This window comes from Magnolia sinica, chromosome 14, assembly GCF_029962835.1.
Source record: "Magnolia sinica isolate HGM2019 chromosome 14, MsV1, whole genome shotgun sequence".
Lineage (NCBI taxonomy): Eukaryota > Viridiplantae > Streptophyta > Magnoliopsida > Magnoliales > Magnoliaceae > Magnolia > Magnolia sinica.
This window is the reverse complement of record NC_080586.1, coordinates 12,043,829-12,188,007: the sequence shown is the minus strand read 5'-3', so window position 1 is coordinate 12,188,007 and position 144,179 is coordinate 12,043,829. Positions and strand designations below refer to the sequence as shown.

Below are 144,179 nucleotides of genomic sequence, written 5' to 3'. Positions count from 1 at the left end.
CAAGCATGGCTGGATGGTGGAGGGCCCACATGATGTTAGGTTTCATCCGTAATATCCATCCGTCCGTCCGGATCTTGGACGCGGGACCCCACCTTGGTGTATTTGATCTCCCTCCTCGCCGTCCATCTGGTTTAGGTCCCACGCAGTAGGCAGCTGCTACTACCTTGACACCAGTGAGTTCCGTGGACTTCACTCACTGCATGTGTGCAGTATCCAAGCCGTCTACTTGTTTGGACGGCAGCAAGGTCCGATCAGGTGGGACCCCGCCTTGGTGTATGTATTGTATACCCACTCCGTCCACCTGTCGACCCCACTGTGATGTTTATACACACTGTCCGTCTAACGGGTCCACCTTAATTCATGTGTTTTAGCCACGCCTTGAGTCTGTTAGACTTGTGGCCCCCTTGATAGATGTGTTGTACATCCATGTTATTCATCTAGTGGACCCATTTGGAAGGTGCAAGCCCACCTGCTGGTTGCGTAGGGCCCACCTACTACGAGACCCTTGCACGAGGACCAATGCGATATACTATGAGGCTTACCTTTGATATGTTCATGGCTCATCCATGAGACCCACCTTTGATGTGTTTGAGGCCCATCCGTCAGGCCCACTTTGATATACTTGTGGCCCATTGATGCGGCCCACTTGTTGTATTTGAGGCCCATGGGCAAGGCTTGACGTAATGTATTTATGGCCCATATGATGAGGCCCATCGAGATGTATTTTCAGCCCATTCGACTTAGCCCATTTGTATCGGCCCATTTGACTTAGCCCATTTAATTCGACCCGTTGATACGGCCCGATGTTATATACATTGGCCCATGAGTGAGGCCCAATGTGAGGTGTATACGCCCCATAAGCAAGGCCTATGATGATGTATATTAGGCCCTTGGGAGGCCATGGACCCATTATATGTTGGCCCTATGAGGACCGCTCCTTGAGAGTAATGATGGTTAAATGTCCACGTTGTTGGGCAATGATGGTTTAATGTCCACGTTGCGACTTTCCCTTAGGCCTTGTCCGATCCGATTGTCGTGATCGATTTGCCGATTCTGATTATCGATTGATTTCGATTGTCGTGACCGATTTGCCGATTCTGATTATCGATCGATCTGATTGTCGTGACTGATTTGCCGACTCTGATTATCAATCGATCCCGATTGTCGTGATCGATTTATCGATTTTGATTATCGATTGATTCCTATTGACGTGACCGATTTGCCGATTCTGATTATCGATCGATCCGATTGTCGTGAGCAATTTGCCGACTCTGGTTATTGATCAATCCCAATTGTCATGACCGATTTACCAATTCTGATTATCGACCGATCCGATTATCGTGATCGATTTGCCGATTCTGATTATCAATTGATCCGATTGTCATGACCGATTTACCGATTCTGATTATCCATCGATCCGATTGTCGTGACTGATTTGCCGACTTTGATTATCGATCAATCCCGATTGTCGTGACCGATTTAACGATTCTGATTATCGATCGATCCGATTGTCGTGACCGATTTGCCGATTCTGATTATCGATCGATCCGATTGTCGTGACCGATTTTTCAACTCTGATTATCGTTCGATCCGATTGTCGTGACTGATTTTCCGACTCTGATTATCGATCGATCTCGATTGTCGTGATCGATTTACCGATTTTGATTATCGACCGATCCGATTGTCGTGACCGATTTGTCGATTCTGATTATCGATTGATTCCTATTGACGTGACCGATTTGCCTATTCTGATTATCAATTGATTCCTATTGTCGTGACTGATTTGCCGATTCTGATTATCGACAGATTCCAATTTGTCGAGGCTGAGTATCGAGGCCGATTTTGATTAGTCGAGGCCGATTGTATATGCCGATTTCGATTGTCGAGATCGAGTGTCGAGGCCGATTTCGAGTGTCGATTTCGATTGTCGAGACCGATTTCGTTTGTCGAGGCCGATTTTGATTGTCGAGGCCGATCGTTAAGGCCTATGTGATGAGGCCCATTGTGATGCATTTGAGGGTCAGGCGATGGAGCCCATTGTGATGTATATTAAGCCCATGTGAAAGGCCAATTGTGATGTGTATTAAGCTCTTGAGCGAGGCCCATGGCGTTGTATATCAGGCCTTTTATGAGGCATGGGTCCACTATATGTGAGGCTCTATGTGGGCCATTCCTTGGGGGTAATGTTGGTTAAATGTCCACATTGTCGATGTCGATCGTCGGTGCATGTTATTGATACCGATTATGAGTGTGTGACAGCATAGCATCACGATACATGCCCATACGCATCATCTGCATGTTTATTATGAGATGTGGTTGACCATTGCATATGACATTGGGCATGTTGTTATGAAACTCTCAGATGGGCGGAGATTGTCTCACATGAGTACACGGTATGCGCAGGATTGATGCATGACTGGATTGTATGACTCATGCATCTTGCATTGTGTGTTGTGATTATTGTACGCCCTAGTGACATCAAGGTCGTAGCCTCCACAGGTATTTCATGGATGGCTAGATGGGATACCGAAAATCTGTTCTACATGGGGTGCTATAGGTATCCCTGGGTGAAAGTTCCTAAACCCTCTTGGTTCCAGAGGTTGCTCCAACGTCTAGACCGAGTGGATGCATGAGCGCATGAGGGCCGTATACCGTTAGGCCGTGTCTCCCACTGTGTCGTGGTCGGTTGGAATGGGGTACGGCCTTACCTGCCCGAGAGGAGGGGGCAATGCTAGGCTGAGTCTGACCAGCTCGAGGAATGGGTCCGCTATCGATGAGCCGGGCCCGATATTAGCAGGCGGATAGTGAGGTCTCTTCCACTCACCTTATTGCGCGCGATGAGGCGGCAATCGGCTTTGGAGTGTAATAGACCCCGGTGATTTCCCAGAGAGGAACCGTACTGATATGTGGACTTATTGAGTAAGCGTTACGTGCTCATTCATTCATTCATTCACTATCCACTCGGGTTGGTGGTGCGCAACTATTTGTTACGTGTACATTTGCATGACTAAGATTTCGGTTGGGCGCGCGACTAACCTGAGATCAGGGATTTACCACATTGAGTCTGACTATCCAAATTTAGGTATGGGACTGGTTTGGATAGAAGTCCCTTGTGATGGACCCCGTGACCTGCGATACTACGTACTATCATCCCGACTTCACACTCCATCATGGTCATTCTATTCGCACCACATATCGCATTACATCCGCCGCATATGGCATTTCAGGTCACTATGTTTATGCATTTATATGACCTAGATACAACTGACGGTATTCGTGGACTCATCAGGATTTGTATATTGCATTGCATCAGCGACATCTAATATTTGGCTTGTTGTCTCCGCATTGCATAGTTGATCTATATTGCTTCATCAGTATATAATATTATTTTTATTATATTTCTACATCGCATAGCCTGGATAAGACTGATGGTATTTATAGGCCTATCAGTATGTTTTCGTATTTCTCTGATTTCGTATGATTTATGATCTTGCTAGTGTTTCTGATATTGTATGATTATGAGTTTATCAGTATTTTCGCTTACTCTGATTACTCTGATATTGTTTACCTGACACTTACCTTATGCACACACTTACACCACCCTCTAAGCTTTCTATAAGCTTATGCACGATAGATGCGTGCAGGTGATGTTAGGTTGCAGCAGTGTTGAGCTTGGAGCGTGCAACGACCTTCTGGAGCTTGATTTTCGATTATGTATTTCCTTTTAGCATTGTACTCAAATGATTATATTAGTGGATATGTGATGATAATGTTATCTTTGTGAATTGGGTAATCTTATGGTTATGCTTATTATGAGTTAAATGTACGTTGGAGAAAATCCTCCTTGTAGGATCCCAAGATCGAAAATCTAGCGTTGGACACTAGGAGCCGAGAATGAGGTACTACGGAGGCTGTCGGCACCGGATTTGGCGATCGAGATTCCTGTGAATCCGATTTCCGAGTTTGGGGCGTGACAGATGTGAAACACTTGTTGTGTATGAGGCCCATTGGTGCGGCCCATTGATGCAGCCCACCTGTTGTGTATGTGGCCCATTAGCGCGGCCCATATCATACGACCCACTGTGATGTGTTCGTGATCTTTGGTGAGGCCCATGATGATGTATATTAGGCCCTTGTGCGAGGCCATGGGCCCATTATGTGTTTGGTTCTATGTAGACCACTTCTTGGGAGCAATGTTGGTTAAATGTCCACATTAATGGGCGATGATGGTTAAATGTCCATATTGTGACCTTCCCTTAGGCCCTTTGTTAAAGCAATTATCGATCGATCCGATTGTCTTGACCGATTTGCCGATTCTGATTATCGATCGATCTGATTATCGTGACCGATTTACCGATTCTGATTATCGATCGATCTGATTGTCGTGACCAATTTACCGATTCTGATTATCGATCGATCCGATTGTCGTGACCGATTTATCGATTCTAATTATCGATCGACCACGATTGTCGTGACCGATTTGCCGATTCTGATTATCGATCGATTTGATTGTCGTGACCGATTTACCGATTCTGATTATCGATCAACCCCGATTGTCGTGACCGATTTGCCGATTCTGATTATCGATCGAACCGATTGTCTTGACCGATTTGCCGATTCTGATTATCGATCGATCTGATTGTCGTGACCGATTTGCCGATTCTGATTATCGATCGATCTGATTGTCGTGACCGATTTGCCGATTCTGATTATCGATCGATCCGATTGTCGTGACCGATTTACAGATTCTGATTATCGATCGACCATGATTGTCATGACCGATTTGCCGATTCTGATTATCTATCGATCCGATTGTCGTGATCGATTTACCGATTCTGATTATTGATCGAGCCCGATTGTCGTGACCGATTTGCCGATTCTGATTATCGATCGATCCGATTGTCGTGACCGATTTACCGATTCTGATTATCGATCGACCCCGATTGTCGTGACCGATTTGCCAATTCTGATTATCGATTGATCCGATTGTCATGACAGATTTACCGATTCTGATTATCGATCGACCCCGATTGTCGTAACCGATTTGTCGATTCTGATTATCGATCGATCCGATTGTCGTGACCGATTTACCAATTCTGATTATCGATCGATCCGATTGTCGTGACCAACTTGTCAATTCTGATTATCGATCGATCCGATTGTTGTGACCGATTTGTCGACTATGATTATTGATCGATTTCGATTGTCGTGACCGATTTGCCAATTCTGACTATCGATCAATTCCGATTGACGTGGCCAATTTGCTGATTCCGATTACCAAGGCCGATTATCGACCGATTATGATTTGTCGTGGCCGATTATCGATCGAGGTCGATTATCGATTCTGAGTTGTCGTGGCTGATTGCCGATTATCGACCGATTCCGATTATCATGGTTGATTACCGATTATCGATCGAGGCCGATTACCGATTATGATGTGTCGTGACCGATTGCCGACTCCGATTGTCGAGGCCCGGTGTGATGTATATGCGACCCAACGTGATGTGTATTCAGCCCATGTCTAGGGCCCAATGTGATGTATATGAGGTCTATATGATGAGCCCATTGTGATGCATTTGTGGGTCAGGCGATGGAGCCCATTATGATGTATGTTAGGCCCATGAGAAAGGCTCATTACGATGTATGTTAGGCCCATGAGTAGGGCCCGCCTGTTGTGTATATGTGGCCCTTGAGTAAGGCCCACTGTGTTGTATATCAGGCCTTTGTGTGAGGGCCCATTATATGTTTGGATCTATGTGGGTCATTCCTTAGGAGCAATGTTGATTAAATGTCCACATTATCGAGCTCGATTGTCAATGCCGGTTGTTGATACCGATTATGAGTATGTGACAATTTAGCATCATGATACATGCCCATACGCATCATCTGCATGTTTGTTATGAGATGTGGTTGATCATTGCATATGTCATTGAGCATGTTGTTATGAGACTCCCTGATAGGCGGAGGTTATCTCACATAAGCATGCGGTATGCGCAGGATTGATGCATAACTGGATTGTATGACTCATGCATCTCGCATTATGATTACTGTACCCCCTAGCAACATCAGGACCGTAGCCTCCACAGGCGTATCGTGGATGGCCAAATGGGACACCGAAAATGTTTGGTTCTAGCATACGGGCGCCATAGATGTCCCTGGGTGAAAATCCCTAAACCTCCGTAGCCAGGAGATGCCCCAACGTCGAGACCGAGTGGATACATGAGTGCCCGAGTGCCGAATACGAGGAAGTCGCATCTCCCACTGTGTCGTGGTCGGTTGGGAGGGGGTGTGGCCTTACCCGCCGGAGGGTAGGGGGCATTACTAGGCTGAGTTTGACCAGCTCGTGAATAGGTCCGCTATCGACATGCCGGATAGGTATTGGCAGACTATTGGTCAGACGGATAGTGAGGTTTCTTACGCTCACTTGGACTGTGCGGCTGGGAGAGCAGCAATGCCATTTGGAGTGTACTAAACCCCGGTGATGATCCCAGAGATAAACTATACTGATATGTGAATTTAGTGAGAAGGATTTGCATACTCATTCATGCATTCATTCATTCACTATCCACTCGGGTTGGTGGTGCGCAACTAGTTGTTACGTGTGCCTTCGCAATGGCCAGGATTTCGGTTAGAGCGCGCGACTAACTTGAGATCAGGAGTTTACCACATTGAGTCTGACTATCCAAATTTAGGTATGGGACTGGTTTGGATAGAAGTCCCCTGTGATGAACCCCATAGCCTGCGATACTACGTACTACCATCCCAACTTCACACTCTAGCATGGTCACTCCATTCGCACCGCATATTGTATTACATCCGTGGCATATGTCATTTTGGATTACCGTGTTTCTGCATTTATGTGGTCTTGGTACGGCTGACGCTATTCGTGAACTCATCAGGAATTACATATTGCATCGCATCCTCGACATCTGATATTTAGTTCTTTATGACTCCTTATTTGCATAGCTGTCTGATATTGCGTATTCTGATATTAATTGACTCATGGACTTGTCTGTATTTTCGCTTACTCTGTTATCATATAATTTATAATCTTGTCAGTATTTCTGCTTACTCTGATAATTCATGATCTTTCCGTATATCTGTTTATTCCGATATTATACGATTTATGGATTACAAGTATTTCCGGTACCGTATGATGATGGCATTGTATTGAATACTTGACACTTATCTTGTGCACACACTTACACCACCCTCTAAGCTTTCTATAAGCTTATGCACGATAGTTGCGTACAGGAGATGTTAGGATGCAGCATTGTTGAGCTTGGAGCGTGCAGCGGTCTTCTGGAGCTTGATTTTTGATATATGTATTTCCCTTTCAGCATTGTATTCAAATGATTATATTAGTGGATATGTGATGATGATGTTGCCTTTATGATTTGGGTATACTTGTGGTTATACTTATTACGCAATAAATCTACAAAAAAAAAAATCCTCCTTGTAGGATCCCAGGATCGGAATCTAGCGTATGGACGCTAGGAGCCGAGAATGGGGTACTACGGAGGCTGTCGGCACTAGATCGGTGAGCGGGATTCCAGTGAATTCGATCTCCGGGTTTGGGGTGTGACAACAAATCGCTCATATCATGTTAAAATTAGTAACTTTTCACTGAAATGATAAACCTCGTAGAGAAAAAACAAATTGAATCTACCTTTAAGTGGGCTCAATCATCTTGTGATTGCCATGTCATACATTAGGATTGGGGATACGACTTTTCCGACAAGGCGCAGCTCATTAAGGCAAGAACAATTTAATTATGTAAAAACTAAAAAGTTGTTTGGATAAAAAAGAAAACAAGAAAAGAAAGAAAATGAGGTTATTCTCTTATAACGACCATACTTTTTATGAATTGGTATCATGTGATGGTTTGTAAATTATGACATGTAAACTAGTGATATATGAGTCGTGCCCTTGGATGGGATCTGAGTTAGGAGTGTCAATTGGCCCGGCTCGAACTTGAAACAGTTCAAGAACTGGGCCAAGACCTAACCCCAGGCCTGGCCCATTGACAACCCTAATCTAAGTCGAGAGAATTCATGTACCGAATTTCAAGGCATGACAGTATACCTCACAACTCACATTCTATTCTTGTCAAGTACATGCTCTACGGCCCCTATTATATCCATTACATAAGGTGGGGCAGTTTTTATATCCATTCCTAGTATTGATCAGTTGCAAGTGAAGCCGAAAGATCTACAACCGCGTTGGCCTCATGGTAATGCTGAGCTGACCCGCTCTTCATTTGCTGAAGGATGAGGTGGCAACACTGGATCAAGAGCTACCTATGTTTGACGAGGACAGTTGTAGGGTGAGAGCGAGATATAAAAGGAAAGGTAAGAAAGGGAAGCTTGGTGCCATTGTGCTCGAATGCAATAAGAGAGGGGGTGAGAAAAAATCACATCCATCAGATGATCCAACTGGTTGTAGGGATTCTCTCGTAGAAGCGATACTTTGGAATGGTAAGGCGATCCATGTAGAAACCGGATCATTTCTAATGACCCAAACTATTCATGCGATGGGCTGGACCAATCCAAGCTGAGGCCCATCTTATAATGTAGAGCAAGTTGCAGATAATTTCATGGCCAAGATGGATCAGAAAAGGCCCAATCAGAGATAGAGGTGATCCGGACCATTAAAACTTAAAATGGACGTATCTTGCAAACTGGAATGAGTTATGTAACGTCCCGAAAATCTGCACCCGAGTACAAAGACTTAGATCCCAAGTTTCCCAGGTGTTAACTTAATGAGAATGCACATGTGTCCTCATCCAGATTCAAATTCATTTCACACACAGATAATCAGAGTAGCGCAAGTCGAATTAGTGGATTCAAAGCAAGGTAGAGATACAATAGATTTAGAAATATAGGGCTAAGAGTTAAAAATACAGTTCCAATTGTGATGGTCGCCCAAAATGGGATTATACAAATCACAATAATTATAATAGGAATAAAAGAATAACTACCAAGCGGGAAAAAGCTAGAGATATACTGGGCACCCCGAGCTCACCACTGAATAGTCCTATTGTTGAGTTATCTGCATATATCAAATAGAATGAGTCAAACGCCAATATAGTGAAGAAATATCCCCAAGATTGTTACTTGGGACATTTTAGAGATTAATAGGTTCACAACAAATACATATTCATACATGTAATATACATAAGCATGTTATAGTTAACGCATAGATACTAGGCAGTTACACATGTTATCAACTCAGTCAATGCAGGTAATGATAAAATAAGGAATCAAACATTTCCTAAATACTTTTGTTAAATGTGCATATGAAGATATGACATGATGCATGCTCTTTCCAAACAACACTCCCTCACACGCGACAATCACGCCTGTTCGCCACATTCTAAGCTAATGCAATGCGGTGAATGATCATGTTAGTTGAGTAATTATTAAGTTCAATTCATCCAGCATATTGGCGAAGCTAGGATACCGACGTTATATCACGAGTCCTTATCTGGATCACGTAGCTCTTTACCAGACGTAGCGACTCCTTACCAGTGTCCCTTGATCCAAATTTAGGTGTCACCCATTTATCTCACAAATCAACAATTTCAAATGTACAGTATGATACCTAAATGTATAAGGATCAACCTGGTACGGGTCGTCACCCACACCGAATATGATTACTTAGTTCCAAGGTTGTAACAGCACACATTGCGCTGCCCCGACCGACTAGAGCACTATTTTCGAAGGGGGTTCGAATCAGACGGCTCACCCCAACCCAAGTTCGGACCACAGCCTGGATGAACAGTGGCTGGGGTGTCATCCAGATCCCTATGTGGATCGGTCAGGCTTCAAAAATAGCGCTTCAGCTGGTCGGGGGTAGCGCGCTCATCCCACATCTAAAAGGAAATGCCTGTCGATCTGGGCTATAAGTGGGGCTTTAGCCTTCAATGGTAAGATGTGTTTTGGCTCGCCCCGAGAACAAATCCGTGCTCCCTCGGGCAAAGTGGAGAATATCTTACTGTTAGGGTCAGGCTGTTACAGATGGTATCAGAGTCGAGGGCGGCTCTGCCCTGAGGGTGGGGGATTTTAACACCCCGGTACGGCCTGGCTGTGGTCCGAGCGTGAGTTGTCATCCGGGTTCCGTTGGGATCGGTCGGGCTTCGAAAATAATGCTCTAATTAGTAGGGCGCTGGGTAAGGTTAGTCCCACATGGGATGGATGGGCACCCTGACCCAAGGCTATATGTCAAGCTCCCACCTTCCCTGTATGAGGCCTTTTGGGGGCTAACCCTGAGAACAAAACCGTAGGCCTTCAGGCAAAGCGGACAATTTCTTATTGTTGGGGCCGGGCTGTTACAAGTTATCAGATGTAAAATATATGATTTTGGGGTAAGACAAGATACTTTAGCCACCTAACCCTGCTATGCCGAATTGCGTAAGCCAGATTTGCGAAATACCATCAGATCAAAGTTCGTTTCCCTATTTTAATTCCGTTTTTAATATAAATAGTAAGTTTTAGTTTGATTATAACTCTTCATCCATTGACATTAGGAGTATGAAAAGTGTGAAAAGTGCTTAGAATAATTAGGAGAACATCGTGGTGAAGCCAAATAGTACTAAGTTGCGAATTCTAAGAGTTTTATTTCTACTTTGATTCTGAAATTTCTTTCATTGCTTAGTATCCCTATTTAAAGGCTTGTGAACTCATTATTTCATCAATCAATCAATTTCAAATTTTATAGAATTTATTTTCTGTTTTCTTGTTCTTTTACCAGTGGATTTTAAAAGTCTCCGTGAAGGGTCCAGAGAAATTCTATGAATTCGGAACAGTTACACTCTGGAGGAAGATGGTGCTCAACCTCACGTCCTTCCTTGCGTATCTTATAAATGGTTTGGATCATTGAAAGAAAACCCAAGATCTAAAGATAAAGTGTTGTATTTTGTTTCAAAATATATTAAAATTTTGGTTTTCAAATTTTCAGTTTCCCTCTACATTTAGAATTTTTGGTGTTTTTAAGTTGTGGGTTTTATCCCACATCGGATTTGACAAAGAAATATATCTTGTATATAAGATAGACTTTTTGCCTTGGGCTTGAGCCCTATTCAGGGGGCATGTGAATTTAGTCCTGAGGGGGGGGGCGAGGGTATGTCAATAGCTCTAATCTATGTCATTGACCACACACGCGCATGCCAAGTCATGCCGTGTCATGCCGAGCCGAGTCCGAGTCCAATTCCGTGTCCGTGTACGCGTGCGCGTGCACGACGGGACACGACCGGGCGGGCTAGGTTGGGGGTGGGCGCAGGTGCGGGTGCGGGTGCAATGCGAGTGTCCTTGTGTGGGTGTGTGTGTATGAGTACTCGTGAGACTTTAGTTGCGAGATTGTACTCACACTTACGCCTTTTCGTTTTAAACCAGAGAGATGTGTTCGTCCCGGTTGGTCACATCTGTTGGGTTTAAACCCAATGGACCTAACCCTTAATGCACCACTTCAGAGTCTATATAAGGACTTTCGTTTCAGTTTCAAATATATGAAAAATTATCTCTCTGATAAAACTCTCTCTGAGACTGTTTTACACATTTTAATTGCTGAGTTCATCGCTGAGTCAACTCCACACTTTCGGGTTAAACTGCAAGTGGTTCGAGCCCGCGTATAGTGAGTGCACCATTGGGACCGGGTAATAGTCATTGTATCCTAGAAGTCGCTTTGAAAACCTGTTGCACTTGGGACGCTGTCCAAGGGGAGCAAATTCGATTTCTAGCCAAGTGACTCACGTCACGCCTCAACTCAATTCAATAAGTCCTCTTTCTCAAATTTATTTTTTTTGTTCTCAATTTTCAATAGTCTATTTAATTTAACTAAATATTTCAACAATCTTGAAATCGAATTTATTGAATTAGATAGACTATGGCTACCGTAATGGTAAATGCTTCTACTGAGTTAGCCAAAATCGAACGGTTCGCTAAACAATGCTTTAAACGGTGGAAACAGAAACTAATGTTCGCACTAACCACCCTTAAAGTTTCATACATACTATCTGAATCATTTACTATAGATCCAGCTAATCAAACTGAAGTAGCAGATGAAAATAATTGTAAAAACTATATTCTAAACTCTTTGTCTAACGAACTATATGATGTGTATGCTTCTTATGAATCTGCTAAAGACATATGGACGGCTTTAGAAAAGAAGTACATATTGGAAGATACAGGTGCTAAGAAACATACAATTGCTAATTTCCTTCATTATGAAATAACAGACGATAAACCTGTCATTAATCAGATTCATGATTTTCAAAATATAGTTCACGAACTATCGACGGAAGGAATTAAGTTGGATGAAGTGTTTCTGTCGGGAGCACTAATAGAAAAGCTACCACCCTCTTGGAAAGAATATAAGAATAGAATGAAACATAAAAAGAACGGTATTTCTTTATAAACTATTATTGTGCATATACGAATAGAGGAGGCCAATAGAATCAGAGACCAAAAAGAAAATGAAAATGAGATAGATTCAAAGGTGAATCTTATGGAATCAAGTCTAGAAAATAATAAGAAAAATGACAAATATCATAACTGTGGCAAACCTGGACATTACGCAAATGAATGCAGACTCAAAAAGAATAATGCAAATAATTAATTCAAGAAAAAATAAAATACTACAACTATGGAAAGCCTGGGCATCACATTAAAACATGTAGGCTTAAGAAAAAAAAAGATAAGTCGCAGGCTAATCTTACAGAAACAGGCAATGAATCTGACATAGTAATAATTGTGGTGTCAAAAGTCTTCCTTATAAACAACTTGGGTGGGTACTAAACACTGGTGCAACTAGGAACGTGTGCAAGGATCGTAGCATGTTTACCTCCTACCAAGTATTAAGAGATGATGAACAGGTGTTCATGGGTAATGCTAAAACATCTTCAGTTGTAGGAAAAGGGAAAGTACTTTTGAAACTCACTTCTGGAAAGACTCTGATGTTGAATGATGTCTTACATGTGCCTGACATTAAAAGAAACTTGGTCTTTGGTTCGCTCTTCAATAAGGTTGATGTCAAGTTAGTATTTAATTCAGATAAGCTTGTAATAACTAAGAATAGAATTTTTGTTGGTAAGGGATACTGTAGTGATGATTTATTTTTTGTAAATGTATCTAATAATAATAATAATAAGACATCTAATTCTGTTTATATCGTTGAACCTTTTTATCTATGGCATAGCAGATTAAGTCATGTGAATGCAGTATCTTTGAAAGAATGAAAAGATTAGGTTTATTACCCAACATATCTAATGAAGAATTCAAAAATTTTGAAATATGTGTAGAATCAAAATTCATTAGAAAATCCTTTAAACGAATAGAAAGATCATCTATTCTATTAGAGTTGATACACAGTGACTTAGGTGATTTTAGAAATCACATGTCTAGAGTTGGAAAAAGATATTACATAACTTTTGTAGATGACTACTCTAGGTTCACTAGAGTCCATCTGTTAAGAAACAAAGATGAAGCTTTAAATCTTTTTTAAGTATAAAACTGAAGTTGAAAATCAGTTAAATATAAAAATTAAAAGACTTAGAACAGATAGAGGAGGTTAATATGAATCTTTTCAATTTAGATAATTATGTGAAAAGAGTGGAATAGTTACGAAACTACAGCTCCTTATACACCAAAACAAAATGGAATAGGAGAACGTAAGAATAGAACTCTAAAGGAGATGATAAATGCTATGTTAAATAGTTCAAGCTTACCCTCAAATATGTGGGGAGAAGTAATTTTGTCCGCTTGTTATATCCTAAATAGAATTCCTTCTAAATCTTCTGAACAAACACCTTATGAATTTTGAAAGATTTATGTTCCTAGTTATGAATATATTAAAGTATGAGGGTGTCTTGCTAAAGTAGGATTACCTGAAACTAAGAAATGAAAGTTAGGCCTTAAAACAACCAACTGTGTATTTATAAGGTACGCATAAAATAGTACAGCCTACAAATTTCTAGCTTTAAAAACTAGGAATAATATTATAAATCTTAATACAATTATAGAAATTAGGGATGCAGAATTCTTTGAAAATGTATTCCCTATGAAATCTAAATCTATAAGAATAGAGGAAGTTAATGAATCAGATATCACGTCTACTAGTAAAAGTACTTGCGAACAAGTAGTAGAAGAGATACAACCAAAAAAGAGTACTAGAGTTAGAAGAGAAACTAACCTAAGAGATGGTTTTTTCACCTTCTTTGTAGAAGACGATCGTACAACTTATACAAAAGCGATTAACTCTCCAGATGCAACCTTTTGGAAGGAAGTAATAAATGATGAGTTGGAATTTATTATATCTAATAACACTTGGGAACTTGTATACCTACTACCTAGAAATAAACCAATAGGCTGTAAATGGGTGTTTAGAAAGAAACTAAAACTAGATGGGACTATTGATAAGTTTAAGGCTAGGTTGGTAACGAAAGGCTTTAAATAAAAGGAAGGAATAGATGTGGGCCTGTCGTTACAACTATTAGGGTCTTAATAGTGATAGCCTCCATATATAAATTGGTGGTACACCAGATGGACGTTAAGACGGCTTTTCTAAATGGAGACTTAAAAAAAGAAATATATATGGAGCAATCTTAGGGTTATAAGATATCAGGTAAAGAAAATAAAGTATGTATACTAATTAAATCACTATATGGTTTAAAACAGGCTCCTAAACAATGACATGAAAAATTTGATGGTGTTTTAAAATCAAATGGTTATCATATAAATGATGCAGATTGATGGAAGGCCCATATCTTAGACTGTACCATTCCGTAAGCTCCCGTGGTCCTCCCGGTCGAATTCTGGCAACCCTCGACCTATATCCAACGTTTGCGCACGATCCTAAGCCGAGTCCTGCAAACCGGAGTCGGCTCGACCCGAAACTTGTACCTTAGCGACCGCGTCATCGTTGTGGTTCCAACACTGCATCTTGCATGCTGATGCGATACCCAGGCCAGGAGATGTGGGCCTGTGTTCATTCTTAAGAAACGCCACGCGTTGTAAATTTTGAGGGAATCTATATGATCCGTCACATCAATCAAGTCAAGTACATCATCCATACCCCATGCCACCTCACCCTATCACAAGTACAAGCACCCATTCCCTCTTTTCCTCCAAGTCAACTCTCTCTCTCTCCCCACACATTCCTCCTTTACTCAAATTTCAACCAAACCCATACATTCCCATCCCGATTCCTTATAACACCCATTCCATCCATCTCTTTTCATCCATCACTCCTCTCTCTCTCATTCTCAAAACAACAACTCTCCAAACTCCCAAGAGAAGCACCCAATGTCTGATCTCTCCAAGCTCTCCCAAAGCCAAGTGTGGCCCACTTTCCCACTCTCTCATCTCCCATCTCAACCTTCCAATCACCATCAACCTCCATCAAAATTGAAGGCAATGAGCATAGGAGTCCAAGGAGCTAAAGAAGGAGGCCCAATGTGGGTGATCCACCGTTTATTTCAATTTTTTTAGGGCCCACTTGTTGTAGGACCCACTTGATGTATGCATTGTAGAAGAGAGGGGCCCATAGTGGCGAGGTCCCTCTCTCTCTCTCTCTCTCTCTCTCTCTCTCTTGTATGGATGATGTGTGTGTGTGTGGCCCACCATGAAGTAAGTATTTCATCCATGTTGTCCGCCGAGTGGGCCCACTTGGTAGTCCATTTGGATGGGTTTAATTGAAGGAAAAACTCATATATCAGCTTGATAAGTAGAGTGGCCCTCTGCTGTGGACCCCACCATATATATGTGTGTTGCTTAGGCAAAACAGAAACGTCACTGATCAAGATCCCTGGTGGGCCACACCACGTGTACCCGCCCTAGTGCATGTGAGAACTCTAAACCGTCCATCCAGTGTCCAGACTCTCTAGACGCTGGACCGATCCTGGTTGTATATTAATATATATATATATATATATATATATATATATATATATATATTATAACATATATCTGGGTGGGCCACTCCCATGTGGGACCCACCTTTATCATGTATATCAGTATTCATCTGGACGGTGGATTAGGGCAACAACCCCTTTATATATATATATATATATGTGGGCCCCACGTGGGACCCACCTGATGGCAGTTAGGATGGACGGTGTACATACACCAGCTATATATCATATAGTTAGTGCATTGATGTCACCAGTTCTGTGGACCCTCGCCGTAGATGGGTTTCATCCCACCGTCAATCTGGACGTAAGAACCCACCAGCTATGCAGTGACGTCACCAGTCCTGTGGACCCCACCGTATATGGGTTGTATCCTCACCGTCCACTCAGACGATGGGTCCCAGCCATTGGATACTGGGTTAGCATCAGCAAGTGTTGTGTGGAGCCCACCTACAATGTACATGTTTCATCCTGGACATCCATCTGGATGGACCCACTAGATGATATATGCGTTATATCCAAACCGTCCATTCATATGGCGAGCTCATCTTAGGGGTTGAGACTAAAAATAAGACAGATCCAGTTATCAGGTGGACCACATTACATAAAACAGTGGATTTAAATGTCCACCATTAAAACCATTGGGTTACAGAGTTTAGACCAATATGATATTTGTTTTTCCTCTAAATCCAGGTACTTGTGACCTTATCAACAGACTGGATAAAAAATAAACCCTATGGTGGGCCCATTGAGGTTTTAACAGTGAAAAAATCATTATCTCCATCGTTATTTGTGGTATGGTCCATATGATCTTTTGATATGATTCATTTTTTTTTATAATACTCTAAAAATGATTTCTAAAAAAATAGATGAATGGTGTGGATGGTGCGGCCCAAGTAGTGCGGCCCACTTGTTGTATTTGAGAGGCCCAATATGATGTATCCGAGACCCACGGGTTGAGGCCCATTGAGAGATATTTGGGGCCCATGGGTTAAGGCCCATTGAGAGGTATTTGGGGCCCATGGGTTGAGGCCCATTGTAATATATTTGAGGCTCATGTGATGTGGCCCCTTCGTGATGTATATTAGGCCTGTGTCAGAGGCCCATTGTGATGTATATTAGGCCCATGTCAGAGGCCCATTGTGATGTATATTAGGCCCGTGTCAGAGGCCCATTGTGATGTATGTTAGGCCCGTGTCAAAGGCCCATTGTGATGTATATGAGGCCCATGTGAGTGGCCCATTGTGATGTATATGTGGCTCATATGATGCGGCCCACCTGCATGTATATGAGGCCCATTGGTGAGACCCACTCATTGTATATAAGGACCATTGGTGCGGCCATTGATGCTACCTACTTAATGTATATTGAGGCCCATGGGTCGTAGCCCATTATGATGTATTTGAGGGCCATGGGTCGTGGCCCATGGTGATGTATATTAGGCCCGTATATTCAGTCTGTCGTGATGTGTATTAAGCCCTTGAGTGAGGCCCATCGTGATGTACATTAGGCTATTGTGTGAGGCCATGGGCCCACTATACATTTGGCTCTATGTAGGCAACTCCTTGGGAGCAATGTTGGTTAAATGGCCACATCGATGGGCAATGATGGTTTAATGTCCATAATGTGACCTTCTCTTAGGCCTTGTTCGGCCAATTGTCGAGGCCGATTGTCGAGACCGATTCCGATTATCGAGGCCGATTCCGATTGTCGAGGCCGATTGTTTATCAAGGCTGATTCCAATTGCTGAGGCCAATCATCGAGGCCAATTCCGATTATTAAGGCCGATTCTGATTGTTGAGGCCGATCATCGAGGCCGATTCTGATTATTGAGGCCGATTCTGATTATCGAATTCGATTTTAGTTATTGAGGCTGATTTCAATTATTGAGGCTGATTTCGATTGTCGAGGCCGATCATTGAGGCCGATTCTGATTATTGAGGCCGATTCTGATTATCAAGGCCGATTCTGGTTATCGAGGCTGATTCCAATTGTTGAGGTTGATTCCGATTGTCGAGTTCGATTCCGATTGTTGAGGCCGATCACGAGGCCGATTCCGATTATTGAGGCCGGTTCCGATTGTTGAGGCCGATCGTCGAGGCTCAATGTGATGTATATGAGGCCTATGTGATGAGGCCCATTGTGGTGCATTTGAGGGTCAGGTGATGGAGCCCATTGTTATGTATATTAGGCCCATGTGAGAGGCCCATCGTGATGTGTATTAAGCTCTTGAGTGAGGCCCATGGTGTTGTATATTAGGCCCTTGTGTGAGGTCATGGGTCCACTATATGTTAGGCTCTATCTGGGCCATTACTTGGGGGCAATATTGGTTAAATGTCCACATTGTCGAGGCCGATTGTTGATGGCAGTTATTGATACCGATTATGAGTATGTGACAGCATAGCATCATGATACATGCCAATACGCATCATCTACATGTTTATTATGAGATGTGATTGACCATTGCATATGACATAGTACAGATGGTTTATGGGACTCCCTGATAGGCGGAGTTATCCCACATGAGCGCACGGTATACACAGGATTGATGCATGATTGGACTGCGTGACTCATGCATCTCGCATTGTGTGATGGTCATTACTGTACGCTCTAGCAACATCAGGGTCGTAACCTCCATAGTCATGTCGTGGATGGCCAGATGGGACACCAAAAATCTGTTACTAGCATCGGGCCGCCATAGATGGCCCTGGGTGAAAATCTCTAAACCCTCTTAGTACCAGAGGACACCCCAACGTCGAGACCGAGAGGATATATATGAGTGAATGAGGGTCGTATACCAGTAGGCCGCGTCTCCCACTGTGTCGTGGTCGGTTGGAAGGGGGTGTGGCCTTACCTGCCTGAGGGAGTATGCATAACTAGACTGAGTCTGACCAGCTCCTAAATAGGTCCGTTATCGACGAGTCTGGTCGATATTAGTAGGTGGGTAATGAGGTCTCTTCCACTTACCCAGTTGTATTGTGCGTTTGATGGGGTGGCAAGCTAGCGTAGAGTGTACTAGACCTCGGTGATGATCCCAGAGATGTACAGTACTGATACGTAGACTAATTGAGTAGGAGTTACATACTCATTCATTTATCCATTCACTATCCACTCGGGCTGGTGGTGCACAACTATTTGTTATGTGTACCTTCGCAATGGTCAGGATTTCGATTGGGGCGCGCGACTAACCTGAGATCAGGAGTTTACCACATTGAGTCTGACTATCCAAATTTAGGTATGGGACTGGTTTGGATAGAAGTCCCTTGTGGTAGATCCTGTAGCCTGCGATACTACGTATTATCATCCCGACTTCACACTCTAGCATGGTCATTCCATCGCACTGCATATTGCATTATATCCATGGCATATGGCATTTTAGGTTACTATGTTTCTGCATGGCCTAGACACGGCTGATGATATTCATGAACTCATCAAGAATTGCATATTGCATTGAATCCTTGATATCTGATATATGGCTCTTTATGACTCCTCATTTGTATAGATGATCTACATTGCTTCCTCAGTATATGATATTGCCTTATTATATTTTTGCATCGCATATCCTTGATATAGCTGATAGCATTCATTGACTTACCAGTATGTTTTCACATTACTCTGTTATTGTACGATTCACGGATTGTCAGTATTTCCACTTACCCTGATATCATATAATTTATGAGATTGTATTGCATACTTGGCACTTATCTTGCGCATAAACTTTCACCACCCTCTAAGTTTTCTATAAGCTTATGCACGACAGATGCGTGCAGGTGGCGTTAGGTTGCAGCAGCATTGAGTTTGGAGCGTACAACGGTTTTCTAAAGCTTTGATTTTCGACATATGTATTTTCCTTCAGCATTGTATTTAAATGTTTATATTAGTGGATATGTGATGATGATGTTGTCTTTGTGATTTGGGTAAACTTGTGGTTATGCTTGTTATGAAACAAATGTACGTTAAAAATCCTCCTTGTAGGATCCCAGGATTTGAATCTGGCGTATGAACGTTGGAAGCCAAGAATGGGGTACTACGGAGGCTATCGGCACCAGATTTGGCGATCGAAAATTTTATGAGCCCGGTTTCTGAGTTTGAGGTGTGACAATAAATGTGTATATAGTAAAATTTTTAGAAATGATATTATTATATACCTTTATGTTGATGACATGCTTATTTTTGGAACTAATATTAAATTAGTTATTGCGACTAAGAAATTCTTGTCATCTAAATTTGACATGAAAGACTTAGGAGAGGCTAGTATAATCTTGGGTATTGAAGTAACCAGAAAAGATGATATTATTATATTATCACAATCTCATTACGTTGAGAAGTTATTGAGAAAGTTTAACCATTTTGACTGTTTACCTGTCAGTACTGATTATGATTACAATGTGACTCTCATGAAAAATACAGGAAATAGTATGTCTCAATTAGAGTATTCCAGAATAATTGGCAATCTCATGTATCTAACAAACTGCACTAGACCAGATATAACCTTTGTAATAGGAAGGTTAAGTAGATATATACATAACCCTAGAAAAGAGCATTAGAATGCTTTGTCTAGGATTTTGAGATACTTAAAAGACAGTATAGCTTATGATTTACATTATAATAGTTTTCATATTGTATTAGAAGGATACAGTGATGCTAACTGAATTAGTGATTCAGATTAAACAAAATCCACTAGTGGATATGTCTTCACTTTGAGTGGATGAGCAGTCTCTTGGAAGTCTACTAAGCAGACATGTGTCGCTTGGTCGACTATGGAATCCGAGTTTATTGCCTTGAAAAATGCTGTATCAGAAGCCGAATGGCTTAGAAATCTCTTGGCTGATATACCATTGTGGCCAGAGCCTATATCGGCCATGTCTATTCATTGTGACTGTCAAGCAGCTATAATAAAAGCAAAGAGTAAAATATATAATGGAAGGAGCAGGCATATTAGACTCAAACACAACATAGTGAAACACATGTTGCATGATGGAGTCATATCTATTGACTTTGTGAAGTCAGAAAAGAATCTGGCAGATCCTCTAAGCAAAGGACTATCTAAAAGGTTAGTCAATGATACATCAAAGGAAATGGGGCTGAGCCTAATATATGAGATGTCAGTGTCGGCAACCTAACCTATACAAGTAGAGATCCCATGAGATAGGTTCAATGGTTAAACAACAAGACAAGAGGTAGACGATTGCACTGAGTTATATTAGCATCTTCTATGGTGTACAATGCGAGCAGTAATGCAGAAGGATGAGTTTTTAGAACTCTTAATGAATCCATAGCCATATATTTGGTGGTGTATACAGTTGCTGCATACACTTGATGGAATTCACCTATATGGGCGTAGAGGTGGAGACTACTTCTTATGAGAATCTAGGTGAATTCTCTAGAACACTTATGAAATACAGGTAATGGTGTATGGCCGAAACGCACCAAACCGCAGAATCACTTGTAGAGAAAAAGTTGTGTGAGTGGCATATATTTGTTATTTACATTAAAAGAATTCAGGTTTAAGACTATGGTGTCACCTGATTCCTGCAGGCCTATCTTGCTTACTCTAATGTCGGTTCAAGTTTATGGTGACACCGGCACCATTGTACAACTATTACGTTTTAACCCGAAAGAGTTTTATTTTGAAACATGTGGAGGATTGTTATATTTTGTTTCAAAATATATTAAAATTTTGGTTTTCAAATTTTCGGTTTCCCTCTACATTTAAAATTTTTGGTGTTTTTGAGTTGTAGGTTTTGACCCACATCAAATTTGACAAAGAAATATATCTTGTATATAAGATAGACTTTTTGCCTTGGGCTTAAGCCCCATTCAAGGGGCATGTGAATTTGGTCCTATAGAGGGGCTATGCCAATAGCTCTAATCTATGTCGTTGACCACACGTGCGCACGCTGAGCCAAGCCGTGCCATGCTGAGCCGAGCCAAGTCCAAGTCCGTATATGCATGCGCGTGCGCGACACGACGGGACGGGCTGGGTTGGGTGTGGGCACGAGTGCAAGTGCGGGTGCTGTGCAAGTGTACTCGTGTGGGTGTGTGTGTCAACTCAGCACTTTCGGGTTAAACTGCAAGTGCTTCGAGCCCGCATACAGTGAGTGCACCGCTGGAACCGAGTCATAGACGCTGTATCCTGGAGGTCGATTGCTCTGGAAACCTATTACACTTAGGACGCTGTCCAATGGGAGAAAATTCGATTTCAAGCTGAGTGACTCACGTCACGCTTCAATTCAATTCAATAAGTCATCTTTCTCAAATCTTTTTTTTTTTTGGTTCTCGATTTTCAACGGTCTATTTAATTAAACCAAATATTCCAACATAAAGTCCCTATATACCGTATAGCATACCCAGAATGTATTACAGCAATTATGTATACCCGCTTGAGGGAGATTTACGTAGAGATGAAAGAATCGGATTATTGAAACATTCTTTGTACACATGGCATGATCACGTACCTATCGTATCCATCTGTGATGGGCCCTAGTATGGATGGCGTATGCATCCAAAGTTACCCGTACTAGACATTCCTACTCATCTGAATGGTGGCCATCCAAGCAACGGCAGAATTTTTTAAAAAAAAATCTTCAAAAGAAAAGTGATTGATAGATTGTTTGCTAGGTCTGATTTTATTTATTTTTATTTTTTTTTAACATAAGACCTCCTTATAGGAAACGGATTGGCTACTCCCCAGCCACCAGCCAATGGTTGGTGGTCGGTGCTTTGTGGGCCGCATCATGATTCATCCATGCCGTCCATCTGTTTTTCCAGATCATTTTATGGTATGAGACCAAAAATGAGGTATATTCCAATCTCAAGTGAACCACATTACAGGAAACAGTGTTGAATGAGCGTCCACCATTAAAAACTTTTTAGGGGCCATAAAAGTTTTGGATCAAGCTGATCTTTGTTTTTTCCTTTCATCTGGGCCTGTATGACCTAATCAACAGATTGGATGTCAAATAAACAGTACAGTGTGCGTTAGGAGGATTTTAATGGTAGATATTCATCACTATTGTTTTCCTGTTGTGTGGTCCACCTGAGACTTATATCCCTCTCATTTTTGGGATCAAGCCCTAAAATGATCTGTAGAAATGGATGACCAGTCCGGATGAAATACACACATCATGGTGGGGCCCACAGAGCACCGACCACCAGCCACGGGGCTGGTGGCAGGGGGAGTAGCCAATCCGTTTCCCTCCTTATATGGTCCTGACAGATGGATGTACCAGATTGATAATTTGACCTGCCATATGCCGTGCATATCCCACTGCTCTGTTTTTTATTTTTCTGGAAATGAGCTGTACACGATCAAAAAGACTAGCATGAAAAATATCATCAGCTGAAACGAAGGAAGAGATAGGGAGGCCACATACGAGAGTAGGATCTTGATGCACCCCATCGGATGAATGGGCCAAGATCTCACACACGTGGCGCACTTTCGGAAGACCCTGCAAGTAGCCGTTGCACATGGCCTACAAATTCCAAGAATTTTCTCGTTATCATTTCAATTTGTCGCCTCCAAAATGGAGAGCTGAAAAGTGACATACAACTAGGGTCCACATTCACCTGAAAAAAAAAAGGCCCAAATTTCGTAACTAAGGATCTTCCAGTGTTCTTGACCATGACTGGCTCAATCGGCCTAAAATATACTGGATCACTGAACCATGGACCCACTACTACCAAATGAACAACCCAGGTCACTGCCAATGAGGATATTAGGAGGCAGGGGCAGTACAGTCATACCCTACGCATTGGCATATGGCTTATATTTCACTTGAAACATGAAAGAAACCTCTTGTTATGAATATGGGCCCATCACCACTGCTTATTAGTTAGTGCCCAGTAAAGAATTAAGGTGGACCCAAAAACACCAAAAGGTTTGATTTTATTCCCATTTTTAAGATTATAGCAAAAGCTCATCAGTAAAGAGGTTTAACTACAGCATTTGGGTTTTCACACATCACCATCATTATCATGGCTTCTCACTGCTGCGAGAAATGCTTCCCAATTTCACCAACAATAAATATTTCCTCTAATTATAAAATATAAGACATTCAAATGACACGTTTTGAATAACCATACATTCAAATGATGCCTTGCTTCTGATTCACCATTCTTTGGAAAGTCAAAGCCCCTTCTTACAAGAACATAAATCCTCATCTAGTTCCAGTTGGCAAGTTGATCTGATCCTTCGCATTGGAAGTGTGGACCAAGCAATTTTGCAGCCTGTTTTAGCCTTGAACCATATCAAAACTGGTTCGAGATTGTGAAATCATCTTGGGTATGAGATTCCAAAATGCTAGAACATTCTGTGGCCATCTAAAGACTTCGCTGATATCGAGGTTGAGTAGAAATTACCCCAATGTCTTCTCTAAAACGAGCATTTGGTCCTGAAAGATCTGTGATGTAATTTGGTCGGGCCCTTGGCACCTGTTCATTTGAATTGTTTTTTATCCCAAGCTTCACAACAAATGCCGCAGTGCATCCCTTGCCCAAGCCCTCGCTTTCAAGCCAAATATGACCTTCCATAAGACTTACGAACCTGATTGCATCATTTTTCAAAGGTGAGATGATGTTAATAACAGAACTCTGCAAGCAAGGCTCTCCCTGGGGGATTATCCAGGTTGCTCGACCCTTCTGCCCCACCATGATGTGATAATTCAGACTGCTCATCTAGAAGATCCCACCACATATGGCTTACATGGAAAAATCTCACTGAACCTCAACATCAATATGAAGATGAGTTGGAACCTTTTTTTTTTTCTGGGTTGTTGCTTCTAACTCATTTTCAATGGAAGGCGTGATTACCTGATAAGTAGGACTTTTGACATACAGTGCATCTATGTAGGGACCCTTCTAGATGAACAGTCTTGGTGATCATGTGGTTGAGGTGGAAAGGCAAGTAACTTGCGGTGAGCCTTAGCATTCTTATAAACTTTAGTGCAACACATTCTAAAAGGACAAATCAATGTCAATAATGAAGATTTTGATAAGAGTTTTGCCAATCTGCAGAATAATCTTGGCACGTTCTACAGAGCTAAACAATACTGATGGTTGACACTAGTGAAATTCGCAGCAAAGTGAGTAGGGAGACAACTCGGGGTTAGATCCACATATCTGAGCTAGTTGTCGACCACTCTTATCTCAGTAGACATGGTACACATGCAAAACATCCAAACCATTTATCTGATGGGCCCTACTATGGTGGTCCATACATCATGTCACATGGTCAGATGATCCTAGCCACCAAATGGAGGACTTCTGACTGTTTGGCATTTTTTTTCCCTGTCCAGAAGTACTAGCTGAAAGTCCTTCAACAGAGTGGCCTGAATAGTCCAACCAATGTGATTCCTGAATGCAGCCCTTCCTAGGTAGGGCCCTATAAATGAATGGTCCAGATCTCATAATGCATACCAAATATGTACACAGTTGAATTGCTTGATGACTAAACTGGATACGGGGGGTCTAACATCGGAATCTCTACAAAAACAATTTCCATGTGTTCAAAGGTGAGAAGGCATTTGTAAACATGCATAAGAAAATACAAAAAAAGAATAGTGACAATAATTAAATGGTAATACACTTCTATACAAGGATGGAAAGAATAATTTTCACATGTTTATATCTGGAAAAAGCATAAAATAAGGAGTAATATGGTGGGTAATGAGGGGGAAAAGGGTCCTGGGAAGATATGTCAATAAGGTATCCAAAAGAGTGTTCATGAGAGATGATTTCCCATTAGCAGCAGGTGTTCATTAGGACTTGGCATCAATCTCTTAATTTTTGGACTTCTTGTTGATGAATTAAACACTATTGTCCATAATGAGGACCCTCGGTTTACGTTGTTTGCAGATGGGTGTGGGTCAACAAGACTAGAGAGGACCAGGGCTATTAACGGGTATCCAGGCTGGTGGGTACCCGGCAGGCCTGACCCATGTTAAAACGGTTCTGGGACCATTTTTTAGACCCATTTCAGAAATCGGATCAGGACAGTCTACAATAACAGACCTGTTTTAAAATCGGGTCGGGTCATGTCTCAGGTACCTGGGTAACCGCATTGCATGCCACGTGCGCTGGATGAGTTGCTACACCTTACTAAGGTGCAGCTTGCCAGATGGCATCAGCCGGGTACATGTTGCATGCAGTGAGGATGGATTCGAAGGGTTGAATCCACTACAAATTACAGACCCGTTTTACAAAGCACGTAAAAGCCCCAAGCTGTGTCCCATCATTTGTATATGTGAAATCCACTCCATCCATCAGCTGAGATCCTCAATGCCAGACGCTGGGGCCAAAATTCAGCCAGATCCACAACTCCGGTGGGCCACACAATAGGGAACAATTAGGATGGGATGCCAACCATAGGTATTCTTGTGGGGCCACCATGGCATCTGTCTACCATCAAAGCCCATTTATCAGGTGTGAATCAACAAGATGAAGGGAATATGCAGAAATAAGCCTGATCCAAAACAGGTGTCCCACAACACGGGGACTTAAGAGGTGTTTCAGAACAATCATACATTATTCCCATTTATGTGGCCCATCTAAGTTTTCCATTGGGCTGATGTTTTGTATGTGCAATGAATGAATGCAAGGGTTAACACCTGATGGCCTGAATAGATTTCATCTATACAACATGGTGGTACCCAAAGAGGCTGGGTGTTTTACTTGTTGTGTAAAAGACACATATAGACCCTAACAGGTGATTTGCACTCCCATTGGTGGGCTTTCTTGCAGGCTCAGCTTTCCAAAGGAAATGCAACTAGTTGATCCAAGTTTCACGTACACTCTTCAAAGACCGTTTTGCCTTTGCCGCTATTCACAATCTAGCATGTGTCGCAAGCCACTGAGCCCATATGCATATTATTCCAATGATCTGAACCATTCACGTTGTGCCTCTATGATGTATGGCCCACCATGGGGAACTTACACTAAATAGATGCTATGACCTCTCTGTCATGAAGTTAGATTTTTTATGGCTCATATTCTCCAAATCAAAGGTTAGGATCATCACCAAAGCATCATTTTGGGATAATGGCTTATTTATTTTAGTAAAGAGAATATGAATGGTTCAAATCAGGGGATAATCTCAGCATGTGGGCCCTAATGGATGGCGATAGGACTCGTAACCGACTGCCAATAACCCAATGGGTACCCGAAACCCAGTAGGTAGCAGCTCCAGGATCTCATACATAATAATTGAACCAGTGAGACCTGATCTGGCAGGGCCCAGTGCCTGAACTGTGCTGGCATGGGTACCTGAAACCCAGTAGGTAGCAGCTCCAGGATCTCATACATGATACCCGAACCAGTGAGACCCGATCTGGCAGGGCCCAGTGCCTGAACTGTCCTGGCATGGGTACACCTTGACCCAATCTGTTGACAGTCCTGGAGAGGGCACAGAGGGCACAAATGCTAAATTGGAGGGTTGGAGGAAAGCTCTAGAATCTAGAAGCTTAAACATTAGCAAACCAAGATGATGTATTTGGAATGCACCTTTAGTAGCAATAGGTATAGAGGGGATGCTTTAGTAAAAACCAAAGATCATGAGAATCCTCAAAGCAGTTTGTTTCATTACCTTGCTCTGCTAAAAAAGGATGGAGAGATTGATGAGGATGTTTCCAATATGTGGAAAAAACAGAAATGTGCCTCCACATTATTGTGTGATAGCTGCATATGGAACTTATGAAAAATCCTATAAGACAACTTTTGACTGGTTATGTCAAATGGCACAATCTTGAGCAATTAGGAAGCAACATGGGCAAAGAATAAGCTTTGAAAACATCGTGTGTTGAGATGGATAGAATGAAGAATGAGGTCATCCAAAGTAGGCTAGTCGTCCCAGTAAGAGAAAATGATGGAAAGCCGATTGAGATAGTTTGGCCAGTACTGAGGGGAACCTTGGTTTAGGTTGAGGGACTAACCTAAGGACTTGGATCGAGGTAGGGATAAGGGATATGAAATCTTGTTTACTTGGCAGTGATAGGGTCTTGGGTATCATTGGGCAAACAAGATACATAAAACTGAACCCAAATAAATAGGTTAACGTGCAGCAGCAGCAAGGATGATAAAGGCGAAGACATTGATGATAGCGATGTAGTTTGGGTGGTGTTTACCATGGTATTCCTGCCTTTCAACACCATCTAATCAGCCTACATATTAAAATCATCATATTCAGCAGAAAATGCTGTCAAATACCGCATAAATGCATGCATAGGGTTTGGTCTCCTTTTAAATATCGACAGGAGAAAAGCTCGGTAAATACTGTGTTATTCCGATGGCTAAACGCAGCTTGCAATACAACAGAAGGAAAGAGTCCAAGAAGAAAGAGTTTCTAGCCGACGAATATACCTTTTACAAATTGCGAGACCAAGCCCTGTTCCACCTTGATTTCTATTTGTTCCACTTCGTGACTGTGCAAATTTGGTAAAAAGATGAGGAATATCTTGAGGACTAACTCCGCAACCAGAATCCTTAACCTGTAGCAACAGAAGTGTTAGCATCACAGTCAAATATGCGCATAAAGAAAATTAGAACAATCATTTATAAAAGAGAAAAATAGCCTAACGCTGTATAAGCTTTTGTTATCTTCCATGTAAAGATATGCTAAGATGCAGATACAAATGCAGCCAAATGGGCATGTACTCCTATCATCATCATCATCTAAGCCTTATCCCAACTAATTGGGGTTGGCTACATGAATCCTTTTCCACATTTCCTGGCAATAAAGTTTCCTTTGCTTTTTAGGTATGCATGCAGATGGGATATCACCAATGGCTATAGCTGGCTACTCTTTGTTTTTGGCATGCTTTCGTCAAATTTCCTATCCGATACAGAAATTTGAAGAAAGCATTCCAAAACCAAAGAACATCTAGCTAAAGCCATTGGTGAAGTCCCATCTGCATGCATACCTAAAAAGCTAAGGAGATTTGTATGAAGGCAGACTGAAGATGGGATTTGTGGTATATGTGCCAACATGGCAAGTGTGAGCAAGATCTGGGCCATCATAAGGTGGGACCCACATTCAACACACGCTGACCCAAAAATAGGCCAATCCATTCATCAAGTCAGCTGCACGTGTACTGGATATAGGCTCTTGGTCCTTCTCTAATTGTTGATTTCTTACATGCATGTGATGTGAGACTCACCTGATGAGTGGACCAGACTGATTTTTGGGCCAGGGCCTGTTCATGGCAGCCTCACCTGATGAACGGAATCTTGACCATGCATGCCCCTTTTATTTTGCCCTCGTGTCAATTTTCATAGCATTCCTCACATGGATTTTTTTTTTTTTTGAGAGGTTAATTATAATAACAATGAGCAGCTGCATTCTCCACATAGATATATTGGGAAATAGAAGCATCTGGGTATCATAGCCATAAAGATACAACTATAATGAATAACATCTATTTCAAAATTGGAAAGGCCAATCAAAAGTATCTAATGTAAATATTTACTATCCATCAACCTGCACTCGTAGGTAAAATCGACCATCACTTGACACTGGATAGAATTCAGGAGCTCGTGGGTCTCTCAACATCTCTGGCTTTGCAACACAAGCCGTAAGTGAAACATATCCCTCCTTTGTGAACTTCACAGCATTACCAGCAACATTTAGAATAATCTGCATGAGTCGTTTTTCATCACCAATGGCATGCACTGGTACATCTGGTGCCAACATCAGTGACACTGACAGCTTCTTCACAGCTGCAATGGGCTTTATCAAATTAATGACCTGCAATGTAAAACAGAAAACCAAGAACACATTATTTGAATACTCTTACTGTAGACATCACCAACAAGAAGTAATAATTGATGATAGTCAAAGATTTACCTCTCTGAAAACTGCATGAACGTTGAATGTTCCGATATCTAGCTCCAGGCTACCATCTTCAAGCTTTGAAAGATCTAAAACATCATTAATTAGTGTCGCGAGAAGGTTGCTACTCTTTAAAACTGTCTCTACCATGACACGTTGTTCGGGTGTTAGCTCAGTTTCTAGAAGTAGGGAGGACAAAGCAATAATTGCATGCATTGGAGTCCGCATTTCATGGTTCATAACAGCAAGAAAATCGTTACGGGCACAGATGGCCATTTCAGCATCTCGTCGAGCTAAATCTAGGGCAACGTTCTGTTCCATCAGCAGATCACGTGCCCGCATGGACTCTTCTAAAATAGAAGCATGAGAAAGAGCAACAGCTACCTGGACAAAAATAATAATAATAACAATAAAAATGAGTATGAGAATAAAGAATGTAATGGTACCATATTTTTTATGATTTAAATAAAAATAAAAATAAAAATAAAAAAAATAAAAACACTATGGATGATCCTTATGGTTGATGTAGGTTTAGAAGTACATAATGTGGTTTAGCAAAGAGTGTACAACACCAATTGACAGTTTGAGTTTATCATTAGCGCAACTGGGTGGAGTAACATGAACTGAATGGACATTTCTACCTTTCCTTTTTTTTTTCTTTCTTGTGTGTGCATGTGCGTGGGTATACAAGGAGCTGACAGCTCATAACCCCTCCAGATAAAATATTGGCCACAGCCCTTGGTCCACATGGAAAAATTGGATTCACTGGGCCCAATTTTCTTGCTGAAATCGAACAATACCACAATGAACCAAACCCCAAGAATTGGATTCACTGGAAACTAGGATCAAGCATCAACTTATGAAGCAGCATAGCAGAAATAGTAGCTGACATTTTGCAGAAAAACAAAAATCCTTTAAAACTCCCACTCATATGCAGAAGAATAGACGTAGATGCAAGTGCCATATTTATTGAAAGAGGAGAAAACACTAACGAATGGGGACAAATTCCCTATACAAGGAGCTGATAGCTCATAACCCCTCCAGCTAAAATATTGGCTACAGCCCCTCGGTCGAAATGCAAAAATTGGATTTCACTGGCCTAATATTTGCTGAAATTGAACAATCTAACAATGAACTGAACCCCAAGAATTGGATTCACTAGAAACTGGGGATCAATTATCAACATAAAGCATCTCAAAATGTATAAATGTATAAATGGGTAGGAAGTAGGAGCGGAGCCAAAGTCTAAACCGCAATTCGGAGCGGGAGGGGGAGTGTTGAGTGTGAAATATTGCATATTTCCCCCTATTTATACCTTAGCTTTATAAACATGATAATGCTTAATCGATTTAATTATGCATATTTTCATGTGCGGAGTGATTTCGAGAGCTTAAGGTGAAATTGATGCCAAAAGGAAGATTTATGCTCAAAAGATTACTAAATGAAGATTTGGAGACTGGAAAGTCATTAATGAAGAATACACATGCCAAAAATCCAAGAAAACCAAGTGAGAAATGAAGAGAATCAAAGATTTGAAGTGAAGAAAAGAAATCCTGAAATTGTCCTGAAAACAAACATATTTCTGAAATTGTCCTGAAAAAGCATATTCTGAAAATCCTAATATATTTTAAAACACTGCGCAGAGTGCGTAAATTTGATGCGGTTTCTAGATTTTTGCAACTAGGTGCGAAAGTTGGAATTCCACAACCATAAATAGGACTCCCTAGGATGCTCCAAAGCATCTTCTAGGGTTTAGAAAGGTCTCAAGAAACATACACAAGAGTGGAGCAGCCGCCAAAGAGTTTTTCTTCTTCCCTAGTTCATTTTTCATGCTTTGTTTAAGATATTTGGTTTCAATCATGTTTATGATTGGCTAAACCTCTTAGCTAGGGCTAAGAGGTGAAGCTTGTAACGTGTTTGGATGTTTATTTTGCTTTGATTCTTGTTCTTATTGAACTTCATTGATTTCTAGTTTAAATTTAAGAAATATTTTCAATTTTCTATGGTTTGTTGTGACTCAAATTACAATAGATGTTGAAATAGCTTTGAGTATCTTCATTTCCATTATGAGATTGTGAGATTGGTAAATCTTGTTGTTCACCATCGTCTCCTAGGCATGGAAGGGTGATGGAATCCATACCACTCATCACAATTCTCTTCCAATGAGAATTAGGTCAATGAAAGTTCAGATTTGATTTAAATTGTTTTATCTTCCAATTGGATAGGATAGGACTCCAATTCCAATTGCATTCCTTGAATCAAGTAAGGTAGCATTTTAATAACTACAAATAGATCAATGGCACCCTAATTCCCACCTTTAAATTCATAAGTTTTAATTAACATTATTCACCATTACTCTCAATTATTCAGGTTTCAGTTTAGATCTTTTTCTAGTTCTAGTTTTAGTTATTTTCAGAATACATACAAGTTTAGGCCATGTGGATTCGACCTCGATCTTACCGAGTTATTACTACATCGCGACCCTACACTTGGGGTTGTGAACACGGAGCAAGTTATAAGGATCCTGCAACTAAGAGGCTGTGAGACACGTATCCCGAAAGATTGTCTGTACACCTAGCATCCGGTATCAGCACACTCTGGATAGACTGGATCCATGAGATCCATCTGACACTCTGTTTTAGTACCTTAATGACCTGAGACCTATACCCAAACGACCACGCGGATGCTGTGATTCCAACGCCGCACAGCACGCCCCATCAAAATCAACACATGACACACATCGTTCATTTACTCATATTTAACGTAGGGCTTACTTAGTATAAAATATCTGGAATAGTAAAACATCGCTTTCAAACCTAAAAATCAAACGTATTTATCAAAGCTACTGAGTCATTCCTCTCCCAAGTTTTCTCGCCCTTCTTTTCAACAACAGCCATACCGTCCTCACCCATTCAACTCGCTCACATCCACCTCACCAACTCTATTGCACTCCTGCATGAAAGAAATCAACATGGGAAGAAAATAAAGAATACAAAGAAAGAAAAGATAGATTAAGGGAGTTGGATGAGAGTTAGGAGAGATTAGGGAGGAGGAGAGGCGATCTCAATCGTTCATGTGTGCACCTCGTCTCCAAATCAACCATTGAGGTGAGTGCACGAGTTGTTTATCCATTGTCTTGATGTCGGGCCCATTAAATGGACTCCATCTTGATGTATATATTGATATCCATGTCTTCTTTCCATTTTGCTAGAAGATGGGACCCACCTGTCCATGCTACCCGGTGTGGCCAATGTGTGGTCCACCTTAATGTGCGTCTAGTTCATGTATATGGGCCCCATAGTGGCGGAAGGACATTCGATGGTCAGAATTACCTATTTTCTTTCCCTTTCCATTTCTCTCTTTTCTTTGGTTTTTGATGGATATGTGAAGTTCATTAGGCCCACCATGAGCTGGCCAACCTCATGGATAGAGTCGATCACCCATGTGGGACCTCACCAATGCATTTAAAAACAAAAACAAAATAGGTAGTCAATATCAAAGACACTGCATGCAAAGACATTGTCTACCAGTGAGTGAGGTTTTTCACTCACGAGCCCACTTTGAAGCATTTGATTAATCCATGCCATCCATCCTCTTAGTCGGATCAATTTATGGACAGGGGCCCGAATAGGAGGTAGATTCCAACCTCACGTGGGCCACATCGTAGGAAACAATGGTGACAATGACAACCATCGTTGGAACTTCTCTTCAGTTTAATTTCCAATTTTCCATCTAGCCAATTTTTCGACCCACCTTGATAGATGCATCTCATCTAAGCCATTCATTCGATTTGCCAAATCATTTTAGGCCTTGAGCCCAAAAAATAAGACCTATCTAAATCTCAGGTGGTCCATACAATAGAAAACAGTGAGGTGGAGCGTCCACCATTGGTACCATTTAAAGGCCCAACACAATGTTCATAGGCTACCAAAACCTATCCAAGATTGGTCTTCTTGGGCCCGCCACGTGTTGGCCGACCTAATGAATGGACTAGATCATTCGTATGTGGGCCCCATTTCAAAGAAAAGGAAAGGAAAAAAAAAAAGTGAAAGTCGTTGGAACAAGAACATCCAGAGGACGTTGCGGTCCAACAACGTGAGCGTGAGAGCCCCTTTGGGAGTTAGAAAGGGGTTCCACGAGTGGAACCCACCTTGATGCATATGGTGTATCCACATCGTCCATCTACTTTGCCAGATTATTTTAGGCCGAGGGCCTGAAAATGAAGCATACCCAAATCTTAGATGACCACACCACATGAAACAGTGGGTTAAACATCCATTGTTGAAACTTTTTGGGTATGGGGCTGAGATCCCACTCGTAGGACCCGCTTTGATGTATGTGCTTAATCCACACTGCCCACCTATTTTGCGAGATCAATTTAGGTCGTGAGTCCAAAGATGAAGCAGATCCAGATATCAAGTGGACAGCACCACGGTAAACCATAACGCTGAACATCCACCCATGAAACTCTTTTTCCGCACGTGATCTTTATATAATATAATATAATATAATATGTATTATATAATATCATATCATATGTATTATATAATATAATATAATATTTTATATAAAGGGAAGAGAGGAAGTCCTCTATGGTTGTCAGCTTCCAGAGAGGGACATCCAGTCCCTCATTTGCGCAAATGGACTGTGGGACCCGGTGTGGGCCCCACCGTGATATGTGTACTATCCATACCAACAGTCCATTTTGTGTGGTCATCTTAGACCTTGGCCAGAAAAAAAAAAAAAAAAATCAGCAAGATTCAAACCTCAGGTGGGCCATACTATAGGAAACAATGGAGACAGGACATTCACCATTGAAAACGGCCTAGGCCACCATGCTGTTTGTTTACCATCCAACCTGTGGCACATGACCACACAGGCCTGAATGAAGTGGAAATACAAATATCAGCTTTGATTAAAACAGTGGGGACAGGAACGTCCACAGTTGAGACCTCCCTAGGCGTGTGGTGATGTGTCAATTTTATATACATGCTTTCCACCATTTTTCTAGCCCGTTTTGTGAGTTGGCCAACCATGCATTGGGGCCCACATGTTGTTGTGAGAAATTCACATTGCCCATCTTTTAGTCCAACCCATTTCAACGGGCAAATCCTGATCTCAGATGGACCACACTCTAGGAAGCAGTTGGGGACAGGGACGTCCACCATTGAAACCTTCCTACGGCCCACCTTGATGTATAATTTGCCATCCAACCTGTGGCACTAGACCACGTGGACTTGGGTAAGGTAAAACACCAATATCAACGGCATTCAGAAGCTTAAGTGGGCCCAACCACAAAACATTTTGGTTATTGAATATTAGCCAATGAAACAGTCCAAGGGCCCATTGTAACGTTTGTCAGATATCTAACTATTCTACAGGTCACACAGAGCTGTATGCAGGGTAAAAACAATTGTTAACATGGTCCAAAATGCCATGGACCCCACCTTGATATACTTGTTGTATTCAGGCCATCTATCTGTTTTGACGGATCATTTTAGACCGTGAAACCACCTTGATGTATATGATTTATCTGTACCGTACGTTAATTTCACCATTACATTTTGTGCATAGGACCAAGTTCGAGGCCGATGCAAGTCTTAAGTGGGCCATGCCACATGGACATTTAAATTTCTAATAGTGACCATCGTTCGGCTCCCACTCTCTTTATATTGAGCCATTTAAGGCCGATTACCACGTGTTGCGTATATGCATTGTATATATATGAATGAGAATATGTAAGTGTGTGCCATGATTGGCAACATGCTAGTATACCTGGCCTGAAAATGGTCGACACTGATAATATACTTCATGTAATGCATACCATGTTCATTCATATGTTAATACGCATCATATGTATGCCTGATTATAGATGTGAATGTATCATAGCATACACCCGACCACGGGTCATGCTCAATACTCATATCATGAATTAGATTGCCTGACAGAAATACAAACCTGCAGTACGAGACAAGGTCGCCCGCATGATCATCACATGAACTTGAATAGTGTGACTCATGGATGACGCATTATATATGACACGTTGCATCTACTCCCTAGTGTTGGGGAACCGCAGAAGCACACAGAGACGAATCAAGCAAGGTACATGCAATCGCACAACCAAGTCCAAACAAGAACAATCCAAATTTTACGTGGAAAAACCCTTGTGAGAAAAAACCACGGCACAAAGCGACGAGTAATGCACTATGAAAGCAGAATTTACAAGAGATAGAGTCTTACCGATTCGAACAAGCCTTGAATCTACTTCATGAGCCCTAGTTATGCCCTTGAACCCTTAGGAACAATTTAGAAAGCCCTAATACATAACACTCCCTGCCAAATCCCGATTACACCCGACATATAAACTATCACAACCGAAATAGGAAACAAATCCTGCAGTTATGCAATTCTGCGCACGCGCTCGATGAGACCTTTGATGGCATTGACAACCCATCGAACACCTTCAATGACATTGAGTAGCAACACCAAAACGTTCTAGCATCCAACATGGATTTTTCGGATTTTTCTGATGGGATCGAACACCTATCGATGGCATCAACAGACCCTGTTATTGACAGATTTAAGACATCAACAACACCTAGTGACACCGGGGATGTGGTCCCACAGCCGGAATGCGGCTGACATATATGAGTATGGACACTAGAAATTATTGAGGTTACAGGGCGTCATAGGTATCCCTGGGTGAAAGTCCATAAACCTTGTCGTACCAGTAGAATGCCCTAATGTCTAAACTGAGTGAATTCATGAGCACAAGATGGTTGGATACTAGTACGCCGCGTCTCCCACTGTGTCGGGGTCGACTGGAAGGGGGTTGAACCTTACCTGCCCAGGTGAAGAGGACTATACACTAGATTGAGTCTGACCAGCTCATGAAATGGGTTCGCTATCCACAAGCCGAGTGGGTTTTTGTATACCACTGACGAAGCAGATAGTGAGGTCTCTTGCACTCACTTGGTCTTGGAAAGCCCTAAGGGCCTATTTGATTTTTAAGTGCGGGTGTAAATACCCTAGAAATGGATAATTATTACCATTTCACCTGTTTGAATATTCATGGGAATTTCTATCTTGGAACCGGTTCAAAAGTAGTTTAAATTTTTGGACCCCACCTTGATGTATATGACATATCTGTTCCGTCCATCTATTTTACCACAACATTTTGAGACATGAGATAAAAAATGAGGTAGATCCAACACTCAACTGGCCCATACCAAAAGAAATAGTGGCCCCAAGAAGTTTTTAACGGTAAGTATGTGATTCACACTTTTGTGGCATGGTCCACTTGAGCTTTGGATATACCTCATTTTTTGGCTTATATCATAAATTCATTTCAAATAATAGATGAATGGTGTGGATATATGATATGCATCATAGTGGGACCCACAAATATTTTACATAATTCTCCGTTTTTACACCAAAAAAGTAGCCGTCAAATCAAATATGGGGAAGAGTGCGGCAATTACAGAGAGAAATAATCATTACCATTTACGGGGGCATTTCCCAGGGTATTGGAAAATCAAACACGCCCGAAATCGCATGTAAATGCAATGGGAAATAGTAATTATTACTGCTTCACCTATTTGAAAATGCACTTGCATTTTGTCTTGAAAACCAAGTCAAAAAGACTGGTTTAAATTTTTGGGCCCCACCATGATATATATATATATATATATATATATATAGATAGATATGAGCCGTCTATCAGTTTTAGCGTAACATTTTAAGGCATGAGCCAAAAAATGAGCCTGATCCAACACTCAGGTGGCCCACACTAATGGAAACAGTGGCACCAATACGTTTTTAACGGTAGACGTTCGATTCCCTAAATCTTGTGGTGTGGCCCACTTGAGCTTTGTATCAGCCTCATTTTTTTGGTCAAGCCCTACATTCAGCTAGCATAACAAATGGACGGTGTGGATAAGACACAGACATCACGGTAGGCCCCACATATATTTCAGAGTCTCCACGGGTTTAGAGCTCAAAAAAGTAAGTCTCAAATCAAGCATTGATAACAACGAAGTGAAATAATTATTACTCACTTGTTGTGTATTTACCAAATCTTTAGAAAATCAAACACGCCCTAAAGAACCCTTTAGGCAACTCATTCACCAAAATTGAAAAGGAGGCAGATTGAATGCAAGATCGAATCCACCCTCTCCGCTTAGCACCGCAGCCCAACTTGTTAAGCATGTAATCTAAGTACTCCCAATCTACATGATCGTAGGCCTTCTCGATGTCTAATTTACGGACTACGCCACTCTTCCTTTTGCGGAATCTGGAATCGCTACACTCGTCAGCAATGAGAGCGGTATTCAAAATCTGGCAGCCCAACACAAGGGCCCCCTAGTTTTCCGAGATCACTTTAGAGATGAGGTCCCTAAATCTATTGGCAAGGATCTTGGCCAGTATCTTATAGGGACCCCCAATAAGGCTAATAGGTCTGAAATCTTTCAAGTGCTCAAGCCCTTTCACCTTAAGAACTATAAACGAAGCCCCCATTTCTACCGAGAGCCGAACACGCTCTAAAAACTCCACCACAAAGTCCATAATATCCCTCCCCACTACATGCCAGAATTTCTGAAAGAACGCCATAGGAAAACCGTCTGGACCCAAGGCCATGTCCCCACACATAGATCCAAGGACTGATTTAACAGCTTCTTCAGGCACCGGTCTTTATAAAAAAAGACGCATCAATATCAGACAACCGACGAAATTGCAGATTTTCGAATCTCGGCTTGCCCCAATTGCCACCTGAAAGAAGATAGCTATAGAACGAAACAACAGCATCACAAATATGATCCTTACTTGTGAGAGTTTCATCATCTACTTGCAGATTGTAGATTCTATTGAGCCGGGCTCTAACGCTGGCGAAATTGTGGAAGAAGTGAGTGATCTTGGCCCCTTAAGCCAAATTGCACGAGATCTTTGCCGCCATCTAATCTCTTCTTCCCTAGCCTTGGCCGCATATCTATTAGAAAGATTTGCCCTCTTCAATTAATCTGCCTCAAAAAGATCCAAGACCTCCTCTGCAAAATCTAACTCATTAATCTCTTCGGCCAGCTTATCAAAAGATTCTTCTCTCTTACCGAGAACCTCTTTCTTCCTCATTTTCAACCTTTCTTTCAACAATTTAAGTTTTCTAGCTAATTTGAATCTTGTGAAGCCTTCCACCAAGAAAGAGGCCCACCATTCTGAAACTAACTGGTCGAAGCCTTCAATGGCCCCCAACCAAGCAAGTTCGAACCTGACAGGTTTTGGGCCCCAATCTTCCTCGTCTATCTGAAGAACAATAGGTCTATGATCTAAGATGCCTCGCTGATAGACCAAAGGAAATTTCTCAATCCAATCAACTGATACAAGAAACATGTCCAATCTCGATAAAGGAGTCTCTTGGCCATTGAACCACATAAATCTAGCACCCGCCGTCGGAAGATACACTAGCTCATGGCGACCAACCGAATAAAAAAATTTCTCCATACTTTTAGAAATCTTGCCCCCTCCTGATTTCTCATGGGACAAACGCACCACATTGAAGTCACCCCCTAGACACCAGGGAGCCCCCACCTAAGCCTGATTGTGTCCAACTCCTCCCAGAATTGCTCTCAAACCTTATAATCGCACTGCCCAAACACAACCGTAAACATCAAAAGGAAACCCAAGGAGACTTCAAATATCAAGACCGAAACAGAAAAATTACCCACAAAAGAATCGACTTTATTCCATCTACTAGAATTCCATGCTACAAAGATGCCCCCAGCTGACCCACTAGCATTAAAGCACAGCCCAATCCTTAGATTTCACCCCCCAAATGGATAGATTATTAGATTGAGACTGTCGCTAAGTACTTTGCAAACTACTAGTATGTTTAACAAAATATTCCAGTTGATAAATGAATGATCCCTTTATTTATAGAAAGAAGAAGAACAAAAATGTGAACAACTACTTGCATTTGATTATAGTTCATTCATTTTCATAAGGTGATGCGAGTAGGGGAAAAAAAAAGTATGACCTTTTTGGTTGGGTAAGATCAGGCATGATTCTCTTGCAGACAAAATTGTAATACTAGAGATTGCACATCTATAAAATATAAAAAAAGATGAGAGAGAAAAAAAGAAGAAGAAGAAGAAGAAGAGAGAGTGGAGATCACGCTAGTCAAACCAAGAAGGAGAAAAGACAATACCAAACATTCATGGTGGAAAGGCTAAGTTCAAAAAAAAAACAAAAATGTTGTCAATTTTATGATATGACCTACATCTGAAGGTTACGATATTAGGGCTTTAACGAATGCTCTTTAGATTGTGATTGTAAAAGCTACATAACGATAGGAAGGCTCAGGGATTCACCCAAAGAGTGGCGGATTCCCTAGTGTTCCAACTTCCATACCTAATAAATTATTAGAGATCTCTTTCCCTGTAATCCTAATCTACTCCATTTCTCACCACTTTCAAGCTAGTTACATTTTGAAACTGAAAATCAGCAAATGCTCCAGTGTTTACCATCGTTTCAACTGAGGATCAACAGTTCTTATGGCTGGCTTTATTTGTGATGGATATGCCCAAAGCCTCTGGACCTATTATTGAAATATTCTTGTTACCTTTTCTGATAAACACTCTACAGTCTAAGGATACCAAAAATCTTTAAAAAGACTTCTGGTAAAATGACTCATCTCCTGTAACAACACCAAAACCATGCTCCTTCCACTAACCCAGGCAGTTTATTAGTTCACGGTTCTCATAGACAGCATTCCTCCAATTCCTACCATCCATCCACTCATATATCAAAGTTGATACTGGCCTAATCAGATGCCAACAGGTATGCAAGAAAGAAATAATATATGAATAAAAGCATATGCACAGTGTGCATAAGATATGCAAATACATATGCATGTGTGTCAGTGCATAACACCAGCAGCAAATATTTTTACAATTAAACATGCTTGCAACAAAGAAGGACATGTAAAAGAAGTTACACTTTCCATATGCAGCTAAAACAATGAGAGCTCAGGAAAATATTATGCATGATTTGCAAGTAACTTAGGCCTGACAATAGACCGGGTCTGGGCAAGGAAAAATCAATATTTTGAAAAGGCCCAGCCCGTAAACCCATTCCAACCAGTTCAAAATCCAAGCGCAATGCCCACCCATTGTGAGGCCTAATGTAAAATTGAAGAAGAGACTGCAACATGTCCTAGATAAATGTTGCCCCCAACAACATTAAAAAATATTGCCATAGGAGGTCATATAACACGTGATGGTTTGCATGAAGAAGTGTAAACTAAATCAAATCTGAGGGGGGAACAAATGCATACTTGCATGATTATGCAAAAGGCAAACGCATACAGAAGCATTTCAGGCATCTTTTCTGTACAAATACCACAAGATACATGCAAAGGCAGCCAGTGAAGAAAAGTAGAGAGCTCATAACAACCTGGTCTGCAACCACTTCAACGAGTTCCAGTTCATGAACATGCCATTTTCTTGCACTGTCTGAGGGAAGCATCAAAACCATCACCGCATAACCTTTTGTAGAGAGCTCAGGCCAATCATTAGTTTGGAAATTTGAAAGATGCAGGAGTGGTACTCGCACAGCAACAACCTCCGGTGGCACATATCTTCCTGTAATATGTCGAATCCTTGCCAATGGACATGTGTGCGGAATTCTTATTGCACGGTTGCTACTGAAGACTTGGTTGACAACAGGAAGTTGAATAGACACGGTGGATCCAAGAGGTACTTGATGACGCAGGGTGTGAGAGAGCTGGAGATTCAAACCAGTACGCGATGGCATCCATAGAGCACACTCTTCCAAACCCAAAGTCCTGCCCAGCTCGACAAGAGTAGTCTTCAATATGGTATGCCTGTCAAGCGTGCTTCGGATCTCATGTGTCAGCATCCTAACATGTCTGCCTGTTTCTTCTTGTGTACGTATAAGACCCATCTCCCTATCTAGTTCTTCGGCCTTATTCTTCAAAAACAGCTCCCTTGTTTTCACGCTTAACAAATCCGGAATGATGTGAACAAGCATGAGAGCCGTCGCACATGATACAACAGCCGTAGATACTTTTGCAACAGTCATTACCAGTGCAACAGTCTTTGAATGCATGGTGAAAGTCCACAAGTTTATTAGGTGAGTAGCCCCGCATAGAACAATAAATGCCCCAAACTGCATTAGCACCCATCGATATGGGAAGAAGGCAGATTTCTTTACAAAGTAAACAAGCTCAAGAGGAATGGAGAAATAAGCAAGGGCAATGAAGAAGTCCGACAAATACTGATATTTCACCAAAAGCTCATCAGGAGACCATAGTGGCTCAATGCAGTCACAAGCCTCCATCTTCAAACAATCACATCAACAGGTACCTTGATCCTAAATTCCTGAAAATATTAGAAAACAACAGCAATCAGATTGAAATAGGGACCACACCGATGAAATTGAATGATTGAATGATAAACCTTGTAGCAAATAATGAGCTACAGAACTCTCCGGTTCTAAAGGAAAGGAAATTCAACTTTACAAGCAGGGTCAATTGGGAAGTGGATACAACTGCCATTAATCTCGGTTGGGTAGACCTGAAATAACAAGGGGAAGGAATGCTCTCACTGCAAATCATGAAAGGAGTCATCTCTATCCATACCAGAAACAACTAGAATTGACACACTCGTGATTTGGTAAGAAAAGTGCCTTCTTGTTTTGAAGTCCAAAAACAAAAAAAACTGCCACCCTAAAACTGCCCTGGTCCGAATTTGAATAAAAATAACACACCCAGAAGTGGACTTGGTTGGATGCCAACCATGCCCCTAACCGACAATTTAATATATGGACAAAATCAATTAATACTGCCTACACAAAAGTACATGACTTGGCAAATGCCTATCCCTGCAAAACAATAAATAAATACACACCCTATAAGGTAGCTGGACAAGAAAAATTAAGTGCCTCTCCAGGAAGAACAAAACAACCAATGAGTTGCATGTAATACCAAATATTGATATTATGTACATCGATTTGTTCTGTGGACAGAACTGATTACACTAGCCAATTATCTAAACAACTACAGGGTATGATTCAGCCGCTAATGACAAACCTGATCAGTGGAAGAATTGACTCAAACACCACACTAGTGGAAAAGTCAATTGTACACTTGTACCTCTTCTTGGCAAAAGAAAGTTCCTCTGTTTGCAGATTCTGGGTTTTACAATTGCTGTTTTCCTACGTTGTATGTTTTTCCCAATGATCAGAGGGTTTCTCCTTCATGGCAGCGAGCCTCATTTACATCCCATCGATGAAACTAGGGTGGCCCTTCCACCCACATTCTCATGAGCGTCCAAACACGCTCACACTGCAATTCATTTCTGTTGACTTTTGTGGCAAAAGGCCTTTAGTTGGTTATCTACTGGGAATCAGATCTTTCCCTTGATGAGCAGGAGAAGAAGAAATGTATCCAACTCCAAGGAGTGATTTCAGGCACTAAAGAATCAAATTGCAATAACTAGTCTAATAAGGAGGAAATGATCAAACTTAAAGTCACTTTCCTCAGAATTGATACAGAGCGACCAGACCCCAAATCGCAACATGTTTCTTTAAAGTTGGAGTTTCATGGAAGAAAACGGCAATCCGAAGGATGCTTCGACATCATGAGAACTAGGAAACATCGTCTATTTTTCTCCCATTTCCTCTTGATAAAACTGAATTTTGCAATTCTAACTCACTTGTGCATCCAAACATAGTCAACACGTATATGGAAGTTATTGAGAAAGACTCGACCGCTAGAGTAAATCTTACTGACGTCCATAGATTACGGAGAAAGAGGTCAAAGAAAGAGAAAAAGACAATTACACAGCTGAACTAAAGAAGCCGATCAGTTTGCTAATTCTGCAACACGGCTTATACCAAAAATCCCCAAAATGCCCTTCCTACTAGAGAATTGATATACTGAGGACTAGAAATTTTCTCCACTGAATCCGCATCAGAAATAAATAGCTCTGAAACCTTAAAATCTAATTCACAGAAAATTTCAGATACAATAAAACAATAATAATAATAATAATAATAACAACAACAACAAGAGAAAACCCTTATCCTTTGTAAACAAAACAAAGAAGAAAGCATCTGCAGAGAAATCTTGTAGGAATTAAAAGACGAAATGCGAAAAAAGGAGATCGAGGAAACAATGACATGGAGAAATTATTTTGTGGAAACGAGATCTCTCCCATGTAAGGAGAAGATGAGAGCTTTCGCACATCAGAAGAGAGATAGAGAGAGAGAGAGAGAGAGAGAGAGAGAGAGAGAGAGAGAGTACCCGAGCATGGAAGAAGATGACGAGGAATTTCAGGGCACGATCGAGAATGGTGGATGTATCTGTACATGGGCGTGAAGATGAAGGCGAAGCTGCTGTTGGTGCTTCACCTACTTCACGCAGCCCAAGACTCAAAAAGTCTCTCACCTGCTGAAAAAGGCAAAACACTAGTAAATATCCCCGCACTCTCTCCTTCACGGACAAGAAAGCGAGATATGCTCGAAGCCTATGAAAAAGGAAAATGGGTTTGCGTACCTTGCGTGGGTTCGTACTGGGGTAGCTTTCTCTAACACGGAGAAAACATCTCAACATGCATGAAATCCACTCCGTCCATCAGTTGCATCACTCCTTTTTAGCCTTGACGCCAAAAATTAAAATGGTTCAAAACTCAGATGGGCCACCCCATAAAAATATACCTAAAACTTCTAAATCACTTGCGGTGGCCGACCTGAGTCTTTGAATTCTTTAATTATTTTTTAATTATTTCATCCTGATGATACACATCAGATGAATGGATTGGATAGGAATATAAACACTAAAGTGGGCCCTGTATAAATTAGTAGTGGGCGTCCCATCCCAACTATTTTTTGAGTGTGTCCTACTGAGTTCTGATGGTTATGATTTTTGGATTTCAAGGTGAAAATGAGGTACTGTAACCGATGGACGGGGTGGATCTCATAAAAGTTTCATCTACATTGGCTCTCACTGCGCGAAGTACCCAGCTCGATGCACCCAGCGCGACGTGAGCTAGCTGGGCTGAACAAAAAAGAAAAAAGGGGTCGCAATCCACCTTTTTTAGGAAGAGCGTGCAACTCTCGATCTCTATGGCTCAGATGTGATGTGCGTACGAAATCCACACCTTCCATCAGTTTCGTCCCCTCGTGATAGTATCAATACCAAACTTCGGTTCAATACAGCATTCAGGTTGCCTACACACGGAAACAGCGGGGACGGCCCAAACTTCAGTTCAAACCTTTCTGGGGCTACCGTATTGTTTAGATGCCATCCAACCCGTTAATCAGGTGGCAGCCACCAGAATCAAAGTAAATTACAAAATTCAATCTAAGAAAAAAATCCGTGGGCCACACTGTGTGAATTTGGAGGAATTGGAGTTGATTTTGCATTGTTCCCTTGTTAGGACAACGTTAGTTTTGGATGGAGCTTGCTTTCGTCATTGACCGTGAAAATGAGCTGCTTCAACTGATGGACGGGCTGGATTTTCAGCAAACATAGGGTGGGCGCCACACAGCTCGAGTGTTGCTTGTCTGCTACGACCAGTTTTGCAGACCTGTCCTAAAAATGGGACGATGTACGAGAGAACCGGCGTACGGTGTCTCCTTCTGGCTAAAGTACACTTGGCAGGGTCAAGGATCAATCTGGATCGTTCATCTTAGTGAGACCTACTGTGGGTGGAAATTTGTTTAATATATACACAGTTTTTATGATCCTATGCATCTGAAAATGTGCCCTTCCAAGTGACGGTAGTGATGAAAACCAGTTGATCCTTAACATTAACTGACCGGAATTGAAGAAATTGATGGCTATCATCGCACGTAAGTACAATTTTCGATCACATAGACCATCCATAACAAGTTCCACAGGTTGGACGGTGCAGATTGATACATAATGATGGCTCGCTATCCTACTCCAATTCTTCTGGTTCACCAACGTGCCCTCCATGTTGAGTTGGCCTCTAGCCCATTGTGCGATTAACCAGTGCCGTACGCAGGGTTGGTATTAGATAGAATTTGGTGGGGTGAAATTGCATTTTGCCACGTGCATATTCTATCGTACATTTTGAGGGGTTACACGTGGGCTCACAGTAATACATGTTTCTTATCCATGTTGTCCATTCACACGTCTTTTACACGTAACATTTTAGTCATGTATGCTTGTCTATTGAAATTCTCTCCATGTGACTTAACTTTAATCTAAAAGTACTTATTTATAATATATTTGGAAGAGTTTGAATCTTATTATTAAATTAACTTTAATATTTTTAATTAGTGAACTTAAGTAACTTTTGATACAATGATTGTAATAAGCCCACTGAAATATATACTTTGCCAAGAAATGATGAAATTCCAAGTCTTAAATGAGCCACAAGTACAAGATCACGTGCAAGTGATTAACCAATAATTTTTAATCACTTTTCTACGTGGACAATGTTTGGACAGTGCCGATCATCATGTTAAAGTAATTATAGTGATGCAATTAATAATTTAATTATTTTAGAATATTATTAGTAAGCCATATGTCCAATAAATTAATGGACCAATGTTACATATGTTACTTGTGCATCTATGAGAATGATTTTATGTATACTCTAAGGTCTCACTTTGGATTTGAAACCCTCCATTTACTTTACAGTGCCAACCAACACGGGGATTTCAAATCCTCCAAATCTACCATGCTAGACAACCAACTTGGGGGATTTCAAATCCTCCAAATCTACCATGCTAGACAACCTTATATTGACAAGCATACAATCATTGTACAATAATAATATTAATCGAATCTAATACAATTCCATGCCAATTAATCTAATGACCAAACACACCTTTAGTTGACCCTTCGCTACACTCACGGTTATACAGTTGGTGAATCCTGAATGAGGGGCCATCCTGTCAATGGTCACGTTAAGAAAATGTTAGATGCTGGTTTCCAACAAGAAATTGAAAGGTGAAATAACGTGACTGGAACGATCCGCCTTCAAAAGGGAAAGCCTATTGCTTTACCGGCCAGGCTTTTCGAAAGCTGTAATTTTTATGATGTGATTGACAAAAGATCCATCATGCGGATGATCTGGATTCGCTATCCATGACAACAATAATTGCAAGGAATCAAGACTACCTCATTGCACAACGGATGGCTATTAAGTGCCGCAAAAGGTCCAAGTGCACGTGTGAGCTTTAACAATGTAAGCGTGTGCGAAGTGTATACAAAGTCAATAAAAACGGGATAGCAGTGATTGTTTTGCTGGAGACCTTTCGGCTGTCGTTGAAATATATTTTGGAGTTTTCAATGGACTCTGCTTCTTGGGAGCGGATTGCTTGTGATCTGTGCCCAGGGCTGCGTAGGGACCACATAATCCGTGACATATCGACTCTGTCCATCTGTTTCACACATTAGTTTCCCCACGAACGAAACGGTGGTAACAGAAATGTCCACCGATTGAAACCTTTCTAGAGCTGACTATGATATTTATATGCCATCCAAACCGTTCACATGGTTATTACAACTTAAATAATTTGTAGGAACAAATATCATCCTGATGCAAAACTACTGTCACCTCAGGCGTTCAATCCTTACTGTTTGATTTGGTATGGCTTACATGAGTTTTGGATATGCCTGATTTTTAGATTTCTATCCTATTACGGTCTTTAAAACAGATGGACGGACTGGATTTGTCACAATATCTATGTGGGACCCACACAGGCACAAGTGTGTGTGTGTATGTGTGTGCGCGTGCGCGCCCGGGGCACATGCATTAATCCGCTCTCCTACTTCGTAGCTATAGAAAAAAATCCTACCTCAAGCATATTTTGCTCTCTTGATGAGATAGCTGCCATTGTTATTTAACTATTTCTTAAAATGCATCTTGACCTTTGGTTAGTCACATTTCAAATGTGAAATGATGGACTAATCTTAAAAAGGATGGCTACATAAAATAAAGCCAAATCAAGAATAGTTGAACCATTGGATCGGTGTAATTTTTTTTTATGGTAGCCCATGAGATGTGGTATAAACTTAGTAGACGGTTCAGATTGATAGATAAGACTTTCGAAGTTAACCAATGCAGCTAAGAGTTCTAAGAAGCATTTCTCATGAAATATAAAAGGTAGTCATATAGTTCTCAAGTGGCCCATGACACTTAGACATAAGCATCGCTAAGAGTACTAAGAAGCATTTCTCATGAAATATAAAAGGTAGTCATATAGTTCTCAAGTGGCCCATGACACTTAGACATAAGCATCCAAAATCTATACACGTGGAATACATTAACTCACAATGAGCTAAGCTGTGGACCTAGTGGTTGATAGCCACTGTCCGCATATCAAATTATATTGGTTGGATGATCCTAACATAGGCATTTGTTTGTTGAATTAGGACCATTGGATATTTTCATTTTTAACCGTTCAATAAGTTTTCATCTATACAATAGGTGTAATTTTTGGCTCATTATACATTTAAATTGGGAAATATTATTTAAATAGCTTAATTTGAATTAATTGTATGTTAAGTAAACTATTGTCACCTCAGGCGTTCAATCCTTACTATTTGATATGGTATGGCTTACAAGAGTTTTGGATATGCCTGATTTTTGGATTTCTATCCTATTACAGTCTTTAAAAACAGATGGACGGACTGGATTTGTCACGGTATCTATGTGGGACCCACACAAACCCGGCACTGGTGTGTGTGTATGTATATGTTTGCCCGGGACACATGCATTAATCCGTTCTCCTACTTCGTAGCTATAGAAAAAATTGCTACCTTATGCATATTTTGCTCTCTTGATGAGATAGCTGCCATTATTAACTATTTGGTGCAACGCATCTTGACTTTTGGTTAGTCGCATTTCAAATGTGAAATGATGGACTAATCTTAAAAAGGGTGGCTACATAAAATAAAGCCAAATCAAGAATAGTTGAACCATTGAATCGGTGTAATTTTTTTATGATAGCCCATGAGATGTGGTATGAACTTAGAAGACGGTTCAGATTGATAGATAAGACTTTCGAAGCTAACGAATGCAACTAAGAGTACTATGAAACATTTCTCATGAAATATAAAAGGTAGTCGTATAGTTCTCAAGTGGCCCATGACAGACATAAGCATCCAAAATCTATACACGTGGAATGCATTAACTCACAATGAGCTAAGCTGTAGACCTAGTGGTTGATAGCTACTGTCCGCATATCAAATTATATTGGTTGGATGATCCTAACATGGGCATTTGTTTGTTGAATTAGGACCATTGGATGTTTTCATTTTTAACCGTTTAATAAGTTTTCTTCTATTTTCATTTTTAACCGTTCAATAAGTTTTCATCTATCCAATAGGTGTAATTTTTGGCTCATGATACATTTAAATTGGGAAATATTATTTAAATAGTTTAATTTGAATTAATTGTATGCAGTATGGGATGTTCCAACTAATTTTTAATTGACCATTTATCATCTATCATACCTAACCATGGTTAGACTGTGTGCGGCATATCATATCATTATTGACCCGTGATAGCATGTATATATTTAGAATTACCATTGATGAGATGTGGCTAGCATTCATTTTTTGAAGGACTGATCCACATCTCGTATGGCTTAGATCAATGTTTAGGCATACACGATAAGAATGATGCATATTGAGATGTATGTATATATAGGATGTATCTTTGCCTCAAATTTATAAAATGATCGAGATGAGATCTCATAGAGATCGACACCATTAGCTTTGTACTTGGTGAAATCATATAAGTGTTGGGGATTTGAGCTGCGGAATCACACAAATCTAGATCTAGGATAGCAATCCAATGACACTAAGTAAACACAAGAGAACACACAAATTGAACGTGAAAAATTCTTGCGGGAAAAAACTACGGCACAGAGTGACAAAAATACAATATGAAAAGAAATTACAAAGAGAGAACACTTACTCGATTCGAACAATCTCGAATCTCACCATTGCTATACCCTTTAGAAACCCTAAAACCTTTTTTGGAACTCTTAGAACCCCTTTAGAAAGTCATAGAATATTTTAGAATATTCCTACGGACCCCTATTTATAGTTTAGACAACTCCACTTACGCACCGACCTTGGAAAAGTCCGGAAACCGCCTCAAATTTCACAGTCCATGCGTGGGCTGCGTAACCCTCGACTAGTCGAGTCAAGGCTTCAACTAGTCGAAGGACCCATTCGACCGGTCGAGCCTGACTCTCAATTGGTCGAGCTCCAAATACAGTACTTGTTGGACTTTGAGTTGAGAGGGCCTCGACCGGTCGAGTGGACCCTCGACTGGTCAAACCAGTCCCTCGACCGGTCAAGCAGCGCGATTATATACAAGTTAAAGACATCCATTTGACAATAATAAGTCCATGTATAGCAATGAGGATGGATCATTGGTAGATCAATTGAATCCCCAATGATGATTGCATAGCGATGAATGCTTGATCATTTATGATGTGTAAATTGAGCCTCTAATAATAATTGCCACAAGTGACAGATAAATGTTAGTCCAATTGTTGTGCGCATCCCATAGGTAACTCATGTTTTTTTATTACTCTATGCTATTTTGGTGTGCATTATCAAAGCCATGCACACAAATTGAGTTTGGTTAGGAGCATGCTGGAGAAGCGGTTAAATCAAGATCAAGTCACGAAGATAGATTACAGATTACAGCAAGATTGTAGATAATCATCTAGTGGTGATGTACATGAGACTTATCTAAGGTATTGGATTGAGTGAACAATCATATTTTATTGTATACTATTTTTCAAACAATATTTATATTTTATATTAATATTTTCGATAGGTTGTAATTAATCAAGTTTGCAATGATAAAATTCATTTGATCTCAAAAGTAGATATGTATGCATCACGATCAAAACATTGAGATTTGTGCGTGTGTACATATGGAATTAGACATGACTGATAGTGTGATCAAATTAATAATTTATGATAAGCAGTTGGAGATTGGGGTGAATCATTTTTAATCTACTTATGGATTTGGTGTGATATCATTCCGTGGGAAAGACTGTAATATAAAGATCTCATATTGAATCCACTTGCTTGGAGGTTCTATTAATAGGAAGAATGTGATAGTTTTGGAGATTTCATTACCACTATAACTTGAGAGATATTGGAGTTGATATTTAAATGATATTTCTCTAACATGAAGATCTATACTATATGGGCATGACTTTGGTTTAAAACATTTTTCTCTCTTCTCCACTCTATTTTCAAAGAAATCTCTTCCCTTATAAAAAACTTTGGTCCACTAAATCTTGAGATTCCATAGTGTACAACGTTTTCCTTTGTAGTTCCGAATCTACATTTCTAGTAGGCATTCTTTTATGTCTGTGCATGTTTCCTCACAAAAAAAGAAGGTGATCATGATTACACATTCAAAATTTAAAATTTACATAATTTTCGACATTCAAAATTTTCACTTTAAACTAGAGTATTGTAAGCCTTCCCATGCTTATATTTATAGTTGTATTTGGACTCATCATCCAAATCACCGTGTAAACTGTCCATTAAGTGTGGAATACTCTTCATAGGCTACCTTAATAATATGATACTAATAAGATGATCTAAACCATCTAGTTTGTGGTATGAAAAATGGATGGACAATATATAAATGTTAAGTCTAACAACAAATGTCAAAACCCTAAACCCTAAAGCATCTGATTACTACGATTTTTTTCACAAAAGCAAGCAGATTAGACCTAATGACCCTCTAAATACGTGATATGAATGCCAATTATTCCAAAACAAACTATGTGCATAAAAAGCTTTTCATACACTTAGCCCACTAGATCACTTTTTCGTTCTTGTAAGTAATTCATTTTGTTGATTATAGAACAATTTAGATCTTGAATAGCACATGAACTTTATTTTTGGCAAGAAAAAAAGACTTGTTACTCATCAAGGCTAAAAGCCCATAAATATAAAGAACAGAGAAGCTAATAACCTCAATGCAATAAAAGAAAAAGACAAAATAAAAAATAAAAAAAAATATCACACTCTAAGCTAGAGAGAGCACATACCCTAAGGAAAAGCCCACAGCCCATGCCAAAGAAAAAAGAAGACAGTACCAACACACCAGGCTAAGGAGAGAACCTACATAAAGGATAATGAATCAACTAATAAAACAAATTTAGCCAAAACTGCGCGTGCGTTTAACTGTGGGGCCAACTTGTGATGTCTACATATAATCCAAAACGTACATATGATGCATGCCCCATGTTCACATGTTCACTTTGCATCTTAAGAATCATATTGATCCAATATTCAGGTGCTAACAACTTACAATCATACCTAAAATCTACATATTCAATTGGTTTAGCTCACCAGAGTTTGTTGGAAATTTGGTTGTATCCCTTCACCCTTGTGGTTGGAATATGATGAATGGTTTGGATGGTGTATAAAATACATTGTGGATGCATGTGTCATCTATTGTTTCCTTTGTGTAGCCCATTGAAGTTATAGATCAAGTTGGATTTTCAAATCTATGCCTAAAATGGTTGGGAGAACTAGATGCATATTTTAGATTCCATATGCACATCTTGGTGGCCCACACAGCTTGAAGATTGGTAACTCCATGGAGTTCAAATCCATGTGAACGAAATCTGAGGTGAAGAAAGATGCATGTACAAGAGAATTGCTAATTCAAAGGTGGACTTGGGTTGCTAATATCACATGCAACCAATCATGCCAACATAGAAGACATGTATGAGATTCAAGCCTTCCATAAAATTAGAAACAATGCTTATCTATTATTTCTAGAAAATCATTTCTATGTGATCATCAAGTGGGTTGCAATACACAACATAAACTAACTCAATTGGCCAAAATTTCACAATTCAATAAAGGTTTCGTGGGCGAATATATATTTACTCTTTTAATATATATTCCTTCATGGGTCAACCCATGGTGAGAGTTTAAAATATTTTTTCTAGCCATCCACTTGTTTTGTAGTTGTGGCCCACATCAGGCTTGGAATGGATTGGTTTTTTCCATGGAAGCTCTAAATATTTTAATTAGATAGTATCTAATGTTACAGTCAAACCTTGTACTTGTTTTTCATATTGATACTTATACCTGCATTTATTTGTTTTTTTATCCCACTAGCTCAATAGAACAAATGTTTGTTTTATGGGCACTCGTAGTTTCACATTTAAAAAGCATTTGACTAAAATAGCCATACTAAAAGGATTTTTATTTTTATTTATATAAAGTTATATAAAAGGATTTTTATTTTTATTTATAAAAAGTTAGAGAATGACTAAAAGATATACTATGCTTATTATAGAATCAGTCCAATAAAATAGCCATACTAAAAGAGGCATTGTAAAGGCTTTCCCTTTACAAATGCTAACAAATCAAAAGTAATGGTGTCCACACATATCGAAGTTATCTAATGGTGGACAACTGAAAGCCAAGAGGTTTTAAAAACTCATTTTTGCAAATGAGCAATGTATATGATTATGTAGTATGTGGGACTAGAGCTGGGCATCGAGTCTAGTCCACCTAAATTAAAGCTCACCTAACTTAATCCGGTTTTGAAATAGACCTAACCCGAACTCGACCTGACTCAGTACCGAGTCTAGCATGCCTGACTCGATCTGAGTCTGAGTTTGGCCTATCCGGACCGAGTTTGACTTGGTCATAGGTACCGAGTCAGGTCGGGTGCAACGGGTAACCACAAGCTGAAATCACAACCCGAAACCTAGATGCACTTGCCCACACACACACACACACACACACACACGTACAAGTCGGGTTTTGGATTGAGTCAAGTCGGTACCTAGTTGGATTTCGGGTCAAGTCAAGTTACTGGGTGATCTGAATTCGACTTGATTTGAGTTTGGATTGGAAAAAGTCTACTTGGTATGGATCAACTCACCCACTTGGCTCGGATTGAGTCGAGTTTGAACAGGTGGATGAGTTGAGTCTGCAGAATCAAGTTGTCCTGTGCCCAGCTCTATGCAGGACACCCAAATAAGATTTTTGATAGTAGGTATGCAGATGGCCTGACCTGCATTTGGTCAAGGTTAGCCTGAGCTGGACTCGGAAGAAAACATTTTGTCATGAGCCCAACGTGATTAAAAGATTGTCTAGCCCGGCCTACAAGTGGCTTCTAAAATTACTTTAGTTGCATGTACATGTAAATGTGCCACCAGTGCAGGTTATGTATGGTTCTTACTATAATGGTATGGACACATAACTAGACCCTAGCCAGTCATTTAATAATTGGGTTAAGCTTTTAGACCCACCTCAACCTAATGGGTTTAAGACTTTTGAGTTTGATCCTCACTTATAATGAGCCAGGCCCAAGGATTGGACAACCGAGCCCTACTCAATATCATCTTTAGGGCCTATTTGGGATCGTGGATTTGGAACCCCTTGGATTTGAAACCCTGTGGCTTTGGAATCCTCTCATTGTGTTTGACACCCAGAATTTAGAATCCCCTCTAATCCAAAAGTAGCTATGCATAATATATTTACAGGGGTTTCAATTTAATTACTAAATCAACTTTAATATCTCTAATTAGTGTATGTATATAATGTTTGACACAACAGTTGTAACAAGCCCATTGAAATATATAATTTGCCTGAAAAATGATGAAATTCCAAGTCTCGGATGAACCACAAGCACGAGATCACATCTGAATGACTAACCAACGATTTTTGACTATTGATTTACATGGATAATGTTTGGACGGTGCAGATCATTATATTAAATTAATTATAGTGATGCAATTGATAATTTAATTATTTTGGGATATCATTAGTGGGCCATGTGCCCAATAGTTTAATAGTATAGTGAAGCACATGTTACACATACAACTCTTGAAAGGATTTTACATGTAATCCAAGCTTTCACTATGGATTTCAAACCCCCTCTTTGAGAGGGATTTGAAGCCCCCAATTACTTTATGGTGTCAAATATATAAGGAGATTTGAAATCCCGTCAAATCCCCTCAAACCCCTCCAAATCCATAGTGCCAACTGCCAACCGACCCCTTACTTTTATTAAGTGAAACAGCAGTGGTGACTGGCGTGTAAATAAAAATAGGAACCGTCACCCTCTAAGGACCAATCAGGTTTAGTGGTGGGAATGAGCTGAGAGGCTCATCCTAACCCTATAGGGCCAGGGTTTTAGGCCGCTATATTTGCCCAAGCTTAAAATCTTGGCCCAGTGTTCAAGCATGGCTGGGGCCAGCCAGTGATGAATGGTCGACCTATCCAATCCCCAATCGAACCACCTTTATAAAAAATTAATTGAGAGTTCGAAGATATTTTGAGCTGTTCTGTTTATTATATATGCGTAGTTTAAAGACACTGCTTGATCCTGAATCATGTTTCATACAAATGGTTTATAGGATGGCACTTGTTGTAGATGGATGGTACCCTTAAAATAAAATAAAATAAAAGAAGAAGAAAATTTTAAACCCTTGAAGGGTGAGACTGTGGGTTTAAGCAATTGGTTAGGGACCCAACTGCTGAGCTTGCTTATTGGTCGCATCAGTCTATCTTCAACTAAGTCCAGGGTTGTCTGGCTTTGATTCTTAGGCCCTCTTTGTTTTGGCCTAATGTAAAGGTCCAACAATGTTGGAAAAATGTGTTGGATATACCGAAAAATAAAAATAAAAAAAGGTTGCGAGGAAGCGACTACTCTGCCGATGCGCGCGAAGTGCGAAGTACGCCAATTATTGCCAGTACAACCACACTGCCCACACCCATGTCCGAACGCATTCTAGTGGCAACCTAATCGTCTCAATCTCCAAAACTCTAAGTATACCATTCACACTTCTACATATAAACTATAATTCTTTTCCTTTCATTTTTAATGTGGGATAAAAGCAGACACTACACTTTTTCATTTGAAATTTTCAAAAAATGTTTTGGCGACAAAACGAAAATCCCAAAATTTTCAAATTCGATTTTTCAAAAAACCACAAATTTCAACAAGAAAAGTCACCTAGCCCAAGTTGAATGAAACCCAGCCCAACCATTGCCACCCACAACATCAGCGGCACCGTCTGATTGGGCCAATCAACTGTTTCTATAACACACAAAAAGTCCACTGATGCAACACCCAACTTCATTTTTTTAATGAAATTGTTGCTCTTTCAGTTGGGAAGGAATTTGTTGAAACACTGTTTTTATTTTATTTTATTTTATTTTTTTCCCCGCTGTTAATGAATATATCGCCATACACGGTCTGCGTATTAAACACCCTGAGGTGTATAAGTAAATCCAAAATCACATCCTAACCAGGCAAGAGGTGTATGAGTAATATCCAAAATCACATCCTAACCGTGCAAAAGGAGAACTTATACTTAATAACGTGGACAGTAGTCACCGTGATTGCAAACTGGACTGTGTGTTTTGTAGTCTATTGATCAGATGGTTGGAAATCTAATCGGCATAAATTTTAAAAGTGGCTTATTTATGATAAGTCCACCATTTGATAGCAGAAATTTTTCTTAAAAAAGACACAAGCAGGGAAGGGAAGAAAGTTTACATTTCTATATTCACCACGGCAGAACAATTAATATCATTCACGGGGATGGACCAGGGCTCGGATCCCTAAAGTTGGCTTGCAGGTGGGCCCGGCTAGAAATCTTAGCCCGTTGTCCTGGAGGCCTATGATAAATGGTCAAGACCAATAATCAAGTCGATGACGTAGGACGTGGTACATATACATTCTTAGCATGGTTGGACCAAAAGAAGGTAAATCTTAAATTGGCCATAACTTTTGATCCGTGAATAGTTACAGGACGCACAACCTATCAATCTTTACCGTAGCCGGCCATCTGAGGTAAACTGACCCATCGGGTCGTATCTATTTGTTTCGTAAAAAAAACGCACACTTTCAGCTCAAAAACAAAATTGTAAGGAAAAATTACTATTTTTAGTAATTCTAAATTTATTTATTTTATTTTTTTTATTTTTAGAGTTTTAGATTTTTTTTTTTTTTTTTTTCGAAATAACTTGTAATCATGTTAGGACTATTCTAGCAAAAGTTTATTTGGAAATTTTATTTTTAGAAATTAGGTTTTATAAGAGTTTTACTAGAATTATGATTTTTATTAGATTTAAAATCTTACTATTTTTGATAATTATGAATTTTGGTTTAGTTTTTTCTCTATTAATGGTGTAACAAGGACACATACATTTTAGACATTTATCAACGAAGTTATTTCCGATTTTTATTAGAATTTATCTCTTTCCTTTGTGGATTCGAGGAATCCCTATGAGGAGAGTAGTTATCATTGAGGAAGACGCAGTTATCATTGAGGAAGATGGTGCTCGACCTCATCAAATCCATCACTGTTGCGTGGCCCATTGGCTAGATTGTTGATAGAAATCTAACCCCAATATCTCAATCGGGCAAGGTGACCCATGAAAAGGTGTAAGGAGGAAGATTATCATTTAATTCAAATGTGCAAAACCTTAAATCCATGAGTTTTTTTTTTAAAATAAAAATAATAAAAAATTATTATTATTATCTAATAATCTCCAGTTTTCTGATTATATTACTTATAAAGAAGAAACAAAAATCTTAATTAGAAGTCCTAATTTGATTAAATTAGAATTTACCTGAAATATTAAATTTTGTTAAAAATATAAAATATCAATTTAATCATGCCAAATGTTTCATAATATAATTAAAAGCAATTCCTTAAAAAAAACCTCATATATTAAAACTCTAAAATGAAGTAGATACATCCAAATTAAAACTTACAAAAATAGTAAATTTTTTCTAAAATTGTGATTTTAAATTGGAAGGAAATGTTCTCTCACGAAACGACGCAACCTAGTGCACGTTGATTTACCCTAGATGGGCACTTAAAATAAAAATTTATAGGTCATGCATGCGATTACGATAATTGGATCAAAGTTATGGCCGATTTACTATTCACACTCTGAAAGGAAATTTCTCCCTATTTGAAATGAATTTCTTCAAACTGGATGTGCCCAAGCCATAGTTACATCATTCCCTGTTAGGATTGGGCCGAGATTTGATGGACTACATTCGCTTTCATTTGGACTTCTTTCGGTCAAACTGTGCTAAGAATAAATATGTGATATTAGGTCACAAGGCTAGTTAAAGTCCTTGGTATACATTGAAACACCATCTTTGACAGCTCAAACTTCCAGAGAAGTGGTTGTTTGACATGGCATCAAAGAGGAAGGTCTTGTGTTCGAATCCTAATGAGAGTGCTCCAAGTTGCTCGATATACATTGATACGCCATCCCTTGAATAGGTGGTAATTCGGTGTTCCTAATGATCCGATTGCTAGCCATTTTATGGACGATTAGAAAAGACGGTCATGGTTCATGCATACTGCGGTTCCATCCGACGTTTACGGTGGGACCCTCATTTTGCACATTTTGGACCACATAGTGTTGATTAAACGCCCACCATTAAAAACTTCTTGGGGGCCACAAAAGTTTCGTATCAAGCTGATATTTTTTTTTACCTTCATCCAAGTCTTTATAACCTTTTCTTTTTTCTTTTTTTAAAAAAAAAAAAATTTATTAGCTTGTTAGTACACCCACTGTCAGATCACACTTCACTGTTAGCCACCCCCACTAGGGAATCATGCCAGGACCTCGGCATTGACATAAGGTATCGCCACTTGAGCTATGCATCTGGGTGTAAGTCTTTATGACCTAATTAACAGGTTGGATGTCAAATAACCATTACAGTGGGCCCTAAGAGGTTTTTAATGGTGTACATTCAATCACTACTGTTTTCCCATGGTGTGGTCCACCTGAGATTTAGATCTACCTCATTTTTGGGATCAAGCCCTAAAATTATCTTTCAAAATGGATGGACGATAAAAACACATACATCATGGTGGGTCCGCATCACCGACCACTACCCACCTGGCTGGAGGCAGCCTAACTAGCCAAACCGTGTCCTTGTTGATGAGTGCATGAGTATGATCCGTGGGACTCAGCGCGAAACACCAAAGAGCTAAGAGGCTGACAGCTGGTAAAAGATCACCAACGGCCTACATTCGACGTATGAGACATTGGCTTTTGGGCCAGGGCATATTCATAGATGCCCCACCTAAAAAGTGGCCCTGGAACCTGCACATGTGCCGTAGGTGGCCTCTTGGGTTCCTTTCTCAACTGAGGAATCATAAGATCCGAACCATCTGAGGCTTTACAAGTTAAGCCCATGGTTGGATGATCTGGAGCACCGGTTTGTGTGTCCCACCTGGAATGGACCATGCCTCCCTCCAAAAGAGGTTTGCCAAGTCCACACGAATGTAGAAGGGATACCATGTCCATGCTACCACATGTGCTAGAATGGCAGCCAGGTGGAGTCTTCCAGCCGTTCACCATGCTTGTCTGACCTTGAAGATGATCTGGCACAAAAATCAGGATGACCCATATTCCAGATAGGTGAACTGCTTAGAAAATTTCAGCCAAGTTATCTTAACGGTGTGGGATCTGATCTATATGCGGAATAGGCCCACGGATCTGTCTGTGCATGGGACATGGCGATCAGGGGTCGGGTAGCTTACCTAGCTGAGACGCCGCCATGGAAGCCGGATAAGAATACCAGAAAAAACTTGTAGAGCTTAGGATCTTCCTCTCCTTCACACCCTTTTTGCAAATCAGTAGATGGGACTCGAATTTATGCTATGGTGTAGGATTGGGGACCCAGCTCTCTTTTATAGAGTCTATGGAGAGAGAGTTTGAAACCCATCACAACTCTCTCTCCCATGCTCCACGTTGTGGCATCCTAGTTCAACTCAAACTGTTGTCTGCGTGAGACAGCTATAGCATTCCAGCCCTAATACGCAGAGCTGCGCAGGTAGACTGCGCAGCACATCACCTGAAGTGGGGCCCACTGGTCTACTCAATCATTCAGTCCAACTGATAACAATCCAGACCGTTGATCAGTGAGGCCCACTAAATAGAGTTCTTACATTCTCCCACTTGGGCCTCATTGAGCAACGTCAATGATAGCCATATATATAATAATTTTGTAAACAAGTTTTGATAATTTTAAGAAAATATCTAAATAGTCAACCAATGAAAACAGTTGGACAATATGAGTAATGCTATTCAATCTGGTCCATCAAAACAGTCAGTATCGAAACGCGGTAGTCATCACAACATTTAATTTAGGCGAAGTGAGTCTAAGCGCGATCACAAATACTTTCAATCTTAACGACATAGATCACGAACTAGGAAATGTGGTATAAGGATTACACACTTTAGTTGATAATATGTGCCTATCCTTAAGAGGTCCTGAAGCTTTTTCATGTCTCCAACGAGACACAATTATAGTTCCACTTATTCAAAATTTGCGCATATATATAAATAAGCAGAAATAAATCTTTATATCAAAATCATCCAAACAAACTGTATAAAACGAGATTTCTAAGTATCTGTGAAAATCAAAGTACGCTCAACTCCCACTAACTGAAAACATCTGTGGGATCAATGACTCCCATGGATGTTACATGCTCCTGAAATGGCGTGATAGAGAGCCCTTTAGTGAGCAGATCTGCAATCATCTGCTTAGTGCCAATGAATTCCACGGACACTTGATGATTCTGAATCCTTTCCTTTACAACAAGATACTTGATGTCGATATGCCTCGACCTTGACGAATGCTTGTTGTTACTAGAGAAGGAAATAGCAGCCGAATTATCGCAAAATATTCTCAATGGTTTCGGGATATGCTCCAGTACCCACAAACCTGAGAAGAAACTCTGTAACCATAGTGCCTGATTAGATGCCTTATGGTAAGCAATAAATTCAGCTTCCATAGTAGATGAGGCTGTGGTAGATTGTTTCATGCTTTTTCACGACACAGCTCCTCACACTATTATGAAGATGTATCCTGAAGTAGACTTCTTAGTATCGACGCTGCAAAGTCTGCATCTGAATATCCGATCAACTCCAATGATCGGATCTTACGTATGTGAGTCGAAGTCTTTTGTTCTCGAAGATACCGAATACTTTCTTTGCGGCTATCCAATGTTGCATTCTGGATTAGATAGATATCTTCCCAACATTCCGAGTGACAAAGGCAATGTCCGGTCGCGTCCGCAGACTTGAGCATACATGATGCTCCCTACTACCGATGCGTCGGAAATTCTTTCATTCGATTCTTTTCTAAATCATTCTTTGGCAGAAATAAACTAAATTTGTCGCCCTTCACAATGGGCGACTTTCCAAGCACAATTTTGCATGCCATACCTTTCGAGTACCCTAGCAATATAGGTTCTCTGTGACAAGCTGAGCAATCCAAGTGTTCTGTCACGGCGAATCTCAATGCCGATGACGTAAGAAGCTTCACCAAGGTCTTTCATTTCAAACTTTTGAGATAAAAATTTCTTGGTGTCGCTCAACATCCTGGTATCACTGCTAGCTAACAGAATGTCATCAACATACAAAATCATCATAACGAACTTACTCCCACTTTGGTTTTAATGTAGATGCATTCATCTGAGTGTTTTCTACAAAGCCATATGAAGAAATTACTTCATGAAACTTAAGGTACCCCTGCATGCCTGTTTCACCCATAGATGGACTTCTTAAGTTTGCAAACCAAATGTTACTGCGCCAGTAGCTACAAAACCTTCGAGGCAACATGTACACATTCTCATTTAGATCCCCATTGAGAAATGCGGTCTTTAATCCATCCGATGTAACTCTAAATCCATATGAGCTACAAGAGCCATTATGATCCTGAATGAGTCTTTCTTTGATACTGGTGAGAAAGTCTCCTTAAAGTCAATGCCCTCACGTTGGTTAAAACCCTTGGCAACAAGTCTGGCTTTATATCGTTCGACATTACCTTTGGAGTCCCGTTTGGTTTTAAATATCCATTTACAACCAATCGGCCTTATTCCAGTGGGTAACTCTACAAGATCCCATACTTTATTGTCCTGCATGGATTTCAACTCATCTTTCATGGCATTAAACCAACGAGAAGGATCAACACTTTGTTTGACTTGTGTAAAGGATTCAGGATCCTTTTCCACCCCTATGTCAAAGTCGTGTTCCTGTAAGTATACGATGTAATCGTCTCGATTTACAGGCCTTCTCTCTCTTTCGGATCTTCTTAATGGTTCAGCTTGTTGGGTCTGATCTTGATTTTCCTCATCAGTGGTTTGTATATGAGGTTCTACGTAGTGCTCTGCAGTGACTGCAGAATCGACTGCATCATTAATGTCCACGTGATCTGGATTGACTATGACAGGAGTCACAGTCCTTTGTTCCTCAAATACAAAATTTCTTATGTTCGTGCTCCCACTGTATTCAGTGTCCTCAATGAATCTGGCATTCCCAGTCTCAACAATCCTGATGGAGTGGGAAGGACAGTAGAATCGATAGCCTTTTGATCTTTCTGGGTATTCAATGAAGAAACAACTTATGGTTCTGGGATCAAGCTTCTTTTCATGCGGGTTATAAATTTTGGCCTCAGCAGAACAACCCCAAACATGTAGATATCGGAGACTTGGTTTTCTCCCATTCCACAACTCAAAAGGAGTTTTGCTTACTGCTTTGCTGGGAACCCTGTTTAATATATGAACTACGGTTTTGATCGCATCACCATACGGATTCTGGCAATGCTGAATTGCTGACCATACTTCGCACCATATCCATAAGGGTGCGATTACGTCTCTCAGCAACTCCATTCTGCTCTGGAGTACCAGGCATAGTGTACTGAGCAACAATGCCACAATCCTGTAGGTATTTAGCGAATGGCCCTGGATTGCGACCTGATTCGTCATATCTGCCATAGTATTCACCACCACGGTCAGATCTGACAACTTTAATTCTCTTATCGAGTTGATTTTCAACCTCGGCTTTATAGATTTTAAAAGCATCCAGGGCATCTGATTTCTCACTGATAAGGTATAGGTACCCAAAGCGAGAGTAATCATCTATAAAGGTAATGAAATATTTGTGGCCACTCCATGAGGCTGTAGGGAATGGTCCACAGATATCTGTATGTATAACCTCTAATAGATCTACACTCCTGGTTGCACCTTTCTTTCTTGTTCTAGTCTGTTTGCCTTTTATGCAATCAATGCATACTTTATAATCAGAAAAGTCTAGAGAATGCAAAATTCCTTCTCGCACAAGCCTGTCTAATCTCTCATGAGATATATGGCATAGCCGCCTGTGCCACAACATGGAGGAATTCTCATAGTCTAGTCTTCGCTTAGATCCCACTACATTTCCATGCAAGGTATTAATATTATAGACGTGAGAGGCAATCAAGTCTAACTGATATAAGTTGTTTACTAAAGAGCCGGTTCCAACTTTAATTGAATTGAAGTGAATACTAAAACTTTTATTTCCAAAGTGGAACGAATATCCCAACTTATCTAAACAGGAAATTGAAACTAAATTGCGCCTTATAGACGGCACACAGAATGTATTAACTAAATTCAAAAAATGACCAGACTTCAACTTAAGCTTATAGACTCCTATTGCCTCCACGTCAACTTTGACACCATTGCCTACGTATACTGAGCGCTCCGCATCAGTTGGTGGCCTGGCCTGTAGTAATTCCTGCATAGAAGTGCATATGTGAATAGTAGTTCCTGAATCTATCCACCAGGAATCCGCTGACACATCGGTCAGATTAGATTCAAAACAGACAAGAACAGAATGATTACCTTTCTTTATGAGCCAATCCTTAAAACCTTCGCAGTCTTTCTTTAGATGACCCGCCTTTTTACAAAAGAAGCACGATTTGCCTTTAACCCGTTTGCGTTTAGATCCATTTCCAGATTGATTCTCATGGTCAGATGGAGGACTAGAGAATCCATTATTAGAACCTTGTTTCCTCTTCCTTCTACCTTTATTCCCTTGCCCATGCCCTTGTCCTGAAGTCACCATATTAACATTTTGAACTTTTATCATTTATCTGATCCTATCTTCTTCTTGGACACACTGAGTGATGAGTTCATCAAATGTCCACATGTCCTTCAGAGTGTTATAGTTTACCAGGAACATGGCGAATTGGGGAGGTAGGTTGTTCTTAATCAAATGAACCGGTTGATCATCAGTGAGTACAAGCCCTAGAGCACGGATCTTAGAAACAACTTCGATCTGCTCTACAATGTATTCACGGATGTTGCCTTTTCCATCGTAGGACGAGCGAGTCAGTTTATTCAGAAGAATGCCTACTTCAGATTTGTCAGATTTCTTGAATCGTTTTCCCATTTCAGTTAGGAAAACTTTAGCCTTATCTGTTTCAGGCATGGCACCCTTCATCGATTCAGAAATTGAATATTTAATGACTTTCAGGCATGTATCATTTGATCTAAACCATGCAACCCATCTATTATATTCAGCTTCAGTAGCATTATCAGATGGCTTTGGCGGTTCTGGTGTTATCAGGGCAAGATCTAATTGAAGACAACCCAGTACAACTTCAATGGCGTTCTTCCATTGAGTATAATTAGACCCATTTAAGGCAGGGACTTGATGCGTATTAGTTGGAATTGAGACTGAAATATAAGAGATGCACATATACTCACATTAGTTCATAGCTTCACAAAAGTAATGTTGTGAATGTAAACAGATATCAGGCAAAGTTAATCAATTCAGTTGCTAAGGGAGGCATCCACTGAATCATCTAAGATGAAGATGGGCCCAACCATCACATCTTAGTGAGAATCTGTCACATCATCATCATTCCTCCTGTGGGAGGTAATAATAACATGTTAGTGATCCTCCTGAACATGAAGCTGAGTGATGTAAGTCATGTAAATTTGAGATACCCAACACTTATGGGTGAGATGAGTCTTTCAGTTTTACATTACCAGCATCATTTACTTCACCCGTTCACTTGACTGCCAAACAGTAATCGTCTATGTTTTCGTTACCGTACGCATGAAAACGTGAACGCAACTGTATGCAATCTTTCTGATCCCAATGTTACAAGTCTGTACTTGTAAAGTTTTCATCGATTGAGGTCACTATGGTGGCTAACACAACCAAATCCAAATCTACAAATATAGACTTTAGGATTGCTATTATAATCTATGGATTATTTCTTAATTAGTCCGATGCGGTCCATAAGTTAGTTGATATTGACCTTTTGGAATTCTTCAAAGTGAAATACATAAAGATGGGTGATGGGCCAACTATAGGGCCGAATCAGGACTACCTGTCGTCAGTTCACACTGAATGAGTAAAGCAAATCTAGTACATTGCATTTACATGATAGATAAGAAACATTAACCTTTAAATAACTGGATGGTTTGAAACGATGGGTCCATATGCATGAGGCCCACTAGCGGCATGGGAAACACGGTTGTGTAGCGGGATATACTTAATGGGCCCGTATCATTGTCAAGCCCAAGATTTGGATATAGGTGATTCCCGTTTGCGGGTTCACAAGCGGATCCGAATCAGCTACAATCGGGTCCACTAACCCGATGGAATTTTGGGCAAGAGACCTGCTGTCTTCGACTAAAAAGGGTAGAATGCCCTATTTCGAGCATCGACAGACAGAGAGAGAGAGAGAGCGAGTTGCCCTCGCTGTCCGTCCAACGAACGGAGATGGAGACGTAGCTCCTCTCTAATCGCCAGCCGTTTTCGACTTACTGCATGCAGCGACTGAAGAGATTGGGATGAAATCCCCAGCCGCAGTAGATACATTCACAGTCAGACGAAAGCCGAGCCGCTGACATCTTCCACAGTGCCGATCATGATGGCACTTCCATCTCCGATGAAGGTTATCGCGGCCGACGGTGTTTCTGTATGCGAAAGCTGTCGGAGGTGGAATGGAAATCCACGTCTGCCTCCATTGAAGACACAGGTGGGTATAAAATCCCCAATTTTGGGTTTTTCGGTTTCGAATCAGAATTTGGAATCAGTAATCTGAAATCCCCAATTGCGGTATATGGGGATTTGAGAACGAAATCCCTAATATGCGATGACTGTATTTAGGGGTTTTAATGGAAAACCCTAATTGCAGAATTTGGATTTGGGGATTCGAATCTAAATCCCTAATAGAAACTGGATTTAGGGTTGTAGATCTGAAATCCCTAATCTAACTGATTTCTAATTTTAGGGATTCGAAAATCCCTAATTAAATTCTGGATCTGAGGATTTGAATTCGAAATCCCTAATATTTTATAATTTGGGAATTCAAATCTGAAAAACCCTAATTGAAAATCGAAATTCCAATTTGAAAAAACTGGTTTCAGGGTTTTCGAAATTCAAATCCCTAATCTGAACATTTCAGGATTCAGGGATTCGAAAATCCCTGATCACAACTGTTTCAGGAATTCGTAAATTCCTGATGTGATCAGATGTGGCTGGATGTGATCATCTATGCCTATGCACAGATAGCTCTGATACCAAATGTGGGATCTGATCTATATGCGGAATAGGCCCACGGATCTGTCTGTGCATGGGACATGGCGATCAGGGGTCGGGTAGCTTACCTAGCTGAGACGCCGCCATGGAAGCCGGATAAGAATACCAGAAAAAACTTGTAGAGCTTAGGATCTTCCTCTCCTTCACACCCTTTTTGCAAATCAGTAGATGGGACTCGAATTTATGCTATGGTGTAGGATTGGGGACCCAGCTCTCTTTTATAGAGTCTATGGAGAGAGAGTTTGAAACCCATCACAACTCTCTCTCCCATGCTCCACGTTGTGGCATCCTAGTTCAACTCAAACTGTTGTCTGCGTGAGACAGTTATAGCATTCCAGCCCTAATACGCAGAGCTGCGCAGGTAGACTGCGCAGCACATCACCTGAAGTGGGGCCCACTGGTCTACTCAATCATTCAGTCCAACTGATAACAATCCAGACCGTTGATCAGTGAGGCCCACTAAATAGAGTTCTTACAAACGGTACATTTTTTTCCAGAAATTGTGGCCCCTTGAATAGAATGTAAGCCTTCTATAGTAAGAGGGCTCCATAGTAACAATAGCTGTGATTAGTTCAGATACATGATGGGGTGGTCAAGTTAAACTGAGTTACTCAGCTACAGTGCTTCAATTGCGGGGACTCTTTGTAAAGGCTGGAACCACAACTTGAATGAACTCACTTCTAACTTGTACAGTTCTGGCTTCAAAAAAATCGCATACACCTCCCAAAATCTCCGTTTCAAGTGTGGTCCACTTAATATTTTGTCTACTTTGATCTCTAGGGTGTACGTGTTTACATCCATTTTTAATGCCTTGACATGGACTAATGGAAAGTTACCACGTGTTGATACTATGAGTTCGGTGTTCAAGAAAATCCTGCTCACACCCGGGAGTATCTTCATTTGATCCTCTTTTGGCTATACACATTCCTTTATTAATGTGGAGGCATAGAACCTTAAGCATGCTTCTAAGGGAGCAAACCGTTGCATGCCACAGCCATTGATTAAACGAGCCAATTAATAAGGCAGTGCGTCAGATATGTCTATAAAAGACCCACCAAGACAAGAATCCCAACATGGATTTGGCTATGATATGGTGAAGCTATCTCTTAAGATCATTCTAAAATGGAAGATCATCCTAGAGACATTCAGAGAACTTGCGAAGTTCATGAAGACCCCGGTATCTGAAGATCGGATCAATATCCAATCAAATTTGACAATGGTTTGGTCCTATATTAGGAGAGAGTGGATCTCAATTATGTACATCAATCAAAATTAAGAAAATGGAAGAGCTAGACAAAGGATTTGATCTGCTCCGTCCGATAACAGATTAGTATCGAGTGTCACCGTCCCTCCAGCACTCAAAACCATCAAGGAATAAGTGTTCAAATGCAGGAGGTGGGCCCCTTGGCGATTGGCCATGATCAATTTAAGGCCCGGGATTAACAAACCCTAGATTAATCTCAGATCCGATTAGTGAGCCATGAACATCTCCCATCAAATGGATCAATTATGAGAAGCCAACCGTTTCGGATCTTCCCAGAGACTTTTTATTTTAAATCCGAAAAGCATCCCGAATATGCGAAAGATACAAGATCAACAGAAAACCTAACGAGAGTTTAGCAACCTTGACAAGTTATAAAAGAAGCACATGAATCAAAACTTGAGGCCCCATGTTAAATACATCTATCTATTTTTCAATTTAGCTTTAATTTATCGTCTATCTTTTATCATCATATATTATAACTTAGCCTACCTCTAGCATAAATCGCTATTATCCAGCTTCTACCGCTACAATATCGTACAACTAAATTAAATGTCCATAACTCTAAACTGCTGGATCTCGATTAACTGATTTCTTACCTAAGCAATCACACCTTCCTGCTGACCATTTGCCTCGATCATTTGTTCTTATATATTGATAAGATATTTATCCATCGTTTATTTATTTATTTAGTTATTCTAATACTTTATCGATTGTAATGGGAAATACATTTATATATTAATGAAATTAGTATTATTTAGTCTTCTTTTTATTTATCTGTTCATCTCTATTCTTTCCCAAATTGCTTGATCGCTGGTTACAACCATTGGTTGAGAGAATAGCAGAATCTTGTGTCCATTCTCCAATCAATCTGACTCAACGTGGGGCACCAACATTCAATCAAACATTGACTTGAGTAAGACTATGGCACGTCTGCACATCGTATCACACAAAAATTCTAAATATAGGCCCTTAATCATATGTGGCTTTGTGTTTGATTAAATTCAACCAACAACATGCTCATTATGGGGAAGCACCAATGTGATGGATTGGATGCCTTATATACACCACATGAGCCCCACTATGATCCTCTTGGCCACTTTTTTGTTTTAGTTTTCTAAGAGAGGATATTTAAATAATTTGGCCCTTCCGCTTGTATGAGTCGGGCTGTTGATTGGGTGGGCCTTGGGCTGGTGTCATAAGCCTATTCCCCGCTCAATGATAAAATGACAAAGCCTGATCCACCATGAAAGGGCTAAGCTTTGTATGTCTGAGCCTGACCTGTCCCAACTCACAAGAGAAACTAAGAAAGTGGACTTTTTTTTTGGTAACTAATGAAGTAAGCTCAATGTTCACATATGTGGAGCTTCTCTCTCTCTCTCTCTCTCTCTCTCTCTCTCTCTCTCTCTCTCTCTCTCTCTCTATATATATATATATATATATATATATATATATATTGGATTTGCTTGTTAGTACACACCCATGTCAGTACACACACTCTGTGTTAGCCACCCCCACTAGGGATCGATGCCAGAGAGTTAGCCACCCCCACTAGGGATTGATACCAAGACCTCAAGTGTTGAAACGAGGTATCTCCACACAGTCTGCCAGTTGAGCTATGGATCTGGGTGTGTCTTTCATCCAGCCAGCACCGTCGCTAAGGTAGTAAGATAGCCTCGGACCTGGAGGACAATTCTGTAATTTCAAATGATGTTTTATGTAAAGTTTTGTGGTAATATATATTCTGTTTCATTTTTGGGTAATATATATTATGTTGAGTGCGAGGGGGTTATTTATTTTCTACCTTTTTAGTATATGGTAAATCGGTGTGAATCCATAGACATACCTAAAGAGAACCATGTAAATCTTTGTGTTATGGTTCACATCTTTTCTTTACTTCTATTTTTACACGTGGTCAAGAAAAGATCTTCTCCCAACACTCAAGACTAACCCAACTCGATTGCTAGTTAGGTTCGAAATTGTAGACCCAATCCAACAGGATGGATCTAAGAGTTCAACAGCGAGCCTGACACAGGACAAGACAGGGAAGGACAGGCCTTAAGGCCCGCCAGCTAGAGCTGGCCCTACCTTTTGCAACCCTCCTCAACTGGCCTGCTAAAGGCCACTGGCCAATCATATATATATGTGTGTGTGCGCGCGCGGGCGGGGGCTAGTGCTACAGGCCTGTGTGAGATCCATCCATTCATCTACTGGGACGAATTGGTTTTGCACTATGACATGGAAGTCCAGCCGATCCAGTTATCATGTGTGCCACACAAACAATGGATGGGGACTCCAGGTGTTAGGACATGCCTGGCCCACCTAGAAGGATGGTCTGGATGCCATTACATGAATAGACCAAAGGTCGGCATTTCGCATTAAGTGCAGCCTGTGTAACGATAAAAACGGCTTGATGTTTGCATCAGGGAACATACAAATGGTGGCCCATTTGAATGAACAGCCTCACACATAAGAATCAAACGGTTTAGGCCTTTCAACTAGCAATGTTGGATGCGACAGGACAACTTACCAGAATTGGCTTATGTCCTGCGGTAGAGGAATAGAGGAGCTGATACAGCCTTTGATTTGTCCACGTAGGCAGTGGGCCTCCAACATTTCCCTATATGCGAGCCCCTTTTTCTACTCGGGTTGCATGAATCGGCTCAGTAGAGTCATGGGCCAGATTCAGGTGGTTTTAGCCTGGTTGCGGTCGGTCATTTTTATTGATTTGAACTAAGGGCTCATTTCGTGAACTCATTTTAAGGCAATGAGAAGGATCCAAGACTTAAGTGGGCCGCACTAAAGGAAAAGGTAGGTATGGAAATTCCTGCGGTTGAACTGAAAACACAAATATTTTCCTGATTCAAAACTTATGTGGCCCCATGAATATTTTAACTGTTGACGCTCAATCCTCACGTTTTAGGCCCACTTGAGTATTGGATCTGGCTCATTTTTGTATCCATGCCCTAAAATGAGCTAACCAAACGGATGGATTTCTCAGAAACATCACAGTGGGGCCCACCCAGGTTTCCAATTCCTGCTAAAGGCTTTAGCAGGAAATCCGCCTCCCCTCCCACCCAACTGTTTCTCTTGGTGTGGCCTACTTGAATTACGGTTCAGCCTGATTTTTGATCCATAGGTCACAATTGAAAGAAGCATATAACTGTCCGAGTGGATTTCCCATACAAACTATGGTGGCCCCATAAAAAACCAAGGGTGGGCACACCCCTCCCAGCTGTTTCCCTTGACGTGGCCCACCAGAGTCAAAGATCTGCCTAGCTTCTGGGCCTTGAGCCTAGGATGCAGTAATGCACCTGATTGTTAGAGAGGATTCACATGAACTCCCGGTTGGGCCACCTGAGCCAGTCCACTCAGTGGATAACTTCCAACCTATTAAGTGCAAGCGACATCCAATGCTTAAAATAGGTTGGCCCGATTACGAGGATTGCCTATTGCAAAAATCAGCTCTATGTACACATCAGGTGGACCACAACGTAGAAAACAGTGTCTACCCATTGATAAATGCCAAAACACAAGTGTGGTCCACTAGATGAGTGGTTACAGCTTATTTTTGCACAAGGTGATTTTCATCATGGGGCCAACCTATCAGACAAGTAGGATGTTGGAAGTTATCCACTGGGCAAAAATCCTCAGCAATGAACATTTTACCAGATAACGCCTCCACGATTAAAAATTCCAGGGAGGTGCTTCATGAATAAATTACAAACAGTGCCTCAGCGTTGACTACAGCGTTTTCATTGGTCCACCTCATACGAGTGCCACGTAGGCAGCCATTTAAGTACATTAAAAAAAAAAAAAAATCCACGAAAAATCTCTCACGGCTGTTTCTATTCGGGTTTTCTATTTTCAGATTTTTGCTGAAATCTTCTTCTTTTATAAAATTTTCTTGTTTTGAATTTCAAAATCTTTCCTAATTTAGAAATGCTTTCAATTAAAGCTTCCATTGGAAGAAAAACGATCATTTTTCTGCAATTGATTCATGACCCCTCTTTCCTCGATCTCTCTCTCACGCCATCTAAGTGCATGTACGGTTAATCACCTTGGAGTTTCAACACGCTAGCTGCTGATAGCCGATCTCCATGCATTGAAGCCCATTTCTCCCTCGACGATTCACGACATATTACAGGTGTGTGTGTGTGTGTGTGTGTGTGTTATTTCAATAAACAGCATATACATGCAATGCATACATCAAAGTGGGATTCACTCGTATCAAAGGATTTGGGGTCCCAATAAATCTCTATCCCATTTATATCCACAACGTCCAACCTTTTTCGGCGATCATTTTAGTACATGGAAAAACACATATATATGCTTGATCAAAAACTTGTCACACCAAAGAAGTTTTCAATGGTGATCGTTATCTTCGATAATAGTAGGAAACTTGCTATAAATTTAATTGTATCTCAAATATACATTTTATCTTATATTATTACTTTGTTCGTTTATCATTGTTAATTTCTCTTTAAGCAGGGGTCTATCCTTTTAATTTGACAAGTTCTTCAAGGCATATTGCGTTTAACATGATGAGTTATTTCTCCTTATGCTTCTGAAATTTTAAAATGAGATATAAAAGTTATGTGTGACCTTAATAGTTATTATTTTTCATGATTGCAGGATAAGTTATTTCAATCACAAAACTATGATTATAGCACCAGATGTACTCTGTCAATTTTTATTTTATTTTTATGAATTAAATTAATTAAAAAGATGAACATAAAAAAGCAATATTAACCACTAATTTTAAGGAATTTATGTGGTTTCCAAGATTAGCAGTTTAACACACATTTTTAAATACTATTCCACGTAAATGTGATAATGAAAGCAAAAATTTCATCATTTGAGGAAATATACTATTTATTAAACCCCAAGACATTTCTTTGATATTTGGGTTGAGTATGAATGGAAAGTCTATAACTATGAAGAAGAAATTAGATAATTGCGATGAAAATCTAAAAGATATATATTTTCCAAATGCTCTTATATTAAGAAGTTTGAGAAGAATATTAAGAGATTAATGGAAGAAACTTTGAATGATTATTTAGCTAACTTTACCAAAATCTTCCTTTTGTATATATTTAATACAATTTTATTTCCAACTTCAGATCATGTCACACCTAAATTTTTGTTGCATTATATGAATAACCTAAAAAAGTTGCACATTTATGATTGAGCGACTGCCGTTTATGAGTTTTTGGTTAGAAATATTTCTAAATGTATGAAAGAGAAGAAGAGTTATGTGAACGGATGTTGCACTCAATTACTCAATTTTACTTCTAGTATCATGACACATTTGTTCACATAACTCTTCTTCTCCTTCACACATTTAGAAATACTTCTAACCAAAAACTCATAAACGGCAGTCGTCCAATCATAACTATGTAACTTTTCCAGGTTATTGACATAGTGCAATAAAAATTTAACTGTGACATGATTTGAAGTTGGAAATAAAATTATATTAAATATATATAAAAGGAAGAATTTGGTAAAGTCAGCTAAAAAATCATCCAAAGTTTCATCCATCAACCATTTAATATTCTCCTCAATCAAACTCCTCAATATAAGAGAATTTAAAAAATATTTGTCTTTTAAATTTTCATCATAATCATCTAATTTCTTCTTCATATCTATAAACTCTCTATTCATATTTAACCCCAATATCAAAGCAATATCTTCGGGTTTAATAAATAGCTTATTTCGTCTAATGAAAAAACTTTTGCTTTCATTATCCCATTTACGTAAAATAGTATTTAAAAATGTGTGTTGAACTGCTAACCTTGGAAAACGCATAAATTCCTTAAAAAGAGTGGTTGATATTTTTTTTTTATGTTCATCTTTTAGATTAATTTGATTGATAAAAAATAAATAAATTTTGACGGAGTACATCTGGTGTTGAAATCATAGTTTTGTGATTGAAATGACTCATTCTACAATAATGAAAAATAATAACGATTAAGGTTATATATAACTTTTATATCTCATTTTAAAATTTAATAAAAAATTTCATAAACATAAGGAGAAATAACTCACCATGTTAAGCTCAATATACCTTGAAGAACTTGTCAAATTAAAAGGATAGACCTTTGCTTAAGGACAAATTAACAATGATAAACAAACAAAGAAATAATATAATATAAAAATATCTTTGAGATACAATTAAATTTATAATAAGTTTCCTACTATTATCGAAGATAAGAATCACCATTGAAAACCTCTTTCGTGTAACAAAAGTTTTTGATCAAGCCTATATCTGTGTTGTCCCATGCACTAAAATGATCGCCGAAAAAGGATAAACGTTGTGGATATAAATAAGCCTATATCTGTGTCTATTTCATCCATTCGTCCCTCAACGATTCACGGCATTTTACAGGTATTTTTTTTATAAAAATTATTTCAATAGACAGCATATACATGCAATGCATACATCAAAGTACATCAAAGTGGGCTTCACTCATATCAAAGGATCGGGGATCCCAATAAATCTCTATCCTATTTATATCCACAACGTCCATCCTTTTTCGGCGATTATTTTAGTGCATGGGAAAACACATATATAGGCTTAATCAAAAACTTCTATCACACCAAAGAAGTTTTCAATAGTGATTCTTATCTTCGAAAATAATAGAAAACTTACTATAAATTTAATTGTATTTCAAAAATACTTTTATCTTATATTATTACTTTGTTCGTTTATCATTGTTAATTTGTCTTTAAGCAGGAGTTTATCCTTTTAATTTGACAAGTTCTTCAAGGCATATTGTGTTTAACATGGTGAGTCATTTCTTCTTATGTTTCTGAAATTTTAAAATGAGATATAAAAATTACGTATGACCTTAATAGTTATTATTTTTCATGATTGCAAGATGATTCATTTCAATCACAAAACTATGATTATAGCACCAGATGTACTCTGTCAAAATTTTTTGATTTTATCAATTAAATTAATTTAAAAGATGAAAATGAAAAAAAACAATATCAACCACTCCTTTTAAGAAATTTATGTGTTTTCCAATGTTGCAGTTTAACGCACATTTTTAAATATTATTTCATGTAAATGGAATAATGAGAGCAAAAGTTTCATCATTAGAGAAAATAAACTATTTATTAAACCTCAAGACATTTACATGGAATAATATTTAAAAGCAATATCAACTACTCCTGTTAAAAAATTTATGTGTTTTCTAAAGTTAGCAGTTTAACGCACATTTTTAAATATTATTCCATGTAAATGGGATAATAAAAGCAAAAGTTTCATCATTAGAGGAAATAGAATATTTATTAAACGCCAAGACATTTTTTTGATATTGGGATTGAGTATGAATGGAAAGTCTATAGATATGAAGAAGAAATTAGATAATTGAGATGAAAATCTAAAAGATAAATATTTTTCAAATGCTCTTATATTGATGAATTTAAGGAAAATATTAAGAGATTGATGGAAGAAACGTTGGATGATTGTTTACCTGACTTTATCAAAATCTTCCTTTTGTATATGTTTAATACAATTTTATTTCCAACTTCAAATCATGTCACACCTAAATTCTTGTTACATTATGTGAATAGGTTGAAAAAGTTGCACAGTTATGATTGAGAGATTGCCGTTTATGAGTTTTTAGTTAGAAATATTTCTAAATGTGTGAAGGAGAATAAGAGTTATATGAACGGTTGTTGCACTCAAATACTCAATTTTACTTCTAATATCATTACACATCCGTTTACATAACTCTTCTTCTCCTTCACACATTTAGAAACACTTTTAACCAAAAACTCAAAAACGGCAGTCGCTTAATCATAACTATGTAAAATTTTCAGGTTATTTACATAGTACAATAAAAATTTAGCTGTGACATAATTTGAAGTTGGAAATAAAATTATATTAAATATATATATAAAAGAAAATTTTTGGTAAAGTCAGCTAAACAATCATCCAAAGTTTCATTCATTAACCATTTAATATTTTTCTCAATCAAACTCCTCAATATAAGAGCATTTGAAAAATATGTCTTTTAAATTTTCATCGCAATCATTTAATTTCTTCTTCATATTTATAAACTCTTCATTCATACTCAACCCCAATATCAAAACAATGTCTTCGGGTTTAATAAATATCATATTTCCTCGAATGATGAAACTTTTGCTTTCATTATCCCATTTACGTATAATAGTATTTAAAAATGTGTGTTGAACTGCTCACCTTGGAAAACGCATAAATTCCTTAAAAAGAGTGGTTGACATTGTTTTTTTATGTTCATCTTTTAAATTAAGTTGATTGATAAAATAAAATAAAATTTGACGGAGTACATTTCGTACTGTAATTATAGTTTTGTGATTGAAATGACTCATTTTGCAATCATAAAAAATAATAACGATTAAAGCCATACATAACTTTTATATCTCGTTTTAAAATTTGATAAAAAATTTCAGAAACATAAGGATAAACCCTTGCTTAAGGACAAATTAATAATGATAAACAAATAAATAAATAATATAAGATAAAAATATCTTTAAGATACAATTAAATTTATGATAAGTTTCCTACTATTATCGAATATAAGAATCACCATTGAAAACTTCTTTGGTGTGACTGAAGTTTTTGATCAACCTTATATCTGTGTTTTCCCATGCACTAAAATGATTGCCGAAAAAGGATGGAGGTTGTGGATATAAATAAGCTTATATCTGTGTCTATTTCATTCATTCCTCCCTCGACGATTCACGGCATTTTACAGGTATTTTTTTATATAGATTATTTCAATAGACAGCATATACATGCAATGCATACATCAAAGTGGGCTTCACTTATATCAAAGGATCTGGGGTCCCAATAAATCTTTATCCTATTTATATCCGCAATGTCCATCCTTTTTCGGCGATCATTTTAGTGCATGGGAAAACACATATATAGGCTTGACCAAAAACTTCTGTAACACCAAAGAAGTTTTCAATGATGATCCTTATCTTTAATAATAGTAGGAAACTTGCTATAAATTTAATTGTATCTCAAAGATACTTTTATCTTATATTATTACTTTTTCGTTTATCATTGTTAATTTGTTTTTAAGCAGGAGTCTATCCTTTTAATTTGACAAATTCTTCAAGGTATATTATGCTTAATATAGTAAGTTATTTCTCCTTATATTTTTAAAATTTTAAAATGAGACATAAAAGTTATGCATGACCTTAATAGTTATTATTTTTCATAATTGCAGGATTAGTCATTTCAATCACAAAACTATTATTACAATATCAGATGTACTCCGTCAATTTTTTTTTGATTTTATCAATCAAATTAATTTAAAATATGAACATAAAAAAATAATATCAACCACACTTTATAAGGAATTTATATGTTTTCCAAAGTCAGCTGTTCAACACACATTTTTAAATACTATTTTACATAAATTGGATAATGAAAGCAAAAGTTTCATCATTGAAGGAAATAGACTATTTATTAAACCCGAAGACATTACTTTGATATTGGAGCTGAGTATTAATGGAGAGTTTATAAATATGAAGAAGAAATTAGATGATTGCGATGAAAATTTAAAAGATAAATATTTTCCAAATGCTCTTATATCGAGGAGTTTGATTGAGGAGAATATTAAATAGTTGATAAATTAAACTTTGGATAATTGTTTAGCTGACTTTATCAAATTCTTTCTTTTGTATATATTTAATACAATTTTATTTCCAACTTCAAATAATGTCACACCTAAATTCTTATTGCATTATGTGAATAACTTGAAAAAGTTGCACAGTTATGATTGGGCGACTGTTGTTTATGAGTTTTTAGTTAAAAATATTTCTAAATATGTGAAGTAAAAGAAGAGTTATGTGAACGGATGTTGCACTCAATTACTCAATTTTACTTATAGTATCATGACACATCCGTTCACATAACTCTTTTTCTCCTTCACACATTTAGAAATATTTCTAACCAAAAACTCATAAACGGTAGTCGCCCAATCATAATTATTTAACTTTTTCAAGTAATTCATGTAATGCAATAAAAATTTAGCTGTCGCATAATTTAAAGTTGGAAATAAAATTATATTAAATATATACAAAAGAAAAAATTTGGTAAAGTCAGCTACACAATTATTTAAAGTTTCATCCATCAACCATTTAATATTTTTCTCAATCAAACTCCTCAATATAAGAGCATTTGAAAAATATTTGTCTTTTAAATTTTCATTACAATCATCTAATTTCTTCTTCATATCTATAAACTCTCCATTCATACTCAATTCCAATATCAAAGCAATATTTTCGAGTTTAATAAATAGTCTAATTCCTCCAATGATAAAACTTTTGATTTCATTATCCCATTTATGTATAATAGTATTTAAAAATATGTGTTGAACTACTGACCTTGGAAAACGCATAAATTCCTCAAAAAGAGTGGTTGATATTGTTTTTTTTATGTTCATCTTTTAGATTAATTTGATTGATAAAATCAGAATAAAATAAAATAAAAAATTGACGGAGTACATCTAGTGTTGTAATCATACTTTTGTGATTGAAATGACTAATTCTGCAATTATGAAAAATAATAACGATTAAGGTCATACATAACTTTTATATCTCATTTTAAAATTTGATAAAAAATTTCAAAAACACAAGGAGAAATAATTCACTATGTTAAACACAATATGCCTTGAAGAACTTGTCAAATTAAAAGGATAGATCCTTACTTAATGACAAATTAACAATAATAAACAAACAAAGAAATAACATAAGATAAAAATATCTTTGAGATACAATTAAATTTATAGTAAGTTTCCTACTATTATCAAAGATAAGAATCACCATTGAAAACTTCTTTCGTGTGACAGAAGTGTTTGATCAAGCCTATATCTGTGTTTTCCCATGCACTAAAATGATCGCCGAAAAAGGATGAACGTTGTGGATATAAATAAGCCCATATCTGTCTATTTCATTCATTCCTCCCTTGACGATTCACAGCATTTTACAGGTTATATATATATATATATATATAGATTATTTCAATAGACAGCATATACATGCAATGCATACATCAAAGTGGGCTTCAATCATATCAAAGGATCTGGGGTCCCAATAAATCTCTATCCTATTTATATCCACAACGTCCATCCTTTTTCGGCGGAAAACACATATATAGGCTTGATCAAAAACTTCTGTCACACTAAAGAAGTTTTCAATGGTGATCCTTATTTTCAATAATAATAGAAAACTTGCTATAAATTTAATTGTATCTCAAAGATACTTTTATCTTATATTATTATTTTGTTCATTTATCATTGTTAATTTGTCTTCAAGTAGAAGTCTATCCTTTTAATTTGACAAGTTCTTGAAGGCATATTATGCTTAACACGGTAAGTTATTTCTCTTTATGTTTTTAAAAATTTTAAATGAGATATAAAAGTTATATATGACCTTAATAGTTATTATTTTTCATGATTGCAGGATCAGTCATTTCAATCACAAAACTATAATTACGGCACCAAATGTACTCCATCAAAATTTTTTGGTTTTATCAATTAAATTAATTTAAAAGCAAAACATAAAAAAAGTAATATCAACCACTCCTTTTAAGGAATTTACGTGTTTTCCAAGGTTAGCAGTTCAACGTACATTTTTAAATACTATTCCATGTAAATGGGACAATGAAAGTAAAAGTTTCATCATTAGAGGAAATATATTATTTATTAAACCCCAAGACATTACTTTGATATTGGGATTGAGTATGTATGGAAAGTCTATAGATATGAAGAAGAAATTAGATAATTGCGATGAAAATCTAAAAGACAAATATTTTCCAAATGCTCTTATATTGAGGAATTTGAGGAGAATATTAAGAGATTGATTGAAAAAACTTTGGATGATTGTTTAGCTAACTTTATCAAATTCTTCATTTTGTATATATTTAATACAATTTTATTTCAAACTTCAAATCATGTCACACTTAAATTCTTGTTGCATTATGTGAATAACCTAAAAAAGTTGCACAGTTATTATTGGGCGACTGCCATTTATGAGTTTTTGGTTAGAAATATTTCTAAATGTGTGAAGGAGAATAAGAGTTATGTGAATGGATGTTGCAATCAATTACTCAATTTTACTTTTAGTATCATAACACATCCGTTCACATAACTCTTTTCCTTCACACATTTAAAAATACTTATAACCAAAAACTCTTAAACAGCAGTCGCCCAATTATTACTATGTAACTTTTTCAGGTTATTCATATAGTGGAATAAAAATTTAGCTGTTGCATGATTTGAAGTTGGAAATAAATTTGTATTAAATATATACAAAATGAAGAATTTGGTAAAGTCAACTAGACAATTATCCAAAATTTCATCCATCAACCATTTAATATTCTCCTCAATCAAACTCCTCAATATAAGAGGATTTAGAAAATATTTGTCTTTTAGATTTTCATCGCAATCATTTCTTCTTCATATATATAAACTCTCCATTCACATTTAACCCTAATATCAAAGCAATATCTTCGGATTTAATAAATAGCTTATTTCCTCCAATGATGAAACTTTTACTTTCATTATCTCATTTAACGTCGAATAGTATTTAAAAATGTGTGTTGAGTTGTTGAACTTGGAAAACGCATAAATTTCTTAAAAGGAGTGGTTGATATTACTTTTTTATGTTCATCTTTTAAATTAATTTGATTGATAAAAAAAAAAAATTTAACGGAGTACATCTGGTGCTGTAATCATAGTTTTGTGATTGAAATGACTCATCCTGCAATCATGAAAAATAATAACGATTAAGTCCATACATAACTTTTATATCTCATTTTAAAATTTGATAAAAAAAAAATTAGAAACATAAGGAGAAATAACTCATCACGTTAAGCATAATATGCCTTGAAGAACTTGTCAAATTAAAAGGATATAACATTGCTTAAGGACAAATTAACAACGATAAACAAACAAAGCAATAATATAAGATAAAAATATCTTTGAGTTAATTAAATTTATGGTAAGTTTTCTACTATTATTGAAGATAAGAATCACCATTGAAAACTTCTTTGGTGTGACAGAAGTTTTTTATCAAGCCTATATCTGTATTTTCCCATGCACTAAAATGATCGTTGAAAAAGGTGGCCGTTGTGGATATAAATAAGATAGGGATTTATTGGGACCCTAGATCCTTTAATATGAGTGGGACGTGTCCATGGAGCCCACTTTGATGTATGCATTGCATGTATATGCCGTCTATTGAAATAATCTATATTAAAAAAAAAAAAAAAAAAAACCCGTAAAATGTCGTGAATCGTTAAGGGAGGAATGAATAAAATAGGCTTCAATACACAAATATCGGCTATCGGTGGCCAGCATGTCGAAACTCCAAGGTGATTAACCGTACACGCACTCAAGATGACATGAGAGAGAGAGAGAGAGAGATAGAGAGTGATTAAGGAAGGAGGAGCCATGAATTAATTGCAGAAAAATGGACGTTTTTCTTCTAATGAAAGCTTTGATCGAAAGCATTTCTAAAATAGGAAGGATTTTGAAAATCAAAACAAGAAAATTTGATAGAAGAAGTAGATTTCGGCAAAAATCTGAAAATGAAAAACCCAAATAGAAAGAGCAGTGAGAGAAACTGCTATCTCCATCGGTCTCCGTTAGAGGATTTTTTTTTAATGTACTTAAATAGCTGCCCACGTGGCTCTCATAAGATGTGTACTAATGAAAACGCTGGAGTCAGTGAGTCTCTGAATCCAGGAAACAGAGGATCCGCACTCAATTACAAAAATGGCCTCATCAAAATTTTGTTTTTCTTTAAAAATTAGTAAAAGTAAAATACTTGCAGGCCGACATGGTATGTGGATTACATCCAATCCATTCAATTCATGGCCCGTTATCACCATGAATGATCCCTGATGGGGCCCACCAAATGAACACTTTCCAGTCACTGATGTCCTTATTTTTCAAACCTGCTATCGATCTATCAGGATGCTCGACTCGAAATAACTGTTGAAATGGGAAGAATATCGTTTCTTGTGCACTAGGATGCAAAAGACCTGATCTCTTTACAAATACGACCTATTTCAGGGCATCTCAAACGCACACATCCCTGATCTTAGATATTCTTGTTAATTGAGAGAATATACACTTTCTGGATATGATTCAGGGCCCACTTGGATTACAACTCTCATATCTGGAAATGGCTGACAAGCTCCTGATCCAACAACCCCATGTTCACAAGGAAGACGGAGTTGAGATTAGCTTGGCAATTTTGACAGTACACATAAGTACCACCGAAGTGATCCAAACCATCCATTAGATGGGTCTTACCGTGACCATACCCTATGCATAAATCAAGGTCTTCATGTGTGGGACACGGTCCTTCAAATCCAAACTTATAGACACCTTTCTGCTAAAATTGAAAACCCCTACAAACATGGACTGATATGACTGTGGTTGTGTTTGGTAACCATGTGTGTAAAGATTAGTGATTTTTTTGGCATAGTCCAAACAGGTCCTTGAGGGAGAATCTGTACTCGAGGGAGCAAATATTATTGAGTTCCAGTTGGTCTTTTGAAACGGCACTCTAGTCGGTGTTCTAAATATTGGCGATATCATCGATAATGTCGCTGATAGTGTCAGTATCAAGTATAAAAAAAAAAAAATCAAATATCACTAATATTTTCAATAATATCAGAGATACTTGGCGATATTTATCAATATTAACTATAAGAATCTCTTATAAAAGTTCCCCGTGATACTACCGATAGTATCCCCAATGCCAGAGAAAATATCTTCGATATCAAGAAAAAATCCATAAATATGCATAAATTGACAGCAAATTTGAAAAAAACAAAACAAAACAAAACAAAACAAAACAAAAAATCTATATTTTTTGTTTTTAGTTTTTAGTTTTTTATATAATTTTATTCCTTGGGTGATTTTAATCACTCTTCGTTTTCATTGCATAAAAGTTTGGATTTGAGGAGAGATATTGACTAGAAACAAAAACGGGCAAAAACTCAAAGGTGACAAAAAATCCATAGATTTTTTTTTTTTAATGTTTAGCATGGATTGCACTGGAAATATGTATGTCTATGCGTGACGCTCATGCATTGATATAGAATTGTGGCGAAGAAATTAACATATAAGTAAAAAATGGGGGAAACTAGTAAAATACTAATTTTTCTATTTTTATATTAACAATGTGTTTTTTATTGTTAATTAATGTGAAAATTTTATATATTAACGAGTGTTGGCCAATCTAGTGATTGGCTACAAATTTTGTATGTTTATTTTATACTTTTTTTTTTGTAACATATGGTTAGGCCCCAATAAAATGAAAATTTATTATATATAGTTGTTGTTTACAATATTTTAATTCCTACATGTAAACATACCTGTTTTAACATTTCCTGCAGTTTTACTGAAAAATTCTACCTTTTCCCCCACATTTCCCTCAGACAAGGATACTTTTCCGAGCATCGGCGATAGCAATACATGTTTTCTGTATCCCTGGTCATCGATACATGTAACGATACCGATACTCTGGAACACTGTCCAGTAAACGATACTCTGAACAATGTCCAATGAAGGTTCAGTTCACAGTTGTGCAGGATTCTGCAGATGAAGCCCATGGTTCAAAAAATGCAAGCTGTTGATCTGATCGTCCCAACGATTGAATGAGGATGCCCAGGAAATCTCCTTGCTTGGAAGATCCAGTATGGGAGATTGTCAGGTCATCCTCATCCATGTTGGGGCCCATCAAAATCAGCAGGTTGGATGTCAAACCATGGACCTGACATGTAGAGAACGCAGTGTCAGCAAACTATATGCTTTCAGATGACCAGGACCCTATAATTCCTTCAGCTGAAGAAGGCCCAACAACGGAAGCAGATTGGGTGGTGGTGTTGGGCATTGTGGGGCCCACTGTGATGTGTGTTTTATCCATGCCATCCATCCATTTTACCAACTCATCTTAGGGCATGACCCCAAAAAATGAAGCAGATCACAAGGTCAAGTGGACCATACCACAGGAAACAGTGGTGATTAAACGCCCACCATTAAAAACTTCTTGGGGGCCACAAAAGCTTTGGATCAAGCTGATATTTGTCTTCCCTTCATCCAGGTCTGTGTGACCTTATCAACAGGTTGGATGGAAAATAAACATTACGGTGGCCCCTAGGAAGGTTTCAACGGTGGGTGTTTCTTGTGGTGTGGTACACGAGCTTCGGTTCTGCTTCATTTTTGGGCCCATGCCCTAATATGAGCTGGAAAATGGGTGGACAGCCTGGATATAAAAATAAAACACATACATCACAGTCTGCCCCACAGCGCCCAACACCACTTATCTGGGTGGTGTTGGGGTCAGCACCCAATCCACGTCCCCCAACAACACCTGGTTAGAACTCCAGGTGTAAGCACACTCAGCATAAGCATAGGACTCGGCAACAACTTGAGAGTATATGAATCAGATGATTCACTAGACACAACATAGTTCTACATGTGGAAGTATAGAAAATACTTGCAAGATCATGACACGTTCAGATGCCTTGCAAATGGGCTCCCAATCATGTGACGTCAGTGACTTTCAAGCCAAGTGATCATGGTTAAAAGGCTCAGTGACTAACTTAATCAGGTCTGAAAAGTGAGGTCCATGGTTCGGTGATCCTGATCATTGGACTGATGGGCCCACCATGGCTCGCTAGGATATTCTGAAACTTCACTAATAGATGATTAGAAAGAGGAATAGACCAACAATTGCATTCAACAAACACACACACACACACACACACACACACACACACACAAAAAGAAGAAGAAGAAGAAGAAGAAGAAGAAGAAGGCAGATCATCCACTCTGATGCAATAGACAAATGGTCCGGATTACTGAACCATGGGCCCCAACTTTCAGAGCTAATAACTGAGACTACTGCGCAGAGCTTCAGGTCAAGGATCCTACAATTCCTTGTCGTATGATGACCAAATGATGTACCATTTTATTCACACAAAGACGCATGTAAGGAGCAGTAATTTGGTGTGCAAGGTAGAGAATACCTCTCATAGTTGAAGCAACCGATTTTGGGCTTCTCGCCCAATACCCATCTGGACAGCCCAAACCCTGCAGTCAGGAACTCCCACCAACGGAAATCGAATATACCAAGATAATAAGGTCAGAAACATGGTAGAGTTGAAGGTATGTATGTAGGTTTTTAATATTTGAATCCCAATTCACTTACATATTGCCATTACTTCAGGAGCAGTTTCCTCGGAACATCAGAAGAATAGTTGCAAAACCAACTGGACTAAGTAAGAAAAGGGGAGAGCTAAGGGAATTTCAAGTCCTCTTGATCTTTGAGAACGTTCCTATTTCTGAGAAATAGGTACTTTGAGTGCCACTGCCTAGCTGATTTGCGTGAGCCTGTGGATTTGTGAGCTCAATTCCCTGCAATACAATCATAGCCACATTGTTATTGACATAAAAATAGAAAGACAATCACGAGAGAGAAGAATCAAATCAACAAGATGTGCAAAATTGGAAAATACACAGCATGAGCTAATTGCTCCACGTAACAAAGCCAAAATCCGAGTCATAGTAATGTCAGCTTTCACCACCACGTGCTTGGCTGGCCTATCTGCAAAGTTTAGTGGGAGCACGTAGACTTCCTGATTCTGTACATTGATCGTGTTCTTCTCATCAGCAACGATGTAGGAATGTTGCTGTCAACTAAATCCTGACCCACTAGAAACTTGACATGAAGGTCCTTGGAGAAGCTTCATACATCCCAAGCATTTAGTTGCTCAGTGATAGGTTGACTTAGATTTGGTTTATGTCAGTTCAAGTATATTGACAAAATGTTGAAGAGGTTTAGCATGTTAGCCTCTAAGGGGTGTCTAGTTGCTGGTTTTTATATTTTTCGGCTCAGTAATTCCTTGGTTTTTACGAAAAACATTTTTCGTTCAAACTTTTTTGTTGGTTTTTACATTCCCCAAGAATTCCATTCCCCAGCTTTTGCTCAAAAAGCACGCCTCGATTATAGTGAAAGAGATGGCAAGAGAGACGGGGGAGAAAGATGGGGGAACACAGGCTGTAGACAAAGGGAAATGGATAGCAGCATCGAATCCAAAAGAACGAAGCGGGATTGATGCGGTCAAAGAGGTACAAGAAGCATGGACAACGGTTCCTAGCAGGAGTGTGAATCAGCAAGGAATGCTAGAAGGGGCTCCTATCGACTGTCAGAATATCCAATGCTGTTTATGGAGAGTTTTCCAGAAGGGTGGCTGCCGGTAAACTTCAAAAGAGTGTTTGGACACACCGGAATAAGTAATGGAAGTGGTAATTCCTCAAGAACGAAATACTTTTAATCTCAGGGAGTATGCGTTTGGACGTATGAGCATGGAGGAAGAAGTGGATAGGGCAGTTTTGATGTTGAATGGTGAACGGTTTGGAGGGATGCCACTAAATGTTTAAAGAGCCCGGTTTGGACTGGAGGTTTAAAAACAGAGAAGGGGAATATAGGAAGGAAGATTGGATGAAGGATCACAGTGGGAAAATGGGGGAAGGGCACAAGGCAATAAAACAGACGACGAAAGATTTTACATGGGCAGAAAGGTCAGGATGATAGAAGATCCTTTAGGGGTCATTTGGATGGTGGTAAATGAGGTAAGTTGTAAATGATTTACTAGTAAATCATTTACAACCTGCGTTAGGATGCCCTAAAATGCTTGTAAATCATTTACTAGTTGTAAATGATTTACCACCTTTTCCCCCCCTCGTTTCATTTGCTAGCAAAATGCTGGGATTTCATTTGCTAGCAAATGATTTACCAGCAAGAAGCCCCCAACGGCTTTTTTTTAAAGGTTGGGCTATAAAAAGGGATATGCACCTCCCTCTCTTCGTTGTATCTGAGAACTCCAACAACTCTCTCTCTCTCTCTCTCTCTCTCTCTCTCTCTCTCTCTCTCTCTCCATTGAAGCCTTCAGTTGTTTGGCCTTATAAAAGAGCATTTGAATGCGTGGGCCCACTTCTATGACTCACCTACTGCTTGGTTTTATGTGAGGATCAACCCTAAGCTTTAGTGAAATGGGCTTAACCCAATGATCCTGATGCAGGACAATTAACCACTTGCTCTAAAAGCTCGAACTGATAGAGCGTGGCGAATTAATCACTTTATCTTAGCCCAAGCCCCAAATCCATGGGTTAAGTCCTCGGCCGAACCCTCCTCATATGCCACAAATCCATGGGTTCCGCCCTCTCATGGGCCCCAAATCCATGGGTTCCGCTCTACACGAGCCACCCGCCTCACACAGGCCCCAAATCCATGGGTTGTGCGGGCCATCCACTCCGAGTGTGCCCCTGCATCCCACAGGCCACCCCACTCAAGCCCAGTATGAAAATGCCCCCGCACTAATCACCCTCGGTGAGGAGTCTCGAACATAAGACCTCCTGCTATGATACAAATTTGATGCGGGACAATTAACCACTTGCTCGAAAAGCTGGAACTGATAGAGCATGGCGAATTAATCCCTTTATCTCATAGCCCAGGCCGCAAATCCATGGGTTAGGTCCTCGGCCGAACCCTCTTCGTGGGCCCCAAATCCATGGGTTCCACCCTACACGAGTCACCTACCTCACACGGGCCCAAAATCCATGGGTTATGCGGGCCACCCACCCCGAGTGTGCCCCTGCATCCCACAGGCCACCCCACTCGAGCCCGGTGTGAAAATGCCCCCGCATTAGATCCACTTTAAAATCCACTCTTATATGCCATTTGAATGTTTTTTAATGAATTACTTCTCCAAACTATCTCAGGTGTAAATACACAATTACAGAATATAAATCATTTACAGGCTATCCAAACACTAAATCATTTACAAATTAAAGCCAAACAGCCTGTAAATGATTTACTAGCAAATCATTTACAACTTAAACCATTTACTACCATCCAAACGGCCCCTTAAGGATGTTGTAACAAACGCATTAAAGAAGGAAATCCCAAACGATTCAGCGAAAGGGGAGTCTGAGAAAGAGATAGAGGAGAAGTGGGTTCAGAGGGATTGTAGTGATGATGATGACATGGTGGAGCGATTAGCTTGAAATTGTAGCGATGTTGATGAGGAATATATTATGGTAAAGAGATTAAAGGGGTATGCGATGTTGGTTTCCTTAAGCAATGCACAGATTGCTGAAACAGTATGCTTAGCCTGTAAATCCACTTTGGATAACTTGGTGTTAATATCCATATATGGGAAAAGTTGTCAGTATTCAGGTGGGAGGAGTATTGGTTTCAAATTTGGGGCATCCCTTTGGAATTATGGATTAAAGATATATTCAGTGAGATCGGAGCTTGCATCGGGGATGTCATGCAGATCGACTGCATACAGACAATAGCAAGGAGCTTCAATATGCAAGAATTCGAAGCACCTGATAAGTTTAAGAGTCGGCGAAGCTAAAATCACAGTGAAGGTGGTTAAAGAGAGAGAAGATAGGGAGCAGGAAGATGAAACAGAGAAATCAAAATAGTTAATGGCAGAAAATCAAAACGACGATGACGAAGTACACAGTAGGTACTCCAGCGAACCACTAGTCAATGATGAAATTCTGTGTCGTCTCCCCATTTGCCAAAATGGAAGCGTAGCAGATATGGTAAGCTGGAAACGTGACAGGTGGCAGAGAGAGAGGTGGAAAGGTCTGCATCTCCAGAATGAAATAAAAGCAAGGTGGAGGTAGGTGAAAAGGAAGCCACACGAATGGTGACACGTGAACTCTCTGGTGAAGCAATTAATGAGGTAGAGAGAAAGAGTATAACTGCGGTTGCAATTTCAAACAAAGACGTGAAAAAAATGCTGGGTGCTACTGTTTTAAATCCTTCTAGAAATGAAGTGCAGCCACATGCGGAGAATAATATGCATGCGAGTCTAGCCCCCTTCTCGACACATGGAGCCTTAAAGGAAGGCACGTGCAGCAGTATCATAACAAAAGAACAAATGACAGAATACCCTGAAGCAGTTTCTGCAGGCAGATACGAGAAGGGTCAGGCGCAGATACGGGGCAAAATACTGGAGCTCAAAGGGATGAATCGGGCAAACAGGAGGAAGATCCTCAATTTCGGCTAGTTTCCTAAAGCGAATCCACCGAGGAATCTTTTTCAAGGGCCGGAGAGCAAGAGGATCAGGTTCAGGAGCTCACAGTGTCAATCAGGGAGGAGGAGAATAGCCAAGTTGAACAGAAAGATTTCTTCCGAGGAGCGGGAGAAGTGCTGAGGGAAGCCCAACTAGTAGCTCCGCTGGCTGTAGATCATCAAATGACTAACAAAGAACAGGGGGAGTTAATTCCAGAATTAGACAGGGAAGCAGATGACAGTATTTTTTCTCGACAGATACAGAATAGGAAAGTCTCTATGGCTCAGGGTAAGAAACACATTAAAGTGGTTACGGCATAGATAGTAGTGGGGGTAATTTTCAGAGTCAGACCAGAGGACTAAGTGGCCCTATTTGAGTTTGTGGAAGAAAGGGGCAGACAACTAGATCATCAAGATAGTCAGGAACAGAATTTGAGCAGCTCCAGAGAAATGCCACAGATAGAATTTTGAAATGTACATAAAATGTGGGAGCTTGTGAGCAACACAGGATGGGAGAACGAGGGATCAGCAGGTCTCCAATGAAGATAATTAGTTTGAATGTGAGGGGATTAGGGTGTCCGCAAAAAAGAGAACAGATTAAGGACACATGAAAGAGAAATATGGTTCAATTGGCAGCATTTCAGGAAACCAAACTGCAAAACATAGATCAGAATTTGGTGAATTCCGTATGGTGTGGACGGCCAAAGTAATGGGAAGCAGTTGATGCGAATGGGGCAGCAGGAGGCATTTTGGTTATATGGAATTCTACTTTATGGTGCAAGGAAGATTGTTGGAAAGGACAATTTTCCTTATCTTAACTTTTCAAAGAAATCCCATCAGGTTTTCGGCGGGCTTTTACGGCAGTCTATGGGCCAACTAGGTCAAGTTCAAGACAATAATTTTGGGTTGAGCTAGATACATGTTGGAGTCGGTGGCATATGTTGTGGTGTGTGGGAGGAGAGTTTAATGTGCTTAGATTTTCTTATGAAAAATCAAATGGGAGGAAGATTTTCCATAGCAAGAGACTTTTCAGAATGGATTTACATGGTCGATTTACCAATGGAAGAAGTGAAGTTCACGTGGTCTAAGGACAGGCCAATACAATCAAATCAAAGTTAGACCGGTTTCTTTTATCACAGAAATGGGTAGAAATTTTTCCATTAGTGCATCAAAGATGTTTACCAAGGCCCATATCCGATCATTGTCCAATTATGCTAGAGTTGGAGGAGGAGAATTGGAGTCCTTGGCCGTTTCGGTTTGAACTCGCTTGGTTATAAATAGAGAGTTTTTCGGAGCAAGTGGTAGAGCAGTGGTCTTCTTTCTCAATTGAAGGGAGAGGAGTTCATTTTATTTCAGAAATTAAAAATGCTGAAAGGTAAAATAAATGTATGGAAGAAGGAGACTTTGGGGCCAAGAGAGGAGGAGACGTTAAGGTTTTACACGATATACAGTTTCTAGACATCAAAGAAGAGGCAGGAGAGTTGTCGGAAGATGAAAAAGCTTTGAGAGAAGTTTATAAAGCAAAGTATAATGCTAGATTACGAGAGGATTAAATCAAATGGAGACAATATTCAAGCGCCCTATGGTTAAAAGAAGAAGATAAAAATACGAAATTCTTTCATGCAACAACAAGTACTCGAGTGAGAGTTAACAAGATTAAGTCATTAATGGTGGAAGGGACAAGAGGAGAAGGAAAGGCAAAAGGTGTGCAATTCTATAGTTAATTTCTATAGAGGTTTCTGACTTGGCCATGTTCATCATAAGCCCCAAGACCGCCTCAAAGCGGACGATGATTTTCCGCAAATTATCAACTGAGGTCGAATCCGCATCACAGAAGAGGAGAGCATCATCCACGTATTGAAGATAAGTGAAGGAAATGGTGTCATTAGCTACTTTGAAGTTTGAACCCATTAATCAAGCCATTTTCCTCCCCCCCTTTTAAGCATCATGTTGAAAGCTTCTCCAATGACCACGAATAAGTATGGCGATAACGTGTCCCCCTGCCTTAGGCCCTAGACGCGTTGAAGAAACCATAAGCAAATTCGTTAATCAAAACGGAGGAGGCGTACCTCACACAAGCCTGCATCCAGCCTCTCCATTTTTCGTTGCAACCCAATCTGAAGAGCATGAAGTCTAGAAACTCCCAATCGACATGGTCATATGACTTTTCAATATCCAATTTGCACATTATTCCGGCCTTCCCTTCTTTGTGTCTAGAATCATTGCACTCATGGGCTATGAGAACACTATCTAGAATCTATCTTCCCTCAATGAATGCTCCTTGATTCTCATATATGACATTTCCAAGGACCATCCTTAATCTTGATGCTCGCATCTTCGCCAAAATCTTGTACGGCACCCCAATCAGGCTTATGGGTCTAAAGTCTTTTATTTGTTCTACTCCCTCCACTTTTGAAATCAGAGCTATAAAAGTCACCCCAAGCTCAGTAGACAAATGACCGCGATCATAAAATTCTGACATAAAGTCCATGCCATCGTTCTTGAGAAGAGGGCAAATTTTTTAAAAGAAAAGCATAGGAAATCCATCGGAACCCGGACATCTGTCACCACACAGAATCCAATGCAACTTTCACTTCTTCTTCCGATATACCAGTGTTTCAAATAGCGCCCATAGCGTAGCGGTAGCGTATGCTACGTAGCGTAGTGTGGTCGTAGCGCTACGTAGCGTCCCAAATAGCGTAAATCCCCTGTAGCGCACGCTACAGGGGTCGTAGCATACGCTACAGCTACGTAGCTCGTAGCATCCGTAGCGTAAGCTACAATGTACTTTTTCACTATTTTAGTTTTTTATTATTTTTTCACGTTTTCTTTGTTTCTAATGTTGAGGAATGTGACACTTGTATTGTACTTGATACTTTTAACCTATGGGATTTTTATTTCTTTTCATAATTGTGACTTGTGGTTTCAATTAAACATTATTAATTAAAGTGGTTTTCTTAGAAAGTTGTTGATGTGATAATTATTTGATTTGGCTTATATATGTGGATTGGCTTTCGATAAATGATAACTAATAACTTTTTTTAACATGCTTATAATTAATAAAATGAATCATCTTTTAGGCATTTTTATATTTTTTCCCTTTTTTTCACTATTTATTATATTTGTCCTATTTTTAAATTTAAAAATAGAAGTATCGCGTCGGTTACGCTACACGCTATGTATTTACGCTACGCGCTATAGAGGGCTGAGCGCTACGCATCACGCTACCCCTATTTAAAACACTGCGATATACTCGCTTCAAGCATCAAGGTGTCCTCGGATGAGAGCTATCGAAAGTGAAGATTATCTAGGCGTGGTCTCGCCCATTTATCAAAAGAGAGTAGTTCCTCGTAGAACTGGACTATAGCTTTGAAAATTTGCTTCTTATCCGACGTGCATTTCCCATCCACAATCAAATTTGAAATCCTGTTGTTCCTTGCTTGGGCACTAGCCATGTTATGAAAAAAATCGCGTATTTTTGTCCCCTTCTTCGAGCCAGACCGCTCTAGATCTCTACCTCCATCTAATCTCCTCTTCTTTCACCGATTCACATACTTTAACTATAAGGCTCTCTCTCTCTCTCTCTCTCTCTCTCTCTCTCTCTCTCTCTCATAGATAAAGTCCCATTCTCATCTAGAGCATTGATTTTTTGAATTTGTTCCAACCAGTGTTTGAATTATCTCCGATATTATCTTTATCTCCAGCTCAGTGATACCGATAACACTGGTAGCGATACCGATAACGTTGGAAGTATTAGAAATTTTAGGTATTACCAATGTATCGCTAAGTATCGCCAACGTATCAATATCACTAATGTAATCACCAATATTTTCAACTATGTAAATTCTAGGTGTCACTTGTATTGCCAATGCATCAATATCACCAATGTATCACCAATATTTTCGACTATGTAAATTCTAGGTAATGCTTGTATCATAAGTGTATCGATGATATTTCAATAATATCACCAACGTATTGATATTATCAAAATTTTGTTTATTAGAAAAAAATTTATTTCAATTTTTTTCCATGGGCACATGGCTATATGTAGTGTTCAATTTGTCATCTATAATATTGATAATATCTTAATATTATTGATATCGCAACATGTACGATATTGAGACCACAATCTTTCATTTCCTTTCCAATTGTTGATGATTTCTTGGTGAAATATCATGTGTTGTTGATATTTTGCAATATCGATGGATGTTTAGATGGAAGGTTAGATGGTTAAATAGGCCAGATGGGATGGTTGGATTAATTTCTTACAACAGCACATGCTTTTAAGGCCCCATTAAATGGAAACTTGTTATGTATGAATTCTTTTTGCAATTTTTTTATATTTCTAAATATGCAAATACGTACATTTTAACATCTCCTAAAGTTTCACTAAAAATTCCACCATTTTTCCAATGTTTCCCCGCATTTCCGGTTATCAACGATATTATCGGCGATATCGATATTGTTTCCGTATCCCTGGCCAGCGAAACTTGTAGCGATACCGATAGTTCGAACACTGGTTCCAACAATTTGTCAAACTCCGCCTCTCTTATTCCAAGAGTTACCTTATTCAAGGAATTTAAATTGTTTTGCAGAAGTTTCACCTTTCTGGCAAGCTTGAACCCCACATATCCTTCCACGGAAAAAGAGTTCCACCAGTATCATCTGTTTGAATCCCTCTATCCCGAACCATGCAACCTCAAACATGAAAGGTTTTGGCCCCCAATTCTCCACAGGAACAACCAGAGAAATCGGGCAATGGTTCGACACAATTCTAAGGTTTATTGAGAAACCAAAGGGAATTTTTTAATCCATTCCGCAAACACCAGGAATTTGTCCAACCTAGATAGAATTGCCTCTTGTCGCCCGTTAATCCAAGTAAATTTTGCCACTTCCAATGGAAGATCCACCAAGTCATTCCGATCAACCCACGCTGTAAAATTCGACATACTTCAAGTTAAGCGGCTCCTTGAAGATTTCTCATGGCTGAACCGGATAACATTGATGTCCTCGCCAACGCACCAAGGTTCATACCACCTCTACCTAACACTGCCCAACTCTGCCTAGAAGGATTCATGCAATCTATTGGAGCATCGCCCATAAATTTTTGTGAATACCCATTGAAAACTATAAGATATCTCCCGCAACTAAGCAGAAAAAGAGAACTCCCATGAGAAAGAGTCCACCTTCTTCCAGATATGGATGTTCCATGCAACTATGATGCCTACAGTAGTACCATTTGCATCCAGAACTGCCCTTTCAACTAAACCTTTGTTTACTCCCTGTAGCTTAGACTCTTGCAAAGAAATAATATCTGCCTTGGACTTTTTACACAAATCTTTAACCTGAGCCGTTTTAGTGCTACACCCCAGCACCCTAACATTCCAGGATAAAATTAACATTGAGAATCCGCGTTCCCCGATCTGACCCTTTTTCCTCCACTTGCTTTTCCCCCCGTGTCATAATTTATGGAGCACTCAAGGCTATGCACATCCCTCCAACCCTTTGGAAATTTCTTCTGCTTCAAAGCTTGAATATCGAGTTGAAGTTGAGCCCCCCCCTTTGCTGTGCAAAATGGAAAAAATCATAAACGTCCTCATCCTGAACTCCATAAGACATTCCCACCATGCCTCCCACACGACCCAACACGTCTCTGAAACTGTTATGGCAAGATTGTGTATGGCCCCCTTCTAACCTCGTGCATCTCTTTATCTACCGCAAAGTCTGACTCGAGATCTTGTTGTGAAATCATTACTAACCTTCTTCACACACGGCGAGGTGACGATCATCGCATCTCGCAGGTCGTCGATAAGAACTACCACCGCCTGATTGTCGTCCCTTATCTCTATATCTAACCTTGCCTCATTCGAAACTTCTTAGTCTAAGCACGCCACAACCTCCTAAGCATTCTAGTGCGTTGTTCGACTCCCCTATATCCTTTTGGGCTGCAGTCCTCCTTAGTTAAACGAAAATGATCTTCAAAAGGCACGTCTACCTAAGTATCCTTCCTCATGATTAAAGCTTCTCTGTTTTCTCTGTCCTCTTCTTCCTCTGCAAGTGTCGTTAAACTTGGACTGGAGAGACTTCTTCAAAGTAAAACAAGAGGTTTCGAGACTCCAATTTTTGAAGACCGACAAGTCATGTGTGTTAAATCCACACGTTTGGGCTTGTGTGGCACCAAATCCGCATGTAGGATCGGGCTGATGAGGAGAGAGAGAGATGTGCAGGACTTTAAGCCATCCGCACGTGTAACGCCTTCAAACCGCATGTTGGTAGTCTTTAAAATCGCCTCCTGCAACGTGTTGAGCATAATAGGCTCTTGTGGCTCCGATCGTTGCTTCAAATCCCCCCCTATGGTCTCCAGAAGGCACGCGTCCCGAGCCTAAGACGAGATCACTACATGACTACCAGCACCGCCCTCTGAGTTAGGTTCAATTTCCAATGCTCGTTTTGAAAACAGGTTTGGGGACGTGCACCTAACTCCTAGTGTTCCTTCGTCGCACTAGAGGTCCCATGTCAAGTTTCTAACGTTTTCTTTACCAGTTACCACCAACTCCACCTCCGTCATTCGGAGCAAGACACACGTCTCCCCTGAAAATCGAAGCACCTATGGAGCAACGAAAACGTGCTCCATCAGGCAATGCCTCTCTTCCACCATCGCTACCAAATGGAGTCGATGTCTCTCTTCCTCCAAATGTCACCCCAGCGAAGCGGAACCCCCCATTCCCTCTCCCTCTACACCTTTAAGCTTAGCACCTCCTCCCCCACCTTCACCAGAATTTGATCTGGATCTTGGCGAGTGTTCTGCCTACTAACACAAATCCGGGCTACCCTTCCTCTCCTTCCTCAATAGCTTCGTCTATAGCCATTACCTCCCCCAAACAGGATGCAGCTACAACGAAAAACTCACACGACCACGGCTTTAAAGGTATCCCCCAATTGAGATACCATTTCTGCTCTTTACCAAAGGAGTAATCCTCCCACTTTCGTATCCTCCTAATTGGCCCGTCTCTATGCATGGCACCCGCAACCAGTAGAAGATTAAGATTCCTCTCAAGTCAAACCCATATCCATACCTCACCTTCCCCGATAGGTCTAATCGAATAATCTTCCCTGCACCATCCACAACAATCTTCAGGCCAGGTTGTAATTTGGGTTACGGTTGTTTGACGGTTTGTTTCAGCAACAAAAGACCACCACGAATAACATGTAGTTTTTTCGAGCACCTTAAGGTTGACCCTCAATCATTGTGTACCACCTATTTCTTCCACCGTGAAGAACTCATCCTCGTCCACCTGGAGTTCCCTCGTATGGGGTTCCATAGTCTGGGGAGGTTGAGCAGTTGTTCCCATAACTACATCCCTGCAAGTAAGATGCATTCCTAGTCCCATTTTTGTCCTAATTCTATCAGCTCTGTTTTCCTTCATGAAGATGATCCTTCTTCATTGGCGCTACTATAACCTCCTTTCTCTTGATTTTTCTTAGTGCCTTCTTTGATTCGAAGTTTTGGTCCAAACCTGGCTCTTTGAACCAATATCATTCAACCACCGAAACTCTCACCGTGTAAGCACTTCACTGCACAAGCTGACTCTTCACCCGATCCCATACGAACAAAGGTGAATCCCCTAGGCTTTGAGGAAAGTCGATCTCAAGGTATAACTACCACCATTACTGCTCTAATTCTACCGAGCACCCGAGAAAAGTTTATAAGCAACCAACCTTCGGCGAATCCAATGACGTACAGAGTCAGGAAAGAGGAAGCATCCCTTTTCTTGCTAACCTTCTTCGTCGTTTTTCCTACCGTAATCCATTGTTGGTCCTCCCTTTGTTACTTGTCATATAGCATCTCGTCTTTAGCAAAAGATATTGATGGTATTTTATTCTTCTGATTCATGTATTATTATTTTGTCTTATTTTATATGAAAATCAGAAGATGAAAAATCTTACAATTTACTATACAATTCATGATATGATTTGATTCAAACCCTCTTATGAATTCTAATATGATAACAACTATGACAACATTGGAATCTGCCGTTGACTTGGTTGGCCGACCCTATGATTAGGGGGCTTAGGTTTTTTTGGGTGTCTGGAAAAGATGGTTTTTGCATTGTAGGTGATTAACTTTCAGGCAAGTGGGAGTTGTTGGCTTGTACACCCTGAAAGCTAATCAAAATTGCTTATAGCCTGTAACACTACACAATGTTTACATACGCATCATGATTAAGTTTAATTGCTCTCATCGCACATGTCGATTAATTTCAACAAGTCCCCTGATTATATCATAGCAAGTCAAGCGCATTCATTTAGTCAATGACATTGCGAAACTCGGCTTCACATTTCCTTGACATCATAAAGAAGCTCCCAACCGGTCATGTTCTTAGGCAGTAGGTTATCATGATGGTATTGGATGACTGCTTAGTAGTGATTGGGTAAGTCACGGCTAATCATTGTTTGAAGTATCCAAGATATTCTCCATATCTTTAGCTCAACGATACTGATAACGCAGGTAGTGACATCGATAACATTCGTAGTATTAGAAATTTAAGGTATCAGTGATGTATCGCTGAGTATCGCCAATATTTTCAAGTGTGTAAATTCCAGGTGTCGCTTGTATTGCTAATGTATCGATATTGCCAATATTTTTTACTGTGTAACTTCCAAGTGTCGATTGTATTGCTAATGTATCGATATTGCCAATATTTTCGATTGTGTAAATTCTGAGTGTCGCTTATATCGTCAACGTATCAATATCGCCAAAAATCCATTTATTAAAAAATTTCTCATTTCAATTTTTTTTTACGGGCGCATGGTTGTATGAAGTGTGCAATTTGTCAACGATAATATTGTGATATTATCATTATCATAACATAGGCGATACCGAGACCACAATCTTTCATTTCCTTTCTAGTTGTCAATGATTTCTTGACAAAATATCGTGTGTTATCGATATTATGAAATATTGATGCATGTTTGATAGAAGATTGAATGGTTGGATGGATATACAAGATGGATGGGATGGTTGTAATGATTTCTTACGACAGAACATGCTTTTAAGCCCCCATTAAATGGAAACTTATTGTATATGCATTCTTTTTGTACTTTTTTAATCCTAAATATGCAAATATGTGTATTTTAACATCTCTTGAAGTTTCACTGAAAAATTCCACCATTTTCCTCATGTTTCGCCACGTTTCCAATTATCAACGATATTATCGACAATATTGATATTGTTTCCATATCCCCAGCCAACAGAACTTGTAGTGATACTGATACTTCAAACACTGCAAGAAATTAAAGATGGGTGCTCTGACAGCAATACATGAGTGTGCACAACAGGTGTAGTTAGCACATCAGGCAGACTAGTGTGAAGGGATGCTCTTTGGTCTCAACCTATAAAAACATCCACTTCTACTACATACTAGCAAAAACCCTTAACTATAAGGCAGTGTGTGGAAACTTAACTTCTCCCTTTGGATGACTTCAATACATGCCAAGTAAGCCCCAACAAGGGGTGATGCCTAAGTGCCATTACATTATCCGAAAAGGGAAACTATGTACCCCCACATTCTCCCAAGTCCCAACTAGGGTCCAAATACAATAGTCCCCTAGAAACTACTTTCGCCACTGAAGGACATTGTTTGCAATTAGCCCAGTGACTCATGCTAGCATAAAGGTTGCAACTCGTGTTCTGGCCAACCCAAACCCGACTGACCGAATCTGAGTTTGGGTCGAGTGGTTAAGGTCCTCGGGTTGGGTGTGGGGTTGAAAACGCCAACTCAATTTGAGTTCAGGTCAAGTTCAACTTCAACAAAATTGGGTCATTTAAATCGGGTTGGGTGAAGTAAAGAAGACTACAAGTTGGGTTCGAGTTGGGCACCTCGGGTTGGAACTCAGGTCAGGATAGGTTGCAGGTTGGGTCCCATTGAGGTTGGGTTGGGTTTGGGTCGACTCCCCCACCCCAAGGGGAAAAAAAAAGCCCAGCACCCCTAGCTAACATGGTCATTTGGATGCCTGTAAAATCTTTAAGTTGTAATCAGATTATAGGTGTAATGTGTTTATATCCTGTCATGTTTGGCTGTAATTTGTTTATAGGTAAATAGATGTTTGTGTTTGGATAACATGTAAATTGATTACAACCTGTAATTGAGTATTCAACTTGGAGTGGTAAATCTTTTTAAAATGATCAAATAATATATAATCTTCATTTAAGAATGATTGAAGCCCAACTTAAAAAAGCATATTGCCGATCCTTATGCTAAATGAATCATTTGGTGAGCCACAGAAGTGGGTCCACTGATTCAAATTCCCTTTTATGATGAGAAACTATTGAATATCGACTACCAGCATTTGTTAGCAAGTCAAGATGCACTATCCCATTCACATTTCACATTCTCTCTTATTAAGTGGGCAATGAGAGCTATCAACGAGCAACAAAATTTCAAAAGAACCAAAATAAAATAAAATCAAAGGGAGTATATTTGAAGATTTCATACAGAATACAAAACCAATGATAACGTAAAGATATACATAGACTAACAAAGAAATTATAGGATCCTTGATCTAGGAAATGCACATTATGCTCTAACTTTTAGCTTGTTAAGGTGGAGCCCACAATTTAGTGATCCAGGCCATTGGTTTATTAGGCTCCACCATGGATGGCCATTGAATCCAAACCTTTCAATTGATGGCCACAATGAAGGTATGGTTAAAAGAAAAAAAAATTGATTAGGCTGTCAATGGGCCAAAGCCAAGACATGAATTTCAAAAAAAAAAAAAAAAAAGACATGAATTTTCAAAACCTTACCTTTTGATCCTATTTTTTAAAAAAAAAAAAAAAAACGATGTACCTTTTGATGCTATTGGATGCTATTGAATCTCTCCTTGAAAAAGCTTCCCACTGCCGCCTATTGCAGTTTTTTATATATTAAAAAATAAGTATTTATAGGCATTGGGGTATTTTGTCTTTAGGCTTGAAATATCTTAGCAGTTGGATTAAATTAAGGCCTTTGATAGAGTTAAAATCTAATGATCTACTTAGTAGACCATGTTGGCTCTGAGTCAATGGCTGATAATCTGTCAGATGGACCATGTGTACTGATTAACAGTTGTAAACAAAGAAAATCGATACTAGAAAGTAGGTATTGCACGTGTACACATATGAGGGAATGAGAGACTAGGGACGTCTTTTAAACGGAAACCATCCAATGGCCTAAAAAAAATATTGAGCTGTGGACAAAATATCTGCACCGTTAATCCCAGCAATATGATCCGCTAATTTTGATTTGATCGCCCCACATTGGATGTATCATGCCCCACCATCCTCCCTAATGGGGAAATCCTAACCCTTAGATCACTTGACTTGGAAATAGATGGTATACAAATATACAGCAGCTGTCCCATTCAACTAAAAAGAAGGCCAAGGATCACATGGGCAATTTTGGGGCTTGCTCCAGACATTGCGGGCCCCATCAAATCAACATTCTCAATCACCCACCAGTAAATAGTTCCCCCATAGCCACTTGTAGACCAATGGGCTCCCTCTATAAGAGTGGTTTTACAAGTAATCACGTGGTACCCTAGAGAGAGAGAGCTTTCTAACCCTAGAAAGGGGGAGATTTGTGGAAGAAAAAAAAAACATTCGGACGGAAGATGAGAAGTGAGGAGGAAGACAAATTGAATATCAAAAGATGTTGGATTTGAGGTATAAACAATTTTTTCACTTCTTCAATAGAGATGGGTTTTTTAGTTCCCAGATTCAACGATTTCACAAACGAACCATTGCAGCACTAGCCATTGGAAGAAGGCATAACTCTCATTGCATCAAGAATTATTTTTTTTGAGAGGTAACGAAACTTTTATTAAGCAAGCTCACCAAAAGGCAAGCAAAGAATATAGCACCCAAACGAACTCGCACTCAAGAATCTAAATACAAAGAGGTTCTACTAATAACCTCCTCGACCCTCACCCGAATATTGTTGAAACAACAACCGTTCCTCGCCCTCCAAATAGTCCACGCTATCGGTCCCGTTACCCATGCACATGAAGCAAATGCCCATTGGAAGAAGGCATAACCCTCATTGCATCGAGATTTTTTATTTTTTATTTTTTTTGAGAGGTAACGAAACTTTTATTAAGCAAGCTCACCAAAAGGCGAGCAAAGAATACAACACAACGAATGAACTCACACCCAAGAATCTAAATACAAAGAGGTTCTACTAATAACCTCCTTGGCCCTCGCCCGAATATTGTTGAAACAAAAACTGATCATCGCCCTCCAAATATCGCCCCCGCCCGCCCCCCCCCCCCAAAGCCAACTCCAAAACCTACCAAACTACCGAACAATGGATAAAGAGATGATCAATGGTCTCCTCATTACCCATGCACATGAAGCAAATGTTCAGAAGGATCATAGCCCTCCTCTGCAAATTATCTATCGTAAGGATACGCTTCCGGCAAACCAACCACACACGAACACCACAACATAAGAAGGAGCCCCATAAAACAAGCGATGGAACGGATGGCTAGGAAAACGATGCAAAGCATCCGATATCACACCAAATAGCAACTTTACTGAAAACTTCTCTGAAGTGCTTCTTCTCCGCACCATCGAATCTTCCTCGAGAGGGTCAAACTTGACATTCCTTAGAAATTGTTGGAGGCTACTGTATTCCACGATCTCATCATCCAAAAGATCTCTATGACAGGGCGACGACCAAACCATCGATTGCCCTGAAATAAAGAAGCAATCGGGAGCTAGCCGAGCAATCCTCGGGAATATAGCCTGCAATTCCTGATCCCCACACCAAATGTCAACCCAAAAGTGAATCCGGATTCCATTTCCCAAAGCAAAGGAGGTGCCCCTGTGGACAAAATGCTTGGTCGTAGCCACCGCTTTCCCAAAGCAAAGGAGGTGCCCCTAAGGACAAAATCCCCCTCGCATCAAGAATTAAAAAAACTTATAATCCATTTTATTTGTAAATTAAAACATGACCTTTTGCCATGTTTCATATTACAGCTAAAAGTTGTAATCTGATTACAATTTGTAATTACTTTACATGCAAATGCACCCATCCAAACACATGTAATCCGATTACAACTTATGGAGTTTACAAGCATCCAAATGACCCCTAAAGGATGTCTTTCAAAACAATTTTGAAAGGAAAAACAGTCTTTTATTTACTTAATATGGTTCTTGTTTTGGATTATGGTTGATCGCAAATCCAAGGTAGATCTTCAAGTACCATTAGGTAGGGTTCACCTTGAGACATGGACCCACCTGATGGATCGATGATGATGAAGTGGAGGGAGAGACATAATTTAACTAAATGGGCGTGAGCTCATGTGCGTGAAGGCCTCCTTAATACATAAGGTAGTGATGGGCCTTTGTGATTAAGTTTAAGGCCATTGGATATTTACCTCATGGAATTATATAAATAGCCCCATAAGGTTCCAACCTAAGCACTATTATGCTCTTCATCTCCTCAAAAATAAGGGTTTAGGGTGTAGAGAGAATGAGGAGGAGCCACCATTTTCCAAAGGGTTGAGCACTTGGGAAATTGGGGACACGAGCTAAAGGAGGTCAGTCTACCATAGAGTTTGGTGGCTCATCTTCTTCTACACGGGGTCTATTTCTTCTCTAGAGGTATGCCTAGATTTATCCCTTGCTGTTTGATTATTTTCTTTTTATTTTTGTCTACCATCCCACATTTTGAGCTCTTCATGGAAAGGCTAGTGAATTCTTTCTAGACTACAACACAAATCATGTTGTGGTGCCAATAACAATTGTAGACATACAAAATGGTGACAATAAAGCATGTATGCTGAAAACTGGGCATTTCATCATCTTCATCTTCTACACAAGGAATCTTCTTCTCTAGAGGTATGCCTAGATCCATCCTCCATTGTTTTTTATTTTTTTATTTTTTTTTTGTTTGTTTATGATCACACATTGAGTCTTCCTGGAAAGGCTATTGAATTCATTCTAGCCTACAAAACACATCATGCTATGGTGCCAATAACAACCGTCAACACTCGAGATACAAAACCTATGTTGGTATAAAGCACATGTGCTGAAAATTTGGTCTTGTCTCACTACTTGCGTGCGTCTACTCAAACAGAGGCCATGGTGAGCCGAATTGCCCACCAAAAACAGAACTCAAGAAAAACTATGCCTGGTTAATTTGCTGGATTTATTCTGGATCGTAGAAACCTTGCCAAATTGTCAATTGCAAATTTCGATTTTTACAGCAAATGAATCAAAGCAAGAATTCCTATTAACTTCCTGAAGTGCTCGACTAGGATGTTACTGTTCATTGCTTTAGTTACTTTCATTCAATGGAGGTTGCATGAACAAAATATTGCATATTCTCATCTTCTTCATTCATTATGCAGGTGTCAGTACAAATCCTAATATCCAGATAACAAAAAAACCCAATTAGTGTCCAAATAGATATGACCCAAATGCAATGCCACATACAACATAATTCCAAGAAGCAATTTTCTATAGCCAAAGTACCAAGGAATAGTAGAAAAGAGCAACATGGCAGTGGCTATACAGATGCTCACCTGCACAGGTGTAAATGCCAGACTTGAAGTCAATCCTGAGGTGGCACCGCTGCTCCCATAGTGCTTTTCCTTGAACCTGAAATATTGAGATTTTACTGGAAAGTCAGGTAGCTTGAGATGGACGGAAATTGAAGTGAAGAACACGAAGGTTACAAGAAAACAGAAACAACAATAACGGCGCTAATGCCCAACTCTGACTAGAATTATTAAATTAATAATCATCATGTCTCCAAAAGAAAGTGATGAGAGATTGCAGCATCTTCAAGGATAAGATGGGAGAAGCACAGAAACTGCCTACTTTTTAGCAACTTTTGCAGCAAGTTTGCTCTGGCCAACTGATACACGCAACTTCCCATTTCCAGCTTGACCAAGCATGCCGTACCCTTCGCCCAGTCCATCCCCTGAGACCACAAATGTGTAAAAGACAAATATATATAAACCTGCATAGCTCGATGCAAAAAATTTATATTGAAGTTTCAACTTGAGCAAGTAAAATCAGATGAAAACTTCCTCTAGAAGTGCAGTAGATAGATTCTACCACCCATCAAACATGTTCAAAATGTAATCCATTGTCAACAATATAGATCCTTTTTCCAGCAACTTTGCACAAAAATATCTGTTGAAGCTGATACAGCAAGGGTGTTGCTAGAAACTTAAACACAAAACTACCAATTATAGATAAACCCCACAACAGCATCAGATATTTTGGGAAAATGGGATGACTAAGAAATGGCAACTGCCTCGTTGTCGTCGTCATTTTTTTTTTTTTGAAGGATGAATATTATTAAAAGGGAGCAACAGCAACCCAAAATAGAAAAACACGACAGAGCTATACAACTTGAAAGGCTCGATGATGGGGGTCCACACAGAGAAACAAAGCAAAACGAAAACAAAACTACAAGAGCTTCCCAAAACTACAGCTATAACAGCATAAACTGGGCCGAAAGAAAGAAGAAAAAGCCTAAACAAAAGCTACCCAAACCCAAGCGAAACAGAAAACCAGAAAAACTCCCACGGACAGGATCTCAGCCCAAAAGAGAAGAAAGAGTTGAGGCTTCCATCTGAGCAAGGGAAGCAGACCAATCCTTTGCCGCTCTAAAAACTTGAGAAATCACTGAAGAAGGGAGGAAGAGTTTCTGAAGCATCGAGCATTCCTCTCTTTCCAGATACCCCATAGTGTCGCTAAGAGCAGCATGCGCAACACAAGTCTGAGGTCACTTTGAACGTGGACATCATGCCAGGCATGAAGTAGAAACACGATGTCTTGCAGCATGACCCAGAAGACCCAGAACTTAGCAACTATAGAGGACCAAACTGCAGCTGTGAATGAACAGTGAAGGAAGGTGTGGAATAGATTCAGCATCTCTACCACAAAGGGAGCAGATACTGGGCAGGATCATACGCTGATGTTGGAGGTTGTCGATCGTAAGCATCCTTCCTCTAGCTAGGAACCACATGAAAGCCAACACCTTAGGAGGGGCCTTGTAAAACCAAAAGGAAGGAAATTGAAGAAGGGCAGCGTGCTTCACAATCTGATTAGATTCCAATAGATTTATGGGAGAACAGGCCCGAAGGAGAGAATGACCAGCGGAGGTGATCTTCCTCCCCAGGAGTAGGTTGAATACCATGCAGGAGTCTCAGCAACTCGAGGACTTCGATCTCTGATAGGGGCTCATCTGCAAGGGGGACACCAGGCACCTGAACTATGAATAGAAAAGCAATGAGCCACCGAAATGGAGGTGTTGGAAGAGACTCTGGCCAGAGCCGGAAAGACATCTGCAAGAGGTCTGTTGGAAATCCAACAGTCTCCAACCAGAATCTTATCCTGGACCCCTCCCTTAAACTGAAGGAGATGCCTTCACTAAAGCGGGGGAGGCTAAAGGAGATGGTCTTGCAAATTGCAGATGCCCTATATAGAGAAGAAGGTTTAGTATGCGATCCCCCCTCCATGATCCCCATATTTACAAGCAATGATTTCACTCCACCTGGAACTAGTTTATTATGCCAGTTTCGTTGTCATCGTCATCATTGCCTTGTCCAGCTATTTGAGGTCTCCTAGTGACGAATGAAATGATCACATCATGAGGCTATGATCCTCATAGCATTATGATATTCTAGGCACGAGAGCTATCAATTGATGTGTTCTAATCAAAGCCGTTAGAAACTTAAAAGGGGATTCACCCATGCCTTGCCTTCTATTTGCCTAAAAGGAAGGATCCCACCAAATTCCAATGCGCTTCTGCAATCTCTGTATCATCAGCCTCAGTTGGGTCGTATCATCAGCCTCATCAGCCTCAGCAGGTAATCGACGTGCCAAGCTGGGTCGTAATTTTCCACAGATCCAAAACTGCAACGACTATAGAATAATCACCAAAAAAAAAAACCATAGGAACGATTCCTGACAGTCACTAGTCTAAAACTAGTACTCGCACACACAGCCTCTCTGCTACTGATTAACAACACTTACTAGAATGAGAAGCTTTTTTTTTCTTTGAAAAGTAATTGATTTTATTGAAAGGGCATAGATATCGGCATAGATGAGATATCTACGCTAGAATGACAAAAAACAAGACCAGCAGGGCAGAGATAAAATCACAGTTACAAAAGGCCTTGATGGAAGAGACCCAGTCTATAACATTTAATTAGCCTTTCTAAATGCCATATCCAGCATACTCCAAAAACATCAATTGTCCCACTCCATTCCATATTGTCCACAGCCCAGCCAAATGAGTGAGCTGCCACTTCTTCCTCTCAATATGCCCAATCTGCTCCCCAGCCATGCAAGAAAGAAAGCTTTGATCGATGGGGGTATCACCCAACCAACTTGAAAAAGGTCGGGGAATCGATTCCAATACAATGCATGAATAGTTGACCTGCCGACTCCCATGTCCTGCACACACGAGGCACACATTGGGAATGATCATATGGTGCTCTTAAAGATTGTCCAGTGCAAGGAACTTGCTTCTGCCTAGCAGCCCAGCGAACGCCACAACCTTGCGAGGCCACCCACAATGCCAAATGAAACTAGTTGGGGCTAACGACAGTCTTGGCACAGGAGCGCAAGTATCACTATAAATGGAACGAATCAAGAATTTTCCGGATCTCTCCTACTCCCAAAACCAACAATCTCGACACAGAAGCATGAATCTCCCTATAAAAGGAGGGAACTGAGAATTTCTCGATTATCTCCCCCTTCCATACCCAAGCATCAAACTAGGAGCAAGAAGGCTTGCATTCGTAAAGAAGAGAGAACATGCAAACAAGCTCATCCATCTCCTCAATCACCAGCAAATTTCGACAACAAGGCAGATTCCACGTTATGTTGTTCCCGGATTTTAACCAAAATCAAGATTCTAGAATGTTCAATTCTGGTTAGCCAACCCTAGGAAAGACATGGACAGAGAAGAGTCCCCGCACCAAGCATCTTCCCAAAACCAAATGCAAAATTCGTTGCCATTCGAGAAACCAATACCATCCTCAACTTGATAGCCATCCCCACGATCACTTTCCAAGCTGCCAAGGCTCTATACAACGAAGATTCTAGGTAAACCACCCACCCTCAATAACATGCTTACTAGAAATAACTTCACTCCATAGCCAACTTCTTCCACCCCAAACCTCCAATACCACTTTGACAAAGAAGGCCAAATTTCAATGATTTAAGCTCTCTTGAACCAACACCAAAAGTTTGGCACACATCATCCCAACTTCACAAATGGAATTTATGCTTCACCTCTACCCTTCTCAACAGGAATTCGCGCTTGATTCTTTCCAACCTAATCAAGATAGTGGTCAGGCACTTAAATAAGGACATGAAATACACGGGCAATGTTTGATAAAGCTAATTAAACTAAGGTGAATCGTCCCACTGAGGATAGGTGCCGACTCTTCCACCTCGATAGTTTCCTTTCTATCATTTCTTCACCTCGTGCCACAAATGCTTAGTTAGTTTACTAATGCATAGCGGAATAGAAGAATAAGAAGCAAGACACCAGAATTTGGACCCAAAGACCCCTGCAAAGCTCCCACAACTTCATTCAGCAGCTTAACTACCAAGATTTCACTTCTATGGATGTTCATTTGAAGCCCCCAAACCAATTTGAAATATCAAACGATATTCTCATTTTGTCCACCTGCACCATGTCTACACCACAAGAAAGAGTGGATCGTCCACAAAATGGAGGTGAGACATTTGAAACAATGCATGCTCGACTTCGAAACCACTAGATGAGACCTGAAAAAACCTCTTTTTCCATAATTTTACTCAACACCTCCGCCGCCACAAAAAATAATAATAATAATAGCATATCCCCTTGCCTTAGACCTCTCAACACCTTGAAGAAGCCTTTGGGAGACCCATTGGCCAACATGGAGAATCTAGCTGAGCTGATACATTTCTCAATCCACTTCCTCCACCTCTCACCACACCCCAACCTCTCTATAGCATATAGTCTAGAAAATTCCAGTCCATAATCGAGGTTTTTTCTACATCTAGGTGACAAATGATGTTGCTCCTGCTTGCCTCGTACCACGAGTCAATGCACTCATGCACAATCAACGTACCATCCAAATCTGTCTCCAAAACACAAGAGCTCCCTGCACCTTAGATATGACATTGCTGAACACTTGCCAGAATCTAGACATCAAGATTTTAACCGGGATTTTATAAGGGCCACAATCAAGCTCCTTGGCCTACAATTTCTCAAACATTTTGTTCCTCATCTTTCCAAGATGAGAGTTATTAAAGGATGCACCCAGAGCAGTCGAAAGCCACCCTTTGTCAGCCATAAAGTCGTCCTTCACAATCTCCTAGTGAACCTGAAAACATGCAATTGCAAACCCATCCAGCCTAGGGGCCTTAACCCTCCCTAAAGAAGACACCATCTCTTTGACTTCTGCTTCCTCTATCAGCTTCTCTAGGATTGCCACCTCATCCCTAAACACTGACCAAATGACAAATTGTCTAACTTTTAGATGTTTCTAATCCTCGCCTTTAGGAAGACTAGCATAAAACTATAGAATTGCATCAAAGACCTTATTCTTCTCCTCTACCCTGGCTCCATCTACCATCATGCCATGGATTCGATTGTTTCTTAATCTTGCAGTTTCAATCCCATGGAAGAATTTCATGTTCTTGTCCCCTTCTTTTAACCTTCCTTGGATCTCTGTCATCACTTGATTTTCTCTTCTCAAGTCTATTTTAATATTTGATGGAGAGCAGTGTTTCAAGGATCAGTATCGCTACAAGTTTCGCTGCTTGAGGATACCGAAGCAATATCGATATCACCAATAATATCGCTGATAACTAGAAATACCGAGAAACATTGGGAAAACATGGGGAAAACAGTGGAAGTTTTTAGTGAAACTTTAGGCCGTGTTTGATAGCCAGTAAACGAAAGTAGTTGGTGGTAAAAATACCATCATTGCATTTGCCAGGTGTTTGACAGGAATCGCATGCGTATATGGTAAATGCAATGGTAGCTTCATTGACAAGCCCCATCGAAATCATACCCTCTCCGGTTTGGTATTGGATTAGGTGCGGCCGATGTATGAACCTAGTATGGTGCGGTCCTTACCAAGGGTCCCACAGTCATGAATGTATTATACATCCAGGGCGTCCATCCACCTTAAAAGATCACATTGAGGCACAAACCAGATAATGAAAGAGATTCACATCTCAAGTGGACCATATGATCTGGAAACAATTGTGATTGATAAACTCACCATTAAAATGATATGGGCACACCTTTCTGTTTCCATATTGTTTATTTGTCATCCAACAGGTTTATAAGCTCACACAAGCCTGCAAGTTTGGAAAAGACGGATATCAGCTTGATCAAAAACATTTCTAAGCTGTTAACATACATTTTAATGGTCAACCACCGATTTCTCCATTGGTATGGTCCATCAAACATTCAATGTGCTGAAATTTTCAAGCTCATATCCTAAATCCATGTCCAGAAATTGATGGATGGCATGGATGTTGAGTACACATATCAAGGCAGGCCCCACGGTTAAGGTTCGCACCATCCTCGATTTGACAGTGAACATACCAAACCAAATTCCCCTCGCTTCTTACCCGTGCATTCAAATACGAGATACGAAATAAATTTTGACATGACCACATATGACCGTTGACATGTGGTTAGACCTCAAGTTCACACAAATTTGTGGTCCCGCAAGGATAAAAACTATTCCATATTCAGATACGTCGTTTCAGCAACAATCTTCCCAACCCCGCCATGGTCCGATCGTTTCTCTCCAATAGAGGCCATTGTTGTGGTCTTTCGAAGGTACCTCCATGAAGTCGGAAGAAGACACTCACCTAACAAGGAAGAAGCTATGTGCATCATTCTCCTTTAAACCACCATCTCGGTTCTACGGTCTGCATACGAAGACATCAGAAACCCTAACATTTGGATCATCAGGTATGCCATATTCCATCCCAATCTTCATCTCCAACATGCATGCACTGTGACATTTTGGATGCATGAGTTGTTCAACCTCCATGACGGAAGTATGATCTGGTGCATGAATGGGTTTGAAACGGTTATAGCAATTCAACCACCAACCGATGTGCAGCCACGTTTTGTAGGGTGATAAACCCAGATTGATCAGCAATCGTCGGACGGCATAGCTTGCATTTTCCTATTTCAACCTTGGGAAGTTGTGATTTCTCCAACCGTTAACTTGTAATGAATGATAGGCCCCAATCTGATGTGTTTGCTTAATCCATACCGTAAGGTTTGCTTTTGTTCAGACAGCATTCTCACATTCCGCCAGAAACCTTGTATTTGGGTCTGCCCTCGCATCTTCTTCGGCCTCATGGTGCATGCACTATTGTAGATTGTATGCATTTACAACGTGTTGAATGGTAGTTACAACGTGCGTACGCGGTTTGTACGAATTTACACCATGTTGAGGGACATAGGTTGAAGTTGTGTATTGATGGACCACCATAGGTTGCCATCCCTTGTTCGATAAATTTTCTATGTTGCTGCTATCAAACATGGAATTTGGACCATTAGTGTATGGATGACAGTTCTAGTCACTGAATCAAACAACAGAAATGGATCTACCATTGACGTAGATGATAGAGAGATTTATTGATGTAGAGCGGGTCGCGGACACTTTCATGTCCAAGATGGACCAGAGAAGGCCCGATTGGAGGTGGAAGTCATCAAGACCGTCAGAACCTTAAAACAGGCATATCTCGCACACCGGAATGAGTTCCTCAACATACCATATATGATTTTGGGGTAGGATGAGCTACTTTAGACAACCAACCCGGCTATGCCGGGTTGCCCACACCAAATTTGCGAGATTCCATCAGATCGATGGTCGAATTCCATGTTTATTTACGTTTTTACTATTTTTAGTAAGTTTTGGTTTGATCGTAACTCTTTGTCCGTTGGGCTTTAGGAGTTGTGTCCAACATGAAAAGTGCTTATAATAATTAGGAGAATAACATGGTTAAGCCACATATGACACTTACTATAAAAAGTAAATTTACTATTTATAAAAAGTTACGAATTTTAGGGAGTTTTAGTTGTAGTTTAATTTCGTAACTTCTTCCAAGGCTTGGTATCCCTATTTAAAGGGTTGTAGACTCGTTTATTTCGATCATCAATCAATTTACAAATTTTCATGAATACTATTTCTATTTTCTTGCTTTTTCCTCGTGAATTCGAGAAGTCTCTGTGAGGAGTCCAGAGAAGCTTCATGGATTCGAAGTAGTTATCCTTGAGGAAGAGGGTGATCGACCTCATCACGTTCATCCCTGCGTCGATTATTGATGTAATTATCATTACTATCATTTACCACACTTTACATTCATTTCGGGGTTATCAAACGCAGCCTTAAGAGATGTTAAAATAAACATATTTGCATATTTAGGAGTCAAAATTTTGAAAAAAAATGTACACAGTAACTTTCCATTTAATGGGGGCCAAAAAGCATGGATTGTCGTAGGAAATCAGTCCAACCATCCCATCTATCCCATCTATCATCCAACTATCCAACCTTCCATCCAAACATCCATCGATATTTCAGAATATCGACAACACATGATATTCGCCGAGAGATCGTCGACAACTAGAAAGGAAACAAAAGACTATGAACTTGATATCACTCATGTGGCGATAACAATAATAGCGTGATATTATTAATATTATCATTGACAATTTGAACACTTCATACAACCATGCACCCATTAAAAAAAAATTTGAAATGGAAAATTTTTTAATTAACAATTTTTTGGCAATATCGATACATTGACAATATTACCGAAATATTGGCAATATCGATACACTGGTGATACAAGCAACACCTAGAATTTACATAGTTAAAAATATTGGCGATACATAGGCAATATTGATACATTGGTGATACAAGCGACACCTGGAATTTACACGGTCGAAAATATTGGTGATACATTGGCGATACTTAGCAATAGATCACTGACACCTGGAATTTTTTATACTATCAATGCTATGGGTACCGTTACAAGTGTTATCGATATCGCCGAGCTAGAGATATGGATAATATCGAAGATATTTTGATAATGTCGAGGATACTCTGAACAATGATGGATAGAGAAGCCCACCCATTCTTTTCTGCCTCGAACAACAAATCCATGTTTTCCTTGATTTCAAGCCCATAGATCTTCTAGAGGATGCTCTCTCTTCCTCTTCTTCTTGCTTCCCTTAGAAGTCTTATTTCCATAGATTGAGCTTTTCATGATAAGCCGCAGGGGGATATCTTGGTCAAATCCAATTCTTTTAAGGGAAATAAACTAAAGATAAACAAATACATAATACTAAGTATATCACTCATTCACTAGTGTTATATAGGGTCCACACGTATCATCGTATAGGGAACACAAATAGGATTAGAGTTCTACTAGCATCACCATTCACTTTCGCCATTTCTAGCCACCAATTAATCCCATCCACATGCTTCCATTACCTCTTTAGGCCAAGAAACCAACTCTCACCTCCTAAAGCACAATTGCTTTAACTTCTCATCCTACAGCATAATGAAGTATGCTCTTCCTCATCAAAAGTTCCCCCTTCCAAGCACGTTTCAAGTTTGATGCATCCTTATTGCTATAGGTTTTTGTTATCCTTCTATTATTGGTGTCCTCTATTATCTTTTGAAAAAAGAAAATCAATGTCCTCTATCACAGTATAAGATCTCTAAGATCTTCTCAAACACATGCCCCTAAGAAGAAGTGTCCCAAAATGTGGCATAAATACAAGTTCATCCTACTTGATGATTGTCCTCCATATCTCCCAAATGGACTAATCTTCTCTTCTTGATTGGCAGATCCAGCTCATTCATAGGAACATGAATTCTTTGGCAGATTGGCCAAAAAAGTTGTGATATCATCTCTAATTCTCTAGTATGATGATGCGATATCAACGTCCAATATGTAACATGGGATGAGATTCTGTCAATCAGTACATATACAGAAAGTTCATTTCACCATAAATGAAAGCATTTTCAACTTTGTAATTAATTGGATCGGTCCATTGGAGTTGAATGGCCGGAAAAGAGGATGAGGAAGGCCTAATCGGACTTTGGATAGAAGCAGTATTTTAAATATCGACGATATCAGCTGATGTATCCTACAATATATCTTGTATCCCACCTGTGCGATACAAAACGGACAGATAGTGCCGATATATCCCACCTATTCGATCCAGTGAGCATTTTTTATTTTCGATCCATGTTTCTGTTGTAAGTCACGTTAAACCAATGTCAAATGGTTACAAATCTATGATTCTTCATGTTTTCCATGAAAAATCATGGATTTGGAACTTCAATTTCGAGATGTGTCAAGTTGCGGAAAATCGGGGTTCCAATCCTTGGCTGAGTGGTAGACTCTAAGGAGCTTTAACACGAGGTCTTGGGTTCGAAACCCATAAGTGGTGAAATCCCACTACGACGTGCGTGGGTGTAAAAAAAAAAAAAAAAAAAAAAATTTGTGGAAAGTTGAAAAAAATCGAAATTTCTCAATTTTTCGCAAATCAGTTGCAATCTTTGTATCCAAGCACAAAATTAAACATGTTTGTAACCTGATCTAGTGATTCATCTTTTACTTTTGAATGTTTACTTGTGTTTCCATACATGTCTTTTTACGTTTATAAATTATATGAATAGACTTTGAATATACTTGCATCAGTTCAATTGAAAAACGCATATATTAGGACCTCATACAAAGGAAACCCCTGTTATGTGCAGTTTTTTGTAATGTTTTGATTTCTAAGTGTGTATTGATGTCTTTTTCAACAATCCCTGAACTTTCATTGAAAAATCGACCAATTTCCCAATGTTCCCATGTTTCCCAACAACAACGATACATTATGCAATACAACCAATATATCCCATGCGATAACCGATACGTATCCATATCCCAAGGGTGCGATACATTACGCGATAACGATATTTAAAACACTGGATAGAAGTAGTGACAATCAATATGAAGGCTTGTTCACTTACTGTGGATATGGCCTTTGCAGAGCATTACCGTTGCTTATTGTTGAAAGATTGATAGAACATGCGTTGTTGAATAGACTGATGAACATATTTGAATAAGCAAGAAGAACATAATTGAATAAGCATGTAAAGTAGCTTTTGGGCCCAGCCCATGTCATAGGATGGGCCCACACTGTTTGTTCATGGAATGTAATTAATAAAAGGGAGAGGGGATCTTAGGGTTGAATTATGCAAAACCCTCTCCTCTGATCTCTCATTCTCTTCCTACAATCTCACACCCATTCACATCTCTCATCCAGTGTTGTCATGTGCGATCGCATATGCGCATATTTGTGGGGCGATCGCATATGCGGCAGTGGCATATGCGATCCCTACACATATGTGATGGCATATGCCGATTTATGCGATCGCATACTGCATATGCGACCGCATAATGGCCAACGGTCAGATTTCTGACCCTTTTTTTACCCTTTTTTTTAATCCGAATTTTTTCTCTATAAATATGCATTCTAAGCATTCCTACATGCAAAAAAAGCTCAAACTCTCTCCCTATTCTCTATTTCTCTTACTACATCCTCTCTTATATATTTCTAATTCCAACTTCTAAGCACTCTACAATACAATCTACATTCTACATCCACTCCTCTCCATCCATATTCCATTTCCATATTTCTTTTCTTTTCTTTCAACTTTCAAGAATCAAGAATCAAGGAAGGGTACAAGAATCAAGAATCAAGAATCCAAGATACATGATACATCATACCATCCATATTCAAGAATCAAGATTCAAAAGTCAAGAGACTCCTCACTCCTCTCCAATCTCCATCCACTAAGTTTTCTAAGTTCTAACTTCTAAGTTTCTAATTCTAACAACTTCTTTCTATCATTTTTTTTTTATTTTATTTGTTAATTGATTTGTTACTTTGTTAGTTGTTAGTTGTTAGTTGTTACAACTTACAAGTTTGAAGTTACAACTTACAAGTGACAAGTTACAACTTACAAATTACATCTTACAAGTTACAAGTACAAGTTACAACAAGAATTCAAGAATCAAGATCAATACTCAAGTGAAGGGGCAAAGGTGAAGAGAAGACAAGTAGACAACTTAGACAAGAATTTGGAAGTTGAAAGTTGGAAGTTGGGAACCTCTTTTAGATTTGTAATTTTAATTTTATTTGTGTGTAAATCTCTCTCTCTCTCTCTCTCTACAAGTGTAACTCAACTCTCTCTCTTTTTCTCATTTTCTTTTCCCTCTTCTTCTCTCTTTCTACTAGTGTAAGTGTGTAACTCAACTCTCTCTCCCTCCTCTTCTCCCTTTCTAGTTTCTACAAGTGTAAGTGTGTAAGTGTAACTCTCTCTCTCTCTCTCTCTCTCTCTCTCTCTCTCTCTCTCTCTCTCTCTCCCCCATGTCCCATCTCTTTAGGATCTTTAGTCTTTACTCTTACTTACTCTCTTAGATCTACTTCTTTCTTACTTCTTCTTAGTCTCTTATTTTAATTTAGTTTTCTTTTTATTTGTAGTTTACTTTCTAGTTTCTAGTTAGTAGCTAGCTAGTTACTTTTTAGTGCTAATACACACACCACCATCCACCATCATAATGTCTTTTTCCCAATCTTCCTCTTTGAAGCCCAAGTCGAATGACTCGGGTTGGAAGTATGGGCACTACCGTAGTGCTACTGAAAAGACTCACATAATATGTGAGTTATGTGGGTATGTGAGTTCCGGTGGCATTGCAAGGCACAAGCAACACCTTGCACATTTACCGGGGTCAAATGCAAAAGCATGCGACAAAATTACTTCATAAATCCGAAGGGAGATCGTGGAGTATATGGAAAAACAATCAAGAAAAAAATGTGATATTGCCCTACGTCAGGAGGAATATATGGTACAAGATGCATATGAAGATATAAATGTAGTTAATGTAGATGAAGCTAGTCTCACTCCCCCTACTTCGACAGGCCAGTCTAGACCACAAGAACAACCATCGAAAAGAGCCCGAGGGCATGGGCCCATAGATAGATGGTGTAGACCACACCCCGAGAATGTGATCGACCAAAGGGGTAGAGGGAAAGGGCCGGCTCAAACAACTTTAAAGAACCGGTATAAACAAAAAGATAGGAAAACCACAATTCCATATATTGCTAAATAGTTTTACCAAACCGGCGTTGCTTTCAACACCGTTAAATCGAAAAGCTTCAAAGAGGCTATAGGTCAATTTGGACCTAGGCTTAAACCTCCTTCATATCATGGAATGAGGGAGACATGCCTAAAAACTGAAGTTAAATATACACAATCCTTCATAGCTGAATATAGGGAATCATGGAAAATATATGGTTGTTCACTAATGGCCAATGGATAGACCGATAGATCCAGTCGGTCTCTCATTAACTTTTTGGTAAATTGTCCAGCTGGGACAATATTCTTGAAGTCAGTGGATGCGTCAGGCCATTCACATATAGGAGAATATTTGTTTAACTTACTAAATAGTGTAATTGAAGAAATAGGTGAGGACTACGTTGTACAAGTAATTACAGATAACGCAGCCTCGTATGTAATGGCCAGTCATCTTCTTATGGAGAAAAGGCGACGTTTATTTTGGACCCCCTATGCGACCCATTGTATTGATCTTATGTTAGAACATATAGGTAGATTATTTATAAATGTGATTGCAAGGTCTAGAAGAATCATGGTCTTTATGTACAAACACGCCCTTCTTCTCAGTCGAATGAGAAAACACATTGGGGGTGACTTGCTATGTCCAGCAGTCACCCGTTTCGTTATAGCCTTTTTAACACTACAAAGGCTACATGCAAAGAAATCAGAACTTAGAAGCTTTCTAGTGTCGGCCGATTTTACAAGTGAGCCTTGGTCAAATAAGGCTGAAGGGAAACAGGTTCGACAAACAATTCTTTCTCAAAGTTTTTGGACTCAAGTGGTAAAGGTGCTAAAATCATCCGAGCCCTTAGTCACTGTGTTGCGATTGGTGGACGGGGATGAGAAGCCCACAATGGACTACATATATGATGCGATGGAGAGGGCAAAAAATAAGATCATGAACCATTTTAACTATAGAGACCGTGATTACAGGCCAATTTTAAATATTATAGATAGAAGATGGGGCAGCCAAATGTCATCCCCATTGTATTCGGCTGCTTACATCCTTAACCCAACCTGTTTATTCACTTCTGCTGATCCAGCAGAAACACTAACTATGCGTATGGTTGGATTTATTGATGTCTTGGAAAGAATGATTCCAAATAGAGGAGAACGGGACAAGATCTCAACTTTGCTGGACTTCTACACAAAAAGTGAAGGGATATTCTCAAGGGATATCGTAATAAGGCATCGGACAATGAAATTACTCAGTAAGTACTTTTATAAATGAATGTTAGTGTACTGTCAATTGTGTACTGAACTCTTACAAAAAGTTTTCTACAAAGCATCTCCAAGAGACTAAGACTCTAACCTATACTTAAACTGTTTTTCTCAGCTGACTAGTGAGCTGCCTACGGAGTGGACCCGAACAGGAAGGATCCAGCTCTAAAGAAGCTGGCTATGAAGATTCTTGGACTCACGTGTTCTGCCAGTGGTTGCGAGTGCAATTGGAGCACGTTCGAGGCGGTAAGTTTAGACTGTTTAGTAATTGTTTTGTTTTTTGGTAAACTTTAATTTTTTTAGTAGCCTAACCGCCTAAGCTAAAATAATTACCTAAATAGTTAATGCCAAATGCGCTTTCTTTCTTGCAGATTCATACCAAGAAAAGGAATCGCCTTGAGCAAAAAAAACTCAACGACTTGATTTTCGTTTAATATAATCAAAAATTGCGAGAACGATTCCAAAGTAGGAAAGAAAAGCCTGGTTTCTTTGACCCTATCTGCTTAGACAAGTTGGATGCAAATAACGAGTGGCTCGTAGAGACGGAGGACCCAGTATTTGCTGGAGAGGTGCTGACGTGGGCACAAGTTGAAGATGCCGCATATGGATCAACATCTAGTGAAGGTAGTAGTACCACTCGAAGGCGAAGGATGGGGAGGAGCCGGGGGGTGAGTAATAGCCGTCAACCCGTTGATGAGATTGAGGAGATTGAAGAAGAGAAAGTGATAATGATGATCAAGCTGAAGATCATCCACCATTGGATGTTGATGAAGTATTAGTACGTATAGATGATGAAGAAACGAAAGAAGAAGTGTATGTGGAAGAAGGAGATGACTCGAATGATGATGATGGTGGTGGTGGTGGTGGTGGTGGACCTGGTGGTGATGTGCCACAATGGATGCTAGATCAATGTATATGATTAATGATTATTGATTAGATAAATAAAATAATAAATACATAACTTCTTAATTTTGTTTAATGCTTGTCTGATAAGTAAAGTGTGTTGATGTTGATGTTGATGTTGTTGATTGTTGATACTTGATAACTTGATATTGATAACTTGATATATTATGTATTGTATCATGTACATGTAGTGTTGAATGTTGAATATGGATATTTGATATTTGATATTTCATATTTGTTATTATTGTTAAATGTAAAATGTTAATTGTTAAGATTTAAGAAGTTAACTATATTGTAATTTGTTAATGTATTATTATCATATGCATGTAATTGGTTGGTTTTTTTTTTTCTTAAATTAAATGTATTTCATGTCCCAATGACATATAATAATTTATTTTGATTTTTCTGATTTTTTTTGAATTTTTTCTGATTTTTCTGATTTTTTTGAATTTTTTCTGATTTTTCTGATTTTTTTTAATTTTTTGAAAAAATGCGGAAAAAAAAAATGCGACCGCATATGCGATTGTGCGATCGCATATGCGCACACGCATATGCAATCACACAGCATCGCATATGCTATTTGACAACATTGCTCTCATCTATCTTCTCTCTCATTTCCCTCCTCTCCTCTCTTCTCTTCGCTTTCTTCCTTCTGCTGAATCATCCCTTTTTCTGCTTGTGCATGCACTGCATGCTGCCCATATGAAATGATGGATGATGCACTAGGTGGTGCAGCCATTTTCTTCATGGTATCAAAGCGGGGCTCACAATCTGGTCATGTGATCTAGCTGGTTTAATTGACTGATCAACCACCATTCGTTTCCTTTCATCTTGAACCAGTTGGGTTCAGCAACACAGCAATGTGAAGAAGATGCTGTGCGTTAGGTTATATGCGATTGGATCTAGAAGAAATTGGCAAGCATTGCTGCTTTGGATTGTCAGTTTTACATGTTTTTGCTGTTCAAGTGTTGTTGTTTGGATCCAAAAGGCATTCCCTTGTTTGGATCGATGGTTGTTCAATTTATATTGTGAAGAAGATGCTGTGTGTATTCAATCTGTTGCTGCCTTGATCTATCTGCTGGTTTGATTTTCTGTTCGATCTTCTCCAGCGATCTTACTTTGCATTTTTGAACTCTAGTTACCACTGATGTATTGTCATTTTCTTGATCTACAAAACCATCGTTGTGATCACAAAGATCTGCACCATCCTAGTGATCAGTGATCACTGTTCAATCAGAAATCTGCATCAAGCAGCGTGATTGTGTGCTGTGGCCCACATTACGCTGTTGTCCATTGATTTTAGGCCATTAAGGATCGTTTGCTGGCCAGGCATCATTTATTGGTGGTTATTTGTGGGCCTGGATCGTTATGGGCCTGGTATTGGTTTTTGGGTGGTTCACTACGGGCCTGGATCACTGTGAAACATGTAAGCTAGCAAGACACAATCGGTCTACGTAATTGCCGAGAACTACTAATCATAGCCATTCTCTGTTTTCACTAGTACAATCTGATGTATGGAGCCCTATTCGGGTACTCAATGTGCATAAATTTCAGTGCTTTCTTACCTTTATTGATGAATTCTCTCGATGACACGAGTTTTTCAATGCATGATTATTCTGAAGTATTTGAAATATTTTAAGTGTTTCATACCAACATCAAAAATCAATTCCAGTCTAAAATTAAATATCTTCGTTCAGACAATGCTTTGGAATATATGTCGAACAACCTTAGTGCTTACCTCACATCCGCTGGCATAACCCATCAGACTTCATTTATCTACATCCCCCAACAAAATAGGGTTGCGGAACGAATGAACTAACACCTCCTTGAGGTGGCAAGATCTCTTCAGACCCACAGGAATGTTCCAAACGGTTTTGGAGTTGCAATATTCTTGCAGCATGCCACTTGATTAATCAGCAACCATCGTCCATTCTTCATGGACAAACGCCATTTTCTGTCTTGTTCCCTGATAGTGTTCATTTCCCATTGTCGGCCCGTGTTTCTGGGTGCACAACATTCATCCAAAAAAATGACCCACAGTTCGATAAACTCAATATCCATGCTACCAAATGCATCTTTCTTGGGTATTCTCTCACACAAAAGCGGTACAGATGTTTTGATCCTCAAATTGGTCTTGAATATACTAGTGTTGATGTTACATTCTTTGAAGATATTCCTTATTTTTCTTCCTCTTCTCGTGAGGTGAGGGAGAGTCTCATTATGAGTTGATCATGTGACACCTAGACCTCTGGATACATATTTTCCCATATCATCTACGCCTACTCCACCATCCCGCAGTGAAAGAAACAAGCCATGCACTTCACACTCACCACTGTCACCTTTGGTTGAGGATCCTACACCCGTGCTACCACCATCCGATATCAATCTTCCCATTGCTCTCCAGAAAGGTACACATTTCTATACTTTACACCCCATCTTTATTTTTGCCTCTTACCACCATCCCAGCCCTACTTTCTGTGCATATATATTGGCCCTATCCTGGGAGGTGGTCCTTAAGTAACACCACGATGCACAAGCTCATCTTGGGTGCGACAAGCCATGGAGGAAGAAATTGTTGCTATGCACTGCACTAGGACATGGTCTCTTGTCTCTCTACCTCCTGCAAAACGAACAATTGGTTTCGGTCGGTATACACCATTAAGTACCAACCTGATGGCTCAATTGAACATTTAAAAGCAAGAATTGTTGCAAAAGGCTACACACGAACTACCAAATTGGACCGTGAAGAAGCTTTCTCTCTTGTTGCTAAGCTAAACTTGGTACGAGTTTTGATTTCTATTGCAGCCAACAGGTTGGCCCCTATATCAGCATAGGTTAAGAAAGCTTTCCTAAATGGAGACTTAACGGAAGAAGTTTACATGGAGCAACCTCCTGGTTTTGTTGCTCAGAGGAAGAAAGGAAAAGTGTATAAGCTATGGAAAGCTATTTATGGGCTGAAGCAATCTCCTCGGGTGTGGTTCGAGAAATTCATTCGAGCTTTGGTGGAATTTGGATTTCATAGGTGCCAGGTAGATCACATAGTTATTGTGAAGCAAAATTCCAAAGGGATGATGGTGTTGATCGTCTATGTTGGCGACAATCATCACTAGAAGCAATGAAGTTGGCATTTTGGAAACCAAAAGTCACATCAAGATTCAGTTCCAAACCAAAGATCTCGGTCCTCTACAATTTTTCTAGGGATTGAAGTGACCCAATCATCCAATGGGATTAATCTATCCACAAGGAATGATTCCTGTAAGGTGAACGGAATGGCAGATATTTCCGGAATGATTCCTATAAGGAAGCAGTTGTTATTTCTAAGGTTATGGACTTTGTAGCTGAGTGGGTTTCTTATACAAGTTATGTACAAGATTTTAATCTTTCTTTCTTGCTTAGGCTGTAATTCTTTGTGCCTTTCGGCGGAGTCTCAATAAATTTCATGTTAATCCTCGGAAAAAAAAAAAATTTATCCCCAAGGAAATACGCTCTAGATTTGTTGGAAGAAACTTGACTAATGGGGCATAAGCCATGTGATACTCCAATGGACCCTAAAAACAAATTATCCAGTGATAAGGGTGAGTTCTTCAGGAGACTTGTTGGTAAGCTAATTTATTTGACTGTTACGCACATGATATATCTTTTGTCATTGGCGTGGTGAGCCGATTTATAAATCAGCGCGGCCCGTGGGTCCAACACTGGAATGCAGTCTTACATAATTCTCTGGTATTTGAAAAGTGCTCCAAAAAAAAGGACTTGTCGACAAGTCTAATAGACATCTCCGAGTCGAATACAAGAAGTCCACTTCCAACTATTGCGCGTTCGTTGGATGCAACCTGGTTACATGGAAGAGTAAGAAGTAAACAGTCGTTGCCAGATCTAGTGCAGAGGCAAAGTACAGGGCCATGGGTCATGTTGTCTACAAAGTTTTGTGGATCCGATCCCTTCTACAGGAACTTTGATTGTTTAATGGAAGTCCAATGACTCTTTTCTATGACAACTAAGTAGCATCATATAGTAAGCAATCCAATATTCCACGATCGTACAAAACACATAAAGGTGGATGGCCACTTCATCAAAGAGAAGATTGCATCAGGCGAAGTTGTGACAAAGCATGCTCCTTCCAAGTCCCAGTTAGCGAATATCTTCACCAAGCCGCTACCATGTGTACAAAGATCATTTATCAGCAACAAGCTAAGAATGTTTGATGTATACACCCCAGCTTGAGGGGGAGTGTTGAAAGATTGACAGAACATGCATAGTTGAATAGACTAATGAACATGGTTGAATAAGCAGAAGAATTAGTTATTGGGCCCTGCCCATGTCATAAGATGGGTCCACGCGGTCTGTACATGGAATTTAATTAATAAAAGGGAGAGGATCTTAGGGTTGCAATATGTAAAACCCTCGCCTCTTCTCTCTCATTCTCTTCCTACAATCCCACGCCCATTCACCTCTCTTATCTATCATCTCTCTATATGTGTGCAAGAATAACAATCACTAGAATAGTAAACCGAAAAATATAGTAGCTAAGGGATATTGACAGTCTCCACATGAAAATAACTTCCAATTGTAGGAACCCATACTTTTTGGACATCCTGAAAAGTAGGCAACTAAAATTACAGGTATTTGCAAATAACTATGTAAATAATAGGGTATTTGCAAATACCCGCATAAAAATAATACGTAAATAACCATATTTTTAGTTCATGTTTACCCACTTCCAGCTAGTTTTTTATAACGGCTGTTAACTTTTTTGGCATATTTTGAAAAAATAACAAAAATATGCCTACCCTAAAAACTCTCTCTTTGCAACTCAAAAAAATTAAAATTAAAATTATTTTTTGGTGTGTTTCATATGGAGGAGAATTGAAGGTATTATGTTCTTGCCAATTAAAATTATTTTGTGGTATATTTCATATGGAGGAGAACGAAGGGTTTATGTTCTTCCAATGAAGGAGAATTTTGTGGTATGTTTAATACAGACATTTTCATCATCTTCTAACAATTGCCAGCGGAAGTTGTGAAAAAATAGCAGAATGCGAGTATTTACAATAACGGTGAATTAACGATGTGGTTATTTGAAAATCATATATTTTTATGTGGGTATTTGCAAATTGAAATACCCTATTATTGACTTGGGAATCTGAAAGAAAAAAAAAAAAACCTTAAAGTTACAAGAATGAATAAATCACAAACCTGCAACTAAAATTCTATTGTCAGCTACTGTATTTAGCATTCAGTTGCAGAAAGTTTGATGGAAATGGGAAGATTCGGGTGAAAGAGAGGGTAAAACACTTGACTCAAAACATTACCATGTTCAAAAGCATTGGAAGTGGAAGTAGGATGCAAGTCTAAACAGCAAGTTCGACACAGAAGACACCCTGGTTGAAAAGCTTGTGCAACAAAGAATTAGCAACAACAACCATTCCTGTTGTTCACACAGTTGACCTTGCCATAACTTATCAGGGCTCTGTCAGATGTTAATTTTGCCCTCGGAAAATGGCTGTGGCAATTTGGAACAGAGATTGGGAGCTGGTGGAGGGAAACCATAGCAGCTAAATATGGCAATGAGGGTGACTGGTTCACCAAATCCTCCTCACTTCACAGAGCCTCCACGGTCTGGAGAGTCATTACTGGTCTTAAGAATACCTTCCTTGAAGGTGTCTCCTTCAGCCTCGGAGATGGCTCTCAGATTAGGTTCTGGCTGGATAGTTGGATTTTAGATAGGCCTCTCTTATTTGTGTTTCCCAGTCTGCCCCGAGTCTCCTCAAATATCTCTACTTCAGTCGTTGATTGCTTCTCTTGTTGGATCAGGGGCTTGGTGTCCTCCTTGTAGGACTCTCCCAGAGTAAAGAGAAAAGCCCATGAGCTCCTTCATCTTCTACAAGGGATCCAGCAGCCCCTAGGGCAGTCAATTGCTTATCTTGGGTGCCCTCCCCCTCGAGAATTTTCTCAACCAAGCCCCCCACAAGTGTTTGTTTGGCTTCTAGCTGGAGGGAGAGTTGTGACAGTGGATATCTTGCAAAGTCCCAATGATGCAGAGTTCATCCCCCACCTATTCATCCACTGCCTTTTTGTGGTTGAAGTCTGGTCTGCCATCTATTTGAGATTCAATGTCTTCTTTGGTTTCGCTCCAAATTATCAGGGATCTAAAGGAGTGGTCTATCAGTCTAAACCTCATGGACAGATCTATCATTCCAATCTTGGGCTAATTTGGTTATGTTTTGGTTTCTCTACTTTGCAGAAGCCTTTGTTTCGACTTGTATAGTTGTTTCCTAGGTTTCTATTTGTTTTCTTTTGTTTCCTCTTGTTTTGCTTTTGTTCTGTCTGAGCCTCGCATTTAAGCAACTAAAACTTACTTCAATATTTCAATAAAGAACAACATCTTCAATTGATTACATTCACCAGCAACCAGAGAACCACATTTACAAGTTGGTTTGGAACTTAATTTCAAATTAACGTATAAATACTTGCCTAAGGAGCTCTCTTCTGGTACACCAAACTGCATTCTATTGGCCAGCTTCCTCATATCTGTTATTGCATACCTGAAAAAATAGGGTGAATAAATACAGGAAAGCCCAAGAATTGAATCCTGCATGAGTAGAAGACCATTAAAGAGAAACTGTAATACCTTTCCTTCATCTTCCGCAACCGACGACCTCCTCTCTTCTTTTTAGGCTCAGAATCAGGAACTGGAAGAGGTTTTGGAAGCTTTGCGGGAGGTGGCTCTTGCCATTTCTCAATCTTTTTCCGGATCTCCTCTCGCAAGTCTCTCCCAGTCTTCCCTGTTGGATCTCCTCTTGTTGAATCTACTCGTGCTGCAAGTGTTGATTTTGCAGCCAATAACCGGCATGCTCGCATCCTCAAAGAAGGGGGTGTGCTCTGGAAGATCTCGGTTTGCTCAACATAGCCCACTCGAAACTGAGAGGTTGCTGTAGAGAACCCAGCCAGGTTCTTTTTCTTCGCACCAAGAAGCTGAACATTACACGCTGGCATCTTAGCTAGTGCAGAAAGACCACCAGCTGTCCCCATTAGCTTTGCTGCGACTGCACTCCCAACAATAGCAGAAAGGTTTGGTGCAATATATCCCATTCTACTCTCTACAAAGTCAAGGACCTTCTTCTTCGCTAAATCAAGTGCAAGAGCTCGGTCACATGCATCAATTGTCTTTTTAAGGTTCTCTTCTGGTAGTGGCTTTCCACTGGTAGTTGATGCCGTGACGGAAACAACCATAATAATAGCTGAGGGTAAAAGGCCTTCCAGATCAACCAGAGTTAGATCCACTTCATTTCCGATTTTCTTCACGACTCGGGCATAATCAATTGGGTGGTGTACGAGGGATTCAAGCTCAGGAAACTTCAAGCGATAATTGTCACGAATAAAATTGTGGATAATAATAATTTCGTTCTCAATGTCAACTGACAAAGCATTGCAATCAACTATAAGCTGATATTCAGGATCATCCTCCAAAACCATTCCATGGCTTGACATATCTGATCCCTTTTGAAGTGCATCTTCGACTTTCTGCAATTCAAAGCCAAAATAAATAGTGTAGCATGTGTAAAGTAACGTATGAAAAACAGAAGTTTCTAAATAGACTTGCATATGTAGAACTTGTACAAGCCTTTATAAAATTAAATTAAAAAAATTAAAAATTAAAAATTAAAAATAGAAAAAAAAAATTAAAAATTAAAAATGCAGGCTCAACTCCCAAAATGTAATTTGCTAAGACACAAGCTTGAAAGAAACTAAAGGAGCAAAAGGAAAGAAAACACTGATTACTCAAACGAAGAGAACCTTGTAAAAAAGGAAACAAGACATATCAATTTACCAATACTACGTGCATTTGACCACACATGCCAACAAGGCACAGGTGTGCGACATCCTTACAGAGCAACAGGGGGGCCCTGCGCACCTGATGATTGAACCGGTTTGATTTTGGGCCAGTTCATCTGCCCGGTGTGGCACGCATTGGCACCTGGGTTGGATGTGGCACATGTAGCTTTCTTGTAGGTGGGCATGTAGGAAACGGCATGAAGAATTAGCAAGCCTCAGATATTTTAATACATTAGAGGGAGAAAAAATAATAAATAAATAAACTGAAGTGTTTATATATAACGTGGTAAAAAGGGGGAAAAAAACCTACAAGCAAATAGAGGAAAATTTCACGTGAAAACGTTGAAAGTTAAATCAGACCAAGGTTAGCTCATTTACCTGCATGATGTCAATATAACGTTGTGTTTTCTGCAGTTTTGAAACACTATCCAGATCATCATAATTGAGAGTTTCAATGTCAGCCATGTCACCATCAGCATCCTCCTCCACATCTCCTGCATCCTCACCATCATCATCCTGAGAGAACAATTTCTTATGAGAAACATGCAGCAACCATTAAGAATAATAAAGACATAATTTACTGCAGGAAAACATGAGAGGAAGACAAAGGCAGTGGACTCATAACCCTGAGTAAAAACTCAACTACACTACCAATTCCAAGGAATGCTTCCTTGGCATGAAAACATGTAAATGTTGTAAGAAGAGAAGGAAATAAATACTCACAAGAAGAGTGGCTTCATTATCAGATAAATCATCAAGGTCCGCCAAGAAAGAATCAGCAAGGGTAGCCTGGAAAGAATTAAATATCGATGGCAATCAATATTAAGCATGTATGGATCAGTCTGGAAGTAATCAATATTTACAGTAATGAAAGTCGAAACAATAGCAAAGCTCTTCTACAACGAATGAATCACTGATAAGTATGAAACAACAACCAGAACTTTAAGATCTAGCTCGGGTTGATTGTTCAAAAAAAAAAAAAAAAAGGAACTTTAAAAAGAATTCTAAATAAAAAAGCATCAATGAATTGTCATACATTTTCGAATACATCCATTATAAGCACCAGAAACCAACATCAAATATATGTTCAAAGCATTCTCAGTTAAACATTTTTCTGAGCTACCTGATGATCAGCAGTGCTTCAATTAAAGTTCAGGACAAATGAAACTATGCAATAAGCAGCAAGACCAATTTTCTGGACAACCCTTCTAGAGATTCAAAGGTGTGCCAAAACAGTTACTTAATGGCCATTACCTAACGGTATCGGCTGGAACCATTACACAATTCGAGATTGAATTGGTCACCATTAAAAAACATGACCATAAAGGTCGTTCCAACAAATGTAGGATGATCGGATGTACAACACCATGATTTTTATTTTTATTTTTTATTTTTGCTGATTTTCAGATGAATAGTTTCTATAATGAAAAATTATTTATATATATATATATATATATATATATATATATATATATATATATTGTGTCTAATATTTAATGTGGATGATTCCAAGATATGTAGGATGACTGCATGTATAAAATCATGCCTTAGATTAGGGATGTTAGCCTCATTGTATAATTTTTTTATTTTATAGTTTTAGCTAAATACTGACTGTGAATAAGCATGTGAAAAATTTGTTGCTTTTTTTTTAACTTCATCTTGATAATATTTATACATTATGATAATTGTATGTATCTGTTTGTATTTTGAGCAGTTGAGAAGCTTGATTCATTTTCATTTAGAGGCTTTAAAGTTAGATAACCTAGACTTTACTACTTTAGAGTTTAGACTTTAGTTCACACTTTACACATTAGTTTGCTTTAGACTTCTAGGGAGTAGTGAGAAAATGGCTGGCCAATCAGGATCTGCAAAATATGTTTGTCAAATTGGCCACCCGTAATAATTCTGATCACGAAAAGCAAGCCTCATAAAGGCCAAAGTTGATGCCCACAGGCTAATCACTACACGTACAGGGTCAAGGTGGACCCCGCCCCATCACATGAATAAATAGGGAGCCGTTACCCATTTTTGGGATTTTCTACTGCAATGATAGAGTAATGCAATACAGTCGGAGGATGCAGACTGCAGCATAGAACCTAATACAATTAAATTATTTAAATGACGAATATGCTCCTATAGGAAAATTAAGGGCCTGTTTGGTTGGGATGTATAATGTATTTGATGGGAGTTGTAGTGTATTTTACACTTTTTTAGCATTAATTGCATACCAGAGGAATTTTTGATGGAAGGGCTGCTGTATGACATTGACAGCGGTACTTTCAGGTATGGAAAACGAGATGGACTATGCGGGTCCCGCCATGATGTATGTTTTTTATCCATGCCGTCCATTCATTTGGCCAGATCATTGTAGGGTATGCCTCCAAAAATGAGACAGATCCAAAGGTCAAGCGGACCACACCACAAGAAGAACATTTAAATGGTTAGCATTCAATCTCCACTATTTTATATGGTGCAGGTTTGATGTATGTATTTAATGCTGATTTGAGAGAAAATACATGTAATTACATGATTTACATCGAACCAAACATGCCCTAAGGAAATATACAAAGTATTTGATTTTTTGTCCGATTGGGGTCCGACCAATGCCAAAATGGTCGAAAAGTTATAGTTTGATGATCTTCTAGTTGGTCTGCTCCATCTATATCTTGCATCAATCCTGAAGCATTTTAGGGCCCCACGTGATGATCACGATTCATGAAGCAAGCCAAAGTTCGCCCTTTCGGATTTGTTTCTTGCTTCTAGCAACATTCGGACTAAAACAAAAAAGTCTCTCCTCCTCTCAGAATGTAAACCCCAAGACATGCATTTGTCATTTGACTAGATTTACTTTGTAAGCCATTTTCTTAATAGATTTGGTCAATCATCTCTATCTTGAACAAGTTCTCCTTGTTACCAACAAATTTAGAACATGTTCTCTTTCCTGTTAATACCATAAGACAAATAATGTCTCTTTAACAAAATCAAAAGGTTCAAACATGGTTCTTTAGTAGAACAAATGTCATAAATAAAAACTTACTAATAGCCAATCACAATAGAATAGAGGAAATATTCTAGAGTAGAGCAAAAATTCTAGAGTGAACTTCATTGTCTCCTAAAAACAAACATGATATTGGCAAGATGCAATAATAAAAAAGATTAGTAAAATGCTTATGGAAGGAAAACATAAATAAGACTGATAGCATAAGAGAGGCATGAGAATGATATATATATATAGACACACACACACACACACACACACACACACACACACACACACACATGTTTTATCTCTAGGAAAAAGAAAAGTGGACTAACCATTCCCAATCTTCCAGGACCCTTTAACAGTATATTTCAAGTGCTGAAGATTGGCTGATCCAATGAGGGTACTGCACAAATACACACAAAGAAGAAAAGAGTAAAGGTTCTAAGCTAGTTTCCATGTTGACTCAATATAGTCAACATCTCAATCCTATACAATTTCCAAAAAGACACTATAATGCAAATTAACCAAAAAACTCTCATGCTTGTGTACTCCCAAAATCTCAATTGTATGCAAATCCTATTAGGACACTCATGCAAACCACACTACACATTATAGAGATTATGTTTCTCATAATAATAGTTGCTCTAGGAGAAATACTTCTATGTGGTGCTAAAGATTCACTAACTATTTTTGTAGCTCCAGAATGTGTCATCTGGATATACCAAGAGAGATGTACAGTGTAATAAAGCAAGTAGGAAATATTTACTCATGGGTGGTGGGGCAAGCTCTTCTAGTCTAGTTCACGGTTTCTCTTGCTTCATGGCTTATCAGGGCAGAGAATCAAAAACCCTATGAAAATTAAAAAATTTCTTACAATAACCTAACCATGGATATGAATATCAGTATCATATCGGCCGATACGGCCATATCGTATCCATATCAGCACGAGCCGATACGCGATACGGGGTCGTATCGGTCCGATAAGAAAAAACTAACCTGTATCGGTCTGAATTAGCCCGTATCGGCATATACAGGGCCGATACGCCTATAAAAGCCCAATTTTGATTAATTTACTTTTTCAAAATTCCACATCTTCTCTTCTTTTTTAAATTTAAACCATGGAAGAAGTTTAAAAACTTATTTTAGGCTAGACCTAGACCTATTTTGGGATCAAAATAAATGATTTGAATGGGATTCAACAAATCAAAGCGAAGTGGACCATTATAGGAAAAATAAAAAAGAATGGTAAATCTTCACTTTCTTTTTTATATTTTCATATTCTTTTTGTTGTATTTCAATGTAATGTGCCATTGTTCACCAAATCATGCTTGATTTATGTTTAATTAGGGCCCATTTAGTTGACCTTCAACAAGTCAAATCGACATACATCACTCGTATCAAATAATGGTCTGATACACCATTGAATACACGGTCAAAATACAAAAAAAAAAAAAAAAAAAAAAAGATAGATTCTTGGATATCTTATTTTTTTCTATTTTTCATATTATTTTGCTTTAAAATAAAAATAAAAAAAAAATCTGACTGATATGGGCCAATACGGCCCCGATACCGATACGCAACACCATTTTTCCGAAGGGCCGATACACCAACCAATACCGACATTCAAAACCATGAACCTAACTACACTTGTTGGTGGCTAATGGATCCCACAGAATCTGTTGCCAAATGCATGCTAAACTAAATTGCCCTACTACCTCTCGATTTGATCACCGCACGCACGCCATGCGCCGCAGCAAAGAGAGAGAGGGGACAAACCCCGATCGTCATTAGAAGGAACGGCTACAAGAGATTTTTTTTGGTGTGCGGGGGACGAGAGAAGTCTCCCTCTCAAACATAAGTGTGTCATAGAGGGATCTAAGTTATAGAGTCAAGGACAAATAGGGTCCAGTTTTTTAAACCGGTTAAGCAGGTTAACCTCTTATTCCAGCAGGCTCATTCTCAACCGTTCATCTTAATGCAAGAAAGTTTCGCATGAATGCTATGTGCCCAACAGTTGGCAGGTGAATTTCTCTCCCTGTATGGCACGTGAAACATGCATAGAGATAGGAAGTGAGGGAAATTTTTCCAAATTTTTTTTGAAACAAACCAACATGGAAAAAATATTTTTTTCATGTGCCAACAATTCCTCAATGCCAAAATCATCATCCATTCAAGGCCAAAATCATGATGCAACCCACGAGATGAACGGCTCAAATTACAAATCATTATAAACATCTTTGATTATCAAAATGACTAAAGAATACTAGAACTCTAGAAAGAAGAACCTTCCAAAATAAAGAAAACCATAGAAACTTCTATAGAAAATAAATAAATTTAGTAAAAATCTTTAAAAATGAAAAAAAAATAATAATAATAATAAGAACCCTACAAAAATCAATATATCAAGAACACAATGATATAGGAATAGATTCACTTAATACAACATCGAGAGCATGATTATCTAATTTCTAACAAATAAACAATGAACGTTTGTAAAAAAATCTTTAGACCAAAAACGAAAAATAAATAAAACTTTGAAACACCCAATCTGATGGAAACCATATGCGCAGGTGGTGCCCAGCAGATCAACAGTCCAAAATCTTGAAAAAAAGCTTACCACCTCTTGTTCTTCTTGGTAGTGGCTTCTAAAGTGATAATAATAGAAAAAGCAAAATCGAGAGAGATTGATGAAGGCAAGGGAGAGATTATAGCTTCCATAGAAAAACAGATGCCAAGTTCACAAGGTGTGGTCCATGTGAATTTCTTATCACGCTGATTTTTATATATTTTATTCACCCTTGTGAGTTAGATGATGGGTTTCATGAAAGGAACACAACATAGTGCCCCCCACGCAAACCTATAGTCAGCATTTTTTTCCGTATCGTTATCACGTAATGTATCGCACCCTTGGGATACGGATACATATCGGTTATTGCATGGGATATATCAATTGTATCGCATAATTTATCGTTGTTGTTGGGAAACATGGGAAAACATTGAGAAATTGATCGAATTTTTCAATGAAACTTTAAGGATTGTTAAAAAAAAGACACCAATACACAGTAAGAAATCAAAAGGTCACAAAAAACAAGTGCACATAATAGGTTTCCTTTGTATAGAATCCTAATCTCTGTGTTGTCCAACTGAACTGATGCAACTATATTCAAAATCAATTCATAAAATTTATAAATGTAAGAATACATGTATAGAAACACAAACATTACATTCAAAAGCAAAAGAAGAAGTAGAAATATAAAAACATACTTGTGGATTTCTGAAGAAGAAATTTATATTTTAACATTTTTAAATAAATTTAATTAAAAAAAAAAAATTTACGAAAAATACCCAAATTGCCAAGAATGTATAGATCAGGCTATATACATGTTTGATTTCATGTTTGGACACTAAAATTGCGGCCAATTTGGGAAATTTTGGGAAACTTTAATTTTCCCCAATTTTACGCAACTCGTCCCATCTCCCCCAAATCTCGAAATCAAAGGTCCAAATCCATAACTTTTCATGCAAAACATGAAGAATCATGGATTTCTTACCATTTGACAATATTTAGAACATATAAAAACAAATCAAAACTAAAAAAAACATGCACCTTTTAGAATCCAGCCCCAAAAAGCTTCTGATCGTGATTTCAAAGAAATTTTGAAGATTTTCTTTCAACAAACTAGAGTGGATTGGTCAAAATCACCTTACAATGTACTAAAAAGGATGTGATTTCTTTTTGGCGAAAAAAATATTTTTTTTTTTGAGGTTTTAAGGATTTTCTAGAGAAAATAGCATTGGCTTCAGGAGAAAAAGATTTGATAAGGATAATGTGAAGAAGAGATGAGAATATTGAGAGAGAAGGAGGAGGAGAGTTTGGGAGAGATTATGTGTATTGGGCTTGCATGCCCTAACACATAATATTTTATTATGAAAAAGCATATAGTACACTGCAGGGGAATAGGGAAGTGTGCACATGCACTTACACTAAAAGGACACACTATAAATATAATACACTAGCATTCTCTATACTCCCCCTCAAGTTGGAGCATAGATGTTGATCATGCCCAACTTGTCACGAACACGATGAAGAGCATCTCGACTCAAGGATTTTGTAAGAACATCAGCAAGTTGATCCCCAGATCGAACAAAAGGAGTGACAATTTCCTCGACTTTCTCCCGAATATAGTGACAGTCAACCTCAATATGCTTGGTTCGCTCGTGGAAAACTGGGTTACGAGCAATATGGATGGCCGCTTGATTGTCACAGTGAAGAGGAATAGGACCCGAAGGAGGATAGCCAAGTTCTTCAAGAAGATTGCGAAGCCACACAAGTTCACATGTCGCATGAGCCATAGCACGATATTCAGCTTCAGCCGAGGACCGGGCAACAACTGGCTGCTTTTTGCTCTTCCAGGTTATAAGATTGCCAAGAAAGGTACAGAAGCCGGATGTAGAGCGGCGATCAAAAGTACTACCTGCACAATCAGCATCGGAATAGCCAGAAAGATGAAGATGACCATGCAACTGAAAGTAGAGGCCAAGACCCGGGGCTGATTTTAAATACCGAAGTATGCGGTAGACAGCCGTGAGATGAGAAGTACAGGGAGCTTGCATGAATTGGCTAACAACCCCCACTGCAAATGAGAGATCTGGGCGAGTAATAGTCAGGTAAATAAGCCGGCCTACAAGTCATCGATACATCTCGGGATCAGTAAGGAGAGGACCATCATCTGGTCGAAGCTTCTGTGAAGTATCCATGGGAGTGGTAGCAGGCTTGCACCCTAACATGCCGGTCTCCATGAGCAGATCGAGCGCATATTTCCGTTGTGACAAGACCAATTTGGATGATGAGCGAGCAACTTCAATTCCGAGGAAGTAACGAAGAGGACCAAGATCCTTGATTTCAAACTTGGTCTTCAAAAAATCTTTGACCTCCCTCATTCCAGCAGAATCACTACCGGACAAAACAATATCATCCACATAGACAATGAGAACCATGATGCCCGTCGATCGACGACATATAAAGAGAGAATGATCAGCATGACTACGAACAAAGCCAAACTCCAAGAGAGCCTGACTAAATTTTTCGAACCATGCACGTGGAGATTGTTTGAGTCCATAAAGAGCCTTCTTCAACCGACATACAAGTGCAGGGTTGTGAGAAGCAACAAAGCCAGGAGGTTGATGCATGTAAACTTCCTCTGCAAGATCCCCATGGAGAAATGCATTCTTAACATCAAGCTGAAACAAGGGCCATGATAAATTAACGGCCAAGGAGAGCACAACGCGAATTGAATTAAGCTTAGCCACCGGAGAGAATGTCTCGAAGTAATCCACACCATGAGTCTGTGTGTAACCTTTAGCAACAAGACGGGCTTTATAGCGATCAATTGAGCCATCTGGAAGAAACTTGATTGTATAAACCCATCGACAGCCAACAGGCTTATGGCCTACAGGAAGTGGCACAAGATCCCAAGTATGATTCTTCTCAAGAGCAGACATTTCTTCCATCATCGCCTTTGTCCAATCAGGACTCTAAAGAGCATGTGAGAGAGATCTAGGAATAGTCCGTGATGAAAGGGAAGCTGCAAACGACTGAAAAGACGGTGAAAGATGATCATATGAAACGAAATTACTAATGGGGTGTTGAGTACAAGATCGTGACCCTTTGCGCAAGGCAATGGGAAGATCTAAACTCGAGTTAGGAGAGTCACCTGAACCAACATCCAAAGTAAGCGGAAGGGTAGATGACTGAGCGTGTGAAGATTTATCTCGACGCTGATACACCCGCAGAGGCTTAGGCTCAACCATATCACCAACAGGATGCTGAATAGAGGGGAGAGGAGTTTTCCCATGATCATTAGTGGAAAGAGGATAACAGTTATACTCCCCCTGACGCGCAAGAGGATCACAGAGGGATCTGCCTGGAGAGGAGAAAAAAGAAAGATCCTCAAAAAGGTGACATCGGCAGAGACATATTTCTTACGAGTCAATGGGTCAAAGCATTTATAACCTTTCTGACTCCGAGTATACCCTATAAAGACACATTTAATCGCCCTGGGACTAAGTTTATCATTACTCCCATCCAAAATTTGAACAAAGCATGTACAACCAAAAACTTTAGGTGGTAGAGGAAATGGGTTATCATGAGGATACAAAATAGTAAATGAAGATTTATAAGACAGAATACGTGAGGGTATACGATTAATAAGAAAAGTAGCAGTGAAAAGAGCATCACCCCAAAAATGTTTGGGTAGATGCATACCAAGTAGAAGGGTGCGAGCAACGTCAAGAAGATGACGATTCTTTCGTTCTGCAATACCATTTTGTTGAGTGCGAGCACATGACGTCCTAGATAAAATACCACGTTCCTGCAAGAAGGACAGAAAGGCAGTAGACATGTATTCTTCCCCATTATCAGAATGGAGGAATTTGATGGAATAATGAAATTAAGTGCACACTTCATGATAAAACACTTTAAATGCATCAAATACTTCACTTTTAGATTTCAAAAGATAAATCCAAGTCATGCGGGAATAATCATCAAGAAAGGTAACAAAATATCTAAATCCAAAAGTCGAGGTAACCGGAGCTGGTCCCCAAACATCCGAGTGAACCAGAAGAAAAGGTTGAGATTTCCTCCCAGAAGAGCCAGGAGGAAACGTAGCACGATGATGTTTAGACAATTCATAAATATCACAGCATAATGGTTTAGTGACAGGTAAGAAGGGAAATAAAAGTCTCAATCTAGCAATGGATGGGTGGCCTAAGCGGCAATGCCACCGAGTCATGGACTCTTGATCTAGAGAAAGGGTACTAGAAGCGGCAACAGGTGTATCATCGAGAAGATAAACGCCTCCTCGCTCATGCCCCCCACCAATCACTCTCTTCGTCTGTAGGTCCTGAAACAAACAATAAGAAGGAAAGAAGGTGATGGAACAATTGAGTGATTTAGTAAGAGAGCTAACAGACAATAAGTTTAATGGAAAACGAGGCACATGCAATACGGAGGACAAAGACAAGGAAGAAGAGAGAGGGATGGAACCAATCCCAGAGATGGGAGATTGGGTTCCATCTGCGACTGTGACATACTGAGTGGGAGAAGAAGAAGAAGAATAAGAAGAAAAGAATTGCAACTTACCAGTCATATGGGAGGAAGCTCCAGAGTCAATGACCCAGGAGGTAGGAGAGGATGACGCAAGAAGGGCGGTACCTGACTGGGCCGAAGCTGCGTGAGAAGGCTCAGGAATATCCCGAATGTGAAGCCGCATAAGGGCATCATATGCCGCCCGAGAAATAATAAGAGACTCCCCTGAAGTAGACTGCTCAACTGTCGGGGTGGAAGACTGTCTCAGAAGCAACAGTGGAAGCAACAGAAGCAGCGGCATACGTAGGACGACCATGTAGCTGCCAGCAATAATCAATAGTGTGATTAGTTCCACCGCAATGTGAACAAATGCGGGAACCATCACGTCCTCGTCCACGTCCACCACGACCACGAAGACTACGGCCGCCGCGACTGCGATCTAGATTGCGGCCTCTACCACGACCACCAAAACCAGAAATGCGCCCTGAGCTCAAGGATGGTACCCTAAGACCAAGGGAGTACTGATCGCCAACAAGATGTGCCAAACGCTCGGGTGGCACAAATGAATGAGAAGGAAGAGTAGAGATCATAGCACGCTGACACATGGCATACACTGTCGTCAATGGGGGAAGAGGATCCTGCATAACAACCTGATCGCGAACGTGAAGATAATCAGAACTCAACCCAGCGAGGATCTGCATGATACGAGTATCATCCCGTTGCTTATGAGCATGTTCATGATCCTCTTTACATTTGGAAGGAAGAGGCTGATACATATCCAACTCATCCCACATACCCCGAAGCATCGAATAGTAGTCTTTTAAGGATCTGGAGTTTTGTTGAAACCGACCAATTTCTTGAATAAGCTGGAATACCCGTGAAAAATTTTGAGATTCCGAGAACATATCATGAAGCGTATCCCAAATGCCTTTAGCCGAGGATAAAAACATCACTGAGTGGCTAATCGAGGAATCCATGCTATTCAACAACCATGCAATAACTTGATAATTCTCCTTTGTCCAAGACTTGTAGGTAACATCTGTAGAGCTTGGAGAATCATCCAAAATATACGACAACTTGTCACGGGCTCCTAAAAATACTTTTACGGATTGTGCCCATTGAAGATAGTTGTCACCATTCAACTTAATGGAGGTAATCTGCAAGGGGTTAGATTCAAGAGACCCTATGCCAAGAGATGAGGGCCCTTTGTTAGCCATAATAGAGTCCAAGAGAAATAAACCTATGCCAAGAGACCCCCTATGCCGAGAAAGATTGATTCAAACAACTCTATCTCACTCAATCCTTCAACATAACAAGAGATAAACCTCAAACAAATATCAATCATCCAAAATACCATGAAACGCAGTCAAATAGGGCCTGACCGAGTGAAAAACGGCACAGCCGCACGCCCATTTGAGGTTAAAAACCTCTCAAACATTGATCTTAAGTAAAAAATCCACCATGGATAGCTTGGGAGGAAGATTTCGGTCCATCTTGAGCAAAGAAACCGAAGAAAAGCTTACCGATTTGAGGTAGATCGAAGAAAAACGGAATCTGGAACCGATTTTCGAATTTCTCTATTTCGCCCAAAATACCATGAAATGAGGTCCAATAAATTCTGAAAAAATCATGACAAATCTTCTAAAATCAAGATCTATCAAACCCCTAAACTTTTAGCTCAAAGGAGTCCATGTGCCCATCAGCCGTACGGCTGCTGACGTCAGCAAGGTGACGTGTCGCCTCTCAACCTGTTGGATGCAGAATGCCTTGAACTTGCTTTGATACCAAGTAGAAAAAGATTTGATAAGGATAATGTGAAGAAGAGATGAGAATATTGAGAGAGAAGGAGGAGGAGAGTTTGGGAGAGATTATGTGTATTGGGCTTGCATGCCCTAACACATAATATTTTATTATGAAAAAGCATATAGTACACTGCAGGGGAATAGGGAAGTGTGCACATGCACTTACACTAAAAGGACACACTATAAATATAATACACTAGCATTCTCTATAGCTTCCCTATCCCTTTCGATATTGCACTCGATATCGATATATCACATGATACGTTAAAAATTTATAACGGGGGAGTGTAGATATATCGCACGGTATCACGATATCCACAATATATTGACATATCATGCAATATATTGCACAATATTATGAAAAATGGATATTAAAATTAGGTTTCATATCGCCTAGCTGGGATAACGAATATATGCGGGATATATCGATGATATTGCAAGATACTAAAAACATTGGGCATAACGAAGCCTCAAAGTTATAACATTTCAATTTGTGTCCTATAAATAGACATTATAAACTATTGGCCAAGAAGAGAAATACCATACCAATCTAGATTCAACTGAAAATTTCCTACTGGCCAAGATCTTCCAATTTGGTTAAACTTTGGGCACCATAGAGCAATGGTCTAGAGCGTGGATTACTGAATCTAGACTCCACTTTTGAGAAAAGAAAACTTGATGTACACTGTTCACAGCATCGGGTCTGGGATCATAATTCCACTTTTCCAATTAAGTATGGTGGCAACTTAACATGTTTAGTTGGGTGAAGTGAGAACCATTTGAATGAAAAAACAATACCTTGTTGTATTAAGAAAAGAGAAACACAAGTTATGGGCACCTCTCTCATTGTACACATGGAAAACACTCGTGGTTATCAGGGTTGTTAATCTAGTGGGCCATCGCATAAGTAGGCCATACCACGAAAGACGAGGATTGGATTGTGTAGCCATCTGATGACTAGGATGCAAATGAAGTGTTGGAATAGTGGTCCATGATCAACCAACAAGCTCCTACGTGATTTTTATAGAAAAATGCTCGACTAATCTAAGAGTCTCGTCGCTCAATATGGTTATTTTATAATGATTACAGTTGTCATATCAATGGATGTGAATTTGTAAAAAAATCTTCTGACCAGAGGAAGGGCAAAATGATCAAGATGTCCTTCATCTTTATTATTATAGAAAAATGTGGTAGAAGCAAGCATTGCAGGGCCCATTTGGTGTGTATGACATCCAACCGTCAAAGACATGCATCCAACTATGAGGATTGTGTGCCTCTAAAAATCAAGATAATCCAATTTGCGATGGGCCACAGAAAACAATATCCCCATCGTCATCATCAGTGTTTTAAGTATCGACAATATCGACCGATATATCCCACGATATATCTTGTATCCCACCTGTGCGATATGAAACACAAAAGTAGTGGGATATATCTCACATGTTCGATCCGATGAGTATTTTCAATTTTTAATCCTTTTTAAATCAGTGTCAACTTGTTACAAATTCATAATTTTTCATATTTTGCATGAAAAATCATGAATTGGGATCTTTGATTTTGAGATTTGGAAGAGATGGGCCGAGTTGTGGAAAATTGAAAAAGAAAAATCAAAATTTCTCAATTTCTCGCAAATCGGTTACAATCTGCGTCCAAACATAAAACCAAACATGTATGTAACCTGGATTCTTCTTTTGCTTTTGAATGTATTGCTTGTGTTTCCACACATCTTCTTACATTTATAAATTTTATGAATAGAGTTTGAATATACTTACATCAATTTAGTTAGACTCGATGTTCGAAGTATTGGTATTGCTACAAGTTTCGCTAGATAGGGATATGAAAACAATATCAATATCACCAATAATATCGCTGATAACCGGAAATATGGGGAAACATGGGGAAAAAAGTAGAATTTTTTGTGAAACTTCAGGAGATGTTAAAATGTACATATTTACATATTTAGAAATTTAAAAATTTGCAAAAAAAAAATGCATACATAACAAGTTTCCATTTAATGGGGCCTTAAAAGCATGTGTTGTTGTAAGAAATAAGTCCAACCATCCCATCCGGCCTATTTAACCATCCAAACATCCATCGATAGTGCAGAATATCAACAACACATGATATTTCACCAAGAAATAATCAACAATTGGAAAGGAAACGAAAGATTGTGGTCTCAATATCGCACATGTTGCAATATCGATAATATCGAGATATTATCAATATTATCAATGACAAATTGAACAATGCATACAACCATATAACCATGAAAAAAATAAAGATAAAAATTTACTATTGAAATATCATCGATACACTTCGAATACAAGCATTACTTAAAATCTACATAGTCGAAAATATTGATGATACATTAACGATATTGATGCATTGGCAATACAAGCGACACCTAGAATTTACATAGTTGAAAATATTGGCAATTACATTAGCGATATTGATACGTTGGCGATACTTAGCAATACATTGTTAATACCTGGAATTTCTAATACTACCAGCATTATCGGTATCGCTACCAGTGTTATCGGTATCGGTGAGGTGGATATTTCGATAATATCGGAGATATTTTGATAATATCGGAGATATTTTGATAATATCGGAGCGCATAGACTAGGACCCTATACAAAAATAACAACAACAACAACAAAACTAATTGTTATGTGCACTTGTTTTTTGTAATGTTTTTTTATGCAAACCCGAAAGGGAAAGGAGATAAATCAATAGAAAAGAAAGAGATTGTGGGAAAGACCCAACAATCCTATAGCCAAATGCTAGAGATCACAAATGCAAAACTGTGAGCAAGCTCAACAGTCCTCTAGTCTTGAACTAGACATCACTCCTCCCACCCCCCCCCCCCAAAAAAAAAAAAAACAACTACCGTAGAGAATAAGAAATTTCATAAAGAGAATATTAATCAGCTTATGTTATTCCATAGGACATAGGTCCTATTTATGATCAACCTTACAATCTGTAATAAAAGATATAAAATCTAAAAATCTATGAAATAGGATAGCACTTGAGCAACAAAGCATTCTATAATTAAGAAAATACCTAAAATATGAAGATACTTAGATAAGAAAATATTTAAGATTATTCTCTGCCTAAAAATAAAGATATGAAAGAAAGAGCAGATTTCCTGATTTAGAGATTTGAAAAAAATGGAAAGTGATGATGGCTAAAAAAGGAAGGTGGTCCTTTTCTTGTACACACGTGTGGAGCATGGTCGTGTGAGATCCGGGCCTTTTCTTCAAATCTTGAACAATAGGCATGTGTGGCCATTTGGTTGCATCAGCTTTGATTCATAAGTGTGTATTGATGTCTTTTTAAACAATCACTGAAGTTCTACCAAAAAATTTGACCAATTTTTCAATGGTTCCCCATATTTCCAACAACAGCGATACATTATACGATACAACGATATGTATCCGCATACCAAGGGTGCGATACATAACGTGATATCGATATTTTGAACACAGATCATCATTATGATCTAAACCTTATCCTAACTATAATTGGGGGCCATTGCACAACTGTTCTGCCATTCCATTCTATCAAGGACAAAATCCATTGCACAACTGTCATCAAATCTTTCTGTGTATGTGATAGTGATATTATCGATATCGCACCTCTCCGATACAAAACCCCAATGAAGTTCATGAGTTTTGAGATATCGGCGATATTATCGCGATATACCGCCGTGTATCGACTGATACATAGCCATCTATCGCCAATATCGATACATAGAGATGAATCGTCGATATATCGCGATGTGTCGACGATACCGGCGATATGAGACCAAAAATACTCAAAAAAAAAAACCAAAAAAAAAAAAAAAAAGAGGGGAGGAAGGGGAATAACAAAAGAAAACCTACTCTTTTTCTTATTCACCTTCTCCTCTTTTCTTTGGTACGTCTCTCTCGCGCGCTCTCTCCCTCTTATTACTCCGTACTCGGATTGCGGGGTGTGATAGAACACAGCGCCGACCTCGGTACTTGTATACGTGGCAAAACTCCGTCGCCCACGAAATCGGATTGCGTACTGAGTTACTCAGTACGCTCTTATCGTACAGCGTACTGAGTAAACTCAGTTGGGCCCACCGCGAATGCATGTGGTTTATCCACGCCGTCCATTCGTTTTTCCAGATCATTTTATGGGTTCAACCCAAAATTAATGCATACACAAGGCTCAAGTGGGCCAAACCACTGGAAAAAGTAGAATTATTGATTTCAACCGTTGAAAATTTTCTAAGGCCCTCAGTGATGTTTATTTGTCATCCAACCTGTTCATAAGATCAGAAGGACATAGATGAAGGGAAAACACAAATATCAGCTTGATCTAAAACCTCTGTTGTCCCAAGAATTTTTCAACGGTAGATGTTCAATTCACACAGTTTCTGGTGTGTGGTCCATTTGAAAATTTTATATAATCCGTTTTTGGTATAAACCCCTAATAGTATGTGTTAAAAGAGATGGACGGAGTGGATACAATGTATGAATGACACGGGGGCCCACGGAGTTTGCTCAGTACGCTTACCGTACTGAGTTACTCAGTACGCAATCCGCTTCCGTGGCCCACCGTCATGGACGCGGATTAGATACAAGGTCAGTAGCTAAACCGCTACTGAAATGACGTCACCAAGCTCTGTGGACCCACCATGGTGCACGTGTTGTATCCATGCCGTCCAACCATTTGTAGAGATCGTTTTATAGAATGAGAACAAGAATTAGATAGATCTAAAGTTCAAGTGTAGCCACCACAGAAAACCGTGGGAGAAGTCACACCCACCGTTGAAAAGTTTATAGGGCCCATCATGATGTATATTTTAGATCCAGCCTATTCATAAGTTAACATAGGGATAGATGAAGTGAAAACAAAAATACCAGCTTGATCGGAAACTTCTGTGACCCCCAAGAAGTTTTGAACGGTGGATGTCACTGTTCCCACTGTTTTCTATGGTGGGGTCCACTTGAAGTTTATATTTACCTCATTATTTTTCTCATGACATAAAACGATCTCTCCAAATGGATGGACAGAATGGATACACGACATGACCTTGTCAGTATCTAACCGGCGTCCCACCGTCATGCGCGCGGATGGGCGTGGATTAAGTAATAACCCTGCCGGTTCGGAGCTCCGGACAGGCGGATGCTTCGAGGGCCACTGAGGTACCATCATGATGTATGGCTTTTATCCACAATGTACATCCATTTTTTCATATCATTTTAAAACACTGGACGGAAAATAAAATAGATCCAAGGCTCGCTCAAGTGGACCACACTACAGGAAACAGCGGGGCTAAGGACGCCTACCATTGAAACTTTATTAGGGTCCATCTTGTCGTTTATTTTCCATCCCACCTGTTGATATGGTCATATGTACCTGTATGGAGTGAAATATCATTTTGATGCAAAACTCCCGTAGTACCTGTGAAGTTTTCAATGATAGAAATTTAATCTCCACTGTGTGGTTTATTTGAGCTTGGAATCTGCCTTACTTTTTGTTATATATTTTAGAATGATATGGAAAAATGAATATACCGTGTGTATAAAAGTCATTGATAGAGCTGGGCATCGATCTGGAGTGGATCAGATTGGGCCTAACTCGATCCGATCCGAAATTCAAATAGTCTGACCTGAACTCGATCCGATCCGAGACTGAGTCTAGGTCAACTGACTCGAACCGATCCGATGCATGATTAGCTTGACCCGAACCGAGTCCGACTCGGTCAGGAAACCGAGTCGGATCGGGTTAGGTACGATTCGGATCATTTGAATTTAATCTAATTGTTTCATGTGGTGTGGTCCACTTCAGTCTTCAATATATCATACTTTTATACTCAAAGCCTAAAATGGTATATCAAAATGAATGAACGGCTTAGATAAAACATATACATCAAGGTGGGTCCCACATGACTATGAAAGAACTGTATCTGCGATTTCTCCTGACATATTACAATGTTGGCGTGTACTGCACGACAGTGCAGTGACTTCCTTTTCACGCAAGTCTGTGACTTGCTGTATTGAGGTTAGCAAGTTCTATGGGTCTGATCATGGGGTATGTGTTATATCCAAACCGTCCATCCATTGGCGAGCTCGTCTTAAGGCTTGAGATGAAAAATAAGACAGATCTAACTATCATGTGGACCACACAAATTGTTTAACGGTGAAAATCATTCTCTACTGCTATTTGTTGTGTGCTCCAGATGATCTTTGGATATTATTCTCTTTTTTTTTTTTTACAATGGTCTATAATTGTCTCTAAAATTATATGAACGGTGTAGATATAATAAATACATCACTGTGGGGCCCTTGTAACTTTGATATCCTTTGAACTGTTCGTACAACTCGGAGCTTGAGGAGGGTCAGTGCTCGTCTTCCCACGACACGTACTACGCCAGCTAGAGTGGATGTCAGATAGACATCATAGTGGGCGCACAGAGAGGGAAACAGATTGGCTACTCCCCCTGACATGGTCGCTGCTATGTGGGCCCCACCATGAAGTGTGTGTTTCATCCATGCCGTCCATCTATTTTTACAGATCATTTTACAGTATAAGTCCAAAATTGAGGTATATCCAAATCTC

The 144,179-nt window shown here is 39.4% G+C and overlaps 2 protein-coding genes and 1 long non-coding RNA gene across 9 annotated transcripts; 1 reads left to right on the top strand and 2 right to left on the bottom strand.

The window, feature by feature from the left end:
• Nucleotides 1-23,763: 23,763 nt before the first annotated feature.
• On the bottom strand, nucleotides 23,764-44,244 carry LOC131224792 (probable ethylene response sensor 1). The gene is made up of 6 exons (XM_058220180.1): nucleotides 44,044-44,244; nucleotides 41,172-42,118; nucleotides 29,742-30,110; nucleotides 29,376-29,642; nucleotides 28,259-28,386; nucleotides 23,764-24,449 (listed from the first exon to the last, which is right to left on the bottom strand). Exons 2-6 carry the CDS (start codon nucleotides 42,075-42,077, stop codon nucleotides 24,227-24,229), a joined length of 1,893 nt encoding a protein of 630 aa, XP_058076163.1. The 5' UTR covers nucleotides 42,078-42,118; nucleotides 44,044-44,244; the 3' UTR covers nucleotides 23,764-24,226.
• A 37,176-nt stretch (nucleotides 44,245-81,420) lies between these two features.
• LOC131225372 (U4/U6 small nuclear ribonucleoprotein Prp31 homolog) lies at nucleotides 81,421-141,584 on the bottom strand. 7 transcript variants are annotated; one of them, XR_009161327.1, is made up of 11 exons: nucleotides 141,466-141,581; nucleotides 129,029-129,099; nucleotides 126,437-126,502; nucleotides 126,092-126,229; nucleotides 124,509-125,401; nucleotides 124,352-124,422; nucleotides 103,398-103,500; nucleotides 103,100-103,175; nucleotides 84,650-84,855; nucleotides 84,468-84,531; nucleotides 81,421-81,625 (listed from the first exon to the last, which is right to left on the bottom strand). XR_009161327.1 is itself a non-coding variant. In XM_058220895.1 (9 exons), the coding sequence occupies exons 2-9, from the start codon at nucleotides 129,029-129,031 to the stop codon at nucleotides 84,748-84,750; spliced, it is 1,458 nt and encodes a 485-aa protein (XP_058076878.1). In that variant the 5' UTR covers nucleotides 129,032-129,099; nucleotides 141,466-141,581; the 3' UTR covers nucleotides 84,546-84,747. The 7 variants fall into 7 exon arrangements, 4 of the variants coding, with proteins under 4 accessions (XP_058076878.1, XP_058076879.1, XP_058076880.1 ...); XR_009161328.1 differs by having other exon boundaries at nucleotides 84,468-84,515; XR_009161326.1 differs by lacking the exon at nucleotides 81,421-81,625 and having other exon boundaries at nucleotides 84,417-84,531.
• LOC131225373 (uncharacterized) lies at nucleotides 117,057-117,951 on the top strand. The gene is made up of 2 exons (XR_009161329.1): nucleotides 117,057-117,220; nucleotides 117,346-117,951. It is a non-coding gene; the product is annotated as an uncharacterized LOC131225373 (long non-coding RNA).
• Nucleotides 141,585-144,179: the final 2,595 nt, after the last annotated feature.

What these genes read in the sequence shown, in the direction of transcription:
- LOC131224792 (XM_058220180.1), bottom strand. Translation starts at nt 42,077, where the DNA reads ATGGAGGCTTGTGACTGCATTGAGCCACTATGGTCTCCTGATGAGCTT. An exon ending in GATTTTACCTACGAGTGCAG is followed by an intron (nt 28,387 to 29,375) that starts GTTGATGGATAG and finishes CTGTTGCTACAG; the next exon opens with GTTAAGGATTCTGGTTGCGG. An exon ending in GGTCTCGCAATTTGTAAAAG is followed by an intron (nt 24,450 to 28,258) that starts GTATATTCGTCG and finishes TGATGCAATCAG; the next exon opens with GTTCGTAAGTCTTATGGAAG.
- LOC131225372 (XM_058220895.1), bottom strand. An exon ending in ACCAGAAGAGAGCTCCTTAG is followed by an intron (nt 103,501 to 124,351) that starts GCAAGTATTTAT and finishes TTGTGGTCTCAG; the next exon opens with GGGATGGACTGGGCGAAGGG. An exon ending in GCTGCAAAAGTTGCTAAAAA is followed by an intron (nt 103,176 to 103,397) that starts GTAGGCAGTTTC and finishes TCAATATTTCAG; the next exon opens with GTTCAAGGAAAAGCACTATG.